Raw genomic sequence first — 121896 nt, 5'->3', positions numbered from 1 at the left:
AAGCATTTGTTGAGGAATTTCTTGGGTTTTTAACTTACAGACACCAAACTCAGTATATACTTACAATATTAAATGTAACATGAATCTCTCTATTAACACCTACTGCTAAATTAGAGGCCTTTCCTGTCTCTGATATTGGGAGCAGCATCACCTGCCCTGCATATCTGTGGTGAAACATACAGTAATAGAATAGAGTTTTCTGCAAAGAAAAACAGTCACAGCGCTTTTTAGCATTTTAATTTACAGACAATCAAATATAGAATAACTGCATGGGTCAATAAAAGCAAGTCGTAAAAGAAAATATTGGACCATATCATGATATTCCAGTTGAATAACCTGCTTTTTCTCAGAGAATTTAACCAAAGATAAAAGTATAAATGACCTTGTCCTGTAACATCACTCCACCAGCTCAGCTAGTGCCCAGCCTGTACAACAAACTGGTTAGAAATATCCTCTCAGCAAATATTCAAATCTAGCAGGGTCCCCGCAGAGCCTTAAAAAGTCTTAAAGGTGTTGAATTAATCAATCTAAAAAGCAGGCCTTGATTTGTCTTAAAATGTCTTAAAGTATTTTTTTCTAAGTCATAAAAAATATTGTATGAATCTTTTTATCTGATATTGACACATTTCTAAAAATAACTAAAAATAAGTCCTATTTTTCATTACAATGAATATTTGGGCAAAAATTCTCCCTGACCCCAAGTAGTTGGTAGTACCCCAATTTATGTTAGAATTAAATCAGTGTGTCTTTTTTCCCTTGTTTGCACAAAATATTACCTTGTGGATCCTCTACTCACTCCATACTCGTCAAATACCATGTCAGTGATCTCGGCATCAGATAAAGAAACAAAGAGGCACAGCAGTATGATACATCCTGGACGGATTCAGTTTTGGAGGCAGGGGGCAACAACCAACCCCCTTAAATCCTGTTGCTTTGTCAGTGGACATCGGCGTTGGAGGCTGATGCACACAGTCATTCTCTGTGGTGGTATGAAATACACTGGCTGGCAGCAGTTAGTATTGCCAAAAAACTCTTACAGTGGGGCCCAAAAATACCTTTTCCTATTGACTTACATTGTAAAAGAGATGTATGTAAATCAATGGAAGCATTTTTATTTATTTTTATCATGTGATAAACCCTTCAAAATGGCTTGTTTCATGACTTATTTCAATGTTGGGAAGCTGATCAATTCAGTCTGATAACATTTGGAAAGTGTAGAAGAGCCACAACATTAAATCATTTTATCCCCCCTCAAGACAGCAGAGCACTGAACTAAACTGGCAGTACCTAGCATGTCATATTTGGACATGAAGATCCACTGACAAAACTGCGGTATTTGATGATTTGGGATGAGAATGTGTTGCTTGTGCGAGCAATATAATAACTTTTATTTTCAGTGCACAAGTTTGCCTATTATCTTACGCAAACAATATCATAACTTGTTACCAAAACATAATTAACTTAAGCTCACAAAAAGAGTTAAATTTCACTGTTCTGGGCATCAGCTCAGCAAATCCCTGTTGACATTTTGGTCCCTTTTGTTGAAAAAAAAAAAAAAGCATGAACAAACACAGCAGCGGAAGCCTTTTCTCAGTCACACAATTAAAAAAACTATTAACAGCTCTGAAGATACCAAGAAAAGTGCTGCAATTTACCATACTTACAGTAAGGTGTTATATGTAATGTGACATACCTGACATATTGACACTGAATCATGATCAACAGCAATCAAGCAGCAATGCCTTCAAACACAATTGCAATATCACAACACGTATAAAAGCCAGCTCCTGGATGTCTGTCTTTGTATTGTCAGCTATCAGCTGGTACAAAGGTAGAAATGTGACATCCGGACATAGTAACATCAGCAGTCCTTTTCTTTTTACAGTGTTCTACAGCAAACAACCAGCCAGTGTTGGAGGGCCGTCCAACGGAAAGTCACAAATGTTTCATGATCAGCTGGGTCACAGGATCACAATACACAGTTAAAATCTCAGTAAAATCAGTCTTGCTTTAATATCGTTATCAGGTGACTTCTGGTCCTGTCATTTGGCCACCTGTACAGAATGAACCTGTGGTTTGGACACCCTGAGTCCTACAGGGTCGTGCTGATGCCTCCTTCTCTGATCTTCTCCCTCTTGTTTAAACTGAGCTGGCTGTCTGACAGCCTTGGATCAGTTTTAGAATACTGGGACCTGGGCGGTGCCATGTTGGTTAACTCATGATGGTCAGCGAATAGGATGCGTTCATTGTCATGGCGCACGCTTACCAGCTTGGAGATGCGTTTGCCGATGAGATAAATCATCTCGCAGATACACATGAAGATGCAAAGCGCACTGGAAATAACCATGAACAACATGAAGATCTTTTTCTCCGTTGGACGACTGATGAAGCAGTCCACGGTGTTGGGGCAGGGCTCCAGGGAACACTTGGATAACCTGAAAGAAAAGAGTAGACAAGATTAAACGGAGGAAAAAAAACATAATTTCAGTAGAGTGAGTTCTGCTACTTTCTAATTTTCATTTTCCGTTATGGTTTCAGGTTGTCCGTCTATCCAAATTCCTGTCACCTTGAGAGAATTTCTTTAAATTTGGCACAAATATCCACTTGGACTCGAGAATCAACTAGTTAGATTTCAATACTGAAAGGTAAAAGGTCAAGGTCTCTGTGACCTTACACCCATCTCATTTTAGTGAAAGTAATATCAAGAAAACCTTGAGGGAATTTCTTTAAATTTGGCATAAACATCCTTTTTTAGTCAAGGTTGAACTGGTCATGTCGACCTTATGTATGTCTCATTTCATGAAAGTGATATCTCATAAACGCCTTAACAGGATTTTTTCCAAATTTGTTCACAAAGATCTAGGTCACCGTGACCTTGCATCTGTCTCATGTACGGGATGTCTCAAGAACAACTGGAGGGAATTTCTTAAATTTTGGCACAAACGTCCACTTGGAACTCACGGATGACCTGACTCAAATTTGGGGGTAAGGTCGAGGCCACTGTGACCTTGTTCTGAGCATGATATGAGCATTACCTAGGCAGATCATATCCATGGTATATCCGATAGAGGATGTAAAGAAATGATGTGTCGAATCCAGCTTTGAAGACCAAACTCAGCAGATAGGTCCACCACAGACCCCCTCTCTTCTTGCCAGGGTTGGCGTACAGGTGAGAGCCTTGGTGCAGTTCCACATACTTCCTGTCTTTTCCTTCGCGGTATTTGACGTGAGCCATCACCATCAGAGACGGGCAGGTGACAAAAATCAGCTGCAGCGCCCACAAACGGATGTGGGAGATGGGGAAGATGTGGTCATAGCAGATGTTGGTGCAGCCAGGCTGGAAAACAATATATGTTTTTAAAAAATGTGTTGCAATAGCTTTTTCTATAATGACTGTAATATTTTAGATGGGTAAAATGAGTAATAGCACAGGTTGTTGTATTTGTGCCTGAGATAAAAACAAGGAACCTTGGAGTTTCAAAGAGACAACATTGTTGTTTCCTACCACAGGTAATGCAACTGTCGCAAAATGATGAATACAAAACAAAACCATAGTTCTGCCATAACTAAATATCATCTGGAGGATCTGATAAAGGTTATAATGCCACCATACAGGTAAAATATTACAATGCATCTAAGCTGCAGCCCTTTTCGGGAATCTGGGAAATAGTGAAACCTTAACAAAAAGAGAGAAATATTCCAACAGCAGTACTTTTCACTGAAAGACTAGAAGACAATTATAAAATGAGCATTCTGCTGTATATTTCTATTATGTTAACGAGCTATGGACTAAAAGAAAGCAATATTATTAAAATATTGCCTTTAATAAATAGTGATGATGGACTACCAGTTACCTTGTGCTGACATTGAACTGTATGCTTGAGCAAACCTCAGATATGTTACATCTATATGTTTCATAGGAATCATATCAACATTTCTTAAATGTAATATATGAGCTGATTCTTTCAACAGAAAGTGGAGAGGATGGTTGGTGACTCCTAGATGAGACGCTGCCATGCTGCAGACCACTGTTTGAAACTAACCAACAATATAAGCTGTTGTTTTTTAGTGAGTCATCATCACTGTTTCTAGCAGCTTTTTGCCCCCAAACATAGGTGTTTTTTTTTTAGCAACCCCTTGCTGTGTTTATAGCAATAAAGATCGTGCCACAAAAAACAGTTGTTTTTTAACCCTGACCATGAGGCATTTGCTGGGATCTTGGCAGGAAAAGCAGTTAACTTTTACTGTGACAGGGCTTCTTCAAACATGAATGGAAGTAGTTTTTTTGTGCCTAAAAGTAACCCCCAATTTCTCAAAGTTTGTTAAAGTAATAACCCGTCTAACTCTGCCTCTGATTGACTTACCCTGGCATTCTAACCCTAACTAATCCCACTCCTCTGCCTAAACCTAACCAATCCAACCTATGAAGGCAACAAGTAATTGTCAGTCAGGGAGAGAAAGGAAAGCCAGTCCTTTGTTATCCAAGGATTTGCAAATTTGCTTCCAGGATAACCCTGATGACATTGTTGAGGATGTTCACTCAGATTTTCGAAAGCACGCTCAACAGCCACACCAGATGTTACTGTTTTCATGGGTTGAGTCACAAGTAAACTGATATTAAAACTAAAATCAGTGGAATTCTTTTTTGAAAAGGTGCATTATGTAAGATCTGGCCGTAATTTTAGTTTGAAACATTCAAAAAATGAATAAACCCTACCAACAGAGTGTGAATAAGTAACACCTCTGACGTTATGGCCAAAATGCCTATGTATTGTACTGCGGAGATATCCACTGTTAAGCAGCCAGGGACTAGCCGTCGCTTCTGTAATAATACATCCTGGCCTGAGAGGTGCTAGTGAGTCACTGCAGCCTCTAATGAGCCGCAGGAGAGACTGAAGAAATTAAGCCAGCAGTAGCATAGAACCAATGGATACAGTGAAGTTACAGTCTCAGTGAATAAGTGTGTAAGAATCACAGCGATGGCAGAAGCTGCTAGAAAACTGTTATCCCAATCACAAGCAGCTCCTGCAAAGAGGCAACGTTCAGCAACAAAGAAAAGAAGCAATGTAAGAATATGCAAAACGAGAGTAAATATTGGTGTGGCTTTCCAGCGCTTTAGACAGCTTTTGGAGAGTAAAGGGTGCAGTTTAATGCTGAACTTGCTTTGAAACTGTGGGCTTACAGTTCACCATGAACTTTTCAAAAGGGTGATGTGACTGTTCTCTTGTTACTGTGGCGTTGCTAAAACTCAGCTAAGCTAAAAAGCTATAAAGTAAATTATACACACAAACGCCACATGTGAAGAACAGAAGACAGCAGCCTTATTTTGGGCCGCTGTATTCTTGCTCTGCTGTCAGTTATGAGTTGCCTTTATCTATAACTAATTACTGTATATTGCAGTTGTATGGACACAGTAGTAGACCAACGTTTAAAGGGTGAAATTTTGCCCCCTACTCAGTTGGTCTGGGTGGCTGGAACTTACACAATACACCTTGAACATGTCAGTCAAGTCAGTTTTATTTATAAAGTCCATTGTGACAATCACAGTTTGCCTCAGATGGCTTTATAGCGTATGACATCCCTGTGTCCTTAGATCTTCACACCGACTATAAAGTGTGAAAATAAAAATAAAAAAAGTAAGAGCCAACTAACAAACCAGTAAGGAACAAATCAGTTCACATACTGGCATAATTTTTATGTGGTATGTCGTGGCTACAGAAGTGTTCGCACAGAAAAAAATAGTGTCGTCCACATGTTGATCTTACCTGTCGAGTGTTACAAACAAAGTCTTTGCTCTCATCACCCCAAACCCTCTGTGCTGCCACCACAAACACCAGGACACGGAACACAAACACCATGGACAGCCAAATCCTCCCGAACGCAGTGGAGTATTTATTGACTCCACTCAGCAGACTCTCCAGTCCCGACCAGTTCATCACTGTGGCTGCACTGGCCTGGCCGATACACACAAGAGCACCCTGCCAAAGAGACAGAAACAAGGGTTATGTTTCCACGTCCTTCAGAGAAGATCATAGCTGAATTACTATTGCGTGCTTTTAGCTTCAGTGGTGCTTTTAACCCTTTAACACCAAGTCTGACATCAGTTTTCTTGTGTTGCATTTTTCCAGCATTTAACCTGAGAAAAATTGGTTTGGTATCTTTCAAAAACACAGAAAAATACATGAGAAACTGGGCAAGAAAAGTCATGAAAAAAAGAGTAAAAAAGTGACGAGAAAATAATCTGAAAATTAGCTGAGGAAAACAGAAAAGAAAAGAAAAAACGAAAAATGATAAAACATCTGGTTAAAATGTATTTTTGTCAGCACATTATTAATCGGTCATTTTTTCAGTTTTATTTTATTTTTTTCTTATTTTCGGGTAATTTCCTTGTAATTTATTTTACTCTATTTTTTTGCTAATTTTTGGTGCATTTTTGTTCATTGGCTTTTTGCCCTCTTACCATGTTTTTCAAAAGAAATTAAGCCAAATTGCTCAGGTTTCAACTGATTAACTTGTTTCACTCCATACCACAGTGATGTCAAATGTAGGCTTGCTATGGTTTTGGATTAGCCACATCTTGCCTGATCCAACAGATACAAGCAGGTTACATAGAGACACAGCAGCTCATCTTGGTGTATCTGAGACAGCTTGTCTGGGCTTGCTTGACATATTTCATTGAATCAGATCCTTCAGAGAAGTGACATTTAGAAACAGATTTTTTCCGTGTGTATGTGTTTCACCATTATACTGATGTAAACGGATAATTGAGCTGAAAGCCTCCTGACTTTGTCAGTGCTTTAAAAGTTGTTTTCAGGATTATTAACATCAGTTTTTCTTGATTGCCAAGACCCAATATGTGAAACTGGAATCAACTTGATCCATCAAGTTGATTCCAGTTTCCATCCTTCATCCATCCTCATCTTCCTAGCCCAGCAGGAGTCTCCTCTTGTTAACACTGATCTCACAGAAAGACCCCAGACTCTATTGGATTCACTATGTTAAACAAGAGGAGAACATCTATTCACAGTTGATAGAATTACTTGGATAGTTATGAATCTCTAAGGCCATGTTTAGACGAAAACGGTGACGTCATTGTTTTAAAAGGATTCGCGCATGAAGTAGGTTAAATAGCTCGTGAAAGGTGTCTCAATGCAGCACTAGGAAACTGATGTTAATTCAGATTTTAAAGGGTAAATTGTGTTGCTCTTTATAACTTCAGAAATGTCATTGGACCAAATAGATCAAATCCCGACAGTGATTCCACTGCTCCCCCTCTTCCATCATCCTGGCAGAGGAAACAACGTGCTTTGTGAAAGTATGATTGCGCTCTTAGGGATGTGGGACTCGAATAAAGTTATAATGAGACCTTTCAAGCTATTGTTAATGTTAATAGTCACATCTGTGCTTCTCTTAATATGACACGTCAGAATGTCTGCTGAGAGAAATGGCTGTTATTGTCAGAGTGACACTCTGACAAAGCAAATTGCCTCAATTCTGTTCCAGCGTCACATAATAAAGCGCTCTCTAAAGTTATCAGATCTGCGTGGCAGCAGTGTAACACAATGATGCCGATATCTTTAAGATGGAATTGCTACTGAAAACAGCCTCATGGTATCACATGGCAAATGCAGTAAGCCTCACTGTCCCTGGATTTTGAAGTTAGTGTTTAATGTTTCCACCACATTGTGTGCATTCAGACACACAGTTTGCACATGTTGTATTTAAGTGCTGCATTTGTATAAAAAAGTGAACAAAACTTGTAATTCCACCATAATTTAAAAATACATTTTTAAAAGCAAATTCAAGACCTACCATCTTAGTTTGGCTTTTAATTGCACTTAATGCAATTAAATGATCTATTGACTTTTTATCAAAACATTTTAGTCTGTTTCACAGTTTTACTACTTTCTATATCATTTCATTATTTTTAACATAATAATTTATTATTTGACTTTGTGCCGTTATCCTGTCATTTACCTCTTATTTACAGTTTGAGTATTTTACTTATTTCTCTGTTATTATTACTATTATAATTTAGCATTTATTTATTACTTTGTGTATTTATTTATTACGTATTTATCAATGTTTATCTTTTTATTTATAGGTTTCGTCCTCCCTCAGGTATTTCCTCACTTGTGGTAGCGTCTCCTCAGTTCCTGGTTTTAGTGAGTACTCCTTTTAATTTTATTGTTTTTATTGAAATGTTTGTTTGTGTGTGTGTGTGTTTTTGTGCGTGCACATGTGTGCACATACACGTGCGAGCTTGATTCTAGTTTTACTGTATGAAGCACTTAGTGTTACAGTTTGTTTGTATTAATAGTGCTATACAAAAAAATTCTAATTTTTGTTTGCTGTGTGTTTTTCTGAATTCTGTATTTGTCTCTACACTCGATTGTGGACGCTGTTAATTCTGTCCACACAGCTGCCGTGTGTGTGTTTAACAGTAAGCATCACTGCTTTTCTGTTCTTGTCTGCTGCAGCTGAATGATCACAGTGGGAACATTGGCATGTGTGCCAAGGAAATGAGCTTTGTGAATGAATATATGTGTGTAATGTGTATAAATAAAACTTCAATCATAAATCTCCCAGCACGTGTTACACAGTTGAGATTATCTGGATGTGTGTGTGTGTATGTGTGTGTGTGTGTGTGTGTGTGTGTGTGTTTAACAAATCCATCTTTGTCTTTGCAGACTAAGTCTAATGTTCTCCATGTAACTCTCATGGTTTCCATATGTGTCAGGTATTAAACAGATAGCAATACAACACTCCTTTATCTATTGTGCTAATCTAATTTCCAGTTCAGTTAGTGTAAAAACAACAACAGATACAACTTTGTTTAAAATGTGTATCTCATTCAGTGTTTCAAGTTCCTGTTTGCTGTAGTCAAATAACAAACTCAATGGCAGAACACATTTAAAAACTGTAATCAAGTTGAATTTAAAGGGACAGTTAACACTAAAATCAAAACTACATATTTTTACTCTTACCTGTGGTGCTATTTGTTAATCTGGATTTTCTGGTGTGAGTTGCAAAGTTTTGCAGATATCAGCTGTAGAGATGTCTGCCGTCTCTCTGATATAATGGAAGTATATGGCACTCAGCTTGTGGTGCTCAAAGTGTCAAAATGAATAAATAAAATAATGGTAAAAAAATAATACTTAATGATTTCTACAGAAATCTTGTTGTGAACAGTTTCATTCAGGACCTCTTTTTCTTATTTTACACTAGCCAACTGGATCATCACACAGAGTCTTTCATCCATGAGTAGGTGCATGCTTCCCTCTGCACAGTAATACGGAAGGTAGGTGTCGACAGAAAATAGTTCCTACATGAAACATCATCACAAGGTCTGTGGATTATCTTGAGTAACCATTTGTGGATAGAGTTTTTCAAATGTATTTTTTGGCACTTTAAACACCACAAACCAAGTGCCATTTAGTTCCGTTATATTGGCGAGACAACAGACATCTCTATGGCTGATATGTCCAACACTCAGCAACTCATAACAAAACTATCTAGATTGATAAACAGCTCAGAAGTTAAGAGGAAAAAATAAGATTTTTCGATTTGCGGGGGTGCTGTCCCTTCAAGGTATTTTTTGGGTCATTTTTTACTCAGTGATCACAGTGAAGTCCCACCACATTAGTGGTCATAAAGAGAATCCATATGTGATTTCCCACCGAGCAGTGAACGTTCCCACAACGTTAGCTAACGCTACCTACAAGCTGCAAAAATGTTTTCAAAAGACACTCTGATCTAATGCTCAAAGAACATTTCAAGGATGTTTATCATTTCAAATAATGGTCCTCTAAGGTTAAATGCTGACTAAGACGTAACATTATAACTGCAACATTCTGAGGATGTTTTGGTGATGTTGAGCGGTGACAGATCATAGAGTGGTCTATAAAAATGTTCCCACAGTGTTATATGAGGACGTTTTTTCAAGTAACATTCAGAAAATGTTATTGAGGACTGAGATTACAGACCTTTTGTAATGTAATGTATTGTGATATATTAACTAAATAAATCAATATATATATATATATATATATATATATATATATATATATATATATATATATATATATATATATATATATATATTTTTTTTTTTTTTTTTCTTTGATGTTTATAAAGAATGTTGCCCCAACTTTAAGAAGAACGTTCTGGGAACCAAAAGAAAACTTGCCACTGAAAACGTTATGAAAACATTCAGTGGTTGCACTGTACCATTCTCAGAAGGTTTTTAGAAACAAAAATTGCTAGCTGGGTTGTAACACCACCCACAGGTCTGTTTCTGGCAGTGGTGTAGTTGAGGGTATACGCAGGTACGCAGGGTATAAACGCCTCTTTTTCTGCTTGTTTGCAGTATAAGTACACGTATATGCTAAAAAGCCTGTGGAATATACAGGAGCGTATACCCACTTCTTGGGAATCTACCTGTCTGCGTAGTGGTACATCCACCTTATCAACGACCTCTACACTGCTGCTTTCTGGAGCAGCGCAGAATCGCACTCTGTTTAGAAACAAGTGAAATATTTAGATTTGAGTAAACAGCAGTGGTTCAGCGCTGAGGACTTTTCAGTGTTAACACTTTAACCTCTGGATTTCTCAAAATCTGTCACTTAGTTTAGGTTGAAAAAATAGTTTTTTTTGCAGCAGTGAGGCTTCTGGCGATAGTCCTCTGACAATGACTTTTATTTAACATGAAATCTGGTTCAATAAGTGCCACATATTCCCCTGCTCTTTGTATGTTGAGACCATTTCAGATTTTACATTATTTTTTATATTTTTAACCTCCAACAGGTAACAGCTGCTTGAGCCCTTTGAAACCTGGATCAACAGGAAGAAAATGGCAATAACAAACTTGGCAAAAAATGTTGCACAAATTGCAATATATTAGTACAATGTGACAAGAAAATTACCTTAAAAATTAGTTTTAGAAAAGTAAGGAGGATAATTTGAAAATAATCAAAAATAGGGAAAATATCCCCAAAAAACTCTAATATTATTTTAAAATTATGTTAGAAAAAATATTATAAAAAATAAAATAAAGCAAATATATATTTTGACTTTTCGGACTTTTTAGGTCATTTTCTTGTTTTTCACTTGTTTTGATTTATTTTTATTTTAGTATGTTTTTAATTTTCGTGTATTACTTTCTCACTAATTTTTGGGCCATGTCTTGTCAAGTTGCTCATTGCACTCTCCCTATGTTTTTAAAGGAAATCAAACCAATTTGGGGTTTTTTTTCAGGTTTTAAAGGGTCAAATACCCAATGTCAGTGTAGAAAATGTAAATGAAAATGACCTGTGTTGTTTGTTTGAAGGAATATAGGAACAAATTAAAACATGCAAATACATGGTATGGTAAACAGTGCTGTTCAGAAAGCTATTTTGATCACAGGATAACATTAAATCAGGCATTTCCACCATGTGGCATAGTATTTAAGTAGATTGCTTGATATACACCAGTGTGTGTGTGGCAATGTTTACTTAACTTTAAAGAGGTCCACATCCCACGGTGCCTTTTCCTGTGCTAAATCTACAGTTTAGGCTTCATGGAAAACCACTTTTTCCTTATTCTGATTGCATAACATCTTGTGTCTGAGTCATAGGAAAGGGAAGTGAATCCCCTTTGTGTCTCTTTTAAAGGTTTTCCGCATATCTTTGCATAAATACCTACTTGTACAACCTTGAGTTAGGGTGAAAAGAAGGAACACAGCATTAGTGTAACTCAGCGTGTGTTCAATTTAAACACAGCTGGTAACAGTCTTTGTTTACCGTTCAGTCCTGTCTTTAAACATGTGAGACAAAATTAATGAAAATCCAACAAAAAATAACTTACCTAGCACCAAAGCCAAATCCCCAAGCCCAATGTGTCGACACCAGCAGGAGAAGATTAAAGCAGCAGTACAGTTAAAGAAAGTGAAGTCAAAAGTAGTTAAAAGTATTCCACTGCTTTTTCTTTCTCTGTGTGTCTGCTCTCTCGCCCTTCCCTCAGAAATCCTGCCAAACCAGATTCAGCAGCTGCTACGTCACACACACACACACACACACACACACACACACAAACTTTGCATGCTGTGTCTTGTCAGACTCCACTCCCTGTTGGCCATGTAACCATACACCTTATAAATAGGTAAAGAAACACACATGAGCTGTATTGAGCAGGGTGACAAAACATCCATCACTGCTGATCAGAATGTGTGTGTGTTAGTATGTGTGTGTGTGGGTCCATGGGTGTGTGTGTAGGAAAAAGAGAGTAAAGAGAGAGAGAAAAATGCCACACCCTTTATGTTGTTACACTACCCAGAGGCCCGTGGGGAGTAATGCAAATGTGTTTTAACAGTGAGCAGTAATGACATCAACATGATAACAGACCAACAGAATTAAATCACATTTAAATAACAGAAGTGAACTGAACTGTTTTAGTAACTTTTTGTGACAATTGTTTCTATAAATTAACAGCAGTAAATAAAACAGAAAAATGCAGTCATGTGTATTAAAGGGGTAGTTCAGATTTTTTTTAAGTGGGGTTTTATGAGGTACTTATTCATAGTCAGTGTGATACATAGCGTAGATGTCTTTCAGACTGTCCCCAGTTTGGAGAAGCAGCAGGACGTGTCAAAACAGAAGCTAAGCAATTTACTGCTGTGGATGGGGGTCAGCAACAATATATAGATTTTAGCTCCCGAAAAAAAGTTCCACCAAAACAAATCAGCAACAGATTAAGTTTATGCTGTATAGGGAATATTTCCACTGCTTTACCTTTCCATCAGACAACCTGCTCCATTAACAGCTTCAATCCCACATGTATGCTCTTATCAAAGCCACCAGACTCCACTGACAACAACAGTAATTTCAGCTCACTGACCACAGTAAGTGCTGGCCTTCTGCTTCTTTAATCAGTTACTTATTTTGTGTTATTGTGTGACTTTGGTGATTCTGAACTAACCGCTTTAAATGCTAAAGTCACACAATAACACACACAAACTAACTCCTTGAGGCAGCAGGAAACCAGCAGCTCCTGTATTCAGCGATGTTAAATCAGTGTTTTTTTCAATGGAGTCTGGCTTTGAAGAGAGCGATATAAAGGTTTCAGTTTCCTTGGAAATCACTGTCTGACAGAAAGGTAAAGGAGTAAATACTCTCAATATATAGCGTACACTCAAACTGATATTGATTGCTTTAGGTGGGACTTTTTTTAGGTGGCTAAAATACATTTTATTGCTGGCCCCACCCTCAGCAGTACATTGCTTAGCTTCTGTGTTGGTGCTTCTGCCTGCTTCTCCAAATTGGGGGCATTTTGATGGCAATCTCCTGTATTTCAAACATGAAGGAATATGGATAAAAACCTCATAAACCCCCTTTTCAAAAAATCCTCATTTTCTGAATGTTGCTTTGAAAACGTTCTTCCTATGTTCTCATGTAACATTGTAGGAACATTTTATAAAAGAACATTCTATGATCTGTTGCCTCTCAACATCACCAAAACATCCGTGTTGCAGTTATAGCGTTCTGTCTTAGTGAGCATTTAACCTTATAGGAACATAATTTGAATTGGTAAACATTCATAAAACGCTCTGAAAATGTTTTCTTTAAAAAAACAAAAACATTATTGCTGCTTGTAGGTAACGTTAGTCAATGTTGTGGGAAAGTTCCCTACATGCTTTGTATCTGTATGTTGCTATATGTTGCCATGCGTATATTGGTTGGTATATCTGTATGTCACTCTGTGCTGCTATGTTGTAGTGGCTGTAAAAGCAAATATCCCTGGAGGACAAATAAATCTGAATATAAAAAGGTGTTCCAAAGATGTAAAGTCAATCAAATTATTTACTTAATCCTTTGAAACCCGGGGAAATTGGCATTGTTTTTTTTTTTTTAATCATGGGAAGGTAACAACAACAAAAGAAGAAATGACACAGAAGTTAGCAAGAAATCTGTAAAAAATTAAAAGGAAAAAATTCCTGAAAGACAAAACTACAAAAAAAACAAAAAACAAAACCCCAAACAAACCGAGAAAGTAAAACAGCTGGTCTTTGATGATTTACCTGGGTGGGACACCAGCTGGACATGCTGGTGTGACCAGCCTATCAGACTGCACACAAATTTTATTGTTATGCAGATCCCATGACAGCAGACTGAACTGATTTAAACCCTTAGCTTTTCATACTTTTCCCTTGTGATACTGTCATTTCCCCAGACTCAAAAATTAGGCGGAAACAGTCCATTTGTTAACTGGTTTGGACTCCTTTGCCAGCTAACAACAAAAACTCAGACAGCTTACACCAGGATCAATTGATGGTTAGAAAATCACCTTTCCAGCAATATGCTTTTTGTATGTAGTAGGTTATAACTAAAAACAGTATGGTAGAAGGAAAATAACAAAAGAGACAAAAATGTATTTACACATGCTTTCTTTTTTTTTTACTTTGAATAATAAGCAAAGAATAGGTGTCCACTTTGAGGTAAAAAGTGAAAGGGGTGTGGCTGAGTAATAGGGTTTCTAAATTGCTAAAAGAAAAAAGCTTACATTCCCAACTGAGCCCTTGTTCCAACTGACCCTGTTCTCCCCTATTGTGTGTTTTGCATTTGTTGTAGGTCTGTTGATGCATGTTGTAATCTGTTTCTTTTTACTGTTTTATGGATTTGTTGTTGACAATGTGACTCGTGTGAAGCACTTTGTCACCTTGCTTTGTGAAAGGAGCTATAAACCTTAATTACATACTTGCCCAACATACATGTTGTTTATTTAAAACATCTTAGAAAATGCTGTCATACCATGGTCCACACACCCACTATCAATGTGGCAAATATACATAGAGGGGCAAAAGTCTGCAGAGCTCCTAAGCAGTTAACAAACTGCTGTGTAGTTTTGAATATGTCTTCATGGGATTCACAGAAAAAAAAAAATAGAATAATGATTACTTTAAAAACATTTACCCTTTGGAATCTGGAAAAATTGTAAATATTGCAGAAATAAGAAAACATTACAAGTGGATTTCCTGAAAATTAGCAATATGTAAAATAAAATGAAATAAAATAAAATGATATATTCAAATAAAACCTAATCAAATGAAATTTATTGGATTAGATTGACTTTATTGATCCTGAAGGAAACTGAAGGGTCAAGCAGCTCACAATAAAAGAATAATACAGGACAATAAAATAATAAAATAAATAATAAAATAAATTTAAAAAGTTCAAAACAACAGCTAAAAGTGATAAACACATTTTAAAAAAAGCCTAGAAAATACTAAAGGACTAAAACCTAAAAATAAAAATCAGAGAGTAAATCAAGTAAAATAAAATAAAATAAAAAAACAAGTAAAAACAGAACAAGAAAATTACACCAAAAACGGCTTAAAAATTATTCTAATGATTGAACAATGACTTTAAATATATTATAATGATAAGTATAAAAATAGCTCTCTGGACATTTTTCCCAAGCTTTTTAAATTTTTTCAAATCCATTTATTCCTTGCAATTTGTGAGACATTTCTTGTCGAGTTTCTCTTTGCATTCTTTCCCCATGTTTTTGAATGAAATCATATCAATTTTCCCAGGGTTAACAAATTTTAATATTTGTGAAAGGGGTCCGAATGCAGCACAAGAAAAGTGATGTTGATCCAGGTTGCAAAGGCTTAATACACTAAGTATATGGTGTGTCTGTATTTTACTTGTGCAAACAGTAGATGGCAGCAATGTGTTCAACATCAGCCTGACAGTTACAGTTTGCCTGCTTGCAGCCTTATGATACCATCCAGTATATTGTAATAAATTGAGGCAGTACAAAAATTTCAGCTATACATGGATTAATAGAATATGACATTTAGAGAAAAGAGAACATTGACACCGATCAATTAAAATTTCATGTCTGACTTAACTAAATCTGCTCACTCTGCTGCAAAGACACAAAATAGCACTTTTATAAAACAAAGCAACATAATGTGAAGGGAGACTTCAGCATAACAATCACAATCAGAAATACTTTATTGATCCCTGGGGGTAGCTTGTAGCTAGTTACAGTAGCTCTGATGCCAGCATAGAGAATTATAGCAAGAAGAAATAAGTACAAGCACAAGTAGCCTTTATAAAAATACAAATGTAAAAACAGAACTATATTAATAGTAAACAATAAGCACAATGTGTAAATATTCTAAAAATAAAGTATGTATAATATGCTGAGTATGTAAGTGTGTAAAAATAAAAATGTAAAATAATAGGCTACAGTAATAGACAATTAGCACTTATATGTGAATATTTAAATTATGCCGAGTGTGTGAAGTGTGTAAAGTATAAAACTGTTGCTTGTGCTATAATACTGGTTCGGGGTTTTTTTATGTCAAGCGAGCAGAGGACAGGCTGAATCACACCGGAAATGAACTAACAAATTAAAACAATCGTAGTTTTACAAAGCAGCGCGATGTGTCATTTGTACGACCTTTATTTTTCTAAGCTTGCAGCCGGAAGCGGCGGTGGTCATTGTGGCTAACTCGACATTCAGTTCAACATGTCTCCTTCGCAGACTCTTCTGTGTCAGTAGAAGCGTCTGGATTTTTTGCGAAACTACTGCGTTTTGTAAGTAGCAGTGTCAGCCGTGTGTGTTTCACTTCGACGCAGCAACACATGCTAACGTGTTAGTAATGTTATGTGCGTTTACGGGGCCGCTGTGTCCGCTGTCATTCGGCTGTTATTGAAACCCGGCGAGCGCTTTAACGTTAGCCTGGAAGTGTTAGCTCGCTGTTTATTCTGGGAACATGGTTGTTGACCTGCTTTTACATGACCTGGCAGGCGGCGAAGCCGCTAATGGCAGATGGCGTTGCCGATAAATCTTGTGAAGTCGTTTCTAAATCATTTAGTCTCCGGCTGGGTATGTTAAAACCTTTGTGGTATATATAGAAATTTATAAGCCTTTGAACGTTAGCCGCAAGCTAACGTTAGCTGTACCCAGCGTTAGAGCGTTGCTCCAGCTAACGGTAACTGCCAGGTGAGACTGTGACTGAATATTGCTGCTGTTCAGGCATAACATTTGCTAGCGGTGGCTAAATATTGTGCTTCTAACAACCTTTAAGCTGTACTGTCCCGATAAGTGCTGGCTAATTTCGTTCACAAACTTGCAGGTGTATCTAACTGAACACGGCACGTTAGCTTTAAAACTGTGTGTATACACATATACAAGTTGCTCGGTGGATGACCGAATTTAGTTATGAGTTAATCATTTATGAACACTAGCCAATGGTCACGTTTGATAGGGGAGGTTGTCGTTCCCGGATTTTGTCATCAATTCGTTAGCTAATGCCCGGGAGATATCCTCCTAAAACTAGGGAGCGTTAGCTGGGCGTTATTAACGTGTTGTCCTCTCCGCAGCAGGTTAGCAGCAAGCTAGCGGGCCGTTGTCAGCCAGGACCCAGAAAAGCATCATCATCATCAATGGTGTGTCTACATCCCGGAGCCGTCACATTTTCCTGTGTCCGCTCAATGAACCATCTCCTCAGCTCTCATCACAGTGAGTACTTTACCAGAGTCAATCTCTTAGGGACTGTTGCTTATTTATCAGAGTGGAGGGGGAAGTGCAAAACAGGTGGAGGCATTTAAAATGTTTTTCAGCACAGGGGAGGGAGTTTAGTTTGTTGTATTTGGCTCAGGGAAAGAATATTCTAGTTTACAGGGTCCCCACAGTCACTCGTGCCTTATATATAAAGACAAACAATGATGCACCTTTATATATAAGGCAATTCTTGGTTTTCTCCCAAACTACCTATGTTTTTTTATCACACGAAAAAGTACCAGACAGTATTCATTGCATTCTTAGGACGTCTTAATGCTCTCTGTCCCGAACGATCGGGCAGAAATTGGGCAAAGGGCTTTTGGTTGTTCTGTACCCTCAGCCTTGAATTTGTTGCAGAATGACTTGCAACTCAAGGAACTGGTGTCATTAAATGTTTTTAAATCTAAAATGATATACTCTATAAGATATTTTTAGCTTGCCTGTTTGTACAACTGACTCTCAAGGAAGTTGTTTTTTGACTCAGATTGTTTGTTTTGTTTTTGTCTCACTCTTACTGAATGCCAGTTAACTGTATTGATATGTAAGATAATTTGAATCTCATATGTGTTTATAACACAGGGCACTTGTGACAAGAAATGTTATGGGTGAAAAGTCACGGCAAAGTTTGGAAATTCTGTCCATGAAAATGTGTGGGAACCCTGACTTAAATGGTTGTGTTTTGTATGTATTTGAATTATCAGAACCTCAAAACCCACAAGTGGCTTTGAAAGCCATGTTTCTGCAAAATCTCCAAAATCGCGCTTTTTTTATAGCCAGAAACTGAAAAATGTAGATATTATTGGTCGAGGGAGCGTCTTTTTGCCCCAGTCACTCAAGGAGGGTCTTGGGAAAATATGAATATCTTCAGAGAGGGTCATGATATAAAAAAAAATATAGAAAGATTGCACTCCAGCTAACCCCCACTCTGATGAATAAAGTAAACCCTTTAATCCTTTGAAATCTTAGCAAATTGTCTTAATTTCTCTGAGAAACATGGGAAGAAGGCAATGAACAATAAAAGATGACATCATCCAAAGCAAGAAATTAGTAAAAGTTACAAGAAAATTCAATGAAAAAAGAAAGTAAAAACAAACAAACAAAGAAATGACTTGGAAAAAGGGCTTAAATAATATAATATAATATAATTTATAATATAATATATAATATAATATAATAATATAATATAATAATAAAATTATAATTTAGTAACATCATTTTAAATATTCAACTCTGATAATTGTAAAACATTTTTTGTTAGCTTTTTCCTTTTTTCTCCAGACATTTTACCCTAGCTTTTTCAAAATCATTTTCTAAATCTATTAATTTCTTGCTATTAGTGGAACATTTCTTTCAAGTTGATCATAGCCATTTTCCCCATGTTTTTGAAAGAAATCACACTAAAGAGCTCAGGATTCAAACGTTTTAAATACTTGTGAAAGGCACTTGGAAACAGGATGAGAAAAGTGCTGTCGTTCTAAGATTTCAAAGGGTTAATACTGTGCAAATTAGCAGCTCCACATCACACTTGTGATGCAGTACTCCGTCTCTCTCAGGCTGCACATGTATGGCGTTTGCGAGGCTCGGAGGGGAGTTCTGCCAAGCCCAGCACCTGCTGCTTATTGTGGACAAGTGAACAGGAGACACCAGCTAGGCGCAAACACTGCCATTGACGCACACAGGTGGGTAGTAGAAAGACCTGGTCAGTCACATGATGAAAAAGCTCTCCATTTCTACCACCTTACAGTGTACAGGCAGCAGATAGCAGAGGCACACTGAATCAACACAGATACAGATACTGGTTATAGTACATGTCCTTATATGTAGCTAGTCATTGACGCCATCCAGCTTTGGCCTATCAGAAAACAGCCCACGCCAAATTGGTCTGATTTCATTCACACCAGAATCTCAGCAAAAACATGTTACTGAAAATAAATCTGTAGGCAAAAGGATCACATTAATCATAAAACAGCAAGCAGTTTACAATGGAATGACTGTCTCCATGTCCTCCTAGGTCCTTACTGCCATCCTGTTCAACCCATATGAAGACAAGCCAACCCTCAGCCTGTCAGCTGTCCCGGGGAGTAGGAGAGGCTGCGCTTTTATCCCAGGACTTTCCTCACAGCTCTTCTCCCTTCCTGCTTTTCCTCTCTTCTTCTGCTCTGATTCGTACCAGTCTTCTCTGAATGGGCTAGCAGATTCGAAAGAAAGGACAGACAGATCTTTTTTTTTTTTCTGTCTTCATCTTTTTTTTTCTTCTTGACTGTGGGTGTCTTCTCTCCAGTCCTTTTGATCCCAATCTGTTAGATTTTCATTTTTGTCGAAAACCAAGCCAATTTTAGTTTTTCCTTAATTGCCAAAAAAGTAGATTTCACTCCTTTTATTTCTGTCCCAGGAAATTGGTCTTGTCTTTTTGTTTTATATTCAGAGTTTTGTCTCCGAAGGAAAAGGTGATTTACAGTTTTTGCCCATAAATATACAGCTGCATTAGTTAATAAAATAAGTCACAAAGCTGTTTTGCATTTTTTTAAAAACAGTTTTTTTCTTTTAGTGAAAACTTTTTAAATTTGAAACAATCAGAAGACTTTCGCTTTAATTCCTTTGAAGAAGACCCCGTCTCTTAGCCTTTGAAGCACAGAACTTTTCTGATCTTTTATCTGCATTAATAAACCTCTGAGGGTGTAAAAATGAACCGACCGGCCCCGGTGGAGATCTCTTATGACTGCCTGAGATTCCTCATTACGCACAATCCCACCAATGCACAACTGGGAAGGTTTATAGAGGTAGCGCACATTTTAATCAGTCGTTCATATCTTTTATTAATTCTCTTTTAATAGAGAGGGAAAGCCGAAGTGACGTGCTTATCAAAGTGTGTTTTGATGTGCAGGATCTGAAGGCATTTGGAGTTAACACCCTGGTGAGAGTGTGTGCTGCTACATATGACAAGGCTCCAGTGGAACAAGAAGGTATACATGTCCTGGTGAGTACCATAGATACACACCCGATTAGGGCTACTCATGTACTTACTAACAACGTCAAGTGCACATCCTAAATCCAGCAATTTATCTTTCAAACGATAATTTTATGTTGTAAAAGCACGGTGCAATGCTCTGTGGTAATAGAGTTTCAAAATTGTATAAAAGCAGCTGCTGCCACGTTTTCATGTAAACGTATGAAAACCATACATGCATTAACATTAGAGATGCCATCATACAGCCATGTGTCTGGCAGAGTGTTGCAAACTTTGGTTGATACTGGACAGTATTTACCATGAGTTTTTATAGTACTGACATTGGGATTTTTTACATAGATTACTGTGAAACCAGGAATGGTTCCATCCCCATCAGTTGCAGAAGGGTTGCACGGTGCAATGCTCTGTGGTAATAGAGTTTCAAAATTGTATAAAAGCAGCTGCTGCCATGTCACTTTTTTTCTGTAGCTGCAGATAATTTTATGTTGTAAAAGCTGTCAACATTTAGTTTTTCAATTGTTTCATATTTGATTTTGTAGTTATTTATTATTTATGATTTAATATTATTTGGCAGCTTTGGGATGTTGAAGCCAACACAGTTTTTAGTACTGCAATTTTTGCACTGTTGTCCATGATAATCTGTTTTTGATGGGAGAAAAAAAAGCTTATTTTGTTATTATTTCAATTTTATTTTTTTAAATCCCATTCATCGATTAATCGAAAAAATAATCAACCGATTAATCGATTATCAAAATACCTGTTAGTTGCAGCACTGAACTGCACATAATGTCTCTTTACAAAAATCATGACCTGGTTACTCAAGATAATCCACAGGACTTGTTGTGAGCGGTTTCATGTAGGAGGTATTTTCTTTTACCAAATGAAACTCGCCACCTGAGCTCTAGATAGTAATGGCGTCCTGCTCGGCTCATTAGCCAGCTCAGTGGTGGACAGTGAGCTAGCAGTAGATGCACGCTTCCATCTGAGCAGTGATACAGCCGGCAGGTGTAGTTTGGTAAACTCTTAAGGTCGATATCTTCAGCACTCGGAAGCTCACACCAAAACAATCTCGACTGATGAATAGCACTTCAGGTAAGAGGAAACCTGTTCTCTTGAGTTGTGGGTAAAGTGTCTCTTTAAGGCGGACTCTTAACCTTCAAAAAAACATGTGGAGACAAATTGATGAGATAAAGTAACGACTTGAAATCCTCCCCAGGATTGGCCGTTTGACGATGGTTCCGCCCCTCCAGACCAGGTGGTTGATGATTGGCTGAACCTGCTGCAGACAAAGTTTCGAGACGAGCCTGGCAGCTGTGTGGCTGTGCACTGCGTCGCTGGACTCGGGCGGTTAGTATCCACTAAACACAGAATTTCATATGTTAATGTGTTGTGTTTATCACATATGAACAGCTTTCTGAAATAAATTAATGAGCCAAGTCAGTTTAGTTCGTAGACTGTATAAAATAATAGACGCACTAACTGTGATGTCAGCCATTGGTTTGTAGACTGCCATTCTAAAGCCTCAAATTCGGCATTTTGGCATTTGCCAACTTGGTTTTTTGGCTCCAGAAGTGAACGTATTTGCACAAGAGATTGGAGCTGTGGATGAGTAAGGGATGGATTTTACTCGCAGACTGTAGTGATGCTTCATAGATTAAAATTATTTTTGTACCAGGCTTTAAATATGTTTATTTCTGGTGAAAGTTGGGCATTTCAGCCTGGGGGTCCATGGGGATTGACTCACTTCTGGAGTCGGCCTCAGGTGGCCATTCAAGGACCTGCAGCTCTTGGCACTAATGTGTTAGCTTCAGTTTTCAGCCTCAGAGGTTGCTGCTTGGCTCAGGGTTTTTTTTTTTTTTGTGTGCGTGTTTATTTGTTTCTTTATTTTTCGGCTGCTGATTTGCATGAAATCTGTAAAACTCGGCGTTCATTGTCAGCTGTTAGAGATGAAACGGTATGTATATTTTATATCATAGTTATAGTGACCAAAGTTATCACGGTCTATTATAATGGTTTTGTTAAAGTGTGCTGATACACACACTGAAACAATTTCGGTAAGTTTTAAATGAAAAACATAACTGAAGTTAGCAGTACTATGCACTTGTTTGCAGAAACATTAATCTATTAACAAAGCCAATACCTCATGTAAACGTATGAAAACCATACATGCATTAACATTAGAGATGCCATCAAACAACCATGTGTCTGGCAGAGTGTTGCAAACTTTGGTTGATACTGGACAGTATTTACCATGAGTTTTTATAGTACTGACATTGGGATTTTTTACATAGATTACTGTGAAACCAGGAATGGTTTCATCCCCATCAGTTGCAGAAGGGTTGCACGGTGCAATGCTCTGTGGTAATAGAGTTTCAAAATTGTATAAAAGCAGCTGCTGCAATGCCAGTTTATTCTGTAGCTGCAGGATCAAAAATTAAAATTTGGCACTTACTCAGTTAAAAGGAAAGTTAGAGCCAAAAGTCAAATTACAAACTGAATTAAAATACTGTTTTAAGACGTCTGCTTCAAAAAGGACTGCCCAAACAGATGGTTGGACATTTTTAAATTCTATTTGTTGTTTGTGCTCAGAGCTCCTGTGTTGGTGGCGGTGGCTCTGATAGAGAGTGGGATGGAATATGAAGATGCCGTTCACTTCATCAGACTGTGAGTACAAAACACTCATTCTGCTGTTCTCCTTTTGACTTACATGCCCAAACAACTGCTCTGCTTTTCATGTGCCACATTCAGTACTTTCTATGTTGTTTTTAGAAATACTGCCTCTTGTTTTAAGCATAATATCACTTGTTATGTTGTCAGGAAGCGTCGCGGAGCGTTCAACTCCAAGCAGCTGCTATACCTGGAAAACTACAAACCTAAACTGTGTCTGCGCTCCAAAGATGCCAACGGACAGAGCTGCTGTATACAGTAGGAACCACATCTTCACTGGAAGACTTTCGCCTCGTAATGTTAAATGGAAAGTTGGCATGTTCTGGTGACATTTAAGGCCACAAAGTCTATTCACAGCACTTATTATTTCTGTATTTCTAAAAAATCTGGCAATTCATGTCAAATTTCTGAAAATCTGCTAAAACAATATACAATCTCTGATTTTACTTAAAAAATGAACCGAAAACAGGGAGGGTGTTAAAAAGTTTTTATTTCTACTTTTTGGTCTGTAAAATCACCTTAATATGTAGCAAAAGGAACCATTAACCCATTAAAGGGAAACCACACTGATAAAACTGAAGTAATTTGAACTCTTAGTGTCACTGAAAGTAAAAAAAAAACGACAGCAACAACAAAAAAACATTCATTTCAGAGGCCCCTCTCTAAATTCAGTGTTTCAGGTGCAGCTATAATAAATGCCATTGATGGTTAACAGACTTGATCAGATTTAAATTTACTTTGGGATCAGACAGTATAGAAAATTGTGTGTCAGTAGTCAAGTGTGTTTGACAGTTAATTCATTCTTGTGATGTTAAACTGGTCTGCAGCTTGATATTTGTCCTAAGCTCCAACACTGCAAATGCTGAATAAATAGTTGGCAGTATGTGCTTTCAGAGGCTTGCTGGTTTATTGCACATCAATCCACACAGTGGTCCAGGCTGATTTGTTTATTCCAATGTTTCTCCACTGACCAAATCGATGTCCTGCAGCCAGAGTACAGCGCAGATGATAAAGAACTCAAAAAGCAAATATTCAGGAGCAGTGTGTAGAATTTGGAGCGATTTGTTGGCAGAAATGGAATCAGATTTTCATAATTTTGTTTGAAACAGTGTTTTATCACCGGAAACTGAGAGTCTAGCTTAGAAAACGCACGTCATAACTACATAGGGAGCAGGTTCTCCTCCACAAAGCCTGCCCTGTTGCACCATGGCACATCTACCGTAGCCCACAAAGGACAAACCAAACACTGGCTCTGGAGAGGGCCGTAGAATCACATTTTTACGTTAACTGAAGGCTACCAATTTTTTTTCACATGCTTGAAAAAGGAAGGGTATTTAATTGGTTGCAATCTGCAACCTCACCACTAGATGCCACTAAATTCTACACGCTGCACCTTTAAGAAATTTGCTTTAACAAATATTTCACACTCCAAATGATCATTTGTGTATCGGTTACTCACCCCATGTCATGTTGAATTTGCTAAGAAAACATTGTTTTTGTCGCATGCTTCCAGTGAATGAAGAATTTGAAAACTGAGAAAATTTTGGATGAATTGAAGTAAATGAGGGCTTTACAAAACGTCCAGGACTGAATGTGACACAGAATTAAACTGTTGAATCGGATTTGACTGTTTAATATGCTCAAACATAAACCAGAGATTGTTTCAGATTAAGTTGCTGCTCATTCACCGCTTTCAAGCAGACGGTCTCTCCTCTCTCTTCTGTGTGGCTACCTGCAAGTTTGCAGCTTTAAAGAGTAGCCAGAAAGCCAAGAGCACTCATTCTGTAGCAAAATCTGGGGAACAAAACATCCCCAAAAGAACGCCACATAGCAAGCGAAAAAAAGTCTGTTCAACTTGAAGCTATCTCAGTCGACTTTGGGTCTCTGACTGATTCGAATCTCTAACTTTTAAAGGTCAGCCCCCCAAAACATAAATAATTATAATTATCATTATAGAAGTTGCTGTGAGCTTTAAATTCACCACTCCTAATCAGAAAATCTCTCCTCTGTGCTACTGCCTGCATGTCCGCAACTCTGTGTACCAAAGACTAACATAAAAGTCAAGAGCACTCACTCCGCAGCAAAGTCTGGGGACCAAAACGTCCCCAGAAGTACACTGCACAGATCAAACAACTTCTCAACTGGAAGCAATCTCAAGTCAATTTAGGGTCTCCGATCGATGATTCAAATTCCTGACTTCCAAGCAGCAGCCCTAAAAACGTCACACAACTCTTGCAGTTTAATCCAAGTTTCATATACAGTATGCAGTTGGATGTTCAGTACTTCCCAAAAACACAGCTGCTTATCTTGACTTGTTAGTGACATTTTAGCAAAAATGTGTTTGCAAAGAGCTGAGCATTGGACTAGATTAATGAGATTTGGATTATACTGCAGGAGTTTGTAAATGGGTATTTTGAGATAGTTTTACTTTCAGTTCCATGTCGTCCCCCTTTACTTCAGTTCAGCTGGAATTTCCCCTGTTTTTGGGTTCTTCGTTCACTTTGGAGGCATTTTAGAAAAACAAATATTTCTTCCCGAATGTAACATAACATGTGGTGAGATATTGATCAACAAATTCTCTTTTAAATAAGAGTTTAAAAAGATTTATAAATATATTGTATGCTCTATTAAACAACAATACAATCTATCTACTTAGTGTATGTCCCAAGTCAGAGTCATTGGCACACAGTCTGCTTCTCTAGAACAATCTTGTGTTGGTTGTAAATGTTTGACACTGTCCTTCACCAAAGGCACAAGGACCAACATGCTAAAAGGTCAGCTGGTGAATGTATTTTTATATTAACACTTTAAAGTTTTGGTGGATTGTCCTATTAGCTATCAACTGTGAAGAACACTAATATAGTCATCAGTATGTCTTTTGTAATTCGTTGGCCCCAGTGCTCTTTACCTCCACTGCACTACACACAATATTTCCCGACATAGTGCGTGATGGAGTGGCAGCATACAGTATGTGATTTATTGGTCTTCCTGCTAGCAATTTAACATCGATTATATTGAGCAGTATTAGCGGGATACCTCAGAATGTTGACTGATAGTAAGCTCTATGCAGACACATGAGCATGTACTATTTCCTGTAAGATGGTAAAGAACAGTTACATGTACTAATAGGACAATCTCCCACATTCTCCCACTTTCTGTATTGCTGTTTCAACCACCAGAGGACAGGACTGTGGAGCCAGCACGGCTGCCACTGAAACATTTAGTGGACGTAGCTCTCGTCAGTCTGTACCTGCTTAGCTGTCTGGTCGGCTGCTGTGTTTATACGATGCTGTTGGGTCTTTGTGATGTTATTATTTTTTTCTATAGTTTTTATTTTTTTCCCCCTGTACCCTTGACCTGTTTGTACTTGTTATTTATTTATTGATTCCACAGTGTTTTTTTTGTGAAATGTCTGTCTGCTAGAAAAACTATCTAGTGGTCTTGTTGGAAAATTAAAGTGTTTAAAGTAAACCGTTGCTTGGTGCAGAAAGTATTTTGAAAATCATCCTATTTGTAGTTCCATGTGTCTGTATTGTGAGTTATGAAAAAAATGAGTTGTCATTTTTTGTTATTGTATTTTCAAGCATATTTGCATAAAATTGATCAAAAATTCAAAATTTATTTCAGATTAAAGGAATACTTCCCCTCTCAAATGACCATTTTTATATCAGTTCTGTGAAATACGAAACTTTTTGTGAATTTGTGAAGAAAACTTTGTTTTTCCTGCATGCCTCCACAGTGAATGTAGAATCCAAAAATGGAGAAAAAAATTTTGATAAGAAAATGGGGTCCACTTTGAACAGCAGCAAAACTAGATCAAAACACCTGTTTTAAACAGAAAAATCCAAGTCTCATTTATCCAGCCAAACGTTCAGCACATCCCAAACAAACAGTCCTCTCTGACAGCCAACTGACTGTGAAGTATCTGTACTCTCTTCACAGTCAGACTCCTTTAACAAAAACAGTATTTTTACTGCTCTGAACACTGCTGGTCTACCACAGCCTCAATTGGTATTTTGTTTGTGTTATTGTGTGACTTTCCTGAATCTGAAATAACGCTTTCAATAACACAAGCAAACTAACTGACTGAGCCAGTGGCAGAGCAGCAGCTCCCGACTTCAGCGAGGAAAAATGACTGTTTTTATAAATGGAGTCTGACTTTGAAGAGAGAACAGATACTTCACTTTCAGTTCCCCATCAGAAAGGCCTGACTGTTCGGGAAGCGCTGAACATACGACCGGATAAGCGAGATTTACTGCACAAGATGTCTAAGAGTTTGTAAACAAATATTTTGATATAATTTTGCTGTTGCATAAATGTGGACCCCGGCAACTTGACTCAAGAATTTTATCAGATTTGATTCTTAGTTCTTTGCAAAGGCGTGCAAGAAAAACGATTGTATACTTCTCAAATTTAGCGTAACTGGGGGTGAGTAATTGCTGCATGAATTATCATTTTGGGGGTGAAGTTGTCCTTCAATAGCCTCTTAATTAAACCACTCTTTTGATAATTAAGATAAGACCATTTTATCAATAGAAACCGAGTTATATCTTCAAAAGCACTTTTTTGTTAATATTTTTAAATGAGGCTTTACAAACTGTCGGGCTGCTTCTCAGTATCAGGTCACAGTCACTGGACTGCATATAGGACTGCAGCTGCAACACGGCAGCTACCCAGTGTGATGCTGAGCGTGACCTGTCCTCAGTCAACTCTCCGAGTGTGTGTGTGTGTGTGTGACACACAGTGAGAGATTGCCTCTGGCTGCAGTGATGCTGTGTGAATGTGGCCATCAGGGCGGAGTGACAGCATCGCATGGAGCCAATTCAAGGTTGATTGGTTTTATTGACTGACCCGACAACACACACGCTCATGAACTAACCTTGAACAAAAGAGCCACAGCGGATAAATATAATAAAAGCGCACAAACTGGGGTTTGAATCTGGATTCTTAAATACATAACTGAGGAAAAGATGTATCGAAGCTGTCTTTCATGTTCATGTTCACTGAAAGAAACAACTGAAATCCACATTAAGCCCCTGAGTGACTTTTTTAGACATTAGCTCAGTGATCTGAGAAAAAAAAAAATTAAGTGGACTCCATTGTTGGAAGAAAGTATACCATTATATTTCCCTTATTTGTTCAAGTTTGGTTTTATTTGTAGAGCATGCTCGTATACAATTACAATTAAAGTGCTGTGCAGTGTTGAAACAGTAGAAAAAGCATTCATAACACTGAACACAGACAACACACTAACAAGAAGGAACGCCTTTCTGAAAAAACTACCATTTTTTTCAACAAATAAAAGGATTCTTTGAGTTATTGCAATTTTACATGTCCCCAAATGAGTGTAAGGGCTAAATGCAAACTGGGAACAATAACTTACAGTAAATATACAGCTTCATATACTGCTATACAGAGATGAAAATAAAATTTTCTCTGCTCCTGAGCATCAGTGCAGAGAGGTCAAGTTCAAATGTTTCTGTGATCAGGCTGAGTGTTGGTAGCTGCTGTGGACAGTAGAGGGCGCTCACATCCTGCTACACAGTGAACATTAGAACTGAGTCATTTGCACTCAGGTTAAAATAATAATTAAAAAAAACTCTTTTGCAGTTTTGTAAATGTTTTTCTTTTTTTTCAGGAGAGCTGAAGTGACTCCGTTTATGTTAAAACAAAAATAAAAATGATAAAGTCCTGCTGTACAATGTTAGACAAATGCTTAACATATGTGAGCTAAGGTACTGTAATGTACTGTTTATTATTAATAATAATGACACTGTGGTTTGTACACTGTCCCTTGATCAGTAAGAGCACACACACACACATACACGCGCGCGCATACACACACAGAAAGAGTCCTGCAGTGTCCTTGGCAGCTGAGGACAGCTCTGTGATAATCTGCTGAATATATGACAGCTGAACATCTCTAAGCTCTGTAAGCTACACGACCCTGCGCGTGAGTGTGTGTGTGTGTGTGTGTGTGTGTGTGTCGTGGAGTCAAAAACACAACTGTCTTTTTTTAAAATTAATAAAACATTTTTAATTACAGATGGAGGGATATAAAAAGATAAAAGAAAATCTGGGTCACAAATACAGGGGAGTGGTGGGTATTATGGAAAACGTCAAGTCTGCCTAGGATTGTGTTAAGGGACTGTTTGTTATTTATGAAAGGGGAGGGGGTTGGTGACAGATCAAATTAAGTAATGGGGGGGGGGCTATTTTTTATTTAGTGTTAGAGGGGCACACAAATATAAAAAGATTTTAGCTGATTTAATTCCTCAGAAAATTGGCTAAATTTCTTTCAAAAAGATGGTAAGACATTAATGACCAATGCCAGAAAAAATGACCCCAAATTAGCAAGGAAAAAGCAGAGAAAAAAAGAAAAAACAAAAAAGAAAAGCAAATTACCTGCAAATTTGAAAAGAAAGAAGAAAAAAGTTAAAAAAAAAAAAACAAACAAAAAAAAACAAGGAAATGACCTTGTAAAAGTGCTTAAAAATATAATTGTGAGACAATTTTAAATATGTAATCATGATAATTTTAGATGTGGTTTTTCTGTTGCTTTTTTATTTTTTTCTAAACATTTTTCCCAAGCATTGAAAAAAAAAAAAATGTATTTATATTTTTCTTGCAATATTTGCATCTTTGCTTAACAAGTTGCTCATTGCCTTTTTTCATGTTTTTGAAGGACCTGCATCAGTTAACTCACAGTTCAAAGGTTTAAAGATGTCTGAAAGCAGCACAAGAAAAGAAATTTTGCTCCTGGTTTGTAAGGGTTAAAAGAAAACATGGGATTTGAAAGGGATGTTTTCTTTGAAAATCACCAAAATTACACCCTTTATCGTAGCCAGAAACTGCAAAACAGAAAATTTTGTTGGATTTTTAATTTGATGGACCTTGAACACGTGGGAAAATGCCTCTGTCAGAAAAAAAACCCATAACCAAATGTGATCTTAAACTAGTGCTATTTCATCAATTTCAATTGAAATTAAATGATTGCAGGAACTAACCAGCATGCAAAAGTGTAAACAAGAGTGAAAAATTCATGTTTCATCTTCACCTGTTCACTTTCAAACATCAGTAAGTTCTTCCAATATAAAATATATTTATGGATTAGGGAGATTCATGTATTTTCCCTAAAATCACTTGTGGAGGCTCAAGAAAAAAAAAATTGTAGCTTTGGTTAAAAAAAAAAGTCTGCGCTCCTCCTTTGATAAATAAAGAACAGTCCCTAAAAAAATACCATGGCGTATAATAATGTTTTACTAAAAGCCATTATTAATTGCTACAGGTATGATAAAATAAAAAGTGATCATCATATTCTAAAGTATTGTTGTAACCGTCACAAATTAGCTGTAACACTGAAAAAAAAAAGTTGCTCACACAGCTGATGGAGGGCGCTCTCACTCAAAATAACGTCAATTAAAATCTCCGGAAAATACTATTGAATTTTACATTGCTGATTGTTCCAACACCGATTTTTGCGACATACACTACTGAAACAGGAGGCCGTTTATTGGGAGGAGGAGGAGGAGGAGGAGGAAGAGGAGAGAGCGGATCGGGACGGTGACCCACTTCACCCCGCAGTGTACCCGGAGGAGCTCCCGCTGTGGATGAACAGGATGAAATCAGTGAAATTCAGATAATGAAACTACAAACGGAGCTCCCAGCTTCCTCAAATCCACTGGTATTTCCTCTGTAACACACACACACACACACACAGAGACTCTCTCCCTTTGTGTGTGTGTGTGTGTGTGTGTGTGTGTGAGGAAGGAAGAGGGAGGGACAGAGAGAGGAGAGTGGACAGAGGAGCCTGAGTTTTAGTTTTCGGAGCATCTGGATGTGCGTCTGAGGAGAGGAGAAGGAGAAGAAGAGTTTGGATGTATGGAAAATTACCTGGCGGCTGAGGAACTGACCGAAAAAGCTCAGTAGAAGAAGAGCGGAGGACGCCGAGGAGGGAAACGAGGAGGAGAAAGTTTGTTTTTCTAACGGGACAGCAGACTGACAGCAGGAATGTTACCGGTGAGTTTTCATTCATGAAATGTATCGTGTTTGGCAGAAATGTACCGTCTTTGCTAACGTAAGGCTGCACATTAACGGCTAAACATTTGAAAGCTAGCTGCTCCAGTTAGGAGCTTTAACACCGGACGTGCAGCTAAACGACAAGCTACATTTTTAAACATTCATTACGAACATTTGAATAAAATATTTTTATCAGCTATAATTAAAGAAGAACAACTTTTGATAGCTTGTATCGTCATGATTTGATTATGTTCACGTCAGCAACTCCCCAATTAATGGACAGGAAAGCAGTGCGCGTGAAACTCTGACGAAAGAAATCCAAACAAAAATAAAAAAGATTGGATTTTTCTAAAGGTAATGTAATCAAGGTAAGGAGCTTTACAGTGATATGTAGCGTCGTGAATGACTTTAGAGAAACAAACGCCCCAACAGCGTTAAAACCCCGTGATGAATTTAGTGTCGAATCAAGATGCCAAATTTAAACAACACAACCGGAAGTTGTGCGCGCAGCTTTCAAAATGTCAACTTTTGAAGTGTCCTTTACTCGAGTTTTTTTTTTTTTTTTTACTTCACTACATGTATTTGATAACTTTAGTTACTTTGTTGAGTCAGATTAATAATTCAAGATATAATCAACAGCTAGTTTTGGCAAATAAAATATTTCGTAAAAAAAACTCTCACAATGGGAGTCTGGATTGTATGTCACAGAGTTACTGAGTACTTTTTACTTTTTGTACTATCAATATTCGGTTGCTAATATTTTTGCACTTTTGCTTGAATAAGACTTGGGATGCACTTGTAACAGAGTATTTCTGCACTCTGGTAATACAACTTTTTTTGATCTTCCACCACTGCTGGTATGTGGTAAAGAAGATAAGATGACACTTTATTGATTCCACACTGGGGAAATTCTCATGTTACAGCAGCTCAAGAATCAAGAGAAAAATGCAAAAAAGTCATGCATTGCTAAAATAGTGCTAAAAATATCACAAAAAGACATGAGATAGAATAAATAAAATAATATAAAATCTTCATACACCTTTCACTTACATGTTCATGACTGATAGCTGCGCTGGATAACTGTATTGCACACATGGTGTGTAGTATATTTACTGTAAAGATATAGAACTATGGCCGATAAATCTTATAGCACAGTAAGTGGCGAAATGTTGCATGGTAGGAAATTGCACAGGCATGTTACATTGTATAAATATGAAGAATATGGATAGGTGCATATGTGAATATGTATGATTATGAGTAAATGTGTGTTTTTATTACTGGGTGAGTGAAATAGGTGTCGTGTGCAGTGTGTGCACAATTTGTATGAAGTTGTTTTTGTTCTGACTGTTGTGTTTTTAATGTTATGGTGTGATTATTGTTTTTATTGTAAGTGTGGAGGCATTATCTGTGCAGCACTGAATCCAAGACAAATTTCCTCTGTGGGGACTCTAAAGTACATCACATTGTATAAATACATATCTGTGGTGTTGTAAGTGATGAATGATGGAGACAGGGACGGGAACAGTGTTACATGATGTTGGTCTAGTTAAAGAGTCTGACTGCTGTTGGAATTCTGCTGTGTTTTTGGGGTTTTTTTTTGCTCTGGGCGCAGCACTTTGTTACTGAAGGAGTTGGTTAAGACCCCACAGTCTCATGCAGGGACAGGGGGTCTTAGTCCATGAAAGACGTCAGCTTGACTAACATCCTCCTACCCACCTCCTCAAATGGTTAATGGACTTGTACCTCTGTAGCGTCTTTCTAATCTTCCAGTCACTCAAAGTGCTTTTACATCCTCCTATTCACACACATTCATACAGCGATGGCCGAGGGTACCGTACAAGGTGCCACCTTGTTTTTGTGCGTGTGTTTGGTTCAGTATCATGCCTAAGGATACTTAGACATGTGGACCTGAGAAGCCAGGGATAATTAATTTGATGATTTCCACTTATTTTTGCAAAAACAGCACCAATACACCATCAGCATAATCAGTAGGCTTTTATTTTGAAGGTTTCAATCAGAAGTTCTACTTTTCTTCTGTGTCTTGACAGTACTGAACGTGTGTATGCGTTTAGTGCAACTGGTCACCCATACATGGCTGAAACATTTTTATATTTGGCTTTAGAGAGAAGTAGTTGCATATGTACATCATAAACTTGCATTTGTGTGAATACGCACAATTATAGGCACAAGAAAACAGGCAGCACAGCTTTTGTTAGCTACGTTCCAAAATTATGAAATACCCTTCAAAAAGCCAGAAGACAGTTGGGCTCTGTGGACATTTTTAAGCAACAGCTGAAAACCTAAGCATTAAGTCTGGCTTTGAATTAATGTAATTATTAGTTTAGATCAATTCTCTTATTTTTACTAATTTTACTTTCTCTGTACTTTTAGACACTTTTAGTTCTTCTTTATCACCTCCTGTCTTTTGATTGTCTTATGTTATTGTCTTTTTTTTTTTTTTTTTAAATTTGGGTCGCATTTTTCAGTATTTTCATTTTATTATATAGTCACTTTGAGCTGCATTGCTTGTATGAAAAATCCACTATAAAAAGTGTTATTATTATTATTATTATCATTATTATTATTATACTTAGCCATATACTGCAAAATAAAGCAGTATATGCATACATTGTAAATAGTTTTAAAGATGTCTTATGGATGCATGGTGAGTATCTGGTTAGCAGAAAACAGTCAGTGGATGTTAGGAACTTAGACAGTCTAAAGTTTGCAGAATAAAGTTCAACTTTTCTTTTATTTCTTGTAATTTTTTTTAGCCACCTCATAAACATGATAGATTTTCTACCTGCAAAAATCAGTAACCCATCAGTATTCCTGACTTCGTCCTGTCCTTCCTCTCTCAGTCTTCATCTGTCTTCATCACTCCCTCTGTCTCTCTCTCTCACACACACACACACTCACACACTGAAAACACTACTGTGCTTTGTAGCTGGGTTGGGCTGCTGTCAGCTAGGGACAATACACTGAAGATATAGAGATGTGTTTACTGCAGAGAAAGAGAGAGAGAGGAACGGAAAAAGAGAACACTGTTACCTTGACCTTTGACCTCACCCTCAATGTTCTTCCAAGATCAGTCCTTCTTTTCATCCTTCTTTCCCAAACTACAGGGAATTTTAGCGTCTAACTTTGTCCACCCACAGATGTTTGACTCCCCTTATGGAAGTATTTTCCTAGAGCTGCTATCTACCTAATTATTCAGACTGCTAGAAAAACTGGACTGACTCCTGGAGGACTTTCGCTCTCTCAGCTTTGTCCTCACTTCTGCAAACACGGGGACGCTCACATGACCGATACAGCAAATGCAAAACAGAGCATGATATCATCTGGCAACTTTGTCTGAAATATTGAGCAGCCAACACATATTTTCCTGGGCAAAGAGCTGGCAACATCGCTGCCACCACTTTGATTTCCCATGAACACATAAAGTTTTCCACACTGAATTCTAATATGCTATTCATTAGCAATGCTAGTAGCTTAGCTGTATGGATGGCAATGTCGGTCTGTCTGCCGACACTCTTTAGTTCAGACAGAAATATATCTCATCAGCTATTAATTGGATTCCCATGAACTTTGGATTTTGCCTAATTTCAGTTTTTTTTTTTTTAAAAAAAGTCTGATCTGCAGATGCCAATTTTCTGGCTTTCTAAAAATTACAATTAACAGCAAACACAAACATTTATGTAACTTTTTATTTATGAAAATTCAATTGTATCTTCATAATAAAACACTGACTATTAAAATACCGTTACTTTTTTTTGGCAAAACTTTGCCAGGTTACAGGAGCTTCTCACACTCTCACTTAAACAATAATGAAAAAAAGCACTTCAGGTCACTGGACAGACCTTTTTGTACAAATAATATCAAACTGAAAACAAATGGCAGTGTATCCCACTTTATTGATACATGGGAATGATTTACAACTTATTCCCCAGTGGTCTGAATAAGTTGCTAAATGTGTTGTAAGTCGCTTTTTTTGCAGTAAAGTTGCTGAGAGGGTCTGACAGGTCGCATGACTAAGTGGGAATGAAATTGTGTTGTTGATTACTATCCGTTCCTGCAGGGTAAGCATATAAATGTGATCGCTACATGATCAGCTACGTCTGAGACTAACCAGCCCGTCACTGGTATTGGTCGATTAAGCTGAAAATCATCTGTTGTTCACCGGCTGATCGATCGGTGTATTTCAACAGCAGATGCTAAATGTTAAAATTAAAGAACAACAAAGTACAGTATATCTTACAGTATTAACATGGAGCCTACTAGGGAGGTACAGCAGAAAAATAAAATAGATTCTTAGAAAAGTTTCGTGTGCGGGGTTGACAAAATGTATACTGAACATAAGATAATTGATTTTCCTAAGTATTGATTTATTTGGGGCAAATTGGCATTGTTGGTTACTGACTGAGATTGCTAAGGGATTTCTGGGAGTTTTCTCTGGAGACATTTGTTGTTGAAAACTTCTGTGAACATATATGACTGAGAGACAAATACAGTAGTAGGTACTGTGTGTTTCTTCAGAAGTGTGAGGGTTGTTTCTTTCTCAATGAGCTGGAAGCTCATGCTTCAGCGGTCACATGCTGTTCCTATAGAGACGGGACTGACTGATCTGGGCGTGTGTGTGTGTGAGTGTGTGTTTGGGTGTGGGCAGTCGGAGCTGGGGTGTCTGAAACGCAAATCACCTCCAGCTGTCACTGTGTTCCACTGTGGTCTGCCGTGCGCGCGCGCACACACACACACACACACACACACACACACACACACACACTGCCCACAGGGAAGTTGGTGTTGCTTTGGGATCACTTTCTCTCCACTTGTGCTTGTTTTCATTCATAAGTTTTACTTGTGAACTTCAAACTAAATGTATGTACGATGATTTAAGAAGCACATTCACTTCCGAACAAGATAAAAGCTAACTCCACTGTTCATTCATTGTACGATGCTCTAGATAAAAATGAAGGTCCACTTTCTAAAATTGTAGTGCAACATAAACTCATCAGCCTGTCTTCAATGAGGGCTACTACATGGTATCTGACTCCATATTTAAACGTGTAAATCCCTGCGGTTTATTAGCAGGTGTTCCTTGAAGCTACCTCTCTGGAAGGACAGAATGACAGAGCTATTTTCTCCTCAGTGTGTAAGACTTTCCTAATTTTGGTTGATGCACTGACTAAAACAGGATGTCTTCATCTGTGGTATATAAATGGCAGTGCTTTCCTCCCCTCCCACACTAGCTGCCCATGATGCATCATTAACTACTGAGCAGACTGTTGTTTGATTGATGATGTCACAGAAATGAAATTAAGGTTTTTTACGTGGGCTTCTACCAGCTGCTCTTAAATACTCTTCCTAATTTAATTTTAGATCAAAATGAGCCCAGGTGTAGCTCGGGCTGGGCAATATATCAATGGTATATAGATGTTGTGATATGAGACTAGATATAGTCTTAGATTTAGGATGTTATGATATTGTAAGTGTTGTCTTATCCTGGTTATAAGGCTGAATTACGGTAAAGTAAAACTTTCTGAAGTACTGAAATATTTTGTGAATACACCAAGAGTCAAACTCACAGCATCACAACATATCTTACTACAACAATTTATATGAAAGGAATCAGCGCGCTATAAATGGTGTAATCATGTTACGTACTTAATGTAACCCTACACAGGTTAGGTTTAAGAAAAGAAACATGGATGGGTATCATCGTGTTAACATAATGTTATGTTGGTTAGTTTTAGGCAAGTAAAGTTAGGAAGGTTAGGTTATGAAGGCACTGTCACTTTACATTGTTAACGTAAAGTTACCTTGGTCAAGTCTGGGGAAAGTAAAGTTAGGTTAGTTACAGGCGGAAACAATAAAGAAGAGAAACACAGTCACATGTCATCACTTTATGGTTGGGTGTTGTCACTTACAAACTTAACATACTTAAAGTAAGTTATGTAGTAGGTCAGGTTGGAAAGTTAAGTTATGTAGGTTAGGTGTAGGAAAAGAAACATGGTTGGTATCTTTACTTTACTTATTCAATGGAAAGTTACGTACATCAGGTTTAGGAGATCAAAAGAATGTAGGTTAGGTTTAGGCAAAGTTATAAAGGTTAGGTGTAGGAAAAGAAACCGTTGGGCATTGTCACTTTATATTCTTAACGTAAAATTACGTAGGTCAAATTTAGGAAAGTAAAGTTATTTAGGTCAGATTTGAAAGTAAAGTCACATTGGTTAGGTTAAGAAGTAAAATTCTGTAGGTTAGATTCAGGCAACTAAAGTAAGCTACGTAAGTCATGTTAAGGAAGAGAAACATGGTCAGGTGTTGTCACTTTACGTACTTAATGTCAAGTTACATAGGTGAGTTTCAGGAAAAGAAACATGGTTGGGCATTATCACATGGTTGGGCATTGTTATGTAGGTTAGGTGTAGGAAAAGCAACATGGTAACGATGTAACAACAAATAAGTCAAAGTTCAATGGTTTTCATTCATTTGGAACATGCAAAACAGTCTTGTGGGGCAAAGTCCTGTGTTTGTTTGACCCATCCACCACCCAAACCTCCCGTCTTACACAGATATTCACTCTTTACACTGCTTTCATCTTTACTCCCTCATTGGTCACATGATCACAGTATTTCCAATGATGTGGGTTATACACAAATTACTGGCTCATGATTTTGTGGTTTACATGCAAATTCTGGTGCATTACTTTTTGTAGGTACAAATAGGAACAATGCATGAGAACAGCCTCAATATCGATATTGATGATTTTACTGAAAAATATCTTTATTGGATATTCTCCACATCACCCAGCTCCAGGTATAGCCCAAGATCTTGTCAGAAGACATGCAATTTATTTTAGGATCTGCAGCAATATACATAGGAAGAGCGAGGACAATGGACTGGACTCTGAAAAAAAAAATCCACTGGGCAGACATAACAAGAGTCTGACAGATGGAAAACCATTTCACTCCCATGAGAACTGCTGTCCTTGAATTGTTGGCACAGCAGGTATCAGCACGCTACACCCCAGATCCCACCACAGTCCATCATCATTTAAAATGATTTACTAGCAGCGCAAACAAAAAAAACCCCAACAGCAGCCGGTTATCCAGTCATATCTGTTAGATAGTTCACATTCACAAAATAAACTTATCCAGCAAATTCAAGACTTTATGATCAGTGCTTTAGAGCATATTGTATAATGAGCCTTTGTTCCACCAGCTTATGAAAACAGATTACAGGGTTTACACTCCGTTCTCTAAGAAAAAGCATCCACTACATCAGTTGCCATAAGTAATGTAAATATTTGTGACAGTTTAATGATAACTTGGTTTCATTTTTAACTGTAAAATTCACCAACACCTTTTCTCAAGTCATTTCATCTTCCTGACGTTTAGTTTTCTCTACTGTCTAAATATTTCCACAGCGTTCAGTCCCTCTGTCCTGCTGTTTTTACAAGCTTCATACTAACTACAACCCCTCTGCTTGCTCATGGACATGCACAAGAACTAATGGGAAACTATTGTTTTAAAGATTTAGTGTGGAGGATTTAATGGCATCTAGTGGTAACTTTGGAGATTGCAACCAACAGAAACTGCTGTGTGCCAAGCGTGTCGGAGAACTACGGCGGCCAGTGTCCATTCTGGGCTCCTGTAGAAAACTGTGATGGCAACAAATGCACATGGTGGGATTATGCTGCGCATGGTTATGTTGAGGCAACAACAGCACATAGCAACCAACGTCAGGACATTAACAATAGCACATGCTGGCAGGGATGGTTAGGTTTAGAGAAGGAGGCACATTGTAATATGTAGGAAAAACATCACGGTCAGAGGGGAAGCAAACACTGGACTTTTGCATCAAAGTCTGGTGTTTGTTGGAGCAATCCATCACCCTCCCACTCGCCCTATAGGTGCCCTTGTGCCTCTTGTATTACGTTGTTACCGGCAGTGTTTGTTCCACGCAGCCGCGGTGACATCTGCCAGCGCATGTTAACACTGTGACCCGTTCTGTCCGGCCGCCAGTGGTGTTTCATGTGTGAAAGGTGCATTTTGGCGTTGCGCTCTTAGGTCAAAAGCACTGACAAAGCAGTACTGTTTTGCAAGTTCGCAATTAGAGGTGGTTGGAATATTTTTTTCTATCTTTTCCAATATATCACCCTAAATCTTAAACGCAACTGAAATAGAAATAATAAACAATGTTATTAGTGTTCCAAGATCTGATTTTTAGTTATTAGTGTTGTTCCACAAGTCTTTTGACTCAGTATTGTGTTGTTTGTGAATGTTTTTGTTTAAAAGAACCAACTGAACCGAATCAGTTCCTACAACAATCAGTTCATTTCTCATTTTGTAGGGTAGAACGTCATCTTGTTTGCTAACGATAGCTTTATCCAGTTCTCTGTTCTCAGTGTACTAGTTCGAGAGCTGAACTGAACATTTAGCTGTGTTTCGGGTCAATGAGTGGGACTATGTGCAGTTGGAGCTCTTGTCCAATATTCAGTGAACAAATCTTACGAACAAAGCTTTTTAATTAATGGATTCTTATGATCCAGTAGACTTAACTAATAGCTTTAACCCATCAATATTTTGAACGAGGTTCTCTTATCTTAACTCTGGAACAGAAGCTCATTTTAGGGTAACCTCGACCCTCTGTACAAATACTATTTCTTATTATTGCACTGACTTTACTGTTTGTAATCTGTGTGTGTGTGTGTGTGTGTGTGTGTGTGCATCTCTGTGTCTCTGTGTGTAAAAGTGTCTATCTCTGTTACAGTATGTGGTTGTATTGTCTGTAGTGGGTGGAAGTGCTGTCCCTTTGAAAAACTTGGAAGAACATTTTGTTTATAAAAATCCCAGTTCCTGTGGACACTCTCTCTCTCTCTCTCGCTCTCTCGCTCGCTCTCTTTCACTCACTCACACACACGCACGCATGCACACACACACACACACACACACACACACACACACACACACACACACACACACACACACACACACACACACACACACACACACACACACACACACAAGGCAATACATCTAAATTTCCTCCGAGAGCCATAGGCATAAATATGGCAGTCACAGAAAGTGCTTCTATCATTAATACCAACACACTGCTTCCTCTTTAATGAACTCAAGTTCCTGTTTTGATATGAATCCAATGATAATCGTTACCCTACATTAAAGTATTTTTTTGTTTTCAATTCACTCTGATCAGTGATGTGCTTCAAGTGAAGGGTCCTAGTTTAATGTGGCTGCTCCTGGGACATAAATATTTGTCCACACGAGAACTAATCTGTGACCAAAGATTTATGATCCTGTGTGTGCCTGTGTGTGTGTGTGTGTGTGTGTGTGTGTGTGTGTGTGTGTGTGTGTGTACGCTCACGCGAGCATGCGTGTGTGTGTGAGCGAGAGTGACAAAGAGGTCAAGTGGGACGGGAAGAGGAGATGGTAAAACAGAATGAGGAGAGGATAGGGGGATGTTTCATATTGATGGTGTGTTTATAGTAATGATGCTTCTCCTCTCCTGTCTGTATGGTTTCCTCTGAACTGTTGAATGATTTTCTGACAATTTCAATAGATGCTAACAGAGGGCTCGATGTGTCTGTTTTAAGCACATGCACCGAGCACGTGACCTTGTGTGTATGTGAGAGACAGAGAGAGGGACAGAGAGAGAGCTCCTCTGCCAATGTACCTTCTGTGTCCTTTCTCTCTCTCTGTGTGTGTGTGTGTGTGTGTGTGTGTGTGTGTGTGTAACAGTGCTGTCGTGCTGCAGTATATCAGTGTAGCCTCTCTAATCTTTCCCTCCTAGCATGGCCACTTCTGCTTCTGGAAAGCTTCACTCCACACCACAGTGACCAACCTATATGTATGACTGATTTTGCTAATATTATTGCTGAAACTCTCGTTCATATTTAGTACAGAAAGAAGTAATGTTTGCAGGATTATTTCTGGCTACATTCCTCAAGTGTAACCTCTTTACTGGTGGTCATTTCTATTACAGTAATCGTCAGTAAAACATCTGATTAAATGCGTTAAAGTGTTCAATAATACAACAGAGGTACAGTTAAAAAAAAGAAATTCTGCTTATTGTTTCCTAAAATATACTTATCAAACATAATTTTGTAAGTTACATTAGTTAAAGTAAATCGTTAGTTTCATCACTCACACTCACTGTAGTGTGTTTCAGTGCTGAGTGTGCTGCTGATGATTAAGTGAAGGTGTCAGTGTTGACCCTAAGTGACCTGATCGGCTCCAGCTCTTCTGGAGTCAGAGCTAAAAAAAAAAAAGCTTTGGCATTGCACTGTCTGGGACTTTTAAAGACTTCACAATTGTCACATGCTCTAGATGATCAAGAAGTTAGTTGTATCATAATTTCACAAATCTGGTGATGTATAGAATACTTACTGAAATACTGTACAATATTCAGTAAATGGCAAATGTTGACATTTTTTGTCAGGGAAGACAAGTTCAAGCAGTGAGAAAACATTTTCCCAAATTATTTCAGTGATTTGAATGAGATCAGACTTGACGACTTGATTTTTTTTTGCAGATGCAAATATGCTGTTTACATGGACTACAAATATATGAATAAAAAGTATTGCAATATATGCATTTAATATGAACACAGTGTACAAAATAACCATACTTTTAAAATACTGTAAGAGAATTAATATAAAGAAACATTATGTTCACAATACATACACCCTTTTGAAAGAAGCAGGATTACTGTTTTAATGGAGCTGTAATCAGATGAATGGTATAGTATAAGTATTAAAGATATATATATATATATATATATATATATATATATATACACTCACTGTGCTCTGCTTCTCTCGTCTATCAATCTGATCAGCTCCAACCAGATCAACTAATCAAATTATTAACCACAAGTCTCACAAACACTGATCTTGTTCGTACAAGATAATTAAATAATGAATATTTTTTAAAAAAGGGGCTCTGTACAACAAATATAGAATATAGGTAACAGATAAATATATAGAAATATAGAAAGACAAACTAAACAGGGTGATTTGCTGAACCATTGACTAGTCTGTGAGGCTTCTCAAAAATTACATTGAAAGCTGATGAGTAAGATTCTTCCTCTGGACTCACATGATCTTTATGGCTCTGACTTAATTATCCCAACAATAAAAACAGAAACACCTCCATAGGTGGACGGTGTTTATGGATCCTATCAGATCTGTAATAACAACAAGTATCAGGTCAATATCACAGTCTGCTCCCACTAACAGCCATTACAAGTGTCCAAATTCTCTTTCTGAGTGATCTCCCATCATCCTCCCCTCCTCACTATCTCTCCCTCTCCTCATATTTACTGAAAGGCGACTCCCTCCCTCCCTCCCTGGCTGACACACACTCTTATAGTTGTGTTTCCTACCCCTGCGCACACATACTCTGACATTCACACATTTCAGATACACACTCTGCTACAAAGACCTCACTTTCTCTGTCTGACACTGCTAATTATCCAAATACCAAACACACACATGCACACGGCGCACATACACACACACTCTACTGTGTGTGTTCTTGCTCGATGGTGTTCCAATGAGGCGTTTCTTTGGGCTGGTGTTGGAGCGACTGGTGTTTGTGTCTAAAAACCTCAAACTAAGTCAATGCAGGAAACAGAAGAAAAAGAAGAAGAAGAAGAAGGTCAGAACCACCAAAACCAAACCCTCGGTGAGTGACGGAAACAACAGCTACACTTTATATTCACTTAAATTTATTTTTACATGTCACAAAAGATTGATACTTACATTGGTGTGAGTTTGTATTCGTACTTTAACCGATACAGTTGGTCAAATTAACATTTTAAAATTGACAGCAACAGATATTATTTCTCCCTAAAGTTACCACATGTGGTGAAACGACCCAGAATAACTAATAAAGTGAGCACTCGTGTTATTTTTGCAACAGACACACTGACTGGGAGGACTGTCTCTCTGCCTGCATACAGTCTCACTTTCTTTCTTTGACTATCTGTCCATCTCTGTCTCCCTCTCTAATGCCTAAAATAGCCAGAGTCACTCCATTCAACACCAGGGGCAATTTAGGAACCACAACTCAATCTGCCTCTGTGTGTGTGTGTGTGTGTGTGTGTGTGTGTGTGTGTGTGTGTGTGTGTGTGTGTGTGTGTGTGTGTGTTCATTTTTTGTGAGTCACGTTCACTGATAGAAAGTTTTTGTGACGTTGCACCTCTTTCCTTATCATGTGCTTAATGAAGGGCCTGTGTGGCCAAAACATGTTGGCTTGATTTGATTTGAACGAGCCTTGATAAAATAACTTTTTGTCCTAAGAAGAGTGCCTTGGTTTAGTCCCTTGTTTCAACATTTTTCACATTTTTTAACCAGAAAGCACCTTCTAGCCCTCCTATTTAGTCTCCATTGCCTTTGCAGAAAGTTTTTGTCGTCATTGTTGTGAGGCTATTATGTGTTCTGTGATGTCTTTTTAAAGGTACGGTGTAACTTTTATATATTTTTTATATTTGCTGAAATTAGGCTGTTAGGCAAACTTACGGAACTGAAGCGATATTTCAAAATGTCGATAAAATACAGTTGTGAGATGACAGCGTTTCCACTGATGTTCTGCGACTTCTTCTCTCACGATAACATTCCAGTAACCATGGTGATGGATGTTCAAACACATTAGCAGGTTTATTGCTATTGCAGCCACCACACTAGCTGTTATTATTTCCAATCCAAGGAGACGTAGGCGTGTTATGGAGTGATAATGGAAAGGCAAGCCCCTTATACGTGGGAGCGGTCATGTATGAGGGATTTCTGGGAGCTGATAGTCCACGATTTCACAGAGGAATTGTGGATTCAAATCTTCCAGATTATCTGCTCCACTTTTGAAGAGTTATGTGATGCAATAACAGCTTTTGTAACTAATGCTGCAACATGACGGAGCCAGTTCCTACTGACAAGCGCATAGCCATTGCATCATGTGACCCGTAAAAGCCAAAAAAGTGCCTCCATTGCAGTTTTGCAAAATATGGCTTTTTCACATTGCCTGAATACCACCTCATGTGAGCATAACATCTTTTTTGCAATAAATGGGAGTTGGTTGGGTTTTTGGGTTTTTTTTCGATTAATTTGTGCAATTTGAGGGCTAATGGAAACCCGCCTACTGCCACTATATCCACACAGTAGCACAAGGCAGATAATCTGTGAAAAAAAATTCCTCTACCACCTTGTACTGCTTATAATGGCATTACCACACATGAATGACAACAACCAGTCAGAGCCGAGGCGTCTCTAAGGCAGCTGTCGCTCATGTCAATCGCTGCTCTTGAATTTAGGTCAAATTGTCAAACTAAGCAGCACAGCGGTGATCAAATACAAATCAAAATTTTGTTACTGCATTGTGTACTTCTTGCCTCATATGTTTTCAGAATCATCTTTTAGTGTACTGTTTAGCTGTAAAATGAGAAAGTTTACAACCATAATTGGGACGTGAGGTAGGAACAGTGGAGAAGAGAGGGGTGGATCTGACTGCAGAGGACGGTATTGGCAGACAGACTGTCACTCAAGTAGCCCCACCCTTAAATATGTGTAACTGCAAGCCATAATGAAATGTAAATGGGTTAGTCACTTAAAAATTCTCCCCCTGTGCAGTTGTCATGAAGGGTTACATTAGCTATAGAGACCAAAATATTTTTTATACCAGGCTGTAAACATGTTTATTTCTGCTGAGAAGTTTGGCATTTTAACATGGAGGTCTGTGAGAATTGACTCTGTTGTGGAGCCAACCCTCAAGTGGCCATTAAAGGAACTACAGATTTTGGCACTTCCGCATTGGCTTAATTTTTTAGCCTTGGAGATTGCTGCTTGCTTTTGACCTATATAGTGAGGTCTATTTATGTAGGGTGATATACTGTAATGTACTCTGTATATTTGAAGTCCACAGTGGGTGTTAAGAGCAGATGGAGTTTCTAAAATGAGTTAGGAGGATATAGATTTAGCTGCTTCAGTGTCAGAGTCTTGGTGTTGTGCAGACAAGGCCTTTTTGCTCCAAGTCCACGTTTTTTAAATTTTGTCGTCTGACAAAACGATTATGCACATAAACTTGATTGAGTCCAATGCATTTTATTTTTCTATATATTTTTCTATATATTGCAAAAAATTGCAATAGGAGACAAAATGAAAAGAAACATTTTCTCCCTTGTTTCACACCCCTGGAGGTACCTCCCTTTCTGGTGCCACTTTCTCCCTATGACTTACATTACGGTATTACGGTAAACTTAAGAAGATAAGCTGTCCTCCCTCTCTGTGTCTTCACTGTAGCCGTCTCTGTCTGTATGCTGTCTTTGTTCTCAATAGACTCTTTCTTCTCATCATCATCATCCACCTGAATCTTACTGTCTAACCTCTTGAGTGAGCTATCTGGGTTATGAAATGATACTGTGGCACCTGTTCCTCTTTGCTGTTGCACATTAATGTGACCTGCAGGTAACGTCCCATTTCCTTCACTTCCTCTTGGAGAAAGAACTCTCTGAAGGCTTTTGATGAGAGCGAAAAGTCAGAAAATTTAACCTGTTCTGAAAAATTCAGGTGACGGATCAAAATTTTGGAGTCAGCAGCTGGGTTTTCATTATAGATTCGCACGAACTTAAGCCATATTTTCAAAAATTTCAATAAAACACAATTGCGAGATGACTGCATTTCCACTGAGTGATATTATGCCACTTCTCTTGCGATGTTACGTGACTTTCCTCTGCCAATAATGTTCCAATGACCATGCAGATGGATGTCCAAAACATTGCAGGTTTGTTTCTATTGCAGCCACTCAAATAAGCCAAACTAATATTGCCGTAATTTCTTTGTCTCGTATAAGAGTTAAGAAGATCTCAATATCTTCCTCCGTCCACACATAGAGCCATGTTTTATAGAATGTCATGTGACTTTGTTCTATTTCTTCTTCTTCTTTGGGTTTAGTGGCGGTTGGCATCATTAAGTCGCATTAACGGTTAACCCGGTGCTGCACATCATATGAGCTAAAAAAGCCAAAAAAGTGTTTTCATTGCAGTTTTGCAAAATATGGCTTTTTCGTATCGCCTGAAATACAACCTCATGTGAGCATAAAATCTTTTTTGCGATAATTAGATGTTTATACTAGCCGTATTTTGTATTCGCAGTTTCAGTTTGCGCAATGTGAGGGTGAATGGAAACCCGTCTCCTGTGTTTCGAGGCTCCAGCTAACATTAGCCACACAAATGGGAACATGAAGCCACAACCGTAAACCTTGGTTCTTGTAAGCATAAGGCCAAACTATTCTCCGTCTTTCCTTTCTCCATTTTGGAACACTTTGTCGATACTGCCATGTGTTTCATTTTGTTCATTGTCAGACTGTATTAGACTCTCTCTTTTTTTTAAATGCCGTCTTCTTATTTTGGCTTTGTTTTGCAGTGCAGAAAGTTTTTGGCAATGCTGGAATAACAACTTTCTCTGCAGGATTCTCCGCCATTGAATCAGGCATGCACATCTGCATTTGTAGAACAGCCAATAGGAATGCCCTCTCTCTGAAATCACCTGTGATTGGACAAGTCTCCCGTCATCGGCTAAATTTTCTAAAAACAGAGTCAAGAGAAGGTGCAGAAGTCTAGTTTTCTCTCCAACCACTTGAATCACAATATACCCAAAATTTATTAAAGGATTTTGGCCCAGAGATGCCAAAATAAAACTGCCTACCTCAGCTTTAACTGAAAGGAAGACTATTATTTTTGCACTGGTTTTCCCCAAGAGAGGACAGAGAGAATAGTTTATTGCATGTGGAAATGAGGAATGGCTTCTTAATTGTACTGAATGAATCTCTCAGGCTGATGAGTATCTTGTTGCATCTGCCATCAATGAGAAAACCACCCTGAATGATTAGATTATGTGAAACAGCCTTTGATCTGTGCCACCAGGCCCTCCAGTGTAACAAATGCTGTTTGCTACCGTGTAGAACAGAAACATTACAGCCCTCGTGAGGCCACGATTAGCCTACTTTAAATGATTTGTGGGCTAGTAAAAACCCCTGCTGTGCCTGCTGGGTTTGCATGCATGTGTGTGTGTATGGGTGTTTTTTTTTATATTGGTGTTTGTGTGTGTCTAATCCAAGCTTTACAGAATGTGTCCCTGCTCAGTCTGTCTGCATGCGACCACAGATTACTTCACATGATCTGGGACAGGTGTATAGAATACTGTGGATTAGTGTACAGTATAGATTTTACATGTGTGTGTGCATCTGACTTGCGTGTGCGTGGCTAGTGGACAATGATTTGCGTGCGTGTGTGTGTGTGTGTTTGTTTGTGTGTGAGTGTGTGTGTGTGTGTGAGAGAGAGAGAGAGAGAGAGAGCGAGAGAGCAGGCAACATTGAGATTAAAAGTGTATCTGTATCTGTGTGTGTGCGCCTCCGTGTGCCTGTGTGTTCCTATCCCAGATTACCCCAAATTTATCTTTCAACCGCCGACTGACTATCTTACATGACATCACCAGTGACATTGGCAGTGACATCACCGGCGATAACACAGGATGTCCTTTTCTGATTGCTATTTTAATCTTTTGGGTTGCAGAATTTGGAGGATTTGATGACAAAATGATTTCAGAGAGGATCATTACTACCCAGCTGATACTCCAAAGTCAGATATTGATGTGTTTGATGTGTTTCTGTGGTGTGTGTGCATTTGTTTATTCAGGTTGATCTGTTCTCGTTTTTGTCTTAATTCTTGTTTGATTAGATCAAGCTGTGTATGGTGAATATTGAGGCAGAAATTGAGAATGTTCATGTTTAAAATTAACCTTTTTATTTATTTTTTTTTTTACAAAATTTTTTAAAAAATGGGGTTGGAATTGATAAGTATTCACTTTCTTCTGCTCCTTTAAGGACATGTTTACTGAATATGATCAACTAAATATGTTGCTGCAAAATTTAACCACTTTTGACGACTTGAGAATCTATAGAAATGGTCAGAAATCCTTCAAGAATACCACGTTAAGACATCAAAACACTGTTGGAAAATCCATGCTGTGATTTGGTGTCAAAAACGTTGGAATTTTGTGTAATTTCAGCATTTGAGTAGCCAGCTCTTCTGTCCTTGACATTGCTCAGAAACCCCCTAACTGTATATATTTCTGTGGAAGCAACATCCTTTAAATTGTAATTGTGTAGATTCATGAGGTAACAATAGGTAATTTTAAACATACTTCATGCTTCGTTACGTTGGATACAGTGGGGACTAACATCATTACACATGAATAAAATTTAAATAAAATTAAATCTCAGTCTCAGCCTTTCATATCCATTTATGGAATTCCAAGACTGTTTATAGACCTGAGTATGCAGAAATGTTCATGTACACAAATTTAAAATAAGACATTTGTACTACGTGCAACAAGAAGAAGGAGTAGAAAGAATAAGTAACGCCATAAAAAACTCATCCCGAAAACTCTTTCATAAAATGTAACTAAACCCAAGCAATCAACAGTTGTTCATTTGTTTGCATTGTCTCTTGTTTATCTGTTTGTTTGTCTTTTTATTTCTTATTTTTTTATTTCATTACTTTTTTAAAAGCATATTTATATTCATAATTGTTGTTTCTTTCTTACTTCTATCCAAGATTGAACCCCATATTATTGCTTTGTTAGTATGTATGCACTGAATGGTGAATAAAGGGTTAAGAAAAACAACTGCATGTAGCATAAAGTGGGCATATCTTTAAAGAGGAGATATGTTGGTATCAATGGATCCCATTTTCATGAAGTTATCTTGAGTTAAAAGGTCAAGGCACAGCTTTGACAGTGGTCATGCCACTTTTTCTCTTGCCAAAATTTAGCTTGACTTTGAAGTGTTATTTAGCCCCCTTCACAAACAGCTAGTTTGACACTTTTGGTTACAGTAAATGCCTTCGTTGTTTCATTTCAGGTGATACCACCATCGTACAAATACATACCAAAAACTAGATAAACTTGATTTCGGAATGTTTCAGCCTAAATGTGGTGAGATAAGATTAGTTTTGATTTTTATAAATTGAGAGCAGGTCAAACCTTTGCCCTGAGCCCAGAGGGAATTGTATGTGTGTCTGTGTGTATACAGGCAGGTATTGATGTGTAATTAAAGCTGCGATCGATGTGTTGTTAAGTCAGATGGACTGTTGTATCTTGTTTCAATCTGCTGTTATCAGCATCTGTTGAACATAGTCTGCTTCTTTTTCTTTCCCACAGATCTCAGTGGCCTTCTGCTCACTTGACATGAACATATGATGTATCTTGATGTCTTGAAGATTTAATCTGATTAATTTCACATCTGCAGCCCAGGTTGCTATGTTGCTTTACAGGCCAAGTTGCCTTAAACTTCCTGGATATGTAAATTGGTTGTTCCTGATTGGATTTAATGCAATTTCTCTTGATCTATGTGGAGTGGAGACACTCAGCATTCACACTCTGTTTGTTATTGTATTTTTATCTGTTTGCAGTTGACTTGTTTATTTAAGACCATCTTCACTGTGTGTGTTTCACCTTGATTTTTCACTTTGTCCCTGTAATCAGTCAAGTTGCTTCCTACTACTGAGATAAGAACAACGCTGTAGTTATCATTGATGTGTTGGTTGATCGGTTAACCAATTGTTAGCTAAGTTAGTTAATTAATTATACCTGATCCCTGCCGGTAATCAGTGAGAAATACTTGTTTCCATATTCCTGAAATATGTAAATAAAGTGGTAAAAGTTAAGACACTTAATAAGTGTGTTTGTTTCTATGGTTTCAGGTGATCCTGACAGTTTACCTCAATGACACGCAGCAAATGCTAACTGAGGTCCCAGTTACTCCGGCAACCAGAGTGATTGACGTGGTCGAGTACTGCAAAGAAGCCGGCGAGGGGGAGTGTCACCTGGCTGAAGTATGGAATGGACATGGTGAGTCCACTAAGGGTGTAGATCACAAGATTAATCACAACACGATTTTATATTGATTCTTTGTACAATTCTATGTTTGCTGATATCACAAAATCAGCCACAATAGGATTCGATTTAGTTCAGCCCTAGAGTCCATCCATCCATCTAGATGAGATTAGTAACATTTTGACAAAGACATTTTAATATATTTAAAACATCTTTTAAAAGACAGGACTGATAAGACAAAGGAAGCAAGGTAAAATAACATTTTTAAAAAGTTTTCATCTATACAGATGATAAGATATTGTACACATAAATGACACGGTTCTCCATGAGCATTCAATTTGCAGGATTAGTTTGCTGCAGCACCTGCTCATTTTAAAAATAAAATGTTATATAAACTGATATTAATCTAATCTAGTTTTTAAACACACATTAGGCGGTGATTGAATTTATTTAATCATATATATCCACACATTTTGGTTTGTTGAACATTAATGCAGTAAAGCATGAACTAGACTTGGGCATTATCACAGTATTATGGTATACCAGAGTATTTAGAAATTCTAAAGGAGGGCACCTGGTGGCTCAGTGGATAGAGCAGGCACCCCATGTATAGAGGCTGCATCCTCGCCGCAGCGGCCCTGGGTATGACTCCGGCCTCGGCCCTTTGCTGCATGTTATTCCTCTTTCTCTCCCCATTTTACACTTGTGCTGTCCTACAGATTAAAGACAAAAACGCCCCAAAAAATATCTGGAAAAAAAAAAAAAAAGAAATTCCAAAGGTATGTTTTTCAGTACTGTCATAAATACATGCACTCCGCTTTCTATTAAACTCATTGTATGTAGTGCACAGCATGCATCGCCAGAGCTCAGTCTCTGGTCATTACTGGTGGAACAGGGAGCTGAGCTGAAAGGCACAGTGACACCTAGGGGAGGAGGGAGAAGTTAAAGGACTGTAAACAGCCGGCAGACAGCATCATAGAGAGAAAAACAGCATGTTTTTTTACCTGTACCTTGGTAAATTACGGATTTATTTCGACCAATCAGGAGCTGGTAATTGTTGGTTAGTGCTGCAAACTTATACTGACTTAAACCCTTTACCCCAGTGAAATTTCAGGAAGATATGAGGATATGAAAAAGTAAGATTCTGCCCAACCCACTGAAGGTGCATTACGACGTGATGATGATCATAATTAATATTGTTGTTTTGCTGTGTTCAGTCAGATCTGCATTTCTATACACACATGCACAAACCTAATTCATCACCATGTCCATTACTAATATAATTACTGTTGACAGCGTCTTTGGAGTGTTTTGAGAGCATTAGAGTATTTACATGATCATAATCTGGACTCATATGACAGGATAATCACAGAGTGACTCGGGCTGAGATGGTTGCTTGCTTTGAAGCTGGTTGTAAACACAGTCAGACCTACATCGCCGCTACACCTTGTGAAATCAATAGTCCTAAGTGCCCTCTGTATACAGTATGCCATTGTAAACTCAAATAGACCAGTCCATCACATGGACACACTGAGAGCCACTGTGTCCATTAACGTGTGGCCTACATTCATTCAATCATAGCTGTTGAAGTAGTGATCCACATAACAACACAGTGTGTTTGTGTAGCGCTGGGGTGTGAGCGAGCGGTCAGACAGCCTATAAATGGCTCTGATACAGGACTGTTTCTTGCAGGGAGATGCTGTGAAGCAGCACATAATAGATGTTGGTATAAATCATGTTGCTGTGTGATGAGAGGCCATGCCTCAAGGCCAGAACTGGCCTCACAGCTGGTGTGTGTGTGTGTGTGTGTGGGCGTGAAGGCTTTGTCTACATGGTTGTGTATTGTTAGCTATAGATTGGTGTCTGTGAGAATATTGCTGGAGGGTGGTTGACAACGCTAGAATACAATGACTTTGGCCTCTTTATTCATATAAATGTGTGAATATTGACAGACATACTGACAAGTTTGAATTATTAGATAAAAAATATGAATAATACAAATGATTTTATGTCAGTCAAAGTGTCAGCCATTAAACGCCATTTTTTTTGTGAAGTTGTTTAACCCATTGTTTGCCGTTATCATGGAGTGAGCCTTTTAAAAAAAAGAGGTATAGAAACTTAAGTGAAAGCTCAACCCCAGTATGGAGAAACAGGCAGGAAACTGACATGTAGCTTAGCGATGTAGTGCTGTGGATGGGGGCGGCGGCAAAATATATTTTAGCTACCTAAAAAAATCTATATCAGTTAAAGTGTATGCTATATTAAGAATATTTTGACTGCGTCACTTTGATGCAGACAGCCTGTTTAAACAAGTAGAGGGATTAACTGCTTCAGTTCCCCATCTATGCTCTCATCAAAGCCACCAGACTCCATTGAGAAAAACAGCATTTTTTTCCCTGCCAATTAGCAGGTTTATTAGGAAAGAAGTTAGATGGAGTCACCTCAAAAGAATCACAACACTCTTTGTGTTTAAGGACAAAAATGACCAAAAAGGAGGAAGAGGTTAGACTTGTTGTTTTTTTTATGTCAAAACCAAAAAAAAATGCAAGGCACACTGTTAAAAGTTACAAAGCCTTTGATAAATGGGCTTGATGCCTACACGTTTCAACTTACAGTCTTCATCAGGACAGTATTTTTGTTAATTGGAAAGGTAAAAATGGTGCTTCTATCAATATTTTTATATTAATGTATATAAAATTAACCCTTTGAATCCTGAGCAAATTTGCTTGATTTTTCACAAAAACATGGGAGGAAGGCATTAAACAACAAAAATGAAAAATTGGAATAGAACAAAAAATGAAAAAAAAAACCAAAATAAATAAAAATAAAAATAAAAAATAATAAACAAATGAATAGTACAAGAACATTACCTGAAAGATAGTGAAAAAAAGAAAGAAAGGAAGAAAAATAATGTTTTTATAGTTATAGCTAGCTTTTATAAAATATTCTTCTAAATCTATTAATGTCTTACAATAGATGGAACATTTCTTGCTAAGTTCCTCCTTGCCCTTTTGCCAGTGTTTTTGAAAGAACTCACACCAAGTTGCTCAAGGTTCAAAGATTTAAATACCTTTGAAAGGCATCTGAAATAAGAGAACTAAGATGTTGCTCCAGTTTTCAAACAGTTAATATGCAGTATATTAAATAATATCAGTCATCTAATGTACGTTTTCTCTGGATAATATCAAAAAAGACACTCTGTTAGGCCTAGCCTAACATCTTCTCCCCCTCTGTCTCTCCACAGAGCGCATTCTCCCTCAGGAGGTGTTATTGTTGGATCTCCTCCAGCAGTGGGGAGCCAGGAGGCCAGAGGTCAGCTTCTACCTCAGACACTGCCCGTCCTGGACACAAGGTGCAGTAAAACAAACACACTCTGTGGTGATTTCACCCAGACTTCTCATATGAGTATCATAACTCACTGACAAGAACAGTTTTCACAGAGATTTTTTTTCAGTATTGAGGGACAATCAGTCCCATGTAGAAAACACACAAACATAGAGAGCTGGTGGCGTGTGTGTGTGTGTGTGTGTGTGTGTGTGTGTGTGTGTGTGCGTGTGTGTGTGTGTGTGTGTGTGTGTGTGTGTGTGTGTGTGTGTTTGAGGTTTAGAGGTTAGGTCAGTAATTACCCAGATAAGATGATTAGAGTTAGAGTTACATAACATGACCAGGGTAAATTTGAGGGGGAGGGGGGGACAGAGACGAGGATGGAAAAATGTTTGGTCTGCGGCAGAAATGTCAGGTGATAATTTGACTATAAAACTCAGTTAAACCTTTGAAATGTGGAGCGAGATCACTTTTCTTGTGCTGCCTTCAGATGCCTTTCAAATGTATTTAAACTTTTGAACCCTGAGCAAAATGGTGCAATTTCTTTCAAAAACACGGGGGAAAATGGTTATTGGCAACTTGGTAAGAAATGTTCTACAAATTACAGGAAATTAATTGATTTAGAAAATTATTTTTAAAAAGGTAGGACAAACTGTATAGGGAAAAATTATACTTACAACGATCATAATTATGTATTTAAAATTAAGTTACAGAATCCCTATGATTTTTAGGCACTTTTTCCATTTTATTTCTTGTTTATTTTAATTTATAAATACATAAATTAAAAGAAAATATATATATGTACACACTCTCACACACACACACACACACACACACACACACACACACATATATATATAAATACTTACATTTTCTGGTAATTTTCTTCTACTTATTGTTTTTTGGATCATTTCGTCTTTCTTTGCTCATTGCCTTCTTTCCATGTTTTGAAAGAAATCACACCAATTTGCTTAGGTTGCAAAGGGTTAATCAACAATTATACTCAACCAGTGGCATTGATGCCTATCCAAAATAGCCACAGTAAATTATTTTCTTTTAAACTCATCCAGCAAAAAAAGAATACATTAATGACTGTGTTTATTAGTACATCCTCTTGCCCAACACAAACAACAGGCGGCTGCCACTGTGACAGCGTCACTGTACTGTAGAAACTGCTGTGTTTAACTGTCTGCTCCCTGCAGAGACAGGACAACCTCACCACCTGCTGGTGCATTCAGTTTGTTCCCCCATTGATTAAAAACATAATTTCCTGTCATTACAATCCCATCATTATCATATGCCTGTGAACTGCCAAGTCTATTTTGAATAATTAATTAGTCATAACACTTTTTTTCTCTTAACCCCTTGAAACCTTGAGCGGCATCACTTTTCTTCTGCTGCTTTCAGATGCCTTTCACAAGTATTTAAACCTCTGAACACTGAACAAATTGGTGCAATTTTTTTCTAAACAGCAATGAACAACTGTCTAATAAATGTCTCACAAATGACAACAAACTAGTAGCTTTACAAAGTTATTTTTGATAAGCTAGGAAAAATGTGCAGTAAAAAAAGAAAAGAAATAGTGGAAAACTGTACTTATAATTATCATAATTACATACTTAAAGTTATGTGACAAAATCATTATATTTTTAGCACATTTTTCAGGTTATTTCTATGTTCATTTTTAAAAAAAAAATTTTTTATTTTATTTTATTTTATTTTTTTTACTTTTTTATCTCAATTAAAAAACAAGGTAAACTAATTTTCTTGTACTTTTTTATTAACTTCTTTCATATTTTGGGTATGTTTCTCTTTTTGTTACTAATTGCCTTCTTCCAATTTTTAAAAAAAATAAATAAATAAAGTCAGTTGGCCCAGTGACTAATAAGATCTTCAAGTTGACCAAAAATTAAAATAGGTTAAAACTGCATATGGAAGGGGATGCTGCCTTTACAAGGATGTCATTTATTCACTTAAAAAATTATTATTTTCAAATAATGTATGTAAAGCAATTTCATTGGGAATTAAGTGTCGGCACCAGCAAAAATGTCATACCGATCATTTAATTCTCAAAAAATTAAAATGCTATCATAATATCTGAGCTTAAATCTTTCAATGCTCCACTTGTTCTCATTCCTATCAAACGTTTGGTCGACAAAGAACAAATTTGAGCACAAGTTTCTATTCCTGCCGTTTCCCGTCCAGTCATGCTTCATGTGCCAGCAGATCAGTAATAGGTTTAAGAGCAGCACGGTGAGATCAGATGCAGATAAAAAGAGCAGCAGTTCATTTGGCCGCCTGCTGTGGAGAGCTTTTCCCCCTGCTCCTCCAGCACTAGACTGAGATACAGATGTGGTTCTGATTTGAATGAGTGTCATCCAACGTGTCGGACGCTGGTCGATTCCCCCCCTGCAGCACACAAACTGTCCCTGCAGTTTGCTGCCAACTGGTGTTTGGCTCTTCACATTAATATAACAGCTTCTTAAACCAGCCAATTACTCTCCAAGGACCCGAGCAATACGTTGCCCTGATGTACTACCCTCTCCCAAGCTTATTTAACATCATCTGCCCTCTGCGGCTTATTGAAGGTGCCTGTGGCTAGTTTGCACCTCCCACACAAGGACACGCTCACACTGCTCTCCTCCCATATAATCAGCCCGGTAATTGAGAATGAAATGTTCGTATCGGGATGGAACAGAGGTGATTCATTAGTTGTAAGTGAATCCAGGCCCACCACAACTAATAAATTAAGCATATTATACGATGGCTTCTCTGTCAAATACAGTCACTATATAACTGCTCAATTGAATGTAAATGCTGTATTAAGTTCTCTCTTGAATGTAAGATACTATTTTATCTGCTCAATTGAATGTTAAGTACTGCATTGACTGCTCTATTGACTGGAGGTGAAACTCAGAGCTGGTGGGGATTAGCCCAGATTGAGCCTGTCTGGTCTTAGTAGAATTAAAAGGAATGATGCTATTTATAGATTGTACACAGAGAGAAAGGTGGAGCAAGGTATAGATCAGATAAGGGAAATTCCACGTTTTTCTTCCACTCATAATTTAATTTTTTTTTGCCTAAGTCCATCTGTAAATCTGTCCGACCAATTCTTGTGCATGCAATAACTCAAGGACAGCTCAGGGGAATTCCTTAAGATTTGGCACAGATGTCCAATTGGACTCAAAATAATAATGAGAATGTGGTCGTCAAAGATCAAGGTCACTGTGACCTAGTGTCCGGCTTATTCTTGTAAAGGCAGTATCTCAGGAAGGCCTTGAAGAAGAGGTCATTTCCTTCTAGATTTTGGTGGCCAAAGGTCAAAGATCAAGGTCAATGTGATTTCTTCTGTGTAATTCATGTGAACACCTGAGAACAGATTCAGGGATGTTTTTCCAATTTTGGCACAAATGTCCACTTGGATTTAAGGACAAAATGGCTGGAATTTGGTAGTCAAAGGTCAAGGTTACTGTGATCTTGCATCTGTCTTATTCTCATAAACATTATATCTTAAGAAGGCCTTAAGGGAATTTCCTCAAATTCAGCACAAACGTCCACTTGGACTCATGGATAATCTGATTAAAGAGTTTTGGCCATAACTCAAGAATTTACATGCCAGTTACAACAAAATTTCACACAAATGTCTATGTGGATAAAATTATGAAGTGATGACATTTTATATCCAACTTCAGTGTGACATCATAATGTTCTGCAAAAACACTTTTCTAGCTATTACTCAACGCAACTGAGTTGCAGAGGCATACAAATGTGAGGTGCTATTTCTGCTTATTTTTAGCCATAATTTTAAAGCTTCTTAAAGATGTTTTTGATCTTCTGTTACAGCTTTATATATAATCAGCATAGAGTCAATCTTATTGCAGCACCTTTACCTCTGTGTTTCAGTCTTGTCAGGCAAGTTGCCAGCAACGTCCACTGCATCCTGAAGAAAGACTGAATATAAATAAGGACAGGGCTAACAAGGACACCTAAATACAATAACACTTTCCACACCAGAATACATAACAGAATACTGAGTCAAGAACATGATTGATATGAAAAATGTAAGGATATGTATATGCACTATGAAGAAATGGTCAGGGTATTAATATATTTACAATACATTAACATTTTGATGGAAATAGTGAACGTGTGATTTATATGAAGTGTAATGCAAAGTGATTTTTCTCACCTTAAGACCGACATTGCCTCTTTTTTGTCTTGAGTGTAATTTACACACATTGAATGGTTAATAAAGGTCACGGCAGTCAGTCACATGTTCCTGCAGTCTGCTAGGCTGCAAGGCTCCACTCACCTATGCCCGTTTTCATTTCAATATTTCATGCTTAGATTTCACTTTCATTGTTCATTTATATGCAGGAAGTCTGCAGCCTTTGGAGCAGAGCTGGACCACAGACGCAACAGAGAGTGCTAATGACAGGGTAGGTGGGGACACACGTGCGCGCACGCACACACACACACACACACACACACACACACACACACACACACACACACACACACACACACACACACACACACTGGAGCTGGGCTGGAGCTGCAGGACAGGCAGTGTTATGCATCTCTAATTAGTTCAGTCTCAACATCCAGGACCTATTGTGGATTGTGTATATAAAGATCTCTACACTGTAATACATTGTGATATTGCTGAAAGCTTCAGTCTGTGTCAAACACTTTCAGTATACACCTGTTGTCTGCAGTAAAGGCCGGCACCTGAATTTATCCTGCTGTGATAAATAGGCCCATACACACATATGTATAAATGTGCATTCAGAGCAAGTGAAAAGTCCAATTTACTGATTACTATTGTGTCCCGAAACCTTAATGTCCACAATACCAGTATCTTAAAGCCCAGACGAAACAATATTCATCAAAGCCTTTGGTTTACCTTTGAGATATGATAAACTTATTGCCAATACAAGCCCCCTTGAAACTGAACAAATAATCTATAAAAAAAAATACTTTAACATTTTGGGACAAAAGAATGAAATAAAGCTACAGCAAGGAGAAAAATGTGTCAAAAATCCTAGATGTCCCTACAATGTAAAGGCTATGAACCGAGCGGGAACTTCTGCACATACTCAATGGGCTGCATTCTGAGAAAGCAAACCTGGAAGCTACAAACTTTTTTAGTGTATACGCCAGTTTAGCAGTGCCATTGGAATGAAAAAGTTCCATCTTGGCATCCGGGATGCAGGCTGGGGTGGCGGATGGGTCACAAAACATGAGACTTTCTTCTTCTTCTTTCTTTACACCTTTTCTTTCTTTACATTAACTTTTCCTGCCTAAACCTATTCTACATGACTTTACTTTAAGTACATAACTTTCCATTACGTAGCTATGTAATGTAATTCATAGGGTGCTAATTTGTTAATTTTTATGCAAATCACTGTATAAGGATACAATGCTGATACACTCTCTCACACACACACTCATGTAAATGAAATGAATCCAAGACTTTACATTTTAACACTTCGATTTTTATGTGAATGAAATAAAAAAGTTATAAAGTATTTAATGGTGACCTTTAAGAATGCTTTGGCTGTTTCTCTGTTTCCCGAAAATATTGAAATATTCCTTTAATATATCTGTAAGCTGCTTGTTGTGATATTTGGCACACTTCTGATATAAAGCATTACAAGCTTAGTGTTAGAGACTGGTAGCCGCTACATAAAACCGAATCCAGTGTGCAACCAAATAGTGGTGTTTGCATGTTTTATGATCTTAAAGTAGCCTCATTTAATATAGGGAACGCAAATAATATAATATAATATTTTGGTGCGAATGAGTGTTTACACACGTATTTACAGCATGTTGTATTTGCATAATGGTGTCTAGGTATTTGTCTGTGTGTAGTCTGGTGGATTAGCACATGGATAAGTGACAGCTATGATATAATAGTTATCTACCAGTAAGAACCATGTAAAAACACACACACACACACACACACACACACACACACACACATGTTCATACAGTATAATTACAATAATTTTATCCACAGCCAAGGAAAAAAGAGAAAATAGGAATTAGCCTTCTGTCATTGCCGTTAGCGAAACATGTTTTGCTAGCTTGCTTAGCCTGTTATCTTCCCCACAAAATACTGAGTCATGGGGTAAAAAGAGCAGCTGAGCTCATGCTAGCAGCTATTTATTTATCACTAACAGCTATTTTCAACCATGCTCGCTATTGTGTTTAACCCCAGGCCAGACTGCTTTGTTCATGACGGTGGGGCCTCGGTTAGCAAGTCACCAGCCATGTTTGCGTGCATGTCTCTGCGTTGGCCAGTCTGCTGGTTAGTCAGCCAGTGTGTGTGTGTGTGTGTGTGTGTATGTGTGTGTGTGTTGGTCAGTCAGTGAAGGTAGGATTAGCTTGGTCCCATGACATAACCAGGCTAAGAGGATTGTTAGCTAGCCAAACAGCTCCTCCTCCTCCTCCTCCTCCCTCTCCTCTTCCTCTCACTTGGTGCACTTCTTCACAGTCGTCTTGAGGTCTTTCTTCGTACTCTACCTTTTACGCGCAAAAACAAAGAGTTTGAGACAAGACAGGAGCGAGGGGGTAAGTTCTGGGAATGTGTTTATTCTCTGTAGGTGTGTGTGTGATGCTCAGCAAAGTGTGTGTGTGTTTGGTTTACACTTTCAACCCACCTTACACTCTTTTGCCTTCTTCCCACATCAGCTTGTCATACATAAAGAAGACTTGAGAAACTTGAAGTAGGAGTGAATGTAGAGGTGACTTTGAAATGGAGTGTCTTAGTGCGCTTTACTTTCTTTTCCTTTAAAGTTTTTTTTTTTCAAGTTGTTTTCGTACTTTGTTCATAATCCAAATTACACTCACACACATTGGCAGGCAGGCAGTTTGTCTGTGTGTCAGGGCGGGACTGCTGGCAGTGTGTTTCTGCACTGTGTGTGTGTGTGTGTGTGTGTGTGTGTGTGTGTGTTAGTGGCACACCATCAGAGCACAGTGTGTGTTTAGGTCAGTGTGGTTTCAACTGGACGGTGTGGCGTCTTTGGGCCATTTGTGTTTGGACTTGACAGTGTTATTTTGTGTGTGTGTGTGTGTGTGTGTGTGTGCGTGCATGTGTCACTGAGAGATGTGGATGCATGACTCCATGTCAGGGTGTGACTTGCTCTATATAATCATATCCAAAAGCTTGCAGTTACTCACTCTGTCTTTCTTTCTCTCTCTTGCACACAAATGCACGCACGCACACACGCACACACACACACACACACACACACACACACCAGACGATGCCTTTTATTCCCACAAAATGATGTACACATGACACTGCTGACAGTTTTGTGTGTGTGTGTGTGTGTGTGTGTGTGTGTGTTGGTGTTCAGCAGTTTCAGATGTTATTCAACACAGTCATCTCAATACTAAAGTCATTACTCATTGCAGCGAAATGCTTTTTTTAAATATTACTTAAACAACTGCAGAAATTCAGAATAAGTCAGTCTTCCCTCCTTTCTTTACACAGAAAATCAGTATGTGTTCTTGTCATTCTTTTACTGAAAAAAAGCCAACTACAGACTTAGTGTTAAATAATTGACATTTTCCATTTCTTCAGGTTTTAGATTCAGTTTTTTCTGTTGTTACAATGCTGTAGTTAACATGTGATAAGGTTTAGGCACAAAAAACACTTGGTTAGGAAAAGATCATGTTTTGGTTTAGAATACTGATTTTTGGTGCCACATTCACTTCGGAAATATGCTGATGTTGCTTTAAAATACCTGAAAAAAACAGCTGGTTTCAAACAGTAGTCTGCTTCTCCATTATCCACATTTACCCCTTTTCCACCAAAATTGTCATGTGTTAATTTCAGACTGCTTCCCCACCGCATGTGAACACACTCCGCTGCAGAAGATGAGTTTGTCTTTCTGTCAGCTTGTGTGTGCATGTTGGGGTTTTGTTGGTGTGTCTTTGCAACATCACTGACAGGCAAGAGCACAGGTAAACAGTAGACAGGGGTACGAACAGATGTCTTTGAAAACTTTCTAGTGGTTTCTTCTCTTTCTACTTATTTAGTTTTTCTTTTAAACTCGGTGCAGGCTAATGTGAAATACTGTTTTAGCGCAGCTTAGGAGGAGATGGACAGTAATTAGTGAAGGCACATCATTGAATCTCGCCGGTTAAGGAGCTGAAATTAGGGCGTTAACGTGGGTGTTCTGTCCCCATCAGTGTCGATCGGAGTCTGGGGTGATAAATACCCGTGCTTACTGCAAAGTCAATTGACCCGGGTGTGAATGCCGATCGTAGGCATTGCATCAAAAAGCCAGATATTAACTGGTGTTAGTGGGTTTTTTTTGTGCAATAGGAATAAGGCTGTTGAGATACAATGGATTTCTCCAACTCAAAGAACCAAAGTCCAAATGGGCCCCGCACCCATCTGTCAACAACTAATAAATGCATTTTTAAGAAAAGTTTTCATAATAAAAAAAAAAATACAATTATGCTGGGTGCACATCATGAGATTGTACTGTGCTTTTCAGACACTATCCCATTGCAGTATGGTCACCCAAAATGCATTTTAATGCAAGGTGTCAAGGGCTTTTTAGAAGGTTTGGCATGATACTAATGCAATGTAAGTATCTGTTTTTGCAGAAAGGTATAATGCCAACATCTCCTTCTGGTGACTGGGCTGGAAAAGGAGTAGGGATCCTTTTCCCTTTGTTTGCCCACAGTGCATAATCAGCTATTAGTATGTAGTGATCTGGTCAGAGCCCAGCTGGATTTTAATGAGGTGGTGGAATAATTTGCACAGAAATTTGTGAGGAACAAATGCTCCCTTTAAAGTCAGACAGCTCACAATGTTACTGTATTTAAGCTTGTCTAATGAATAGTGGGTTCATTTAACAGGTTCCAGGATCAGTGCTTCGGTTGGAATTCATGTTTAGAGTTTTGTTGTCCTGATTGTGGCAGACTAAGGGCATTGGATAGAAAATGCATCTTGTTGTTACACTTGTAGGCGTGCTCAGTCTCTATGAGTTTTTGAACTTACAAAACACATCTGTCATATATCAAATGTCTGGTATATTTTGATGGTAAACAGCAGGTAGATGGTATAAGGGGAATTTCCTCAGAAATGAGTAACTTTCTGACTTCATCCCTTTCAGTTTGAGCAAGTTTTTTATGTGTTCACCCAGGTGATAGCAATGGTTGGCACTGTGTTTTCTGGTTGAACATATGTCCGGAATTTCTTCAAATTTGGCACAAGGATCTGGTTGGATTTCAGAATGAACAAAATATATTGTAGTGGTCACAGGTCAAAGTCCAAGGTAACATATTTTTTTTGTCCATTTCTTTCTCATTATATCTCAAGAAGACCATGTGGAAATGTCTTTAGATTTGGCACGAACGTCTACTTGGACTCAAGGATGAACTGATCAAATTTTGGTGATCAAAGGTTAAGGCCACTGTGACCTTGCATCTGTCACATTCTCATAAACAACAACAATACCTCAAGAACTTCTTCAGAGAATTTCTTTAGATCTTGGCACATACATCCACTTGGACTCAAAAATCAACTACATAGATGTTGGTGGTCAAAGGTCAAGGTCACTGTGACCTTGCGTTTGTCATGTTCAAAGGAACAAAATATTTCAAGAAGGCCTTGGGGGGAATTTCTTCAAATTTGGCACGAATGTGCACTTGGACTCAGTAATGAACTGATTAGATTTTGGTGTTAAAAAAGTAAAGGTGAAGATTTCTTTGGCCTCACCAAACAAGTTTTTGGCCATAACTCGAGACTCCATGCATTGATTATGACAAAATTTAACACAAATGTTCAGTTGGTTAAAAAGATGAAGTGATGACATTTTATATCCCAAAGGTCAACTTCACTGTGACATCAACTATTTTTTGGGCCATTACTGAATGTCATAACTCAGGAACAGACATTTGGTTGGATACTGAATTGAAGACATTTATTTTGAAACCGTGATGGTTCTATAGATCACCTGTGCTGCCGGGTGTTTTAAAATTTGTCGTTTACAGCAATATTTGAAGCATTATCAACTGTCATGGATACACGAGTATTGAAACGGACATGGATGTAAACTGAATCTATAACTTGACCGGTTTGCGGAGGCATACAATTGCAAGGTGGTAACTGTAGTTTCTACGTGTTAACCTAAATGATAGTGTTGTAACGTGGTTTGATTAATCAGAATAACCAACTATTTAGGACACAGGGACAATCAAAGTTGACCCTTATGGACAACCATATGAACCTCACACCCAACCTCAGAACGAGCACATAGACTGTCCTACATTTTGAGTGAACACGTGCATACACACACTTAAGCCTCAAGTCATTTGATCCAACTGTGTGTAACTCTACCCCATCTACCCCTCTACACAGCTGTGTGAGAGCTCTGCTGAGGGATATATTAAGAAGTCAGGTTTGTCTTTGTTTTTGTGTGTTTGTGTGCTCTTGACAAAACACACATATATCAGGGGTTGTGTTAATGCAGATCAAGATGAATATTTTCACTTGATGTCATCAACAGCGGTGCCTTCTGTAGGTGTATGATTGTCTGGGTTCAGGGACGTCGGCGGACTCGAATCACTAGATGTGACCAAAGTTTACTTTGCTGATGCAGTGAGAAAAGTTTAAATGTCATAAATATCATGTTATATGTTATTCATACATCCAGGGCATAGAATTTGAAACATGAATTTGTAAGGATTGAAGTATATGTCACATTTTAAGGCATTTATTGTTGAATCTTGACAACAAGTCAAGTGAACTTTGTGAAAATGGACAAAATGGAAAAAAAAATCAGATTTCTTAATGTCACATGCTGTAGTTGTTGGGAAGTCCCTGTTTGGAAGAAATTGCAAACAGGGAGGATCTTGCATTGGAAGATCTTGCATTGTGAATATTCCCTAAATCCCTAAATTGTTCTGTTTTTTGCCAAAATTTGGCCGAGGGGAGGCCCAGAACACGTGCTGTTGATGGATGAGTTGCCGGAGGTGGCGTTAAAAGACGTGACCTCTCAGTTACTCGATGATCTCAATAACCAGCGGGCCACCCTGCTGTGTGAACGCTGGTCACCGCAGTGGTTCTGATAACAGAGTTTTCCCCTCTGGTTGGGCCAGGGCTTCAGGAATGTCTGCAGGCTGTTATTATAGATTAGGAGGAATATTTTTACTGGAGGCGTACAGCAGATGGGAAGGAGATGGGTTTCATTACTGGAGGGACGTATGATCAGAACAACCTGTCTGTGTTTTTGTGTGTGTGTGTGGTATATGTGTGCTTAACTCAGAGAGTGCACACACTGTTGGGAAATACAATACACACACACTGGGAAGGTCAAATATCCCCATATGCTTCAGATTATAACTGTGATGGCAGAGCAGAGCAGTGCACAGCAGCACCACACGATGGCTGTGGTAATCATTACAATGTAGTTACATGTAGCACATGACTATCAGCTTTTACAGTTCTGTCATACAACTATGGCAAATTGCCCGGAAATGGTTTGAAAATCTGTTGACACCAATATAGTAGCAGAAAGTACCAAAAAAGGACTTCTTCAAACAAAGTCCACATGTTTTCCTGCTTATTCCTTTGTGTCCATAAGTTAACCTTCACAGTAAGTTCCTACATGCTGAATTTGCAGCATCAGTCTCACTGAATACAGAGCAAACAGTGTGCAGACTTTTCTGTGTGTCATGGTCTGTTTATGCCGTATTAAGAATTTGCAACTAAAAAGCCTGTAAGCAGCTCTACCAGTGTTGCCAGCCTGATCAGAGCCTTCAGCCTGCCACAGCTGTCTCGCCTGGGTCCAGACCTTTGAAGCTGACCCATTCGTCTGGCATCTTGACATGAAATAGCGATTTCTCGGTCGCAAAACAATCGATCCAAGAAGCGCTAGGGGGTGGGAGTGCTAACGCCATTATCATGCTGTTGTCAAGCTGTTCTACAAAGACGGCGTGTCTTCTCAGTATGAGCCCCAACATAATGATTTGTTTTTACTTTGCTCTGGTCCACTACTATAGGAATACTTCATTTGTGTCTCAAGTACTCACCTTTTGAATTTGTGAAGAAAACTTTGTTTTTCTCACATGCCTCCACAGTGAACGAAGAATCCAAAAATGACAAACGTTCTTCACTCTTCTTCTGAAATGAAGTATATGGTGGCCACGTGCAACAACAGCAAAACTTTATCAAACACATCTGTTTACAAGCAAGTGTCATTTATCCAGTCGTATGCTCAAAACTTCCCAAACACATACATTTTTGGTTAAACCTTACTGTTTGCGTACCTGGTCAATCACACGCATTTGAACTCTGCTAGTGTACTTCATTGAGTTGTTGAGGTGCTTTACTTGTCCTTTCGTGAGATCATTTGTTGATTGAGTTGAGTTTTGCTGTTGTCAAAATTTGATGCAGACACTCCTTATTTCAATTCCTCAAGAATGTTCATTGTTTTGGGATTCTTCATACCACATGGATGCAGGCCAGAAAAAGAAAGTTTTCTTCAGAAATTTTAGGTAACACAGGATGAGTAACAGATATACAAATTAAAGCCCTTCCAACTTTTCCAAGATAATTTCAAAACCAGGAGTTTCAGTAGTTTTAATGAATTTGAATGTCCTTGGTGTGAAGGTTTTTTGAAGCACCCTGAAGGAAAAAAAGAATCCAATTCTGTAGGGAACTTGAAAACTTGAATAGTTCAAACATATCAGTTTCAGCCTAAAAACCTCCTGAATATAAATGAAAATACCAAATTTCAATACTACTAAAAATAGGTTTACTATTTACTTAAAAAAAACCTCAATGAGTTACTTTTAGTCTAATTGGTTTAATAAAAACAACCTACAGTCTGGTCTTACAAAACTGTAAGACATATGTTTTAAATGTCCAATTACTGACTTTTCTGCATCGAGACTTAATTTTTCAAGAGAGCATTGCAATAGTGAATATGTGCAAAGTCATACCTCATCAAAATGAACATGACTGGTTGTTTTTTCCTTATAAGAGGTGCCAACTTTTCCTAGATAATTTCTAACCCAGGAATTTCAATACTTTTAATGAATCTTAATGTCACTGATGTGAATGCTTTTTGAAGGAAAAAAGAATCCAATTCTGAACGGAACTTAAAAACCTGAATAGTTCAAACATATCTGTGTCAGCCTTTAAAATCTCCTCAATATGAATGAACAATGTCATCCAATTTTAATACTAGCAAAAATGTGTTTAACATTTAATTAAAAAAAAACTCAGTGAGTTACTTTTAGTATCCCTACATGTTGTGTTTGCAAATGTCCAGCCAGCACACACAAAGCCGGCTCACACCCACAGATTCCTGCAGCCAGAACAGCAGCACTGGCAAAAATTCCAGTCTGCTTTCATTACTGGATGTGTGTGTGTGTGTGTGTGTGTGCGTGTGTGTGTGTGTGTGTGTGTGTGTGTGTGTGTGTGTGTGCGTGTGTGTGTGTGTGTGTGTGTGTGTGTGTGTACATGTCTGTGTGTGTGTGTTATCTGAGTCAGACAGATGTGTGTCTGTTTCAGAGTGAAAGAGAAAATGTGTGACGCAGCATTTAAGTCACATGTCGCTGTGTGTGTGTGTTTGCGTGTTTGTGTGTGTGTTGGTGTTTGTGTGTGTGTGTGTGTGTGTGTGTTGCAGAGAGCAAGACAGAGAAAAAGAGGAGCTCAATATGACGCAGCAGGAGTCAGTTGTTACTCTCGTGTGTGTCCATTTGCATGCACATACATGTCTTGCGTTTGTCGCTGGACGCGTCCAGCGGGGATGTGTGCCACGAGATCACTGCGGCCGTTAATCTGCCAGCATCATCATCACCACCATCCTCATAATAACACACATCTGGAGCAGGAGGCAGGGGTTGATTGAGAGCAGCTCGTCCCCCATCAGGCTGTGGTGCAGTGATTTCCCTTCTGAGAGAAAGTGGGAGAAGGAGAGAGGGAGGCGTGAGGGGGGAGAGAGAGAGAGAGAGAGAGGGGGATGTCGCTGCAGCAAAAAGCCAGCTGCAGATGGATGACTGAGAGAAAGAGAGATGGAGGGATGCAGATTTAGAAAGCGATGGAGATTAAGAAGAATGGAGGAAGGTGTGGAAGAAGGGGGCGTGGAGGGAGATAGAGATGGTGAGAGGTGTGAGAGGAGAAGGATGGAGGGAAAGAGGGAGGTACAAAAAAGGGATGGGGGTGACTTTCCCTCCCTCTTTTTGCACCAGCTTATAGGTTTACATGTTTGTTTACTGTAGTAATTGAATACAGTGTCACAGTAATGGGCTTTACACGTCATATGAGAACACACCAATGCTGGAGAGAGTTTGGATGAGTGAGAAAGGTGGAGGGAGCGTGGGCCGAGCAAGAGAGAGAAAGAGAGAGAGAGGGGGGGGGAGAGAGTGTCGTAAATCACAGCACATCACCGGGTGGACGAGAGGGAAAGTTGTGATAAGGATCGCTCTCGTTTCCCCCCCTCTCTCCAAGCTTCCCTCTGTCAAGCCTCTGGCAGCGTTTTTCTCTCTGAAACCGTTAAAAAAGGTCCGCTGTTCTCCTCTGAGAGTGCTGTGAGGATGGAGTGGAATGAGGTGGATCTGGTGCAGGAATTCACTGTTGAAGGACAATGCAGCAAAATTAAAGTCCGCTCCTGCAGGATCACATGGGACAGCCTGCAGGTAAATACGGCACAGTGGGGAAGCTGATAGAAAACTGCATGTTAATGTCAGCCGGGGCGCTCGCAGCAGCAGCAGCAGCAGCAGCAGCAGCAGCGCAGTCTGCAGGATGTCGCACGGTGTGTTGACAGCATGAGCAGCAGTATGCATGACACCAACGTTAAGTGTCAGGCAAATTGTTAACTTTTCTGTCGCTGGAGGATGCATGTCATCATTAGCGAGATTTGGAAGACACAGCATTGCCCAGGGGATGCAAACTTTATTGACAGAACACAAATGTCACACTGCTGGCCACACTGTTTTGACTGACAAGTGATCTTTAGTCCAGCAGATGACAGTCTGTGAGATGAAGCAGCTCTTGGTAGTTGTTGAGGGTGTTTGCAATGCAAATATTGTACACACATATCTTTAAATGTCAGCTTTTTAGGTTTTTAGAGTAATGACCGAGCTTTAAAATGTAGTCTTGAAAGCGCCAAGTATGAATGATTTCTGTTTTCATGTTCTTTATTCTTCTTAGGTAAGTGTATGGAAGCAAAACGGCCATAAGGATTATTATTTCATTTTACGAGCTACTGAACATTGAGATGTGAAATTCATTCTTTATTTAATACTTATAATATAGAATCTATAGCTGTGAAATACTTCATTTTGAGAACCATCTTTCTGAATTTATGTGGATTGAATTCCCCTCTTGGAAATTTTCAGAAGATAAATTCCAGTTGTGCAATTCAAAAAAACTTGATTTTAAAGTCCTCCTCCATTCAAAACTGTGGTTTCCTTTTATTTATGTCCCTCAAATGTCTGACCTTGACCACACAGACTTGACTCTGTGCAGAGTTTGTCGCTAGAGAGGTGCTCTCACATTCCTCTGCTGAAGGGGGCTATGTGTGTGAACTTGTGTAAATTCTGAGATGAAATCATACACGGGTAAGACAGATAAATTATGTCACTAATAAGAAAGCCAATGGCTGTTTAATGCAGGAAACGCATATCGTCAAGGGAGCAGACTTTGACTCAACACTGGCAAAGAAACCTTAAACCTCCAGCACAGAGCGGAGTGTCGGTACAGAGAGCAGAGTTAGCATTAGCATAGTGAAAGTATGACAGCAAACATGGTAGAACGTGCAGGTTTTGAATGCAAACCAGACCCAGGAGCTCCTTTCCACTGTCTACTAAAAACCCCACAGTAGCAGATTGTGTTTCAGTTGTGTTTCACAACTTCTAATGTCGCATCAGCTTTTGCCTATTAGCCTACAAGCTAACAAACAGCATGAACAAATAAAAGATGGTATCTACTCTTACCATACTGATATGTCTGGTGCAGAACAGACATGTATGGCTAGATCTCTACAATGTTTTCTCCAACGCAAGCCATCTTGATGCCCACTGCTCTTTTAGATTCCGTCTTGTTAAAAAATACTATTAATGTAAGTGTAGCCTATGTGGCTGGAAGGGGGCATCACTCTTGTTTTTAGGTTTTGCAAATTCAGTCAGAAAATTTTGTCCAATATTATTAACAATGCTGAAATAATTCTTTGGATGTAAAAATTTAAGTCCAGTCAAAAATCTGCAAAATTCAAGGGGCTGTGGACTGTTTCAAGTTATGTTACATCAGACATGCAATCCAAGAAAGAGAAGTTAAGATGAGTGACTACAACTAGTGACTGCACTTCAATTTTTTTTATTTGAATTATAGTTTTTGGAATTGCCATCAAGAAATTATAGAGGGGGGCGGCCGACCACATTCACTCACATAGATGGTTCTCAAAGTAAAATATTTCAGTGCTGTAAAATCCATCAAAATTTTACAGCTGCTTATGCAAATCAAATTATTGTGGCATTTCTTTGCATACGTACAAGTACATTACAAAAATCATCGTATCCAAGTGAATGAGTTATATAATGATAAAAGCTCAAGGGAAAGTTCACATAGCTCTGTCTATCTATTAGCCAGTCCATCACTGCTTAAATTTCAGAACAGCAATGTTCTGATCTTACTGGCACTGCCTGGTCTCCTTTAACCACAGTGCATTAGCAGGAGATCAGTCTGTATCTGCAAACTCTTCATAATGCACATGAAAGTGAGAATCTGCAGAATCCCACAGGTCAGCAGTTAGCTCATGACATGTAGCACCACTGACTGGAAAACCATCGTAATGTGCGTAATGTCATCGTCTAAAACATGATACAGTCTGCACTATGTTGGAAAACTGTGTGTCTGCATTATGTTTAAAAGAAAAGAATAAATCGGCCTGAAGGCGGTGATGGTGTCTGCAGCACTGTGTGGCTATCAGTATCATTAATCACTGATACTGATATTTAGCATAGCGCTAATGCTGCCAGAGTTAGAGCTTCCACTCCCCGAGTTGTTAAATGGCCAGTGGGTTTAATTTGTTTCACTGATTTCATATCTACGAATTGCCACAACCCTCAGGGCTCAGTTCAGGGTAATGGAGTTTTTCATCAGCTCCTCCCTGAGTCATGGCATTAAAGTCTCCACTGAGATATGTGAAGACTTTTTTGAACATTTAACAAAATTGACTGAAGCCTCCAGCCCCGTTGAGACCATCTCTCTTTCATCTCTGGCAGAAATTGAGCTTTGAATAAAGTCCACATGAAGCTGTTCCTTAAACCTCAAGACCTAGCCCCCTTATATCCAAATAATTACAGGCTTCTAGTTCCATCTTTAACTAATGTTTCAGAGCAGTTCTCAGTGCAGACAGCTAATGTAACCAACAGAGTTCATCAAGATTTTAATGAAAGTTCTGATTTTAGTCTCAGTTCACCCAAATTAAAAAAGCAACGTTTGGACAATGTTACCTTTTTTACAAAGTAAAGAATTTTTGTAAAAAGCAAGTCTTGTTTAGTGTAATTGGGACATTATTTTTAGTAAAAGAAGTTTGTTTTGTGCTTTTCAAAGGTAATTTTTTATGCATACCACATTCCAGTCTATTGGAGGGATGGCAGAGGATTGTGATAAAGTTCTTGAAACACATGCAAATCAAGCAAGGCATAACATTTTCTGTTAATCTGGGTGATCTGACCTTTCAACACACTATCTCTTAATGTAGCCATTTACACCACAGACGATTTGTTGCAACATAGGTCATGCTTATTTTCCATTTTAGGCCCATTTCTTTTCCTATTACATCCCTGAAAATGACAGACCGAGATGCAATAACTTCCAACAAATTTGACCAGATTGATATACATGTTGAAAAGCATTCCTGCATTGCATTTTGTAAATATAATATATTTTTACTGTAATGTTCGTATAGCATTGCATTTGGGCACATTTTGAAATTTTTAAGACTCGAAACTCAAAGTTAAAGATTTGGGGCTTGACTTGGGACTTAAGTGCAAAGACTTGAGACTGACATGCCTGGTTCCACCTCTGGTTTATTGAGGCTCCTGATTTAGTTGTTTGTGTGTTGATGTAACTGCATTGTACGTTTTGATCCTGTACTCTGTGCTGATGTTGTGTCGGACTACAGTATTTCCTGTTCCTTTTATTTACTCAGCATCATTTATGACAGGTAAAAATATCTCAAGCACTGTATGGCATAGAAAATCCAATACACTGTTTGATCGCTCAACATAGGTTTTGATATACATATACAGTGTACTGTAGGTAAAGGACATTTTTATCCCCATATTTTAATTTATTGATAAAGTCTTAATGGTGAAATATTATAAAAGCTTTTGCAGTAAAACAGTGACCTTATCTTAGCAACAATTTGTAGTCTGTTTGACTTTCATATAAAATATGCATAACAATTATAATCATTAGTCTCATAATGACTCATTAAATAGAAGATCCTTTTACTCTAGGCGGAATTCATTAATCAGTGTCACTATGGAAACGGTCAGGCTGTTTGAGGCTTTTTGGCGGTGTAGTAGTGTGTCTTAATCTCAGGTACAGTGTACATTTTCCCAGCTTTGGTTGCAGACATGTTTAAGTAGGCCTGGAATGTAGTGAATTAATACATTATGCAATGAGCTATACTGATAATGTTACATCATAATGAGTCATATGCACATTTTTTTGATGGTTTAAGATCTGATTTGTAAAGCAAGGTACTCCACTGCTGTATTGTACTCCAGATTATAGCTTCATTTGATGCAGTGCAGAGCTGTACAGCTTGTATGACCGTTAATAGTTGCAGTTGCACCGAAACTACATGGTTAGGTTGAGAGAAAAGATCATGGTTAGGCTTAAAATATATCCGTTTTTCTCTTAGACAATTTAACGTATAACAGGTAACATTTTACATATGTCATTGCTATGTCATGTAACATAAGTCAGGTGAGATACGTTGACATACTGCATTTCATTCTTGAAATAACTCAGTGATGACTTTTAGATTTAGGAAGGACACAAACACATGTCTCCTGGATGAAAGTCCAGTGCTTGTGTGACCCATTCACCTCCCTTCCTACCCACCCTAAGCAAAATCCCTCCCTGTAGTTATTACCATGGCCTCTAGAGTTTGCTGCAGCAACAGCAAAATGGAAATATGGGTCCTTACTTATGCTTGTGAAGATTATCCATGTGGTCATATTGGAGTAGGCAGTAGGCTTTGGTGGTAAGTAATATTTCATCATATGATGGTATAAGTGTGAGGCACAACCCCCTTTCCCTTGACGGCGAGTGCGCTACTTACAGACTAATAGATACACAATACATACAAAATGTTATGGAATGTAATATTCTCACACCTATTTTCCTCATTAAACAGAGAAATACGAATGTACACCTTCTGAATTCAGCTTTCTCTTGGACACAGAAGACTTAAGCTTAATAATAGTCTTAACTTAGCCTCATTTATATTATAAAATACACTTCATTCAACAGAAACAAATTAAAACTGTCTTGGTTACTCTTGCTAGTGATCTAGTTAGTAAGTCTACTGTTCCGACAATCACCGGTTTGGTCAAAATAGGTCCATAATTCAACAGGTTAGTTGTAAAAAAAACATGTTATTTCCCACAGTCACTGTCTCTGCCGTTGCTGGTCGCCCGCTATTTACAGACCTGTAACTTCTCCCTCTACCACTAGGTGTTGTGGTGTCTTTCAGCTCAGCTGTTCCACCAGTAGAGACTGGAGACTGAGCTCTGGTGGGAAAGAGGACTGCTGTATATACGATTGAAAAACATACACACAAGATTTCTAAATATCCTGGTGTACCGTGATACAGCCCAAGCCTAGTAGGCACTCTTCTAATAGTGTACTGTATGCTTATAATATAATAGAGAAGATAACACCATAAAAAAATGAGACATCAAATGTTGATATTTTCCGTGGATGGGAGGGAACCCCAGATACACTTGATACAACAAATTTAAATAGCATGTCCAGACACATCATAGTATAGTGTTGAAATAACGTCCAAAAACATAATATAGCATGTCAAAATGCCACAGTATGCTGAAAAATGTCAAAATATGACATGTCCAAAAAGGTGCTGAAAATGACATAAAAGTGTATGTTGTGACGTGTCAAAGTATAGTATGTCAACAAAACCTCCAAAAACATCATAATATTGCATGTCAAAAAAATGACCAAAAACATCATTTAGTATGTCAGGAAAAAGTCGAAATGTGACATGTCCAAAAAACAGCTGGAAACGACACATTGTATGTCGAGACACGTCATACTATAAAATGTCAAAAAAAATCCCAAATTTGACTCTATGTCTATGGCCCTGTAAGTATAAACTGACGTCATGACTGTTAACACACAGGAAAGTCATTTTAATCACTTCTATTGCATCGTGTGTGGCCTCAGTCAAGCTGAGAATGAATGCACCACACCAGGTGCAGTGTGTGTTTTTGAGTGTGTGTGTTCATTAGTGAGCAGACACAATAGCAGGATGTGACTGGGCAGAAACCTTCTGCTGTTGTCTGCGAAAGGCATTTCTACCCCAATCCGCCCTTTTACACACAGACACACACACATTGGCCTACAATTACAGAAATGTTTGTCCTGAAGAACATCCACAAACACAGCAAGACAACAAAGAGTCCCAATGTGTGGCCGGTTTGATAAGACACTCCTCTGACAGTAAAATACAGGACGAATGATCAGTGCCATTACATTTTTTCCAGCGGATGTTGATGTCTGTGTCACAGGCCTGTAATAACCACAGCAGACAGGATTCCAGCTATTTTCCTCCTGAAGCAATGCTATAATTCTGCCACTCTGCCAAGGCCACTAGCTGCTGGCCTAATAACATCTCTGTAGCACACTGAAGGTGCTCTGTGACCTGAAGTGTGAGGTGATATGTGTGCGCAGCTGGGCTCTGGGTTTTCATCATGTCAGTAACAGTCCTGAACATACGGACACACACTTTTTCTGTGGACGTACTGTATTAATGTATGTGTGTTGTGGTGTGCAGGTTCCCCGTGTGGAGCTGACCCTCTCCGAGCTGCAGGAAATGGCCACAAGACAACAGCAACAAATTGAGGCTCAGCAACAGATGTTGGTCGCCAAGGTAACTCGTGCATGCACACACACTCAGAGCTGTTGGATGGATCGCCTGTCAGTTAGTGTAAGGTTATCTACATTACAGTCTGTCTGAAAAAGTCAGCTTTGAGGCCCCAGGAGCTGCGGCCTTGGATTTGTGTGTGTGTGTGTGTGTGTGTGTGTGTGTGTGTGTGTGTGTGTGTGGATCACAGCTCATACGTCTTCCTTGGAAACAGGACATGTGATCCAGGTCAGGGTTTAAGGACTGACAGGAAACTCCATTAGAAAATTACCAGCCCCAGGTTGTGTGTGGGACAACATTGTGTGTGTGTGTGAGACACAGATTGTGGACATTCTCACAATAGGAAGTGACCTTTGAGGCGGCAGGAAATGAGGTCATGTCGGGAAGTTGAAGCAGAATCGTACTTCAGGAAAGACACAGAAGGGAGAGCCAAAAATAAAAAAAAAGTGATTCTTTTAATTTATTGAAAGTCTCTCCATTTGTTTGATGAAGTGTGTACTTAGTGAATCAAAAAGCTTTCAGCGGGGGAACTGAGATATTTTCAACCATCAGCTTTGATTTGGCCAATTTGGGTTTTTCAAGGCCAACTGTGGCACTGATGTTTTGATTTGGCAGCATTCAGCTGATATTCAGCATTTTTAAAGGCAGCAATTTCCCTGCTTAATGACAGCGCTGAAGTGTTTCCTTCCACTGTGTAAGTGTACAAGTATTTCCTTGTCTCGCTGAATGAAAAGGTCCCCCAGCTGGAGCTGTCGGGGCTGTTTCTATCCTTGCAGCATTCAGAGAATTGATTGACAACTTCCAGGAAGAAAGAGTCCAAAACACAGCTACTGTACGGGCACCTCCCACATGCACGTTTGCTCTGTCGGCACTGTCCATGCACTGAAACAAGCTCCTGTTATGTAATGTGTCACCAGTGCGCGTGTGTGAATGTGTGTTTCCAGTGAATGATGGGAGCCTTCTTGCCAACATTCCATTTCCCTCTTCCTCCTTGTGTGTGTGTGTGTGTGTGTGTGTGTGTGTGTGTGTGTGTGTATTGAACGAGACACACAGGTCAGCTGTACTACGTGCCAGCACGATACAGAGAGGTGTAAACTGCCTCAGTCAGCATCACACATGACAGGCTGCCCTCTGTCTGTCTGTCTGTCTGTCTCACCTTCTGTCTGTTTTTCTAATGTGTGTATACAAAATAAATGAAAAGTAATATATTATTAAACATTATTAAAGTTAAATTTTTTTACATGTTGTGAAAAGGTGGCAGGGTGATACATCATCTCTCTCTCTCTCTCTCTCTCTCTCTCTCTATATATATATATATATATATATATATATAATGTGGAGCAACAAGCTATTCTGTGAACAAGTACCAAGATTGTGAGAATAAAGAGTTAAAAGGGATGCAATATAGGGAGGGAGCATCTGTTTCAGTGATGTTCCCGCCTCACAGCCGACCCTTTGACAAAGATGGCAGTGGTGGGTGCTGTAAGGATCATCGGTTATGATCCTTAGAGCTAAATGGTGCACAGCATCTAGTGACTTTAATGTAGAGGCAGCAGCTTTTTCCATAAATGACATCCCCATAATCTAAAACAGATTTTTTAAAAAACGGTTTCAAATATTCTTTTTCTGTGTAAAAAGGGGAACATTTTTTATTCCTGTATTAAAAAAGCCAATTATAGTTCCCAATTTATTAGTAAGGAAGTCAATATGGCACTATTGTTATAGTTACTTTTATCAAAAAAAACAGATACAAAAATATTGCACTGTGCCACTCTCTCTATGGATGTTCCATTTGCGGAAAGAACATTAAAATATTCTTAATTATTATCTTTGCTGAACAGCATCCATTTGTTTTTTGGAAGTGGGCATGTTTTTTTGGGATGGGAGTGGGATGAAAAAACACTGGAGGCCGCCAGGACCTGGAACTGCTTCACGTAAATGAAAGGCAGTTGGTTTTATCGATTACACCTAAAATGTGTGCCGTGGAAAAGAATTGTTATTAATTTGCTACAAATTTGCTAAACACAGAAGCGCATTCAGACATTTAGTTATTGGTCTTGCAGCACATCTCCCTTAAAGCAGCACAAACAGGTAAATAGTATTTGTATGAAATACAGTATCTATCAGTTGATGAGGAAATAATGCCATTGTCAGTGTAATAACAGGGGCTGCAATATTTCTTTTGTTTTTTCTTTTTTTGGGAGCATCTTCAGCATCAGACAGTTCAAAGAAACTCTAGATGACGACTTGATGTATGTGAAACCGTTGAAACACAATTAAGTGAAGAGTGTGTGAGAATCTGACAGCAAACAGGCAGTTCAAAGAGTGGGAGTCGTAAAGATAAAATAAACATATTCTGATATTTCTCATGCCAAATAATCAAAATAAGCTTTATGTTCAGGTCTGACTCCTTCGCTCTGATAAGTAGTTGATTGAGTACCCGATTTTGGCTTAAGAGGTAAAGTGCTTCATAAAATACCATAAAACTTCAATTAATAGCCCGGGTTATTATTTGCTTAAATCACTGACCCCCGACAAGCTTATATTTAGGAAAGGCTTCTATTTTGAACAGTTTTTTAATTTCTCTCACATAAAACTGCTTCTCAGCAAATACAATTGTTTATTTAAATTTCTTTTTTGCATCTGTCTTGTTTACTATGCTGGTATCATGGTGGTCTTTATTGGTCATGGTTTCATTAAAATCAACTGAATGAATTCTAGAAAATCTTACCAAGCTAACGATGTGTGTAGCATGTCCATATTGACAAAACTTTAAACATAAATACCGTTTTTTGTACTTGTGATCTAAGCACCAAACAACTCTGCATTGTAACCAGAGCTTTTAATTGAGACAGGCCTTAATTTTTTTTTTTTTTCACCATTTAGTGCATACAAAAGCAAAGTCATCAAAGCAATGATGCTGGATTGAATATTCAATAAAAGTAAGAAAGCAACAAAAATAATGAACATAAAGATACTTAAAAAATGTAAAAAGCAAAAAAAGAAAACAAGAAGAAAACAAACAGAAAACAAACAGCGTTGATTGCTTTGGTTTAGATACATTTCGTCTAAGAGTTTGCTGAATGTGTGTTTTTGGTGTTATTAATTCTTTAGCTCATGCCTGCACACATACTTTTTTTATAGGCCTTTATTTGTCAAAATATGTCTCCACACCCGGCTACTGGGCGTTTAATTGGGACAAGGCTTTTATTTGAAGTTTTATGGTAAATGTCAGAGCGAATGCTCTGACTAATGGGGGTAATGTTTGTGCCATCACTGGCACAACTGAAATTTATGTCTGGAAAAGAACAACATCTCAAAATTGTATGTGTGTACTTCCCTTTCTTTATTTTCCAGGAGCAGAGACTGAGGTATCTTCACCAGGGAGGCAGATCTAACCAGGGACAGACACAGGTGGGCTCCACATGTCTGTCTGCTATCTGTCTGTATATAAATGCTCTAAGACACCAGAGTGCATTTAAGGCTGAAATCTTTTATTTTACACACTGTTGGCTGGTCTGTAAAGACAACTTTTTGCAAGCTCACCCTGAATGGTAACCACAATTATTGATATTATTGTCAAATTAAAGGCTAACTAAACATGAGATGAAAATGGAAAAAATGTATTTAGCGTGTCTTTTCTGCTCTTCTCTCGTTCAGTCTGAGGCTGAGAAGCTGCAGCGACTGAAGGAACGAGTGGAGACTCAGGAGGCCAAGCTGAAGAAGATCCGAGCCATGAGGGGACAAGTGGACTACAGCAAGCTGATCAACGGGAACCTCTGTAAGCCCAAACACACTGCAGAGATTATGACTATGGATTACAGTTCATGACTTAACATTCATAGGAAAATAGTGAAATAGTCTAATTGCTACAGCGCTCATGAGGAAAACCTGTGCAATATGTGATATTGGCTTAAATGTTTCAGACTTTCAATCCCCCTCTCTGTCTGTGTCCAGCTGCAGAGATCGACCATGTCAGCAGTCTGTTCCAGGAAAAGCAGGCCGAGCTGCAGTCTGCTGTGGTCAGAGTCGACCAGGTAATGTGGAGGCTCGTTTTGTCACAAGGCGGGTTTTCATTAACCCTCAAACTGCACAAATTGAAACTGCCAAAAATATGCTTAATGGCACGGCAAATTTGAAAAAAACTCCCATTTATTGCAAAAAGGTTTTTACGCTCGCATGTGTTGGCATTTCACAGGATCTAAAAAAGGCATATTTTGCAAAACTGCAGTGGAAACACTTTTTGGGCTTTTCTAGGTCACATGATGCTATGGCTATGTGCTTTTCAGTAGGAACTGGCTCCCTCATGATGCTGCAGGCACTACAAGAGGTGTTATTGGATCACATAACTTCAAAAGTTGAGCGGATCATCCAGGAGTTTTGAATCCACAATTCCTCTGTGAAATTGTGGACTATCACCTCCCAGAAATCCCTCATATGTGGCTGCTCCTACTTACAAGGGGCTCACCTTTTCATTATGACTCTATAACACACCTATGTGGCCTTGGATTGGAAATAATGACGGCTAGTGTGGTGGCTGCAATAGAAATAAAGCTGCCAATGTTTTGAACATCCATCACCATGGTTACTGGAATGTTACTGTGAGAGGAGAACTAAAGTATCATCACTCAATGGAAACAACGTCATCTGGCAATTGTGTTTTATTGAAAATTTTGCTTAATTTTTGGGCAAATCCATAATGGAAACCCACCTAGTGATGAGGAGTTGAGTCAGCTGAGTTAAGTTCTCTTAAATGTTCTCTCTGTTTTATCAGTTGACGCAGCAGTTGGAGGATTTAAGGAGAGGACGCCTCCAGCTGCACAATGTTGCACCAGCACAGGGGGGAACCACTGGATCCCAGGGGGCACCCACAGGTCAGAAAGGATCCCCCCTGTCTGGTCCAGCAGCCCTAGAACTGAGGAAACTCTACCAGGAGCTGCAGGTAAAAAACACTCTATCATAATCTTCTTTCAGCATTAGAAAGCAGAGATACAGTAGTTCTTACAAAATGAAGTGCATAAGACTTTTAATGCGTTTCAGGCACGTAACCGTCACAACCTGGAGCAGAGCAGCAAGTTGGCTCAAAACAAGGAACTGCTGAACAAGAGGAACGCCCAGGTGACAGTGATGGACCAAAGGATTGGAGACCTGAGAGAACGGCTGCACAAGAAGAGAGCAGAGGTACACAACTTCACTAATGTCCTCTCTTCATAACTAACCAGCTCATGCAAACAACTAACTTGCATTTCATTTCTCTTGACGGTTAGTTTAATCTTTTGAAACCTGAGCAAACTGGCTTGATTTCTTTCAAAAACATGAAAAAAAGTGATGATCAACCCAAAAATTTGCAAGAAATTTGGTAAAAAGTTCAAGTAAATTACCTGAAAATAAGGAAAAAAGTGAAAAACAAAAAAACAAAAACAAACAAGAAAAATACTTAAGATTTTTTTTTCTGTAACATTTTTTTTAATTATAATAATGTAAATATAACTTTCTGGACATTTTCCCTGCTCAAGGGATATCTAATAATACCCAACAAGAGAATTTTCAGGTCACCTTTCGCTATTTTTTTTTTTATTTGGGCACATTTCTTATCAAGTTGCTCTTTATACTTTTCCCCATGCTTTTCATTAGTGAAAAGTACTCAAAAAATATTTGAAAAATAGCGACAAACGCAACGTCTTATATGGTGTGATGTATTTGTATGTTACTGTGAAGGAAACAGCAGTGTCCAAAATAAATTTCCCTACACGGACAAATAAAGTATAATCAGTAATCCATAATCAACAAAAAACAAACAAAAATGTAAAAGATTTAAACATAAAAAATCGTAAAAATAACAGTAATTCTGTAAAGATATTTTTAAATATTTATTATGATATTTATAAACACAGTTTTATGGATTTTTTTCCCTAGCTTTAAAAAAAAAAATAATTTTCTAAATCTACAAATTTCTTGTAACTTGTGCAACATTTCTAACCAAGTTTCTCATTGCCTTTTTCCCCCATGTTTTCTACAGAAATCAAACCAATTTGCTAAGTGCCCAAAGGTTTAAATACATGTGTTAAAAGCTCAAGAAAACTGGTGTCACTCCAGGTTTCAAAGAGTTAAAGGGTTCAAGTTAGTTTGTCAGCTGCTGTAGACGTCATTCTTTCTGTCTATCTTTGCACCCTCACAGCTCAGTCGTATGAACGGAGGAGGCCTGCCCTCTCCTCAGACTGCCTCTCACCCAGGAGGTGGAGTCTCAGGACGGGTAGCGGCTGTCTGTCCCTACATCCAGGTCCCAGCGGAGGGGAGACAGGAGGCGGGCTACCCCCTGCCCACTGACCCACCTCCCAAACCCACCCCGCTCAGCCACATCCGCTCCCTCTCAGGTTGGCAGATTTACCTCTCTTTGTAGAATATTTGAAGGCACTGTACACGACGTGGATCAGTTTGTTTGCTGTCTTTTTCTTCACTTTCTTAAATCTCTGAGCTCTAACTTGCTGTCCATTTCCTTTTCCTGTCCTCTTTTTTTCCTCCTCCCTTATCTGTTGTTGTTACCTTAAATGTGGTGTGTTGATGTTATTGTTGGTGACTGTTTTTGTCCCTTGTTGATGTCGTGACGGTGGTTATGACTGTACTGTTTTCCGGTGTCATTGTGATGTCATCGTGATGATGTACCTGTTGATGTGGTTTTGGTGGATGTCACTGTCGTGTTTGGTTTTGTGACTGTCTCTGTGGTGGGCCTGGCCTTGCAGAGGAGGAAAGGAGTGGCATCAGGAAGCCTCCCAGCCAATGGAAAGTGTCAGATTTAGACATCGTCCTGTCAGAGCCCACAGAGACGTGGGAGGGACCTCGGTCCCCTCAGGCGGGCGACAGTAACAACAGTGAGTCCCAGGAAGGCGCTATAGAAGCTTACTCACTACTAGCTGCTCTGGTGATAGATTATCAGCACCTGTTTCCTAACTTACCTGACACCTTAAGGTGCAGAGGGTCTGTTGGTTGTATTTCCTGCATGATTGCAACACAAGTGCTGAACCTTATGCTGCGTTTACATGGAATCAGACAGTAGATCCCTGACAGACTCAACAGAATGGCGAGCCTGCAGAACAAAACATCCATGAAAGTGTGCTGTGAGGGTGACACCGTGTTGTCTCCAAAGAACTGAGTATCCAGCCCAATCTTACTCCAAGGTTGTCAAATACTGCAGCTTTTAAAGGAATTTTGGCACAAGATCCTAAAGCCAAAAGCCACCTTTGGCAGCTGTATGATATCTGGCTGATAGAACCAGTGGTGGTGTTCTGATGCAGTACTGGACAGCTCGATAGCCAGATGGCTGGATGGCACCCACTGCTGCAGCATGATACCAGGACGGGCAGCATCAGTTGATACGCTGCCGGGTAGCATCAGGTTGAAAAGCTGCTCGTAAAGACATAATGTAATGAGCACAAAGGTGCCTAGAGGGCTGGCAGTAGGGATGGTGCATGGCTCAAGCAAACCCTGGACTTCCACCCGGGAGTTTGCTTCTCATCTGGATTTTTTTTACACCCAAACATGTGCCCTTTCTGCCTAACCATCCATGCCTTTGTTGCCTAATCCTAAGCATGTGCTTTTGCTGACATCCCGGTGTTGGTTGCCATGTGCTCTTGTTGCCGAAACATAACCACTTGCTTTTGTAGCGTAATCTTACCATGTGCTTTTGTTGACTGTCCAGCTTCAGTAGAAGCATCCCGGAATGTCAACAGCAGACACAGGATTGCTAGCAAGTAATATGTAGATGCAGAAGTCGGAGCAAAATAAATTAAAAAAAAATATTTTATGTAATTATTCAATTCATCCTAATACAATACAATTATATAATATCCTACGAAAATGCATATACAACAGTTTGTATGCTTTTTATGAAAGACATTACAGCCTAAATATAGAGTTAAGTAGTGAGCGTAAAGTTACAGAGGTTAGGGTTTGGAAAATAAACATGGTGGGGACAAACTGTAAAATGACTCAAAGTTCACAAAAAGTTTACAATTGTTCCCCTGGGGGAAAATTCATGGTTTTGTGACCCCTCCACCACCCCAACCTTACTCTTTACTCAATTGCTTGGGACAACTTCCTTGTTTACTCCTATCAGCGCACTGGTCACATGTTGTCAGCCTTCCAAAATATGAGGTTTAGAAACAAATTACTGGCTCCTGATTACATGGTACATGTATGAATTTAAGTGCATTACTTTTTGTAGGAAAGTGTGAGTAAAGTTTATGAGAACAACCTGGATTATTAGTTATGCCCAGTAATTGACCGAATCACCAGCGTTTTCTCCTTGTGTGAGAAAGCTACATCGCATCCAGTTGTAAATTCCATTGCAGAAGACAGCAAAAAATGTTGATATTTTTTACTTTGAATGGCAATGGCACCTTCTGTTGCTATTGCCAGTATTCTATGCAGCCTCACCAAACTTTACTGTACGGCTCTTGTCCACAAAAATGATATCTGATTTACTGCCTTCCATCTCCCTGATTCCATGTGAACGCAGCAGTAATACTAGAGCAGGCATTATCTTGGATGGCTGAAGATTGGAAGGGTGCATTCAAACCAAGTATGCTGAGGAGTGTTTTTGTCTGACGCTACAGAACAGATGGTTAGGAGAACATAATTGAATCAGCAACAGAAAATGACCTCAAAATGTAAGGGCCTTGTGTATGAGGACACAGACATGACATCTGATAGCTAGCAGCTGCTCGGGGTTAGGAAGCACAGCGTAAGAAAATAAACTGAGGGCAAACCACAGTCTGGACGGAGACTCACATTCAGTAATCCCTTCCTGTCTTCATACCTGCTGCGGGAATGCAAATTTTAGCTGTTTCCAGTTTTTATGCTAAGCTAAGTTAACGTCACATGGCTGAAGTTTCATATTTCCCCACCTGATTTGGATGTTATCAGCCCATTTAATGGCTGTTATCTGTGCATTTTTTTAGCCATATAGCTATACAGCAGGTCAGTATGGGCCTGTCACACCTGATATTATGCTTTAAAGGTTGTTATTTGCCCACTGAAAGGCCAGGGTTCCCACGGTCAAGAAAGTACAGTTACGCAGAGAAGTTATGCAATTAGAGAAATTCCCAGGCCTTGAAATGGTTTGGAATTAATGGAATATTTTTGAAGTGTGAAAGTAGAAGTGTGAGTTTGGAAAAATTTGGGGAAAGAATCATGTTGTCACATCAGGAGACAAACAGGAAAATGCCAAAAACCTGTTGTGGAGCAGGTTAACAAAGGTTTTCACACTGCGATTTGAAGCACATAACAAACATGAATATTCACTGTCAGTGTGGTAAATCATTAATGATGTTGGTTACAGTTACTACTGCAGACTGTCAGCGTTAGCATGAGTGGGAGGCTGCTGTAGTTCAGTCATACAGTATAGTAGCATCAGACTAATCTCTAACTAAATCTCAGACTGTAGATCAAGTAGTGGGCAATGAATAGGTTGGTTACTTAAAGACAGCATTTAACTTAATGATACCTGGTGATTCAATGAAATATAATGTACATATCTGATTGTATGACCAGGTATTGTGATTTAGGCATCTAGGCCTATACATGAAATATCCTATATGTCATTTGTCCACATGGTTGTGGGAAGACTGACAGGACATATCGGTGATTAACCTTAATTGTTTAACGTATCAGAAATGCTCAGGTTCAAGCAAGGCAGCAAAACAACTGTTTGACATGTCTTTAAAAAAACAGGTTCAAAATGAAATAAACAAATACAGACATGTCAAAATTTCAATCAAAACAATGTCAAATTGCATTGACATCTACTGTATGTGGTCTGTGGTTTTCTATTCCTTTAAAAGGGGGCATGGCCTTGATATATTTGTAAAGTACCTCTATGTGTCAGTCTGATCTGTTAGCATATGCAGCTATTTTTTGGCAGGAAAGTCTAATGAGGGAGCACAATTAGCAAGCATTAGCAGTTTGGTTATCTGCAAATGCCTATAAAGTGTGCGTGTAATGTAATGACAGTAATACTCTATAGGCCTACACTTTTTAAATTACTTGAAGCCATGGAAAAGGGGGAAAGCATAACGGAAAAGTGATGGAAACATTTTGAAAATGAGTTGGAAAAATGTGTGTTAACCCTGACTGACGTTTTACTTGCCCAATGTTGCGAAAAGTGGCCGTTTTGTTAAACTTCACTTCGTCTTTTGTTAGGTTTAGTCACAAAAAATTACATGATTAGTTTTACAAAAACATTTCATGGCATGTCAGTTAAAAAACCATCTCCAGTTAAAAAAAAGTCAACACTGAATTTTTGTTTCACGGTACATGAAGCCTGCTCTTCTGGTTGAAAGTCCTGTGCTTGTTTGACCCATCTACCACCTCTTCCACCCATTCAAAGTGGACTCTCTTGCTCCTTACAGCACTTCACTTGATGTCCTCCTTTGCTCCCGTCAAAGTTATTACAGCCACGAGAGGTCGCCGCCTAATAATAAATGTAATCAGTTATTTCACGGCCTGATAATGGCCCTCTGAATTTAATAATAGCCCATATCTATTTTTTGACCACTGATAACAGCTAATTTACTGCTCAGACATGAGATTGGTATCAGTCTTCTAGTCTAGCTAGAAAGCAAATTAAGTCTAGTTAATAATCACACACATTATTAAAGTCAGCACCTGTTCACACAACCAGAATTAGCTTTGCCAACACAGCATAACCTTGCCTCATTAACCACTGACCATGTTGTATCAGGCCACTCTTATTCAGCGAGCCAGTGACACGCTTGTCTCTATTATAGTTATATATCTGTGCACCAAAAGCGTTTCTTCTCACTTTGTGGAACTCCTGGGTTTAAGTAACATGTCTTAAACCAGCCCTGATACAAATCCCATTGTGCTTTTGAATGCCAAAGCAAATGCCACTGCTCTGTTTATTGCCCCAGTTTATGTAATGTGGAAAACACACAGTTATAAATCCTGTCAACAGTTGAACAAATGACAACAAATGAATGAAAGGAAGTCTGAGGTGTACTTGTAGCTATACTGTGTATGTCTGTGTATTCAGTGTGCGAGTGTGTCTGTATGAGCCAGATAACCAGAGATTTTTAGTAAGAGGGGGTTGAGGGGTCACAGCAGCTGTTGTCGCTGTCATCAGAGAGATTAGGGCTCTTAACTAAAATGTGTGCTGCATATCTATTATAGTGTATGAATGCTTATATAGTATAAGCATAGCAGTCTACAGTCAAATCACAATCCCATGCCTCACCATTAGCATTACAACACAAGTGAATTTTTTATTTATTCATTGAAAACCCTGAGATGGTTCCACAAATTCCACTGACTTCAACTAATATTTGCTAGAAAGTGGTGACAGGAACTAAAGTTTTCTGAAACAAAAGTTCTTTCTTTAATTTCCTATGAGGAGGCTTAGTTAATGATCAATAGGAAAGGCTTCAGAAAAAAACAGATTCCTCTGTTTTAAAGAAGACAGATGAACTTTTGTTCAGCTCGCTTGATTACAGTGTTAAATTTAGTACGCAATAATCTTTGAATACATGTTTTTTAGGAGCAGTTCAGCATAAGACACTTATTTGCTATCTTGCAGAAAACCTTCCATGTGGGGCCCATGTTGATAGTAAATGGGTTGAAAAATGAGCCCTCTATGTTAGTGATGGTCACAGGATTTTTGTTGTATTTTTTAGCCAAATAAATGGCACTCTTGGTCTAAAGAAAAATAAATTAAAGAAATGGTTCATGAGGCTTTATTTGACCATCAGTGCTGTATAGGATTGTCCATGGGTCCAAGAGTAGTCCCATGCCAATTACCCAAATGGGTGGGTTTACCAATGTGGGCCAAACATTGGGTTTTTCTTGGGCTACCTAAGTACCAAGAGGGTATGGGCCCAAAATGGGGATCTTATCTGGGGCCCACATAGGTAAATTCACCCAAATGGGCAATTGGCATGGGCCCATTATGGAGCCCATGGACACAGACACTATCAGACTGATTTACAGATGTTTATTTCCCGATGTAAGTTGATGGGTAAAAGTCTCTTTGGGCCCAAGGGCATCACGCAACAGACTCTCCCCTTTCTAAAGGGGTTATTGTATGGAACATACCCTTGTCGAATTCAGTTACTTTCTGAAGTCATGTATTGTTATTTTTTAGCTTTAGGTGTCAATAATAGTAGTTTCACCATTAGGCAGAGCCAGGCTAGCTTACTCCCCATCCTTCCCGTCTTTATGCTCAGCTAAGCTATCAGCTGCAGATAGTTGCTTTATGTTTTGAGTACATGGGATTGGTAGTAATTTTCTCTTCTAACTCTTGACAAGAAAGCCAACAAGCACATTTCCCTAAATATCTTTTTATTTAGTTTTCAATAAATGTTCTTTAAATTCAGGGTTCCCAACTGGTCCAGTCATGGGATCCATTTTTTTCCTTAGCCATTAGTTCATAGTCCAGACATTATATATTACCTCATATTCAATTATATCTCACAAAATGTGTGAAAAAAAATGTTGGCTTAGAACATAAAGAAGTGAAACATATTGCAAGAATGAACAAAAACGGCACTTCAAAGTAAAACTCTGTGCCAGAAATTCAGCGTCATCCAAAAGTGTGTTTTTTTACAGACTTGACGTGTTCACAAGTCACTTAGAATGAACCGGCGACCCACCAGTTGAAAACCACTGCTTTAAACTAAATGATATTTTAGAATTTGTCAAATATATTGAATAATGCCACCAGTAGTCATGAATCACTGTTCTTAAGAAACACAGAGGCTGGCCCTCAAAACCTCACATTACATGCTGCCTAAAGAAGAGGCTTAACTAATTAGTTTGATAGGCCTGTAAAAACCCTAAACCTGACCCTGAGGTACCCTGTGTGTTGCATCAAGGCGTACTGTGATGATGCCAGTACTGTAAACTGTACTGTCTATCCTCTACAACACTGAGTGGCTGCTACTAATCTGGGCTTTCAGGTCCATTGCCAAGTTTCCAGCTCGCACGGAGTTGAATGTTTGTTTCCTGTCGTGACCGTTTTCTTCCCAGGGTCAGCAGGTTACAGCAGCAGTCAATAGGTTGCACAGTACAGCTTACTGACTGCAGGACTCCCAGGCTCACTAGTTAATCAGTATTAGTGTGGTATGTGCCAAAACTGTGACGTCGCTGGACCACCTACAGCTAAGCCAAGTGGTTAGGTAACATCTTAAAATGATACTCTGGCAGTAGATGCTGAATTTTTAGCCAACTGTGACATGTAGCATAATTTTAATGTCACACAATGGACTAATTCAGTTATGTTTAACCAGTGCATGGCTCTAAGAATGGCAATTAACAATGCAGAGTTTTAAGCCTTTCTTACACAGAGATAGCTCTACTGAGGGCAGCCACCATTCCCTTTTTTACGCTGTCTTTTGCAATTTTATGCATAACAACAATGGCGACATCACTCCGCTCCAATGTGTGATTTAGATAGCATGCTGGCATCATGAAAACAAAACAGATGAGATCGTCGAGAACAGCGTCTGCCTCCAATGTGATATAGACGGTACACATTGGGATTGCTATCTAAACAATATCAGTGACATAGCATGCCAATAACAATCACTTACCTTCTCTGTTATATAGCAACTGATCTCGTCCTCTGCTCGGAGGATAAGGAGATCCGGAATCTTATTCTTTTTCCTATTTGGGACATTTACAACCGCTGTTTATTTTCTTTGAGTTAGCCATTTACTTCTTTCTGCCGCTTTTTAAGTCCTCCCCAGCGGGTCACACACATAACAAGTCGTCAAAACATTTCACCTGTCCTGCTCATGGACCTGTCCTGCTGACTGTACTTTTTACATAACCCACAATATGGTGCTGTTAATACCTCTGTTGCCAGCTCAAAGAAAAGTCTGTCCCCCCGCTTTGCGATGGCACTTTTTATACAAAATGGCCAAGCGGCGTAATGGCACAATATTCTCGCCTTGAACAGGCAATGTAAAAGGGGCTTTTGACCTCTTTTTTCTTTGTTTTTTTTAATATGTTCACACACAGTGCTGTGAAGCAGCTGGTTGCCAAAAACTTCAGAGCAATAAGGTTATCAGTAGGCCATTCAGTTTCAAAGCACAAAAACTTTATATCTAAACAGCTGCATCTTAAATTCGCATGGCAATTTCTTTCTTTCTTCAGGTTACATGGAAGTTGTGTGTGGTTAAACTGCTGTGAACCTGTAAAGCATTAACGTGGCCGCTGACCTTCAGCATTGTCACTAGTTAATAGGCAACAGTGGATCAAGATTTAGTAACTGACCAGTACAGTGACCTTGGTGTTGCATTAAACTGTACCAATTAGTTATGTAACACCCCCTGTGTGGAGAAACAGGCCGGGTTAAACTGCTACTTTTCATAGCCAGCAGGCTGCATTTTTGAAGCGCTTAGCATTTTAGCACAGTAAGTGGAGGCAGCAGCTTCCTGGTATTTTAGGTTTTGGAATGTACTCACTTTTTGTCCCCACAATAACCAAAACCCTTATGGTAAAAATAGCACAACAGAAGCCAAAAGTAAATTTTATGACTGCAATTGCCAGTTACTATGAATGTTTGTTTGTCTTTTTTATCATCAGATACAGACATTACCATGACGACAACTACACTACCCATAAATTTTGCAACCAAGCTCATGATCAGAGATGTTTAAGTCCCATTGCTGTACTTCATACAGAATGTTAAACACATGTTTGCAGTGGAGAATACACTGTAATCACCAATCTCAACATGTAGAGTAGTTGTTAGCACTCATCTTTTGCATTACTGTTAAGTCTATTTCAGATATTCTATAACTGTTATGTGGTACTTGATAATGGAGCCTGAAGGCTGTCATGTTTTATGTTGTAAACTATATGTATGGATAATAATATGTTTTAATTTTATTCATGTGTTTTGCCTTGTAGGCTATATTTGTATTGTGTAGATGTTGGCATACTGTAAATAGCTACTAGTGTAAAATCCAGATCAGTTCCAACTTAGTAGTGTACCTTATGAACTAATCTTCACATCAACATGCCTCCTACCTACTCTTTAACTCTGTCTCACCTTTCACCTACTTTAACCTTTAACAAAAGTCATGGATGGATTACTGAACTGACCTACCAGGCCTCCTAGAGGGCCCCCTAGCCTTCGCCTGTAAAATGTCACTCAATTAACACATACAGACCAGAAAGAGACACAAAAGCCAAAAAAGAGATGCAAAGGAATTGCAAATAGAAATAAATAATTACACAGGGGGCTAAACAAACACAAAGACACAAAATGAATACAAAAAGACACAAAATTACTAAAAGTGACTCAAAACAACCTCAAAGAGATAAAAATAAACCACAAGAAGGGGAAAACAAACAACAAACAAACAAACAACCAAAAAGAGACACAAAATGACTAAAGGGAGACACAAAATGACTATAAAGAAACACAAAATGACTGCAGACACATAATGACTGAAAAAGACACAAAACAACTAAAAAAATTAACAAAAAGACAACAAAAACATAAAATGACCTCAAAGAGACAAGAAAATAACAACAAAAGGGGCAAAACAACAACAAAAGCACGTAAAAGAAGACACAAAGGGACCAAAAAGATACACAATTACTACACAAAATTACGCAAAAACCCACCACAAAATAACTCAGAGACACGAAAACATCTACAAAAGGGGCAAAACAACCAAAAAGAGACACAAACTGACTACAAAGAGGCAGAAAATTACCACCAAATGGGAAAAACAACCACAAAGAGATACAAACTGAGTATGAGGAGACACTGACTGAACAAGAGAGGGACAAAATGACCTTGAAGAAACAAGAAAACAACTACAAAAGTGGCAAATTAACCAAAAAGAGACACAAAATGGCTACAGGACACAAAATGATGAAAAAAGGTACAAAATGACAACAAAACAACAACAACAAAAAAAAAAAAAAAAAAGAGGCAAAATCACCTTAAAGGCCAGTCGTAGGAGAGGTGGTGGTGGGGCCTTTTACATGTCTGCGCCCAGGGGCCCATATTATCATCATCCGCCCATGTGTACAGTACATGGTACTCAGTCATTCTCCTTTGTATATGTGTGTGTGTCTTTGCCTCTTCCTCCCCTCATGTTTTAACCCTTGTTCCCTTCTCATCACTCTCTCTCTGTTTAGCTAATGAAGCGTCATGGCCTAGCATCAGTAAGAGTGTGTCAGATTGGAGGACCAACAGCCCAGAACAGGTACAGCACTGCTTCCACTCCAGACATGGAGAGATAATAGTGAAAGTTATCATTATAATAGTCATTTTCATCTATAATCTTATTAATATTCCCACTAAATGATATTATGGAGACATTCAAATATTTCTCATTTTGCTTAAAAGCCTCCATAAGGCTATTTGATGGTGTCGTAGCTCCCACTTTGAAGACCAGTGCAGAAAATGACTGCGTGAACTCTTCAACTCGAGAAGCATCTCTTTCCAAAATAGCAATGCAGGTGTTCACGGAAAAAATAGGTTATGCAGTCAGACTTTAGAAAAATGTTTTTTAAATTCTCTCTCGCTCTTCATTTCCACGTCTCTCCCTCCCACCAGCTTCCCTCTGGTTATGGTACCTACCCCAGTGCCACCCACCAGGCGGCAGGGCACCACTGTGCCACCAGCTCCCTGCCCCGCTCTGCCCCTGGTACACTGGGCTGGCCCCGATCCAGCCCTGCAAATGCCACCTCATCCTCCGCTTCGTCATCCTCCTCTTCACAACAAATACAGCAACGGATTTCTGTCCCACCAAATTCAAGCCAAGGTGATCCAAAGAGCAACTTCACGCAATGCTGAACTAACTCTGCAATGTGGGAACCCATTTCCACCAGCGTGATGAAAAAAATCTAGTTAAGTCAACATAATGACAAACCTTTTCAAAAATTTAACAGTGAGGTAGTATCTCAGTGAGTGAGAATCACAAAATAATCTCATAATCTAAAAAATCTCAAAATAATTTGAAAATTTCTCTAAAAGAAAGTATTTAAAAATGAGTAAATATCTAAAAACAATGAGAAACTTTCTCAAAACAAATGAGTGTCTGAAAATAAGTCAGTATCTCAAAACAATGTGAGAGATTTTCAGAAACAGTGAGTATCTTAGGGTAACGACTATCTCAGAATAATGAGAAAAGTTCTTAAAATAATAAGAAAATTTCTTAAAATAATGAGTTAGCATTTCATAATAAGTAGTTAGTATCTTTTCTCATTATTTTGTTAAGTTGTTATTTTGATGTCTTTTTTCTATGTTTTTTTTTAAATCACACTGGTGGGAATGGGCTTTCATTCTTTAAAAAAGTTTTTTTTTTATGCCCCTTTTTTAAATTATTTTAATGTAGACTGTTGTTTTTAACAGGGAAGAGGGAAACTGAATGATGAGCTCTGCAAATAATATTTTTCTGGCATGGAGATGTGAATAAAGTGTTTGGAAATTAGGTCTTAATTGTATTAATCGTCTACTCTGTCCCTCCTGTCAGGCTCCACCTCCCAGCCATCTCCCTTGTCCCCACAAACAGAGAGAACAGATCCCCCTCCAGCAGTGGCCGTGCGTCCCTACGTCCCAGACCACCCCTCCAGGCCCCAGTCACCCAGGAAGGGCCCCGCCACCATGAACAGCAGCTCCATCTACAGCATGTACCTCCAGCAGCCTCAGGCCAAAAACTATGGATCTCTCAGCAACAGGACCACCGTCAAAGCAGGTACTTACATTAAATATGTTTTCACAGATTGTGCCACACAGAAAGATCATGTTTTTTTATGCTGACACGATGTTCACAACATCCATCTAATCTGTCTGTTTCATTTCCTCTCTCTCCACAGTCTATGGTAAACCCATCCTCCCCACCTCCTCTTCCTCTCCGTCCCCTGTCCCTTTCCTCCAGGGAGGAGGAGGAGTAAGAGCAGGAGGAGAGGATGTTACAGATAAAGACGGAGGGAGAGGAGGAGGCGAGAGCAGCGAGGGGCAAATTCTCCCACCCCCCACTGTGGACAACATCCCTCGTCCCCTCAGTCCCACTAAGCTCACCCCAGTTGGTATGTACCAGAGAATAAATCAAACTCCTCCCTGTGCTGCCGTACTTCTGCTTCCATGTGATATTGTGGATTATTGCAGTGTGAATTGAGTATAAATCTGTGACAAATGTTTAATAAGTTTCAATACCCTGTGCGACACTGCACCTGCAGAAACATTACACTGTTCTGCTTGTCAGTTTTAGGGCTCATTTCCGTCATAATTATTTCCTTTCTAAATAGACTTTTTTGTATGAAATAGATGTATTTTCATTTCTCACCTCTTCTTTCCACAGCTCACTCCCAGCTACGCTACCAGAGCGATGCCGACCTTGAGGTTCTCCGCAGGCGTCTCAGCAATGCTCCACGACCCCTAAAAAAACGCAGCTCCATCACTGAACCTGAGGGCCCACAGGGGCCAAACATCCAAAAACTATTGTACCAGAGGTCTGTGCTGCTGTCTACTGTATCCCATGAGGATTTTTTTTATAAAACTGAATTTAAAACACAAACTAAATGGTTGCCGCAGCTCAGTTAAAGCTGTTTCCTGTATTACTTTGCAGGTTCAACACTTTGGCGGGAGGCATGGAAGGAGTCTCAGGTAAGACACTGTGATTTGATGATACGAGCTTGCCCAGGGCTGGAGTCGAGATTAAGGATGCATGATAATATTGGCATGTCGTTGGTATCAGCAGATATTGGCTTTAAAGTTAAATATCATAATCGGCCAACATGCTGATTTCTGCCAGTATCACAAACCGATATTTTTTTTAATTGACAAAGTGTACAACATGTCAACCCTTAATTGAAGTATTTTTCTTATTTTGCACAATAAATAATTATTACATACATGGAAAAGCATTGTAGTTTATGTCTCCATCTGCTGGTGGGCTATTTATATAAGTATGTAAAATATGTTGTTAATTCCATTACAGCAAAGACTTAATGATCACTAAAATTAGGCAGGGAAAAAGTTGATTTAACATTACTGGTATTGGTTATCAGCCAAAAGAGCTGTTATATATTTGCGTATTGGATACTGGCAAAAAATCCAATGTCGTGCTCTCTAGTCAAGACTAACTTAGTGGAGTCTAACTCAGGTCCAAGGCCAGGTCCAACTGAGTCTGAGTCAAAAACACACCGATATGGCAATTGAGAACATGTTCGGGCTGAGTTAGTGTGATGAACTCAGAGCCAGAGAACCAGAGTCTTTCTCGTAAACTGATACAATGCAAAAGAGGAAGGGGTTGCTTTTCTACATGTTGGCAGAGTCAAAAAATGTTCCATAAAACGGATCCTGAATCAGCAGCCAGGAACAACTACACCAGCTCTCAATAGGCAAGTCTTAGACCAAAACAATTTCTCATCCACCAAGGCATGTAACTAAGACAAATGCAAAAATTAAAACAAAGTGGTATTGAAAGGGGACTTAAGACCAAGACTCAGAGCAGTTTAAGTGGCATCAGTTGATATGTATTGTGATTGATTATCACTGTTTGATGATGCTTAAATGGGCGGTTTCCCTCTTAATTCCAGGCAACACCTTCTACCAACCTGACTGCCTTTTGGGTGAAATGGACAACATCCATTCAGCAAATGGGAATGTAGAACCTAGCGACAAGCAAGCCAGTGTGGCTACTGCAGAGGGCGAAGTTCAAAACCTGAACTCGGGCTCCCGACGCTTGTCTCCTCCTTCTGTTGCCATAGAAACACCCAAAGAAACAACAGCAAAAACAGAAAGTACCAATAATGTGTCTCCACCACCCCAAACCAGCCCATCCCCTGTACCTGATAGGCCAGAGGACCAGAACAATAACAACCAGAGAGGATCAAGTCCCGGACACAACTCTGTAGGCCACGCCTCCCCTTCACCATCACCTCCTGCCCCTCCTTCACAGCCTAAGGTAGTCAGAGATTGTAATCAACCTGATATTGGGTACACAAGTAGAACTACAATAATACCTATGTCCTATATTTTCTCTTCCTTAACAAGTACAAGTAGTTTTGTTGTGTTTTTTCCTTTGTAATACGCTACTAATAACCTGAATAAAATTATTTTTATCTGTGAAAGCTAATGTACCAGATTAAGCGGTAAGTACTTACTAAGGAATTCTTATTCTGCACTGTCAACTCTTTCTGTTTCCCTCCCTGTGTGCTGCAGGTGAAGAGAACAAACCTGAAGAAGCCAGCATCTGAGCGAACAGGCCACGGTCTGAGAGTGAAGTTTAACCCTCTCGCTCTGCTGCTGGATGCATCATTAGAGGGCGAGTTTGATCTGGTGCAGAGGATTATATATGAGGTAACACAATGTGATGTTGTTTTTGCAGTATTTGTATTACAATACACTCTCCTTTTTAAAATTTGTAATGCTTATCAACTGTCCTCCAAGCTAAAATCAAATCAAAGAAAGTGCTTTTGTATAGCTCAATATCACAATGAGCCTGAAAGGTCTTTTTAAGTATACATTAGTAGTGGTACCAAACCCAACTTATGCTTTGCAAGAAAACAAGGAAAAAATACAATCCTATTGAGACACCCATAGAAAGGCAATTCAAAGAGAAATCTCCTCTTGGGCATCTGGGTTTAACATGTTATGAACATGAACATAAATTCCAAAAAGATAAGTCCAGTATCAGTTTTTCACATCGACTTAGAATGGTAGAATACGGTATAGTATGAGGTAGTGGACCGAGCACCAAGCCTTGAGGGACACCTTAATTTACTATGTAGAGAGGCTAATACCCTTTTTCAGAAGATGAGTATGCCTTTCTGTTTTTTTTTTTTTTTAGAGAGCAGCATTGAGGCCAGTGAAAATGTTACAGTGGCTACTTCTTTTTTCAATATCTGTAAACCATTCAGTCTCTCGTTCAAACCCAGTGCCAACTATTTTGTGGTAATGTTTAGGCAGTGTTCTGACAGAGACAAATGGAATTTGTGGCTGAGATGAAAAATAGTTGTAGAACTTATCTACAGTCACATCAGAAAAGGGGCGATAGTTAGCGGACTTGGAGCCGATAAATAATTACGACAATCGCAGGGTCATTTGTCCTGGGAATTAATGCAGTAAACATTCCTTTAAAAACAAAAGCCAGATGTTAGGGGGTGTTAAATGTTTTTTTTGTCCAGTGGGAAAGGGGCTTAATTTAGGGATGCACAATATTGGATTTTGTTGCTGATATATGACTAATCATTTGGCTGATAACTGATATTGATATCAATATATATCGACTTTTTTTTCCCACTTAGCTCTAGTGATCATCAAGTCTCTTGTGTAGTGGAATTATGATCATATTATGGATGCTCTTATTAGATGGAGACATAGAATATAAAGCTTTTTATGCAATGTATGCTTTTTGTATGCAATTTTCATTCATTCTGCAAATAAGAAAAATGCCTGAACTTGGGGTTGATGTTTTTTACATGTTAACCTTGTCAATTAACAAATATTGGTTTGTGATACCAGCAGAAATCAGCATGTTGGCAGATTCCGATGTTTCATTTTAAAGCCAATATCGTCTGATACCGCTAATGTGCAGATATTATCGTGCATCTCTAGCTTGATTGTCATGATCAAGACAGTGTAACTTGTGTCTTACAAAGGAGCTAAACATTTCTAAATTCTATAGCGTTTTTAGAATGATCTTGTTAAATATTAGAATTAACAGTATTTAATATAAATATCTATTAAGGTTGCTATTTGACCAAGCTACCATTCTTACCACTGCTTTGGTTCAGACATTTTCAGCTCTGTGGTGTGGTCTAAACCCTGCTTGAACAGTGTGAAAAAGATAATGCAGCAGTTGTTCAGCTATAAGAGATAAAGTCACAGATTGCCTCTAGAATAAGTAATCTCAGTAGATAATCTTAAGATTTTGTGCCTGTGGAGTAGAGCTGAATATCATCAGACCCAGTTTGGCTGTAATACTTCCGAAATGCTTTTGATACTTTTATTCATTGTGTTAAATGGCAAAAAAAACACATTTTCTTACGCAACAGAAGAATATTTGTGCATGCCAACAATGACTGAACACCCACGCACAGATTGCCTCAACAGATCGGCTAATAACTGGAAGATTTAGAAGCTTTTAAATACCTTCATGACAAGACTTGGTATAATATCTTTGATGCTCAGCAGCTCTGTCAGGGGAGATGTGGTCTCAGTTGTCAGGTGTAGAAAGTTAATGTTGAGGAAACTCACACTCTATATCACAGGGTTTTTCAGCAGCACAGAGCTCCCGAGAACAAAGCGGTACATCTTTAAAGGCAAACCCCACGTCTATCCCTGACATCTTTCACTTGGAGACTGGACAAAAGTGCTTACTGACTCTCCAAACTGCAAACTCTTGCTGATACTCTCACGGAAACATGCAGATGCTTCACATCCAGACCAAGCTCAGTTTGACGTTGTCATACCCCGAGGCAGGAAGTCTTAACTACTTAATAACTTCCAAGCTGTTCACAAAATGTTGCACTATTCCCAGTTTTGCAGCGATTTCAGGTGCTTGGCACTTCCATATCCACAGGGGTTTAGGTTTAGGGTTGAGTCAAGGCTAATCTTTATAAACAGACATCTCTATCTGTATGCAAAATTTGTAGGCAACGGTCCAAGATTTTACTCTTGGAAGCTTTCTAGTTTCTGTCTGTAGTCCGAGTTGTATTGACCTATCAAGTTTAAGCAGACTTTGGTAACTTGCAGGTGAACAGTCCATGTGGAGGGCAAAAGAGGCAAAATGCATTGGCTTGAACAATATTTCGGATGACGTTATTGTTTTTTATTGACCTTTTATGCCTCTCCGTCGGCAACAGCCCAGACTGGAGGCATTATGTTTTTGCATTGTCTGTCCATCTGTGCGTCCCATTCTCACGAACACATATCTCAAGAACGCCTTAAGGAAATTTCCTCAAATTTGGCACAAAAGTCCACTTGGACTCAATGATGAACTCAGTGAGACTTCAGTGGTCAAAAGTCAAGGTCATTGTCATCTTCAGTTTGTCTTATTCTCGTGAGCACTTTATCTCAAGAACACCTTGGGAGGGGTTTCTTCAAATTTGGGACGAACATCCACTTGGACTCAAAGATGAACTAAATAAGAATATGGTGGTCAAAGATCAAGGTCACTGTCTCCTGAAGTTGGTCTCATTCTCATGAAGGCGATATCTCAAGAAACCCCTAAGGGAATGTCCATCCACTTGGATATAAGATTGGACTTTAATTTTAAACTTTAATTTAAACATTTCACACAAGATTCTGATAAAATAAAATGAAGAAGTGAGAGGTCAACTTAATTGTGACATCACAATGTTCTGCAAAAAACCCTTTTTAGACATAACTCAACACCATATCTCAGCAACAGAAGGGGAAATATTTGGTCAGATATTAAACTGATGACACTAATCTTTGGTGCAAAGCTTGAAAGTATGCTGATTGTAGAGATCTTCTGTTGTGATGCATGTGAAGCATCCACGTAACAGTAACTTTAGTTTCTAGTTTATCTGCATTCATATGAAGATATTTGTTTATAGAGATTATCTGAAATGTCGTCTGGACCTGTCTTAAGTTGGTAATTGAACTATAATCAATGAGCAGTGCAAAGAAAAGGAAGCCTTGAAAAGAGATATCTGCTTGCAACACCAAATCCCCCGATGTTGAGTCAAGGTTGATACTGTATCAATTCAGATGTTTGGGGGGGCTCCATTGTTGCTGTGGATAGCCAATCATTCTGTCAGTCTAATATCTCTGCGTATGTTCGCATTATCTCTGTCTTAAAGGTGGAAAATCCCAGCATGCCTAACGATGAAGGCATAACTCCTCTCCATAACGCTGTCTGCGCCGGCCATCACCACATTGTGAAGTTCCTGCTGGACTTCGGAGTGAATGTAAACGCAGCCGACAGTGACGGATGGTCAGTACCTTCAACCAGTCATCCAATCATGTAATAGTCCAGACTAATAATAGAACAGTTGCTGCTGAAGGGCCAGAGGGTGTTTGGGTAATGAACACACTCTGTGGCAGCGATACTGGGGCTCAGCTCAGAGGCAACAATGACAGAGATAATTGCATTTCCAAATTCATTTTGGACTCGGCTGCCTGAGCACTATTGAAAGCAGAGATTACCAAGTCTAATGAGGATCTGCATTCAGAAGTTGCTTCATTTAATTACCGATGCATTTGACTGGATTCATATTTCGTTAATGTCAGCCTGCTTCATGATGACAGCCATTGTGTCTAGATTTTTCGTACAAGTGCATTACTGGAACCTCTTTGTACCATCTAGAATGAGTGGGAATCTTAAAGTCTGTTTAAAATCATACTTTAATACTGTCCCTTTCAGGACCCCTCTGCACTGTGCAGCTTCATGTAACAGTGTGCACCTCTGTAAGATGCTGGTGGAGTCAGGCGCCGCAATTTTTGCCACAACGATAAGTGACGTGGAAACAGCAGCAGATAAATGTGAAGAAATGGAGGAGGGCTACACACAGTGTTCTCAGTTCCTCTATGGTAGGTACATACAGACAGATCATCAATCAAACTAAACTCAGCAGGTCTACATGGGATAAAATGGAATTCTAACTATCATGCAACAGTTAAACTCTTCACTAAAAGCAACATCGCTGTATTTCCTAAGACACAGTTTCTGTATCTCTCCCAGGCGTACAAGAGAAGTTGGGTGTGATGAACAAAGGCTTGGTGTACAGTCTGTGGGACTACGCGGCCCAGCAGCCCGATGAGCTGTCCTTCAGCGAGGGTGACGCCCTCACTGTGCTGCGTCGGCGTGACGACACTGAGACGGAGTGGTGGTGGGCACGACTAAACGATCGTGAAGGATATGTACCAAGAAACCTGCTGGGGGTAAGAAAACACAGTTCATTACACGAGACAGTTTTCTATAGATGTGTGCACACATGGAGCACTGTCTACTTTAAAGCAATACTTCCCTCTTCAAATGACTATCTATATTTTAATTACACACCTTGTGTTATGCTGAGTTCTTGAAGAAAACGTTTTTTCTAGAATCCACAACTTGAGAAAATGCTGGATGAATTGAAGTCTTAGTCAGCTCTATTTAACATCAATCTCATGTGTATGCTTAATAGGCTTATCTACTTTTCATACCCCCCTGACATTTTATGGGGATATGCTGAATATGATGGTATTTTTGTAAAAAAAAAAAAAAAAAAAAGTAAAAGCTGGGCTGTTGGTAATAGAAGTTATTGTGGCATTACATGATGTTTAGCCTACAATGCTGTTTTTCTAATATCTAGTTAGCCTATTAAGACCTTCTTGCTGATGGACCTAATGACTCTTGCTGTGGTAGCAACTGGCACATCAGTGGGCTGAGCAGAAATGATATGTTGAAAAAAAGTCATGTGGCTAGTAAACTACTTTTGTACTTTTGTATTGAAAAAAGGCCGCCTCAAGAAGTTATATGTATCAATACTCTCAAGGCTTTTTTTTCTCTTTCATTAGTCCATTAATGTTATCCTCACCACTCGCAGCTGCCAGCTGTCTGTTCCACAAGTAGAGACTGACCTCCCGTGGTGCGTGCTGTGCACTACAATACAAGACCACATTGTAGGATCTCTGTTTTATATAGCATCTCTGTTTAGTTTCACAGAAAGAGGAGCATCTATTTTTTGAAGGTACTGAAATCCATACCTGCGGGATTTCTAAATGAGAGGGTTGATGACGCCCGTCTAATACTCAGTACTTCTCAATAACATGTTGTAGCTTAACCCTTTAACACCTGGACAGACATCACTTTTCTGGTGATGCATTCAGACGCCTTTCACAAGCATTCAAACCTCTGAAACCTGAGAAAATTGGCTCAATTTCTTTCAAAATCACAGAAAAAAACATTATAAGAAACTCTGCAAGGAATGTCCTGCACTCCGCAAATAAATAAGTAAAAAGAGTCAAGGAAATACTTTTGCTAAATTAGCTGGTGGGATTGTTTGATATAATCAAAAAATGAGGGAAAAATGTCCAGAAAAGTTTATTCTTAATTATGTATTTAAACTTGTTATAGAAAAAAAATTGAAGCACTTTCTGTGTGTCTCTTCCCAGTTTTTATCTTTCTTTTTATTTTCAGGTAATTTAAAAAAAAATTTATATAAATTTTTACTACTTTTTGTTTATTTTCTGCTCAGTTGCACATTGCCTTCTACTCATGTTTTTGAAAGAAATCAAGCCAATTTGCTCAGGTTTCAAAGGGTCAAACCTGACTATTCAAAACATTTTAGAATAAAGAGTCTGAGGCACGGATGAGTCTGCCTGAGTCTGCAGAAGTGCTTAGAATAGTAAAAGGCGTGAAATGTCAGGATGGAATGAAAAAATAGATACCACCCAAGCCTGAGAGAGACTGAGACCTGGACTGTACAGCACGAGCTGTGTGAGAGTTTTTACAGGGAAGCTTTGATCGTGTTTTGCTGTTTTAAACGTGGGCACCCTTCACTTCAAATCATCTAGAATTTTCTCCACTGGATTCTTTGTTCACTGTGGAGGCATGTGAGAAAAACAAAGTTTTCTTTACAAATTCAACACAACAGGGGATGAGTTATTGATATATAAATTATTATTTTGAGGATGCAGTATTCTTTTACTGTCCGCCACAAAAGAGTTGGACAAGACAAATGTGGAGAAGTCCAAATCTTGATAGACGTGCTGTGCTCAGTTATGGTTGCTAAGCAATGACTGGACAATCTCTGGGTGTTCATTATTTTTTGAGCCATAGCTATAAAACTGGTATTTAACACTTCATAGCTCTAATCCTAGATTTTGTTTAGAATGTTAGATTTGTGCTAGACATATAAATCTTTATAATTCAAGTGAAGCAATAAAATTAATAACATTATTGGCTATGAAAATCAGGGTTAGAGAATTATGCATTATTGGACAGGGTTTGTGATTGTGTGCACAGTGCCATGTAAGCCTCAGGAGTACATGCACACACTCTGTAAGCTGGGAATTCAATTATTGTAGCAGTTAAGCTGAACTGTGGAGCTTTATTAAAACTGTCCACCACAGTGTTCCACAACTCAAACCTTTCAGCTGCAACTCTACTGTATTATACTGCGTTCATATAATGTCAGAGGTTTCCGAGTTGGAAAGTCATTCTTCCTTCATTGGTGTGTTCGTCTGCTTTGAGGTTACAAAGTGGGAACAACATGGAAGCTACAAAAAAGATGGGGTGCATTTTAATGCTAAGAGCGCTTAAACAAGAGGTTGATAGCTGTTTCCATTTTATTTATATTTGTATTTATTATTTTATTTTTTATGCATTTTGTATATCATATATTTATATATTTTTATATTTAAATTAAGTCACTCTACATGGACAGTTAACATTTATATCATTTTACACTTTACATGTAATCAATCATTGATATTAAATACGTGAATTAATAAAAAAGATTGTTACCATTGACCAAACATTGACTTTTGCTGCCATATTTATGATGCCAAGTCAGTGACTCGTGTTATAAAATAGCTTTGTTATCAATGTTAGTTTACTCACCTGGCAGGATTTATAGTAAAGACTTTGCTAGCTTGCTACAGCCAATAGTTGCAGATACCTAAATGGGCAACTACTTAAAGTAAATGATAGCTACTGGAAACAAAATAACAAAATATCAAATTTTTTACCGTCAATTGTTGACACTGTTTTCATGCTTTAAGCCATTTCTGCTGCCCTGAAACATCACGCGAACATCACAACTCGGCAACACGAATACCATTGAAATTTCCTAATATCCTTTACCTAATTACGCCTTTGGAGAGCCATTCATGTGCTCATAACTTGTAAATACAATCAATACCATATTTGCGAGGAGAACGTGAAGGCAGCGTTACACTAAGGGTAAATAATAACCGAGTGTTGGATCTGTGCATGAAAAGTAGGAAGTAGATGTGAAGTTACAGTTTCCTCAAAAGACCAAAACTCAGTGAATAAGCTGTGTTGAGCAGAGGAAGGAGCTTCTTAAGTTGGCAGATGGATCCTCACAGTGTCTTACAGTTGGCCTTTGTGATGTTCAAGCACCTTGAGAACAATGTTAACATGATGTAATGACCCTGCTCTCTCTCTCTTTCTCTCCTGCTCTCTCCTCAGCTGTATCCAAGGATCAAACCCAGACAACGCTCGCTGGCGTAAAGCCCAGACCAGGAGCCACGTGCACGCTCGCAGAGGGCGCGTGCACGTGCACGAAGAAGAGGAGCAGCAGCAGGATGTGGGCGAAATTGTTAGTAGAGAGAGAGAGAGAGAGAGAACAAAGGATGGAGGTAGTCGGGAGGCAGGAAGACGAGCTCACAACTCTGATGAAGCAACTTTTTTTTCCTGTTCTGTTTGGATGCGATGCTGGAACCACGGAGCCATGTTACGGTAGAAGCCTAATATATTTTCACTGAGCTGCTGCAGTTAGAGGAAATGGCCTGAATCTTATTTTGAGCAACAGTAGCTTGGCAACTTAAGTTCAGCCGCATGAGAGAAGCTGAATAGAAAAAAAACTGAAAAATATCTATCATTTGGATGCAGCTTTGAGTTCTTCCAGCTCAGAACATAAAAATATGAGCTTGGATTTATGAAGTTTTATCTGACGTTCACCCAAATAATCTCAATCTTTGAATGCCACTTTATTTTTGTATACTTTTAGGGGTCCCATATTAATAAAAGACAGATTTTGTGTGTTTTTTATTGTAAAGGAAGAATTGATAATCAGGGTTTCCCACACATTCATTTATTTGTGGCAGCCCACCCCAATTAAAACATCTGCCGCCACAAATAGATTTTTTATTTTTGGGGCTGGACAGTTCATTAGGAGCACTGTTGAAATATATAAACCATTCGGTTTATTTATTGCATCACACTCTCGGAGTGCAGAGTGTACTCAAGTCACAGACAGAGCAGCAGAACATCAGACGTATTGAAAGTGAATTGAGTGATTGTTTTGCCTCTGAGTCAGGAATAGACATAGTAACAGCGCCGTAATGAAGTCTATGTTCAGCGTAAAGCCAAAAAGACGTGACCATGCGTGATATACGTGCGACCTATCGCAGGATATTTTAAGAGCAGCTGTTAGCACTTAAAGGCTAACTTAAAGAAAAAGAACAGCGCCCGTAAATGTCCACAATTTTGGAAAACTGTGAGATTCAGGGGCTTATTACGCTTCGAGCAGAGGACGAGATCAGCTGCCATATAACAGGGACAGTAAATGATTATCGACATGTTATTGTTAAGAGAGCGCTGCCAATGTATGTATTATACAGTATGTCATACTTTGACACTCACAAAAAAATTATTAATGTCTCTTTTCCAATGTAAGTCAATGGGAAAAGTCTTTCTTGACCTGTGGGCATCACGTGACGGACCCGGATGGTGTGATTCCACTTTTAGCCACTATGTAAAAGTTGCACACTTCCTGGCAGCTTGGCAGAGAGACTGAGACGCTGAATAAGAGCTGCAAACGCTGACTAATCAGAAGAGACTGGACTTTTTCCAAAGTGGGGCTTAAAGAGACAGGTGGTAAAACTGAAAGTTTCAGACAGAGTGAACACAGGTATTTAGGCAGATAGTATGAGAAAAAAAGTGTTTTTTGAACATTAAAGCATGTAAACATGTTCTGGTAGAAATCTTAAATGCAAATATAACACTGAAAATTTGCACAATATGGGACCTTTAATTAAAAAAAAACACCCAGATGGATCTTCATAAAGCCAAGCTCATAAACAGCATAGCAATGACCATAGTATGTTGTCTGAAAACTTTTCCACACTGTGCGGTGTGAAGATTTAAATGCAGTAAATTCACAGGCTTAGATCAGGGGACAGTGTGTGTGTGAGATGTGACGTGTGAAGTTGGAGAGTGGAAAGTGAGAAAGATACTCTGAATGTGTGTTAAAGGGAGTTTTGTCAGGTTGGTGATGGGCAGCTGTCAGCCGTGTTAGCAGGAATAAAGACGCAGAGTCCAGCAAGCTTTGGATGCATGGTGGCCGAGGTCCACATCAACCCACACGAGCAACGGATGTTGACATGATAATATTACAGCATGGTAACAAAAACAACAACAAAAAAACAGCTTTATTTTGTTTGAAGTGATATCAGAAGAATATTTCCACTCTGATTTCGCAAAAATGCTAAAAAAAGAAGCATCTGTTAATGATTACGGATGTCTCAGCCTTTTACTATTCTGTATTTCTGTTGACTCGGCACTGGTGCATGCTGTCATAACAACATCTGTTCCACTGCAAAATGCTGGTGAGAGAGGAGCAAAAAGAAGGAAAAGAAGAATGTGAGAGATGTGTTTGTGAAATGTGAATGAAATTAGTGAAAACCAAAGCAGCTACAACAATAAGTTGGAGGCGTAAAAATGACAATTTATTCTATATTCAGTTTGAACAAAACTTCTTCTAATGTTCACCCATTAACGCCTAACACCCAGTCCAGATAGGACCTGGCATATATTGGTTCTCATACTGACAGTACTGGTACCAGGCTCTAACATTAACTATATAATAAAGCAGTGTTTCCTGTCTAAAAAAGCTCAGTGGCACATTTTAAACCAATATGATGAAAATACAATTGCATATATTATCCCTGGGCTGACTGCTTTAGTGTTAAAATGAGGCTAAATTAGCCGAGACTGAATGAAAACAACTTGACTTTCTCTTTTTTTTCATATTTACATATTTCAGTAGTTGTATGAAATGTATTATTCCCCTGAGTTGTTTTATTTAAACTATTGATGTTTTTCTATTATTATTATTATTATTATTATTATTATTATTATTATTATTATTATTATTATTATTATTATACCCACTGCTCTTTTTTGTTTCTGTGTTAGTGTCAGCGCCACTCACTGCTGCCACCCGGTGTACATACAGGTCCTGACACGTTTCCCCGACCACGCTGTGTAAAATTTGAGACAATAAGTTTAGTGATGTTTGATGTGAGGATGGCACATCAGTGTGTGACATGTGCAAACCATTACTTTGTGTATATGCAACCTGTAACGACACAGCTAATGTACAATAATAATAAAGAAGGTATAATCGCTACAGTCAGCGCTGTGGCTCGGACTCACTCTCTCTCTTTCTGACACACACAAACACACACACCCATTCCAGCCCTGGTAATAAACAGTTGGACTTTAGAGGAGGATAAAAGTTCAAAGGTCACTCAGGTGTCTGCAGCGACAGGAGGCTTTATTCACGTAAGTTTATCTCTGTTTAAATTTACAATAGAGTCAGGCTGTTTGTGACTGAGTTTGTTTTACAGCCCTTTCATAGAAGCGAAAGCATGCTGGTACAATTTAACTACAGTACAAACAAATACTGAATATTGAAAATTTAGATATTTCTTTTCAAATAAAAGAAAACAGTCAACCACAGTGGAGGAAAAACAAAATGTAAGTCTGTGAATTTGCGATGCCATCACAAATCTGGGGCAGACAAAGGTCTTACAAAGGGGTTCTTTAAATTGACTTTTTTTCTGCCACATTCTCAAACTGTCAGTCATTATTATTATTGTTATTATTATCACTTTTTTATTAGTAGTAGTAGCAGTAGTAGTATGCTTTGTTGTTGTTATTATTATCATTCATATAAGTAGTAGCAGTAAATTGTGTTGTGTGGTTTTGGTTTGAAAATGTTTCTTTTTTTTCCCCCACGTTTTGTGCAGTGACTAGAAGTAGATGGCGTTTGATAATTTCACATGAAGAAAATGAGTTTGATTATTATTATTATTGTTGTTGCTATTATTATTATTATTATTATTATTATTATTTAATTTTATTTACTATTCTTTTTATTATAAAAATTGAAAAAATTAACATTTTGGAGTAAAACAAATAAATTTAGTAAAGTAAATGAAGTAGCACGTTTATTTTGAAGTAGCCACCGGAAGTGCTAGTGTTTTGCTTGTTGAAGGCGGTCTCAGGCTGTTTTCAGGCTGTTTTCAGGCTGTTTTCATCAGGTTTTCATGTGTTTCTGTCACAGGAAGCTGCTCTGCTGTGTTAGCACAGTGTAGCGTGCCCCGCTAACATGGTGCTTTCTGTATAAATTAACCGCCGTATCACGTAATGGTCGGAGGCTCGTTCAACAACATGTTTTATGCAAACGTAAGTCAACATTTAATATCTTCAAAAACACTTTCTGAATGACGTACAGTTTAAATTAAGGTTAAGTCATGACATCGGTTTAAATAGTAAGTTAGCCCACTGTCCGTCACGTATGTTTGTATTCATAAGGATTTGCTGCGTCACAATATCGATGTTTGATTTGTGTATTGTGTATGTATTTATAATAGATCCATGTATGGAGGCTCACACGGGCCAATATTAAATCACGACAATGGCTCCTCTCTGTGGACCAAACTTACTAAAAACCTGAAACAAAACAATAAAAAGATACATTTTGACCTGGATAGCTTAGTAAAAATAAATAAATAAATAAATAAATAAAAACTAAGCCTAAAGGTAACAAGCCATGCAGCGTGTTTAGTTGTTTGAGACATTTCTGCTGCCAACACATTATCATGGTGTAATGGACAAAACTGTGTCCTCCCAGAAACAATGTCCCGGTTTGTCACAATTATTCCCAGAATAGTTGTGACCTCATGTGCACCTGCCTGCTGCTCAATGGTGAATTTTACCAAAATAGCTGCATTTACTTAAGTACTGTAGACTACTTCGAGTTCAGAGTTTAGGTTTTTGTACTGTACTCGAGTCTTTTTTATGCCACTTTACCCTTTAACTCTACTTCATCTCAGAAGGAAATATAGTTTTTGTTTGACAAGGCTACTTTTATGCGAAAGCTTAAGTTACTAGTTACTTCACAAGTTAAAATCTTTGGCATGAAAACATGGAATAGCTTTATAAAAATCAAATTTTCCTGAGACAAATTAAACTACTCAACAGTTTATTGGTTACAAGTACAGCTGAAACAACAAGAAAATTAATTAATTACCCGGTTGTCAGAAAATTAACTGTGAACTATTCTGATAAACATTGAAGTCTTTGTCTTTTTTATTTTATTTTATTTTTTCTATTTTTCAGTTTTTTATTTTTAAATTGTCTGCACTGAGCACTTTTACTTGTAAATTCTCCTGATTATGCTTACATAGTTTTATTGAACTATCATTTTACCTGTAACAGAGTTTTGTTGTTTTTTTTACAGTGTGTTTATTAAAATGTTCACTCAGTAAAGGAATTGCATACTTTTTCCACTACTGCTAATACTACTACTACTACTACTACTACTACTTCTACCTATTACCTGTTCTGCAGCTGCACATGTAGTCAGCGCAGGCTGTGCAGAGCACACAGTCGGCAGGACACAGTGTGAACACTGACACCTCTTGTAATAAAACTCTGTAGTAAAGATGATGTATTGTCCTGTGGACCAGCTTCTCCTGGTGGACACATCGGAGAACTGCTGGCTGCTAAATAACTTTCCACTTGGACCAAAACATTTAACCCCCTTAACCAAAGTCCTCTCAGTAGCTTTTTCTGGAGCTTAGTCGTCGTCACACTCAACTTTCTATTGAACACATTGTTGGGCATTTTAGTGAAAGTAGGCTCATCATGGCGAATCATTTCCACATCAACACCCCGCTGCTGGAGAGCGTCAGTATGTCCAAACGTGTTGGAACCAGCGTCTTCCTGAAGATGGAGAACTCGCAGCCCTCTGGCTCCTTCAAGATCCGTGGTATTGGACACCTCTGCCAGCAGGTAGGAGCCCCCGCCCTCCGCTTCATATTCACCTCCATCACATCAGACTCTGCAGCTCTGATAGGTCATTTGACTTTAAGGCTGATGTCCGCTGACTGTGCTTTAGATCTCAGCTAATCATATAACTGTAAGCATGTTAATGTATATACAGTATATGGAAAAAAATCACTAACTTGTCCTTTTTATTTGATTGCTCTCCTGCAGCTCACCACACAGTCCAAAGGCGTTGTCTGCTCCTCAGGTGACATTTCTCCTGTGAGACAGCATGTTAATATGAATGATACAGAAATTATTGGTGACTCTTACAGAGCATGATGTTTTTTCTAGGAGGTAATGCTGGTTTGGCTGCAGCTTACGTTGCCAGAAAAATGGGTATACCTGCCACAATCGTGGTCCCGTCCTCGTCTCCTCAGCTGGTGGTTCAGAGACTCCAGGATCAGGGCGCCACTGTCAAGATGACAGGCAGGGTGAGGTATACTAAATATTTATAAGTGATCTCTGTTCTCAAATGATCATGGTTAGTTAACCCTTTGAAACTGGAGCAAAGTGGTTTGATTTTTTTCTATGGAAAAAAAGGCCAAAAAATTTTATTACAATTTCGAGGGACAAACTTAGCAAGAGATGTCCCACAAATTGTGAGAAATTAGTAAAAGGTGTCAAGAAAATGATCTGAAAAAAGTTGGGAGGATCATTAGAAAATTATACCAAAAAGGGAAAAAGTGAAGGGAAAATGTCCAGAAAACTGTATTTGAAAAAATATATATGTTATTGATTATTTATTTATATATCTGTAATTATGTTATGAAATAAAAATGAATATATATACATATAGTTTAAAATAATTTTTTTAAATCTTTTTTTTCAATTTTAGTTTAAATGGGTTTGATTTCTTGGGTAAACATGGGTAAAAACAAAAAAAAGTCAATGACCAACTTGGCAAGAAATGTCCCACAAAGTTCCAAAAATTACAAAGAATTGACAGAAATTGATAATTGGAGTGAAGGGAGGGAGAAAAAAGGGAAAAAATCCAGAAAACTATATTCTATTTTTGTACCATATTTTGTCCATATTTAAGATAAAGTTATAGAAAAAAAAACATTTAAATACATTTTCCAGCTATTTTTAGGGGTAATTTTATTGTTGGTTTTTGTTTTTTACTTGTTTTTTTCCCCCTTAAATTTAATTTTTGGGGGCCATGTCTTGTTAGGATTCATATTGCCTTCGTGTTTTTGGAAGAAATCAAACCAATTTGCCCAAGTTTCAAAGGGTTAAAAGAAATGAAATCAATCAGAAGACTCAGCAGTGAATCTATGAGTGTTTTTTAGTCTTTGGAATGAAAACGAACACGAGCTTTCGAAGAGAAAATGAAGTCAGATCTTTTTCCGCAGGTTTGGGATGATGCCAATGCAGAAGCTCTCAGACTGTCAGAAACTGAAGGACTCACATACGTCCCCCCGTTCGATCACCCCCTGCTCTGGTAAAAAAAACTCTCAACACTATTGAAGCTTCCTGCATTGCAGTAGAAATGACTGAATGACAAAACTGCAGTATTCACTTCTTCCTCACTCACACACACACACACACACACACACACACACAGGCAGGGCCACAGCAGTCTGGTCTCAGAGGTCTCGGCCTCTCTGGGTCCCGGGTTGAAGCCCGGAGCTGTGCTGTTGTCTGTGGGCGGAGGGGGGCTTCTCTGTGGCATCATCCAGGGCCTGAAGGATGTAGGCTGGACAGATGTACCCATCATCGCCATGGAGACGGTGGGGGCAGACTGTTTCAACGCTGCAGTTAAGGCGGGAAGGTTGGTCACCTTGGATGACATCACCAGGTGAGAGGAGCTGAAATGTTTTGTGAAGTGTGTTGAATGAAACTCAGCTGACTTCGTCCTCCTCTGTCTGTCTCTCCCCAGTGAGGCCAAATGTCTCGGAGCAAAGACAGTTTGCAAGAAAGCTTTTGAATACAGTCAGGGCAGCGAGGTGACAATCATCTCTGAGCTGGTGACGGACCAGCAGGCTCTGCACGCTGTGGAGACATTCCTGGGTAAGTCTGATTTTAATGTTCATAAACTTTCCTTTGACTGGTAATGACTTTTCAGCAGTCCAAATATGATCTTACTTTAACCCTTCGGCACTGTTAAGCACATTTTATGCAATTTTCATTCTTCATTTTTTGATCATTTTGGCTGTGTTCGTGCATATGGAATACATTTTGTCAACATTGTGTATTTTTGTTTAATCTGTGAATTTCCAGCTCAGCTTTTACAATACGTCTAAAATACACTGTGGAAACTAAATTGTTACATTCATACTGTTAAGTGCAAAAAATGCATCATTGAAACCCATTCAAACTGTAATTTTTGATCCCACAGTCATCAACGCATAAAAAACATGCATTGCATTACTTCTGGGTATCATTCTGGGCTTTTGCCTTGGAATTTGTCATTTTTACCATATTTGGCATATGAAGAAAATTCATGTTATTTTGTCACAATTGTGTCACAATCTGTTGCTGAAAATCACTGACATATCCCAGACTGTGATAATCCAAAACAAAAATCCACTTAGCATGTGGCATCATGAAAAAAACCCCTAGCATTTAAAACGTTAAAATTCTAAAATAAAAAAAAAAATGAATATTTGATATTTATGATTAGGACTGATGAAAGCAGTAAAATAATATTCATGTATAATATTTTTTAAAGCTTGATTTTGAAAAAGCGCATTTTGTGGTGTGTGTAATATTAAAGCTAAGGGTTAATGGTTCGGTGAGTAGGATTTAGGGGTGTATTGATTTGGCAGAAATGAAATATAATTTAGATGTTTTCTTTAGTGTATAATCACCTGAAATTAAGAATTGATGAGTTTCCGTTATCTTAGAATGAGCGGTTGATATCTACATAGGGTGTGGTTCCATTTTTATTCCCACAGTTGCCCAGAACGGAAACCCCGCCTAAAAAACATTGGCTCTTAAACAGACACACAGTATTTTTGCTTTGGCCAAAGTAGTTATAAGCTCCTCCATGATGAGAGCATCAGAAAAATGATTTTATTTTCAAACACGAAACTGTTTAATTCAGTGTTTTAACCGCTTTAAATCAGCAGGTCAGGGTTTTTTTGTGTGTAGGGGGGGGTTGCAGATAATTCAATTCCCAGTAAAAAAAAAAAACACCTGAACAGTGAACAGTGAAGGAATCTTCAGCAGGAGTTGATGTTCGGCATGTGGGAGAAATCTCAGCTTGTTGCAATGTGCAATTCTCACCACTAGATGGCACTAAATTCCACACGCTGCCCACTGACATAATAAACAATCAGCCTCGCTTTATGATTTTCATTGGAAGCATCAGCCTTATTACCCCTTATTTGTGTGTGTGTGTGTGTTTGTGTGTGTGTGTGTGTGTGTGTGTGTGTGTGTGTGTGTGTGTGTGTGTGTGTGTGTGTGTGGTCGGTCTTGTAGATGAGGAGCGTGTGTTGGTGGAGATGGCATGTGGAGCAGCACTGGCAGCGGTCAACAGTGGACTCATAGGCAGATTACAGGATGAAGGTAACTACTCTGGAGTCATCAGCACCTTAAAGCTCTTCATCAACATGCCTCTGCTGTGCGTTAGCTAAACCTTTTTTCTTAGTGTTCCTCTCAGTTACAACTCTTCTGTTTGCTCACTGTGTGCTTGGCAGAGAAATCAAGATACATTACAAAGTTTTCAGCTAAATTATGTGGTTGATAGTTCATTGCAAACATGCAATGTTCTTGCACTGTGTGCATTATAAGACCTCTCAGACTACCATAATGTTTGAATAGGAATTGTTATGGTTTAAACCTCTAGCTCACCTGGTGCACACCAGAGCTCTGATTCTCTGGCCAAACCTGATTGGATCCGATCCCACCTAAAGGCTTTGTGCTGCACCGGGCTGCAACTTCTCACTACTCCCCCAGGCCTGTATGGGGTCAGGTTTTCACTGACTTAATATGTATTTATTTATTTTTAAGAAAAAAATATCTTGAACTGTCTCGTGCTTAAATGGCACTTTGGCAAGAGGTTTAATGGACTGAATCAAGAAGGGAAGAGAGAGAAGGGAGAGAAAGTGAAGAAAGTGTTTGTTTCTGCCTTCCCAGCAGTGGGAGAGATGTGTGTAACATGCAGCGGTGAGTGATCGTCATCTGCACGCTGCATTGCCGTGGATCACTGTGCGTACTAGACGCACTGCGAGGCGCAGCCTGCTTTGCAGAACGCGTCATGCACGTGATGACAAACAGACAGAAGAGAAGAAGGAGAAGTGTGATGAAACACACCAGCCCTCAGCTTGTAATACATGTTTTCATATTGAAAAATATTCATTTTATAATAAATAATATGTAATTTTGTGTACAAATTTTTATTTTTAATCGGTCTAGGGCCCAAAACTGCTGCTGTACGTCAGGCTCGGCTCAGGCTTGGACAGAAACTGCTGGTTCATGTAGGATCGGGCTGATTGTTTTGGGCCTGATCTGAGCTCCAGTGTGCACTCCATGTAGCCTGAGTCTTTTTCATCAGCGCAGGTTTGATACCGACCTGCACGCCGTGCTGCTCGTACGGCTCCCTCTCTTTCCCACTTTTCCTGCCTGTCTAGCTGTCCTTGTCAATAAAGGCAAAATGCCCCCAGAAATAGTCAGAAATATTTAGGATGAAACTTACTGTATATAATAACTCCTTTATAATGTGTGACAAGTTCAGGAGCTGATCATTTTTGTTCCTCCACACCTTTTTTTAGGTCGGCTGGCGACTCCCCTGGGCCCCCTGCTGGTGGTCGTGTGCGGCGGCAGCAGCGTCGACATGCAGCAACTGACCAACCTCAAACACAAACTGCACACTTAAAGAGCTGCATATACGTAAATGTGTGTATGCGTGCAGTATGTGACAGGCCAGTGTTGGGTCACAGCAGCGAAAATAATTGAATCGATGTAATCGAAGTGAATAAAAGTGAATAAAAGAAAAGGCAGAAGAACTACAGAAACATCTAATTTAGAGTCAAAGGTGTTGTTGCAGTGTTGGTGTAAAAATATTAGTGCTGCTTCTAATATTACAGTGTAAAGTCACTAAAAGTCTAATATTGCAGTAACATATTTTTGAAAACCCAAATTTCCCCAGTTGTAAATGACTAAAGTTCATTACATGAGAGTATGCTGTGATCGTGCTGAGCTAACTGAACTGTCACATGCAGTTCTGAGGTTTCCCCACATGGTGGAGTCACAGTTCACTGTTCATACAAGACTCCGACCCTCCACACAGTCTGACACAGAAAACCTCACAGAGAAACAAAGTGTTTTTTCTACTTCATACTGATATCTGTCAATGTGATTTATTCAAAAATTCATTGTATTTCAGCAAAAACAGTCTGCTCTTACATCTCCTATCCACACACCGATATTGGTGCATTTCTGTCTTCTCCTGGTCTTTTTTTTTGTTTTGTTCTCCAAAGCATTCATTTATTTCAGATGAACAAAACTGATCTTTGACTACACATTAAATGTAGGAGTGTGGTCAGTGTGTGCGATGTGTAGGGAGTCATTACTATGGAAACTGGTCCTCTCTGCTCTGCCCCCATCAGAGACATCAGGAGAAAGAGTTGCATTTGACATCATATTTATAGTCTTCGGCTTCTGAGCCCTCAGACAGCTGCGTGTGATGTGAGGTTTGCAAATGGCGCAAACTTTATGGTAATCGTTGTGATCACATAGTCCATAAACACATCTTTTAAAAAGCATCTCAGATGATGTTTTGATCAGAACAATCGAAACTTCAACACATACAGAGTCAAAAGTAACCTCTACAGTATTCCAATATGTTGTACAGGGCTCAGTTGCAGGATTTAGCAAATTTTCGGATAAGTAAAGAAGGCATGGTTAAAGATATAGAGTCTGGCATTTCCCCACAATAGTGTATTTGCAGCAGTGCATTTTAAGAAAGATGGAAAAGCAGTTTGCTTGTAGTTAGAGAAAACAAGGGCTTGATCATCATCAATCTAGGCTGACCTTGAGCAACTGTTAAGACGTCTGTACGGTATCTGTGTACATGGTTGAGGAGAAAATAAAAATACAAAATATCAGACTGAGATGATTATGACTGCAGCAGAACTGAAAAGAGGGAAAGTGAGAAGCGCTTTGTCTTCTCCGTGTGCTGTTGGATGATGTAGGCGAGGAGAACTGAGGGATGAGACAGGTGGGTGTCTCAGAAGGACCATCTCTCCTGTCAAAATCAATGTGAACGTGTCCCAAACTGTGACAGGAACTTTTTTCATTATGTGATGATAATAAAAGCTGATTTTTAATTAACATATTTGATAATAAAATAATTAAAGTAAACGTTGTCATTGGTTTTTGCATCGTTAGTTTGAATTCTTCTTCCTCATGGTCCACTTACTAGGTTTCTTCCAGAGCTTTCAGACAAATTACATGGCCCTTTTACACAAATAATTTTGTCATGTAGATGATTCAGTGTGACCTAAGTATGGCACTTTCATATAAGGACTCTCTTCATATGCATCAGTAAAAGCATCATGGTTGCATCTGTATTTTTAGTTAAATATAGAAAAAACATGAAAAGAAGTTGTAATTTTTTCATTTTGTGACGAAGAAAAAGCAATTAATCAGAAAAGGAAAATTTCTAACTCACACTGGAATTTTGGCTTATTTGCTGCTTATTTACTTTATTTACATCAACGACCTTAAAAAGTTATATTTGGATGTGAGTTCTGCGAGCATTCACAATCCATGTTCTTCAAAAAGTTTGACTATTTTCAGTCTTCTGTACACTTTTTTTTGGCAGTCAACATTTTTCAACATAGAAACTTCATTCAGTTCGCTACTTATTCATTCTTTAAGCTACAAACTCCCTTTAGACCTTCCTGCGTTCCACATCTTTCATATATCATTATGCGACTTTTAAAGCCAGCAATTCAGTTTGGTGTCAGCTTTTCAAAGAACCTTAAAATATTCCACGTACTTAATACATTATGATTATTTTTCAGCTTTTCAGTGAAAGAAGTGAATGTTAAAGCCAAACCCACTTGTCAAACTATTTATTCACCTTCTCCTTACACATTTAAGCTAGCTATTCAGCGTTGCATTGGCTTTTCAACGTCCAGCATTCACACTGCACATTCTTCAGAAACTGCATTCTCTGACTGACGCTGATTGAATAATTTGAGTGCATCACTTTTTGTAGGAAAACGTGCCAACAGTTTGTGAGAACAGCTTGGATTTTAACACATTTCATTCCCACCACCACGTAATGCGTTAAGACTTTGTGTCCCTTTTTGCAAATTTCTATGAGACCGTGCTGACTGATAACATGGAGGCGCTACAGACACAGATGCTTTTTAGGGTTTTCAGAGCTTTGCACATTCTGCATTCACAGCCCTGAGTACATTACAGCCTTCATTTGACAATAACATCGCTTTTTACAAGCATCATGTATATTTTGAGGTGCATGTTGCTAAGCAATAAACAGCATCGCTGGCTTGGCATGAATACATTTTACGCAGAAGAGGTGATATAAGTCAATATATTGCAGTTACGAAACACCTCTCATTCAGTCACAATGTGAGGCTCCTCTGAATAACCAATTTTCCCAGCAGCACCACAGCAGCAGCAGGCTGATTGAAGTGTGTAATTCCCAGGAGCGCTGTTGGTGTTCACACAGCAAGGTCATACGTGGAGTGATTGTGCTGTGAATGCTGCTCTCTTGTGTCAGACTGTGATATAAAACCCTCCCAGTCCATCCGAAAGGTTAACGCTAACATTAAAGGACTGTAATAAGCTTAATTGGACATGTTGACGTGGAGAAATGATCTTTTCTGCCCGTGTATGATTGAATATTAGATTATTTAGGTCTTCCCTCCTGGTCTAAATGATGTACCTGTTCAGATGAATTTACCTGACCCGCAGCTGCTCAGTCCTCTGCTGAGCGTGATCTGGGCAGCCTGCAGACGGAGGAGCTAATGGACATGCCAGCCCATTTCTATGACAACAGGAAGGAGCAGCTTTGATGAGCCCAGCAGAGGGCATGTGAGCTGAGCCGCAGCTAAAAATAGCACCAAGTAAACAAGAATGAATGGAGAAGAGAAAGACATTTAAACAGTGCATGTATGTCTATGCAGATGGATGTGTTTGTGCACAAATTTGTTTTTGTGCATTTTTTTTTGTTACAATCTTCATACAGCCGACTATTATCTCATTTTTCCAATACACTGTGTTCCAGATGTGCTCTGTATTTGTTTTGTCATTTATCATTTGATCATTAGATTTGATAATTTATACATTATTAAAATTGCTCACTTAATAACTTTGTCATACATTTTCGGTTAGTGTATTACATTTTTTTAAAGTTGAAAAAAACAAAATCCAATGTGAAGGCCATGTTAAAAGGTCAAGCATGCTGGACACGTTTGAGGCCAATAGTAATAATCTAATATTCTGTTGTTTCTTTGTAAATTGACTTTGTGCACAAGGAGATGCAGATGTTGGCTAACATGCTACATCATGTTTATCTTGTATTTGGCTAAAGGTGTCAAATTAAACATTGCCAGGCCATGTACAGTGGTAACAGGCTTCATTTCCATTGTGATTTTTACTACACAAACTCTCAGTTTGCAAATTTTGATAATTAGCGGGTAACTTACATAAAAACCACCCTCTGTACAACTGGTATCATTGTTGAAATTAGCTACAAAGACCAAAATTGTTTTTGTACCAGCCTGTGAACATGTTTATTTGTGCTGTGAAGTTATGCATTTTAACATAGGAGTCTATGGGGATTGACTCGCTCTTGGAGCCAGCCTCTAGTGGTCATTAGAGGAACTGCAGATTGTGACACTTCTGTGTTGGCTTCATTTTTCAGCCCTGAAAGCTGCTGCTTAGTTGGAAGCAATTAGGTTGAGAATATGACAGGAATATAGAGGAACTTAATGTTGGCCTAATAGTTGCCTCTATCAAATACTTCATATTCGTAAACTATTAGGGAACTGCCATTCTTCATAGCAGACATCATTTTGCTGCATTTATAAGGCCAGAACACTGGAGGGCATTACCAAAGCAGAATGATTTCCTTTGCCTTCTCTGAACTCTGAGACTTTGATCAGCTGTTGCTCTCTTCTGTTAGACAGCTTTCATGTAGGTAATGCCGCATAAACTGCATGTCAGAATATATCACAAAGTATTTTTGTCAAAGCGCACAGTCATCAAAAGCATGCCAGGCACTTTAATCCACAGCTCTGTTTGACTCACAAAGAGGTTACTGAAATTAAAGAGTCACAATGGTGTAAAGGTACAGAGGTAGTGTTACAGAATGCCTGACTGGGTCACATCTGCACATGTTTTTGATAGGAAATCACAAGGTAGAGCTCAGCAGTTGCTAAATGTATCCATAGCAACCTGATGACAAAATGTGAGTGTAAATCAAACCTCAAAATGAAACTTAATCACTTTTAATCACTTTTTCATTGTAACATAAACAGACATTAATACAACAGCTGCATATTTTCACCTGCATTGAAATACTTGATTTAAAAAAAACTGTATATTTACATTTTAGGTATTGAGTTAAGAGATGAGCACAAGCAGGCAGCAGTATTTTTATGACTGGTTTACAGAGATAGCAATAAAGGTATAAGCTTATTGACAATTTGATTTGATGAATGAATGAATGAATGAAAGTTTAATGAAGCTCAACAGGAAACATGAAGCACAGAGCCATTCAGATCTGATTAAAATAAATAGCTTACAGGATACTGAAGGTAATTATAAGATAACACGTGCAGGTTAGAAATTGTGTTGATGTTGTAGGCTTTCATTAAAGTGCAGGATCAGGTGAGGAAAAGGCAGTGGTGCCCCAAAGAGGGTGCCGTCGGAGGGGGGCTGATACAATTGCAGGCCCCACTGTGGCAAAAATAACTCGAGGCAAACATTACGTCCTTTAATAATCTGTGGCGTGCTCATTTTCTGAGATAGGATAGGAAACTTGTGGTGTTTAATAAAACTAGACAACCTAACACATTCACTGGTATTAGTAAAAGACTTTACATAAAGATGGACGACACATCCCCACTTCCCCCTGTTATGCTGACCACAGCATAACAGGGGGAAGTGGGCCCTGACACACCAGTTTGGTGTGTCAGGGCCTTTACAGTTACTTGTCGGGGGGTTAAGTAAATCTGTATCTCTGTATCTGTATAACACATTAAAACAGGATTGTTTTGGAACTCTGTGTTAACTGTACCGCTTAGTCTACTCTTATAAAATAATTAGATTGGATATTCAATAAAAGTATGTAATATTTGAATGTATTGTCCAACATCCTTAGTGTTTTTCTTTATCTAATGTCAGGTAGAAGCACGGGAGCTCTAGAACACAATGCTATGAATATTGAAGAGATATTCTCATTAGCAACGGTGGCTTCTCGCTTTATGAATATTTGATTCCAGTGCTGTATTTAATACCCGACCTTTAAGATTCACTCCACAGGGAGACAAATCACCATCACATGCTTCTACATCACCAGCTATCATCTTTTCATTTTAATCTGAGCTTTTTAGGCGGGCGTTACTATGTGATGTTCTGTTTATGTTTTTGTTTAACTTCTCTTAGTGACTTCCTGTGGCTTCCCAAAAAGCTTTTCAGCAGCTTCCATAAAAGATTTCTTAATGTCTGACTGTCAGCGAGGCGAGTGTAGGATGTGGCTCTTGTTCTTTGGTTCTGAGGGGATGACACAAACACTTCCTGTTGATTTTGTGAGTGGCGGCCTCCTCTCAGAAATCCGAGCCCTGCTGGTTTCTTTCGGCCATCAGCAATCAGGAGGTGATTAATAACTCAGGTAGTGGGTGAAGCAGCAGCATTGAGTCATGACAAGCAGAATTGGAGACCACGGCTGAAAAGCCGACGGTTTCCCTCACGGACACAAAAACACCAAATTAAGCTTCAAAAATGCAAAGCTGAACTCCATCAAGCATTAACTTTGTATAATTTGTATATTTTTCTTTAAACTCAAGATTAAGTCCATTAAAGATAATACTTTGTATTTAAGGTAGCAGATGTCCCAAAGTTGATCTAATTAAACTAAGCCATGGTATTAAGCATATTAGCATCTCATACAGTTTAATAATGTAGGTTAACCTTCCTAAATGATCTTTTCTGATGGCTAAGCTTTATTGTATTTGCATCTAGATAGCATCAATAATAAGTTGTATTAGCATTTAATGCTGTACTAGGATCTAATACAGTTTAAATACATTCTGAGGATGTTTTGGTGATGTTGAGAGGTGACAGATCATGGAATGTTCTTTTGTAAAACGTTCCCATAATGTTACATGAGAAAAAAAGGAAGAACATTTTCAAAGCAACAATCAGAAAATGTTATTGAGCCCTGAGATTACAGACCTTTTATTTTCATTTTAGGAAAATGTAATGTGATATGAAAAAACAAACGTAACAGGCGCTACTGAGGCGTGTCCTCCCACCCAACACTTAAAATATAGTAGTATGACGAAGTCCTCAAAAAGGCAATGAATTTGAGAGAGAATAAAAAATAAATAAATAAAATAATAATAATTTCTTCAGTTTAAAGAGGGTCCTCTTCACAGTGCGGGTGCTCGGGCTCTAAAAAAAACATTTTTTGATGTTTACAGATAATGTTTCCTTAACGTTAAGAAGAACATTCTGGGAACATTCTGAAAACATTAGTAAAACGCTGCATTGTACATTCTCAAAATGTCTATAAAACCAAAAATTGCTAGCCGCCAGGCGTGTGGCGGACGCGGGGTAGGCGTGGGACATGTCCTGCATGTCCTCTATCTTTGCCCTCTGTCTTCCGCACTTTTTACAACCGTTCAATTCATTTGTAACATGTTGACCCTGGTTTTTTTCGAGCAGTCCTGAAACGCACTATGAATAGGCGAGGGCATACACGCGCTGTGATTACATGATGCGGTTGACGCGTGCGCTGGCAGCACTGCTCTGAACCTTATTGTTACCTTTGGCTGGCTGGCTAGCTAGCATCATGCTAGCTTCATGCTACTCCTCCTTCATTTCTGTGCAGAGTTTTGACTGTTGCTTTGCACTTATTTTTTTAAATCTTTAATGCTCCAATAGAAAGAGCATGGAGGAGAAGGTGGACCAGAAAGCAACACTTTTGGTCATTCAGGGGCTTTACAGGTGAGGAGAGATTATAATTGGCTGAGAAAATACATCTATATACTATAAAAGAGACTATGAGATTAATTTCCACAGCTATTTCACAATTACTACTCTCAATTCTATTTAAGATTATTGCATTGCAGTTTGCATATATTTTTTAATCTGCATGTTTGCAATAGACAGAGCAGGGAGAAGGCAGCGTGCAGCGACAGATTATAACTAATGGCTATAGGTAAATTATAATTAATTATAGGGAAATTGTAGATGCTTGATGGTCATTCTGTGTCAACTCAACCAGAGCCTGGCAGCTCAAACTTTTGATTGTGATAGTATAGGATTTTGATCATTTTAATGAACTTGAGTCGGTCCCTGTTTGCCATACTGTGTCTGTTTGTGTTTATTTGGTTCTTTAGCTGCTAAGGAGAGGCTCAGTAAAATGTGAGAGGATGACTCACTTCTCACTTCTGAAATGATGGCTACGCCCCTGCTAGCTAGGTATCTATCTGCAAATAAAATAATCTCAATTTTATGTAATTTAAATTAATGTTGTAGCTGACTGAGCAACATTATTGTCAGCACCCTACTAATATAAATAACTTTGACAGTATTAGCCTACTACATACTATTACCATCTAATTCCGTTTTTGATGTGTTCTAAATGAACTTTTCAATTGGGTAAACTGTATTATTATTATTATTTTATATTATTTTGTATTGTTTTATTGCAGTTTTAGAGCCACATTGAGGAATATTCAACTTTTTTTCTCATAAAATTACAACTTTTTCCTCATAAAATTGCGACTGTATTCTCTTAAAGTTACGTCTTTTTTACTTGTAAAACCACAACTTCATTTTCAAAATATTACAAAATTTTTTCTCATAATATTACGACTTTACTCTCATAAAATTTGGACTTTTACCTCGTAAAAGTACAACTTTTTTTCTCAGAAAATTACGACTTTAATCTCCTAATATTACGAGTTTAACCTCATAAAATGACGAGTTTTTTCCCCCGTAAAACTATGACTTCAATTTCGAAATTTTATTTCCTCATAATATTCTGACTTTATTTTCGTTATATCATGACTTCACTCTGACATTTTTGTCCCTTTAACATGGCCCTAATCCTCTGTCTTAATTATTCAGCCTGTTTGACATAAGACAAATCATTTTGCTGAGCTACGAAAATCTGTGAAACCATGTTCGGTTTGTTCAGTGTAGCATGTTTTCTGTTGGCTTTGAATTATGGATCATATATCTATCCAGCAGCTTGTTTCAGACAGCCAGCTTCCTCCGCGGTGTCTCATGGACTGTACCAACGTGTGACCCCCCCCTCCTCCCCCCTCCGTCAGCCGCGCAGTGGTCCGCTCC

The 121896-nt window shown here is 38.7% G+C and overlaps 4 protein-coding genes across 13 annotated transcripts; 3 read left to right on the top strand and 1 right to left on the bottom strand.

Annotated features, from left to right (window-relative positions):
- Positions 1-222: 222 nt before the first annotated feature.
- On the bottom strand, positions 223-12038 carry gjb9a (gap junction protein beta 9a). The gene is made up of 4 exons (XM_042501032.2): positions 11848-12038; positions 5766-5978; positions 3036-3337; positions 223-2435 (listed from the first exon to the last, which is right to left on the bottom strand). The coding sequence occupies exons 2-4, from the start codon at positions 5934-5936 to the stop codon at positions 2093-2095; spliced, it is 816 nt and encodes a 271-aa protein (XP_042356966.1). The 5' UTR covers positions 5937-5978; positions 11848-12038; the 3' UTR covers positions 223-2092.
- A 4411-nt stretch (positions 12039-16449) lies between these two features.
- Positions 16450-26662, top strand: LOC121953715 (protein tyrosine phosphatase type IVA 2-like). 4 transcript variants are annotated; one of them, XM_088087524.1, is made up of 8 exons: positions 16450-16586; positions 17376-17514; positions 19110-19235; positions 19568-20336; positions 20441-20533; positions 21741-21871; positions 23114-23188; positions 23342-26662. In XM_088087524.1, the coding sequence occupies exons 4-8, from the start codon at positions 20241-20243 to the stop codon at positions 23451-23453; spliced, it is 507 nt and encodes a 168-aa protein (XP_087943650.1). In that variant the 5' UTR covers positions 16450-16586; positions 17376-17514; positions 19110-19235; positions 19568-20240; the 3' UTR covers positions 23454-26662. The 4 variants fall into 4 exon arrangements, with proteins under 4 accessions (XP_087943650.1, XP_087943653.1, XP_087943651.1 ...); XM_088087527.1 differs by having other exon boundaries at positions 19093-19235; XM_088087525.1 differs by having other exon boundaries at positions 16477-16586; positions 17379-17514.
- A 4199-nt stretch (positions 26663-30861) lies between these two features.
- On the top strand, positions 30862-105688 carry LOC121953508 (apoptosis-stimulating of p53 protein 1-like). Of its 4 annotated transcripts, none has more exons than XM_042500669.2 (24): positions 30862-31210; positions 49982-50129; positions 53359-53466; positions 57816-57877; positions 74504-74599; positions 77951-78007; positions 78254-78374; positions 78551-78630; positions 79368-79535; positions 79634-79774; positions 80772-80967; positions 81334-81462; positions 90764-90831; positions 91185-91392; positions 92104-92325; positions 92447-92659; positions 92932-93082; positions 93199-93236; positions 94172-94539; positions 94797-94934; positions 98405-98538; positions 98968-99134; positions 99286-99485; positions 102742-105688. In XM_042500669.2, exons 1-24 carry the CDS (start codon positions 31202-31204, stop codon positions 102781-102783), a joined length of 3264 nt encoding a protein of 1087 aa, XP_042356603.2. In that variant the 5' UTR covers positions 30862-31201; the 3' UTR covers positions 102784-105688. The 4 variants fall into 4 exon arrangements, with proteins under 4 accessions (XP_042356603.2, XP_042356602.2, XP_042356604.2 ...); XM_042500668.2 differs by lacking the exon at positions 30862-31210 and adding an exon at positions 42612-42915; XM_042500670.2 differs by lacking the exons at positions 30862-31210; positions 81334-81462 and adding an exon at positions 42612-42915.
- Positions 105689-105731: 43 nt separating this feature from the next.
- sdsl (serine dehydratase-like) lies at positions 105732-114699 on the top strand. 4 transcript variants are annotated; one of them, XM_088087847.1, is made up of 10 exons: positions 105756-105840; positions 106625-106746; positions 108195-108357; positions 108562-108598; positions 108685-108824; positions 109746-109834; positions 109958-110191; positions 110273-110403; positions 111817-111903; positions 113109-114699. In XM_088087847.1, the coding sequence occupies exons 2-10, from the start codon at positions 106739-106741 to the stop codon at positions 113210-113212; spliced, it is 993 nt and encodes a 330-aa protein (XP_087943973.1). In that variant the 5' UTR covers positions 105756-105840; positions 106625-106738; the 3' UTR covers positions 113213-114699. The 4 variants fall into 4 exon arrangements, with proteins under 4 accessions (XP_087943974.1, XP_087943973.1, XP_087943975.1 ...); XM_088087849.1 differs by lacking the exon at positions 105756-105840 and adding an exon at positions 112184-112297 and having other exon boundaries at positions 106530-106746; XM_088087848.1 differs by lacking the exon at positions 106625-106746 and having other exon boundaries at positions 105732-105840.
- The last annotated feature ends 7197 nt before the right edge of the window (positions 114700-121896 follow it).

Source organism: Plectropomus leopardus, chromosome 14 (genome assembly GCF_026936395.1).
Source record: "Plectropomus leopardus strain MGB_pleo_1.0 chromosome 14, ASM2693639v1, whole genome shotgun sequence".
Classification (NCBI taxonomy): domain Eukaryota; kingdom Metazoa; phylum Chordata; class Actinopteri; order Perciformes; family Serranidae; genus Plectropomus; species Plectropomus leopardus.
Note: the sequence above shows the minus strand (reverse complement) of the source record. Positions and strands in the feature narration are given on the sequence as shown.

Excerpts from the sequence above, each read along its gene's own strand:
- gjb9a (XM_042501032.2), bottom strand. The coding sequence starts at position 5,936 with ATGAACTGGTCGGGACTGGAGAGTCTGCTGAGTGGAGTCAATAAATAC. Across the intron at positions 3,338-5,765 it reads TTGTTTGTAACACTCGACAG|CCTGGCTGCACCAACATCTG; the intron begins GTAAGATCAACA and ends ATTGTTTTCCAG. Across the intron at positions 2,436-3,035 it reads CATGGATATGATCTGCCTAG|GTTATCCAAGTGTTCCCTGG; the intron begins GTAATGCTCATA and ends CTTTTCTTTCAG.
- LOC121953715 (XM_088087524.1), top strand. The coding sequence starts at position 20,241 with ATGAACCGACCGGCCCCGGTGGAGATCTCTTATGACTGCCTGAGATTC. Across the intron at positions 20,534-21,740 it reads AAGAAGGTATACATGTCCTG|GATTGGCCGTTTGACGATGG; the intron begins GTGAGTACCATA and ends AATCCTCCCCAG. Across the intron at positions 23,189-23,341 it reads GCCGTTCACTTCATCAGACT|GAAGCGTCGCGGAGCGTTCA; the intron begins GTGAGTACAAAA and ends TTATGTTGTCAG.
- LOC121953508 (XM_042500668.2), top strand. The coding sequence starts at position 42,784 with ATGAGGCGTTTCTTTGGGCTGGTGTTGGAGCGACTGGTGTTTGTGTCT. Across the intron at positions 79,536-79,633 it reads AACTCTACCAGGAGCTGCAG|GCACGTAACCGTCACAACCT; the intron begins GTAAAAAACACT and ends AATGCGTTTCAG. Across the intron at positions 99,135-99,285 it reads GTGTTCTCAGTTCCTCTATG|GCGTACAAGAGAAGTTGGGT; the intron begins GTAGGTACATAC and ends TATCTCTCCCAG.
- sdsl (XM_088087847.1), top strand. Across the intron at positions 110,404-111,816 it reads CGCTGTGGAGACATTCCTGG|ATGAGGAGCGTGTGTTGGTG; the intron begins GTAAGTCTGATT and ends TCGGTCTTGTAG. Across the intron at positions 111,904-113,108 it reads AGGCAGATTACAGGATGAAG|GTCGGCTGGCGACTCCCCTG; the intron begins GTAACTACTCTG and ends ACCTTTTTTTAG.